The following is a 141623-nucleotide window of genomic DNA, read 5'->3' on the forward strand; positions in this document are numbered from 1 at the left end:
CTCCAGTCCCAGAAGGCACCTCGTTCAGAATATTCGACAGTGTTAGGCCAGATTGCTTGACCTCTGCGTGGATATTTACTCTGGCTGCCACCACTAAGCCAGCATCCATACTCACCGGGAGGGACAGACGTCAACAGATCAGACCCAGTGGCTGTGAATTTGTGGGGATGACAGGCTATGACGTATGAGTCAGAGTGATCCTGACAACCTACCTCTATGGGCATAGAAGTCATCAGAGAGAGGGGGGTCATCCTGTACCACCTCCATTTTCAGAACTTGAGATGGAAGCTGTACCACGCAGTAGTCCCAGCTGCCCGGTGTCTGTAGGACACTGAGCCCATGAGCTGACTTCTCTGGAAGACTGGGGCCCCAATCACCCTTCTTCAAGCTCTCCTGACTTCCAATTAACCAGGAAATATGTTATTTGTTCTGAGCAGGGGAACAGGCTCTCCTGGGGAGAGGAATTCAGGGCTGGAGGTCCAGTGATTTCCAAAAAAGAAAAATCTCTGGAATTCTGTGGGGAGTCTGGGTCTCAGCAAAGGAAGCAGAAATGCAGTCCTTGTTTTTGGTCCTTATTTACCAAATTAGTTCAGGTTCTGGTAGCTCTCTGGCTGCCAGCACCACTCCAGCAAGACATGGGAAAGCAATTAGGTTGCCCGTGTGTCCAGCAGACTGCCCTTCCCTTGGTGGGGCAGGGTCCTGACCAATGTTGACCCTTTAAAAGTGACTCTTCAGGGCTTTCCAGAAATGCTTTCCCTCCAGACTCCACAAATGTGTGAGTGGGCTTAACAGCATTCTCCTGCCTCATCAGTGACAGGGAAATGACACATGGTGAGTCAGGGGCCATGCTAGGAACAGTTAACCCCTTCTCGGACTGTGCAGATGGGGTTCAGTGGAGCAGAATGTTCTGATCACCCCAGTTCTTTAGGTAACAGGCCAGCATGGGTGAGGCATTTGAGACTATGCACAGGAGATTCTTTAGTGGTCACAACAGTGGGGGTAGTTGGGAAGGTCCCGCTTGGTTGTGATGGGAGCTCTGGATGATATGGCCTTAAAAGCTTGGGCTTCGGTGAGCCAGGCTCAAATCTTGTGTCTGCTGCGTATCAACAAGTTGCGTGGTCTCGGGCAAGCCAGTAACTGTCTCCAGCCTCACACTCTTCTTTATGGAAATCACAGTGACGATGTTCTCCAGGTCGGCTGCATGAGTCATTCTGCATAGCGTGATTAACACAGCGCCTGGGCCATACTAAGGGTCACAAATTTTGACAGCTTAGGACAGCAGAATGAAGCAAAACTCTACCAGAACTCAAGTGATAATGGGAGAAGGGATTTTGAAAAGCTATGTCATGAGGTGCCAATAATTACGGGGGGGGGGGAAGGGTAGGCGTGTGGAAGACAAAAGAGGTGAGACAGGAGGATGGAGCTCAGACGGGCAGCAGATGCCAAGCTTTGGAGTAGATGATTGGGGCTCTGGGCCCCAGGAGTACAGGGTGGGGATTTCCAAGGACCACTTGTACTCACTGAGGAGTGGGAGGGGCTCCGGGTGGTGAGGGAAGCATGTCTGCTGAGGCTCTTGGCTGAGGCCGGCAGTGAGAGGCTGAATGGGCGGCAGACTTCCAGAAATTCAGGCTGGGGAGACGGAGCAGTAATAATGACTTGGACACACAGGAGGAAAAAATAGCTCAGGGAGAGATGACGCCAAAGTTTCTGGCCTTGAGGAGCCTTTGGGGTTGTGAGGTGACTGGAGAAGAGGGCCCCTGAAGGCACTGGACAGGTAGAAGAGGGAGGCCTGGGCTGCATAGGCACCCACTCCAAGCAAAAAGTCAGCATGGCCGCGGCTTGCATCAGTGTGAAGGAATAAGCCTGAGCATCCTGGGGATGGAGGTAGCATTCGTCCCCAAGGACAGCAAGCATGAGCGTTTGGACAGGAAATGAACCGCTACCCAGAACTCAAGTTTGTCTTCTCTTCAAACAGGCTTAGGGATACCAGTCCTTCCTGGTTGGTGGGGCATTCCGCCATTCATTCCTGAGCCACAGTTGAGGTGTATCTCTTGCCTGCCCACCAGATTCTAGCCCTGTTCTGTGTTCTGGGGAGACAGTGAGCAACATATCAGCTCATTTAGAGATACAGTAGTTGGGGAATTAAGATGACAGATATAGGTGTTGGACAGGACTCCTCCTGTGGCTTTAGCTGGTCGGCTGACGCTGGGCTGGGGAGATGGCTCAGCTGGTAAAGTGCTTGCCTGCAAGCAGAGCCCCAAGTTTGATCCTTACAAGCCAGGTTAAAAAAAAAAACAGGCCTGGTAGCACCTGCTTGTTAATCCTAGTGCTGGGAAGGCCAAGATAGATGAATTTGTGGGGCTTCTTAGACACCAGCTTAGCCAGTCAGCAAGCAAGTCGAGGCCAGTGAGAGGTTTTTAATCACAAAACAAAATGACCCAAGATGGATGGCCCCTGAGGAATGACACCCAAGATTGATGACACCTCTGACCACTGCACATATGTGTGTCCCTGCACGTACACACCACACACACACACACAGAGAGAGAGAGAGAGAGAGACAGAGACAGAGACAGAGAGAGAGACAGAGAGACACAGAGAGAGAGAGAGAATGCCCACTGAAATGGCAGAGCGTAGAACAGAGCATTCTAAAGAGAAGTACAGGATACCTTTAAGTAGAGCAGGTTTGTACAAACTACCTTGACTCTTGTCCACAGAGCAAAGGATACAGTTAGTCCCTGGGGAGAGAACAAGTTGACTACCTTTGTAGACAGAGCTGAGGTTTCGCTGAGGACACCCTAACGGAAACTGAGTGAAGGGAGGCATCACCTGCCAGAAGAGGAGACCACTGTGACTCCTCCCAGCTGCCCTTCCTCTGGGACCTGGACAATGGCTGGAGATTACAGGTACTCCCATGTGCCAAGGCACAGCACAAAGTTCTTGGGAGACCCCAGCATTCATCTTTAGGAACTGAGCAAGTACATATTTGATGAGACTCTGTGCAGTTGCTGATGAAGAATCGTGGCTGGGAGGCTAGGGTGGTCTCCCTGGTGGGGAAGTAAGTGGCCTCCTTACCACTGCTTGGCCTGGCAGGCACTGGACTGTCTCTTCAGGAGGTTGGTTAGAGACTATTAGGCTATGACAGCGCAGGGTGGAAGCCCCGCCCACCGCCACATGTGTGTAAAGAGCTGACCAATGCTTGGGCACCTACTAAACATGACTCTTGCTCTTTCTCTGACGCTTCCTGTGGAACCTTGACTCAGCAGAACCACAGTGGGAAAGGAGAGTCTGAAACAGACCCCACCCTGTCTCCCCACCCCTGTCTCCCCACTACAGGGCCTGCAGGTGGGGAAGCAGGGGAGAGAGGAAGAGGATTAAATTGAATATGATATTGATTAAATCAAATGAGCCTTTGACCTGAACAAGAGCAGGCTCTTTAGCTCTTGTTCAAGTCTACAAGTTGATCTCAGTTACAAAGGCTGTTCTTGGATCCATTAGGAATGGGCAAAGCCAAGGACTGTGTCGGAGGTGTGTCAGGAGCAGAGAAGAATGGGCTGAAGAGGTGACTCAGAGATGAAGAACACTTGCTGCTCCCCCAGAGGACCGGGGTTCAGTTCCCAGAGCCACATCCGATGACTCCAGCTCCAGGGAACCCCATACCCCTGGCCTCCAGCGGCCCCTGCACGCATGCACACATGCTCACATGTAGACACACACAACTACACATCTTACGTGGTGGGAGGTAGAGAAGTTTAGCTGACCGTCCTCTTTCAGGTTCGGCCTCTCTAAAGAATCAGCGGCGCAAGTCACCAGAGAGTAAGATAATTTTAGCTCGGTAGAGCCATGCCGGTAGAGCAGGGTGATGTGTGAGGCAGTGGTGACTTGGGGTGCAAGGGATATTCTAGACTAGGGGTTCAGGGATGCTGTTACAGTTTGGTGCTCAGGTTTCTCTCCAGAGATGTGTCGATGGCTTGATGACTGGTTTGTAACACTATTGGGAGGTGATGGGACCTTGGAGAGGTGGAGAGCAGGGGAAGGAAGTTAGATCATTGGGGACATGCTCTCTAAGGGACAGCAGGGACCTTGGCCCCTTGTTTCTCTCTTTGCTTCCAGGCTGCCATGAGGTTCCCCTCTCCCTTTGCCTTCCTTTAGCACGGGCCCCAAAGCAATGGAGCCAATGAGCTGAGGGCGGAAAACATGAGCCGGAAGAAACAATTTCCCTTTGAAAGGGGCTAACCTTGGGTATTTCCTCACGGGTGGGGGAAGCTGAGCAGCACACAGGGCCACTCTAGCGAGTGATGTTGGCCCCGTGAGGTGAAATGAAGAGCTTGTCCTGAAGACCTCTTGGAGGTGAGCATTCCAGTGGAGGGAAGTGGGCATCGTGGCGGACTGCGGAGAGGGCCAGTGCAGAGGCTGTGGACCGTATCCTGAGCAAGAATAAGCTCACCTAGGCCAGAGAGTCAGCCGGGCGTGGAGAGTTCTGTAGGCCAGTGTCAGGTACTGAGGCTTTCTTCTCCAGCGAAATAGTCCCCGGCTTCTGGAAGGGAGAGGCTGGTACGGGAAGCTGGCAGGGGTGCCCTCTACCCATGCTTTCACGCTGCCCCCTAAGAGATAGTAGGCAAACACTTCCAGGAAAGCCTTATTTGCCCCTGCCAAAGGCCTTCAGGCTTTGGGGCAGAAGACACGAGGGAGAAAGATGGCAGATTTGAAAAGGTGCTCGGATGGGAGGCAACCGGCATCCCTATACCCTTCAATACAAGACGTAAGAACCAGGCCTGTCAGGGACCAATCAGAGGTTCATCTAGTCTCCCGAGGGGGAATCCCCCCGCCCCCAGGAATGAGGGGCTGTGACAGGAGTCCAAGGAGTGAACCATGAACCACAGGCCATAGCCCTACTTCTTATTTCCCTCTTTGGCAATGCCCTTCTTTGGTCACCTAATTCAAGAGGCTCCATGTCTAAATACCTTTTTCAGCGGCAGCCATCCTCACCACAGGTCCAGGCCAAGCCTTGACGCTCCAGGAAGCTGATGAAGATCAAGGAGCTGAGGCAGCTGGCAGAGCCTGTTTCTACAAGGCCCGACTGCCAAGCGTGCGGCTAGCTCCACTAGGGGGCGCGCGCCCCCAGTTGACCTTCCCTATAGGTGTCCGGCTCCTGGCTGTGGCCCCAGGGACACCTGCATTCTCACCTAGCGCCCCCAGCGGCCAAGGGCGGAAGCGACGGGACCAGGCGCGCATGCCTCAGACTCTGTCCCCTTTACTCCGGTCTGGGTACCCTCCCAGACTCCATCAGGCCTGAGAAGCAGCCTTGTTCCAAATCTGAGTCCTTGAGGTCAGGAGCAGGAAATACATTCAGGACAGGTGGACAATTTGAGCTTGCTCAAGACAGGAGATCAGCGGTTCAGGTGCACTTGTCTACGCAGACGTCATGGTCCTTCCAGTGCCCGGGTCTGCCCTGCGTCACCCGCAGCTCCTCACGGGTTAATCCCCTCGCCGCCCGCTCGCTTCTCGGTGCCAAAGTGGGTGTTGCTGGAATTCCTGTCTCCCGTAATAAGGGGGCCGAGCTGTCCCTCCAAGAAGGGGGCATGGCGTGGATAAAAGAGACGAAAAGGCAGGGGGCGGTTTCCAAAAATAAAACCCTCCGGTTCCCCTTCAGACGGCTGCAGTGCGGGGAGCAGACGTAGAGGTGCAGTGGACTCGGGTTCGGTGCACAGTACAGGCAGCTCACGCCATACAGTGCTTGCCGGGGAACTCTCTGGCCCCCAGTCGGCTCCTTCAGAGCCCCCCTAGACGGGTGGGGCAAGCAGCCAGGCAAGTCCACGGAGCGAACGATAGAGAGCATCTCCCGCGAGGTCTCCGGTGCCCGCAGCTCCGCAGCCTTTCTGGCGCCATGAGGGCTCCGATCACCGCCCGCTGCTACGGACGCATCCTACGGATGCGTTGGAGGGGCTTTCTGCCATTTGCTCTGGCTCTCTTGATGGGGACAGGTCATGCCCAAAGGGACTCCATGGGGAGATACGAACCAGCTAGCAGGGATACGAATCGGTCGTGGCGCCCCGTGGGCAGCCACCCCGTAGCGGCTGCAGCCAAGGTGTACAGTCTATTTCGGGAGCCTGATGCTCCGGTGTCTGGCTTGTCGCCCTCGGAGTGGAACCAGCCGGGCCAGCGGAGCCCCAGGAGGCCCGCTGAGGCGGAGGCGGAGGCCAGGAGGCCATCCCGTGCCCAACAGCTGCGTCGAGTCCAACCACCTGTCCAGACCCGAAGAAACAGTCCCCGGGGCCAGCCGCATCCAGCAGCCCGGGCTGTGCCTTCCGTCGCGCGCCCGGTGACCCCGCAGCGACCTGCGGCTGTACGGCAAGGGCGGCTCACCGGGTGAGCACTGGAGAGGGAATGGTGGGGTGGATAAGGGATGCACGCACGGGGGGAGCGGGGGAGGTGGTCGGACGGTCATGCCTTCCTTCACTGGCGTTAGGGACCAGAGGAGACTGTGCCCGCTTTGTCCTCAGTACTGTAGAGAAACCGCTCCGAGGTTCCAAAGCCGGGGCTCAGAACTAGCTTTCAAAAAGGTTTTGGGGGAAAAAAAATAAATCTACTATCCTTTCCCTTGGACACCAGCTCGTCCGGATCCCCGACGTTAAATTCTTGTGCGTTTCTAGCTCAATCTGTGCTGGGCTAATTAGCTCCGTGACAGGCAACATTGCCAAGATCGGCCGTTGGGGAGCAGGCAGCTGGGTGGGCGCTCTGGGTTCTGGAGGCCCAGAGAAGGTTAAACTGGCTCAGGGAGCCAGTAGGTGGAGGATCTGGGCGGGGAAATGGGGACACCAGGGCGCGAAGACAGATGCTTCTCCAGGAAGAGGCTGACAGAGAGCCGGCGCGCCAAGACAAGTGTATGGTCCGGGCTCAGGGGCTGCTGGGACTCGCAGAGGGCTTAGGCATGGGCTTAGGAGTTCTTTGGAGGGAAAGGCTGCCCCGACGCCGTGTGAGGGACTGGGTCTGTGTGTGCCAGTGAGTCTCTGTGCCAGCACTATTTGTACACTTTTTAATGTACAAGTCTCTCTCCAACTCTTCAAATAATTATTTTGCACCACCCACTCTCCGCGGACCTTGTACTCTATTACCACAGAAGGAGGCTCCCCCCTCCTCCGCCCCAACAACACCCTGCCCAGAATTACAATGGTCAGGGATTTTACCTGAGGATCCAGGTGCCTCTGGAATGAGGGTACCCTAGCCTGGCAGTGCCGGACAGGGCAGGGTGCCATTGGTAAGGCTAGGAGGGGCTTTGGCAGCCATTGGCTTGAGCCTGGTTTACCTGTTGGTTTTAGTCCCAGGTAGCAGTCCGGATGCTTGGGCCCCTAGTTCTAGTCCGGGGAGTTTCTGCTTCCTGGTCCTTGGATGCAGCGCTTTCTCTATACTTCAGAATACACTGGGTCTCATCCCTTCTCTGGCCTCAACGTATGCTTCCTTAGAGCCCTCATTTATACATTTCAATTTCTGCGTATGTGCTCACTTCTAAGGGTTCTATGAAAGCAGGGGTGTGTTCCCAGCAGATCAGCGCCTGCACATAGCTGGCTTTCCCTGAGTGTAAACGGACGGACTCCCTTGCTGCCTTTGCAGGTCTAGCCCAAAGTCTGCAGGGCGCAGATTTGCGTGCTGCCAAGTGGCTCCCGCATAGGACCCTTCAAGGAGAGTTAATGGGACATCTGCCCTGTTTCTGCTTTCTCCTCTTTCCTGACTTGTGCGGGCAACTGCCTGATTACATATTGCTGAGCCTGGGAAAGGAGGCAGGGACCCACAGAATCCAACGCTGTTCCTCAGTTACTTATCATGAACAGTATGTGCCGGTGAATGTATTTCTAAAAGTACTGGAAGGGTTTGCTAAGTGCAGTGGAGCAGTACAATGTAGTGGAGAGGCTCAGGGAAGAGACACTGTGACCTGGGACCCCTGGGGGTCAGTAGAAAACACGAGGAAGGAGATGGCCAGAGTGACACCTGTAGATGGCATGTCAGACTGGCTTAACGCTGCCTCAGGACAAGACTTTTCACCGTTGGCATTTGCCCAGGGGTATAGGAGAGTCAGGGGCTTAGGCAAGGGATGGAGTTTGGGCTGTCATAGGGGAATTTATACTGCAAGCTGTGTGTGTGTGTGTGTGTGTGTGTGTGTGTGTGTGTGTGTTGGAAAGTTGCTGTTAGAAGTCATAAAGTTAAGCAAAGCAGACTGTCACCAAGACACAGCTGGCAGATGGGATCAGGTATGTAAACGGCTGGGTGCCACCTACAGGCACCTGCTGTATTCACAGGCACACACCTGTGCTGGAGTAGGCTCCTCAGTTTTGTCTCCTGCACATTTGGAAGATAATGACTTCTTTTGGGATACCATTCAACCCCTGGGGAGGGGCTGAACGACAAAATTATTCCTTAACTTCCTCAATCCATGTCCATTCTGGCCATTGTGTAAAAGTCAGAGCTAGGGACCAAGTGCCATCTGCTGGTGGAATGTAGAACTGCATACCATTGCTACTTAAGACTTTTTTTTTTTTCCTCCTGCAATATGCTCTATGCTGGACCCTGTGGGTGTAACAGCGGACAAGACAGATAAACCCTGTCCTTATGTAATTTTTGATGTAGTGGGTATTTTTTTAAAAGTATGTGCTATAATCCAATAAAAAATGGAGTACAGACCTAAACAGAGAACTCTCAACAGAGGAATCTAAAATGGCTGAAAGACACTTAAGGAAATGCCCAACATCCTTAGTTATCAGAGAAATGCAAATCAAAACGACTCTGAGATTCCATCTTACACCTGTGAGAATGGCCAAAATCAAAAACACTGATGACAACTTATGCTGGAGACGTTGTGAGGAAAAGGGAACACTTCTGCATTGCTGGTGGGAATGCAAACTGGTACAACCCCTTTGGATGTCAGTGTAGCAATTTATCAGAAAATTAGGAGACAACCTTCTTCAAGACCCAGTAATATCACTTTTGGGTATATATCCAAAAGATGCTCAATCGTGCCACAAGGACATGTGCTCAACTATGTTCATAGCAGCTTTGTTTGTCATAGCCAGAACCTGGAAACAACCTAAATGTCCCCTGACCGGAGAATGGATAAGGAAAATGTGGCACATTTACACATGGAGTACTACACAGCAGAAAAAAATAACAACAGCTTGAATAATGCAGGAAAATGGATGGAGCTAGAAAACATCATTTTGAGTGAGGTAACCCAGACATAGAAAGACAATTATCACATGTACTCACTCATAGGTGGTTTTTAAATATCAAGCAAAGAAAGCCAGTCTACAAACCACAATCCCAGAGAACTTAGACAACAATGAGGACACTAAGAGAGACTTACATAGATCTAATCTACATGGGAAGTAGAAAGTAGAAAAAGACAAGATCTCCTGAGTAAATTGGGAGCATGGGGACCTTGGTGGAGGGTTGAAGGGGGGAGAGGAGAGGCAGGGAGGGAAGTCAATAAATATCAATAAAAATATGTGCTAGACACTGGGCTAAGTGTCTGAGGTACAGTGGTGAGCAGTGTAGCTATGTCATACAGTCTACAGGAGACTCATTAAGCCATTGTTTCCCGGTGCTCGGTGTTTTTTGGACCAGCCTCATAGTAGATCATCTATGTGTTTCCTTCATATTCTCTTACTTTATCTCTGTCCACCAAGTGGGTTCCAGGGCTTGAACTCAGGCTGTCAGACTTGACAGCAAGTGCTTTGACCCAATGAGCCGTCTTGCAAGGTTTTTATTCCTCAATATATTATTAAAGTAACAGAATTCCATGTTATATATTTTGAAGTAAATATGAAGTTTTAAACAAATACTAAAAGACACTGAAAATAACAGAACTCACAAGTTATTGTTAGTTTTTTGACTTAAATTTCCTCTATAAATTTGCCTCCCTCTTTCTGCAGTTAAATTTGGATTTAAATATTTCCAGTGTGTGCTTTATACTATTACAGCAGATGTAACTATCCATAAAATACACAGTATTGCATATTTTAAACTTAGATAAATGATAGCATATTGTATTCTCCTACAATGTTTTTCCTTCCTCATTAGCCTTTTGAGACTTAACTATGATAATATACAGCTCAAGTTTATTCATTTTAACTGTTGTATATTGTTCCTTTGTCTAAATATACCACAGTTTATTTATTCATCCTCCTGTTTCTGGATGTTTAGATGAATTACATTTTTTGCCATTACAAACAGAGCCTGACTCATTTTTCAGCATAAATAAATCCATAATTAAAAGAAAACTTTGTATCATTATTGCAAGTTAAAAGCAGTACTATTTGCAAAAAGAGAAAATAAATGTAGGAAAATTTGAAACAAAAAAAGAAGCTTTCCAGTTTTGGTCAGGCACCAGCCGTTGTTCTGGAAGTTGAATCCCGAGGATTCTGCTCTCTATGGAGAAGTGGACGGGCTGCTGTGTCCAGGGACAGGATCCAGCTTGAGGACCTAGGATGGAGACCTGCTACCTGCCTAAGTAGGTTAGAAAAATCATGGAGCAGGAAATCACTTCCTTGCTGTGGAAGTCGGTACTGTTAAGTTGGCTGGTCATAGAAACCTAACATCCCCTTTCCTACCCTCTGCATTGCTCAGTCCGCTTCCGAGGAAGCCCTGGACCGGGTGACTAAAAGAAGTATTTAATATATACCACGTGTTAGGCACTCTGTCAGCCTGCAGAGGCAAAGAGAAAAAGGAAAGAACCTTTGAGGACAGAGGTGGACCCTAGTGGCATGAGCCACCGCTACTAAATGATGGCAGTGAGAGCAGGGGAAGCCAGACACTCGTCAGAGGAGCCTTAAACGACGGGGATAATCACCTCCAAGCTGGATGGAGGTGATTATCACCTGGTTGGATCTGGGAGATCCTCGAAGAAGTCCGTTGAGTATCTGAATCTCCTTTAGGTACCCTCCCAGGGCCATCCTGTCCCTGCTGCTGACGGCCTTTGATTCCGGCCAGTCTCTGCTCTGCTTCTGACATGCCTTAGGACTCATTTGTAGGCTGGCAAAGCAGACCTGACTGCTGACCTCCTGCTCTTAGCTGTAAAGCCATCCTGAGAGCATCTGGGGTGATGCGTGGCTCAGGGGGCCTCTTGGCAGGATTTGTTCCCAGCCAAGTAGACTCCTTGGTTTGTGCTGTGCTCCCACAGGCGCTGGTTTTTAGAAAACTCACAGGGCACACAGCCTGTTTTCTCTCAAAGACCTCCCAGGCCGCAAAGATGCTTGTCACTACCACAGTGGGGTAGCAACTTCCAAATGAGTGGACTATTTTTTCCTCTTCTACCTGGGTATATACCGGAAAGCCCTAGGTCTGGGGGCGGGGCTGGGGGCTGGGCAGCTGTCTCCTTGGGGCCCAGAGGCTTGGGCCTTGATTGGGAGGAGAGCCTTGTGGAACCAGGACGGTTCTGGGGGAGGTAGCCAGCAGGACAAAGCTCTTGGCCAGCAGGACATTCTGAAAGCTCCCTGGGAGGCCGTGCCCCACAACATTGGGCCCAAGGGCCGGGAATGGGCCTCAGCCTTTGCAGTCCTTAGGAATTTATTTTGAATTCTTTGTATTACTCTCACAACCGCACAAGCTTTGGGGTCCACTCAAATGTCAAACAATTTCCTAAGCGGCACCAGATGCTCGTCATCTTGGCCCCAAGGATCCCAGGAATGACCACCCACTCCAGCCTTTGGCCCCCCAGCCTCTCCCTCCCACTCAACCCTGGTTCATTTCTGCTCCTTATGACTGGGCCCAGGGAGTCAGAGTCAGCTCCTCCTGGTCCTGTCCAAAGAAGTCTTCTCTGGGGCACTCCCTCTTGGGGGCGTTTCCCTTGTCTGGTTAGGCGGTTCTGGAGATGGAGGGCTTGGACTGGAGAACCTTTTGGTACTGGTGGCTCTCACCAGACTCCTGAGGCCAACGTTTGCACAAGTGGAGTGAGTGTTTCACCAGGACCCAAAGTTAAGGTCTCACGAAGGTGTCAGGGCCAGGTGCATTCCCCCATACACTATGTTCCATTGTCGTTCCCAAGTGAAAAGTGTGCTGGTTGGACAGAGGTGGCTTCGTTATGTCCCATCTCCTACCAGCTATCACGCTGGAAGTCTTAAACAGTGACCCAAGAGCCCTTGTTTCTTTAGTCTCCCTCTTAGCCTTCAGTCTGATCGTATATGTGGCTGCCCAGGTCTCTACTCCTCCTGGTTTGGATTCGTGGGACAGTAGCACGCATCCATATCCTTAAGACTGTTGATGCATGACTTCCTTGTCAGCACTGGCAGGCCCAGAGCACAGTGTGTGGCTTTTGGTGAGAGGCATTGCAGACTTGGAGCCTGGTTTAGAGTTTGACCAACTCAGAGGTTTGGGTTTTGGTGTTCTGGATAGAACCCAGGGCCTCCAACCCGGCTAGGCAGGCTCTCTCTCACCGAGCTGCCCACTAGTCTGCCAGGCTAGATTTGAACTGGGCTCTGGTACTCAACAATCACATGGCTTAATCTCTCTGGACTTGTTTACCATCTTGTTCTTGTTACTCTGTGTGTGTGTGTGTGTGTGTGTGTGTGTGTGTGTGTGTTGATTGTTTGAGATGAGGTCTTGCCCAGTTCCAGGCTGGCCTAGAACTCCTGTCAGGGTACCACCATGCTCTGCTCTGTATTGACTTCTGGGTACTGTGTGCTAGACACCTCTTCTCACTCTTCCCAGTCACTCAGCAAGGCAGGTATTGTCTCCATTGCGCAGATGGAGAGACTGAGGCCTCCCAGAGGTCTACAGGGAATGGCAGGGGCAAGACGCGACTTTGGTCTTTGTCACGCCATAGTGGTCGTCCCTGGACCAGGTGGCCTCCCCGTGGAATGGGGACAGTCTTCCCAGCCTCTAACTACTCCCCCAAGCCCTGCCTAAAGAGGGCTGTGTGAAGAGTCCCAGCTCTGAGCATCCTTGTGTTAACTTTGCTCTGGCGACTCCACAGGAGAAATGTCTGCGGGGGACAGTGCTGCCCAGGATGGACGACATCCAACAGCACCAACCACTGTATCAAACGTGAGTATCTCCTGTCCCATCCACCCGTTTTGCTCTTGAGGTGGACCTGGATGAGAACTCCAGGACCTGGAGCAGACGGGTCTTCCTTGGCTTCCTTCTGAGGATGCAGCCGGTCTTCAGAGTGGAGGCGGTGTGTAGTAGAAGGGAAACTTCCTCAAAGCAGATTCCCGCTCACGTTTTAAACTTCTTACATCTCCTTCTTCTGGCTACCCGTGTTTGTGGTCTGCAGAATAAACCTCTGGGGGGGGGGCACCATTCTCACTATGGGCTGTGGGAAGCCACCTCTGCCCTGACCCCTGGCCCACAATCCTGGCCTATCAGGCAGACCTGGTCCTAGAATGATCAAATAAGGTTCTGAGTTGGTTTTTGGAACAGCCTTCTCTCAGATTACTCTAAAACCTGCCAAGCTGTCTTAAATGTCGAGAAAGAAAGAAATCCTCTTAGCGATGTGGAGACCAAGGATGGAGGCAGGAAGAGTCAGGACTTGTAGGCCGACCCTTCACTCAAGGGTGGGAGAGCCATGGCCCCTGCCTCCATTCATGTCAGAGGCAGTGACAAGAGCCAATACTTTAGTACAGTAGCCATTTTATATAAACTGTGCTGAACCTTCCCCTTGGTGGATGAGGAAACAAGCAGGCAATGGCAGAAGTAGAACTGAGCTCAGATAACTCCTGACGCCAGGGAGCACCATACGCCCCGCTGCTGCCAGGTACCTGCCCTGGGCCTCCCTCTGCATCCGCGCTGGGTAGAATAGTGTAGTTCCTGGGGACTCTGGCGAGGTCTGAAGCTCAAGGTTGGAGAAGAAGATTGGTACGTTCCAGACAGCTCAGTCTTTGCAGGCAGCCTTTGGCTGGTAGAGTGAGGCTTGGGTTGACTCAACAGGCAGCCTCACAGGGAGTGGGCTTCTGCCCAGATGCCTGAGGGGTCTGGGCCTGGTCACACTCAACCCTGCAGGCCTACAGGCTGTTTCCTAACTCACTTGTGATTTTCCAGTATTTTTCTTTGCCAAACTGTAGCTTCAACATTGGAAACTTGAGGTTGGGTGAATGCAGAGTGTCTCGGACCAAGCGTGTATGCACCCTCATGTCTCAGAGGGTGCTGCTGGAGGATGTGTAGGTACCTATACCCCCATTATTTCTCTGTCCAGCTTGGTTAGGCTACACCCCTCCCCAACCTGTCCCCTAACCCTTAGACCAGGCTATAGGCTGGCAGCTCTTCCCTATTTGAAGAGGGCTTCCCACTGAAGAGCTGTGTGGTAATTAGTTGGTCCCTATGCTGTTTGCTTGTTGCTATTTTGCTGCTAATGAGCCTAATAAAAACCACGTGAGCCACGTGAGCGACGGGGGTGTTGGCCCTGGATAACCGGGCCCAGGGCTGTGTAGAATGTGACGCTCTTGGTTCCAAACTCTGGCAGCTGGCTCTGTACTTCCCCAGTGGCTTCTTATTGCCCCCTCCCCTCTATGCAGCTGCCCTTAGGGATGGGGAGATGCCATGCCAGAGAATGTTCAGGATTCTATACTAGCAATTTCGTCCACATGGGGTGCCTTCCAGGCAGGTGGGAGATGAGAAAAGATTAGGAGGAGTGTCTGACATAACCCCATTTCAGTGCTGGACCCCAAACCATGTGGAGAACTTGGATTCTCTTCTGACTCCCCAGATATATCTGGCTCCTGGATATAATGTATCGAGAACTCAATTTATTCTCTGTGTTTAGAAGTGCTGGTCCTGGCTCAGCTGCCACCTCTTCCTGGCCCCTCTTGTCACTTGCAGAAGCAATCCTAAGTCCTAACACATTATGCCACCACCCTGGCTAGTCTGCTCCCTTCTTCCAGAGTCATTGGAAGCTGGGGGGCTGCTGTGTCTCTGGTCATTGTTTTCTCCCTTGGTTTTGGTATCTGCCTTTTTTATGTGGCCTTGCCAGTTCTTCTGCATGATTCATGTGTTTACGTATCTCTGGGAGCAGCTGACTGAGGGCAAGGGCAGCAGGATGTGAGGTGACTGTCCTGTTTACAGCTGCTGGTTTGAGGAGAGTCTTCGGTTTTCTCACACTAGCTCATCCCTGTCTCCACACAGCTGGGGAAGGGGCCCAGAACCTCCCCCAGCCTTCCTATCTTGATGTGAATACACAGGGAATGGGGCTGCTCTGGGGAGGACCCTACAGTGACTGAGGAGAGGCCTGCCCATCCCTAGACCCCATCTCTAGACCCCAACTCTTGTAATAAGATTCACGGTTAAGAGTCTATGCTTTAGATTCTGGTATCAGGTCTAAGGAGATGGATGTTCAAACCCTAGTGTTAGATCCTTGGGCAAGTCACCAGGTCCCTTTTTAGTAGAGTCTTAGTCATACAGTGTACGACAACTTACGCAGGATTGTCTTTGGTATTAACAGCAATACAGTCTATAATTCTCACAGTGCACCAGGTTACCATAAGTCCTTTATATTTTTAAGTTCTTTATAGTCCTGGGTCTTTTTTTTTTAAATTTTATTTATTTATTATGTACACAGTGCTCTGCCTGCATGTATCCCTGCAGCCAGAAGAGGGCACCAAATCTCATTGCAGATGGTTGTGAGCCATGTGGTTGCTGGGAACTGAACTCAGGACCTTTGGAAGAGCAAGCAGAGCTCTTAACCACTGAGCCATCTCTCCAGCCCCCTATATTTCTGATTTTTTGTTTGTTTGTTGAGACAGAGTTTCTGTGTAGCCTTAGCTGTCCTTGGTTGTCTTGGAACTCTCTCTATAGACCAGGCTGGTTTCAAACTCACAGAGACTTTAATACAATGACTCATGAGGCTGGGTTTGATCCCCACCCCACGTATGTAGATGAACCTGGATAGCTGTCCAAGCCAGGGAGTGGGGGTCCAGCAGTCTGTATATGAATCCAGTCTCCAGCTCTTACCCCCATTCTTTCTGCTAAATGAGCAGCTGTGCAGACAGCCTGGCTCATGGCTAGACATATGGTGTTTGGAACACAGTCAGCAGAGCCTGTGCTAGAGACCCACTTGGTGGGTGTGTGGCTCTGGACAAGCTGCTCAGACTGTGTCTCAGTGTCCTCTTCTGTGCTCTGCAACTAACAATAGCTTCTTCCTTCCAGAGTTGTAAGGAACAAACGAAGTAACTTAGGTCAAACATGTCATTCATGGTCTGTTGTGTTCTCTAGGTTCTTTACACAGAGCTGTCATTTTGACTTTGATTTCTAAGGACAGGGGTTATCTAGCTGTCCCCAGCATGGTGTACCTCTGGGTGGCACAGTGCCTCTCCTGGACTAAGCTGAGACATCCCTTTCTGTTGTCAAACTTCTGTCTGCTCTCCCAGACACCCTCCCTGCTGCTCAGGGGACCTGGTGCTGGAGGCCTGGTGTGCATTTGCTCCCGATTTCTTCGTCTGGAGCCTCTGCATTGTGTAGTAGGCAGTGGGTCAGTATTCCTTCTGGTTCTTATCTCAGTCCTACAAGGACCCTCTTTCTCTTTTTCTGGCTTCCACTTGGCTTCCCTCAGGGTGCTCGTCTGATTCCACCCATCTCACACCTGTAGAAGACTCACCCGTGAGGACAGCTACACGGAAGTTGTTAGGGAATGATGGAGAGGAAGATAGGAGGAGACAAAAGATATCATGGGAGCTCAATAGAGACCCAAGTAGGAAGAAATACACAGGCCCCGATGATGTCATGTAGGGGACTGTACTCTTCGTGGCGAGTATGTATTTCCCATGAGGCTTTTTGCGTTATGAGATGTCCTCAGCCAGGAGCTTCCTGAAGCCAGGCACTGGCTCCCTCTGCACCCGCTATTGTCCTCTGCATGCACGGACGCCGCTGACTGCAGCTTCTGTCCCTGCTACTAAACGACAGGTTTCCCAGGAAACCTTTTCCAGCCCTCCTCTTTTCTTTCTGGCTGCACTGCCCCTGGAGCGGTCTGCTTTCTCATAGATGTAGACACAGTCTTGGGGACACTAACCCATGTGTATAGACACTCCTGGCCAGACCTCTCTCTTGATCCCGGGCTGCTGTCGTGATTGCCTCCCTGACATCCCAACCCCACTTTGTGCAAAGGAGTCCATATTCTCTCTACCCCAAGTCAGTTTTTGCTCCCGTTTGGAATGGCATCTCCAGACAGCGAGGGGCACATGGGCCACCTTCTTGCGCATGTTCTGTCATTATTCCTTGCCACACCCTGCTTGTTTTCACTTCTCAAGTCCTATGTGGACTGTGCATGCCTCACTACAATGCCTCCCAGGTCTTGGGTGTCTGCAGCGATCCTCTCTGGATGTCTGCAGAAGTTCACTGGCTGCTCTTTCCGTTACCCCTGAATGCATCAGCTGGCCTGCTGCTGTAGGGGTCCCTAAGCCAGAGTCCCTTCCAGCCTGGCTCTTAGCCCTTACCCTGTCTCGCTCACATCATCTAGCCTGGCTGCTGGGAATGTGCCTCCTCTCCTCCAGAGCAGATGCTTCACATTCTGGTTTCTGGTCTGCTGTCCCTTTGTTATGTATTCTCTGATACCCTTCTGATAAATGTGAAAGTTCCATGAGTGAGCGGACAGAGTTTACCTTCTTCCCCACTCTGTGCAGTCATAAATATTGGATGCACAGATGCAGGGCCACACTCTAGATAAGGACACAGTCTGCCAGCGGGAGTGGCTCCTGCCTTCATGTGGTTAGGATTCAGACAGTCCATGATGGCAAGGTGACACTTTCCTGTATACTCTGGCCTGGACTGGGGGTACGAAGGGTGGATGGCTACATGTCAGCCATAGCATTGTCTTCTATGCCCTTGATGTTGCTTTCCAGGAAGAGGCTCATCGCAGGCTTGCCCCTGATAGTGCCTGTCCTGCTCCTCGTTGCTGGGTGCCCCTCCTGGAACTAGAACCACCCAAACCCTGGTTTCTCACAACCAAGTCAAGGTTGCAGGGTGGGTATGCCATGAAGTCTCCTTCCTTGTGCCTGCCGTGGCTGGTGGGAATTGGGGCTGCCTTCTGCCCCAGTGCCTGGCCCTCAGCCTCCAAGTGGCCTAGCACCGCAGTGTTTGCTAAAGCAATTAACAGGGCGGTCCAGGCCTAGAGGCTGGGGCCAAAGTCTGACTCACACCTTCCCTTCCTCCCCTCAGACCGCCAAACAGTAGAGGCCCACTTGGCCTGCCAGACAACGTCTGCAGAGAGTGTGCAAAGGGCCAAAAATGGCATCTTTCTCTCATTAGAGGCTTTTATGTGAATACAACTGCTATTTTGGAGCCGGGCGCTTGGCGGGTATGAGCCCCAGTGCTGTTTGCAGCAGTCCGGAGAGCAGTGGCCCCGCACAGCTGTGGTGGGAGTGGGGCAAGGTCATGGGGCCTAGGGCCCTGACTCCTCCATAGCCTGGAGGCCCAGGTCTAAGGTTCTGACAGGTAATGCCCTCCTCACGGGGCTTCGGTGGAAAGAATGAGTACACAGAGGGTTCTGAGGGTATGTCTCTGCCTTTAGGGCCAAAACATAGCCCTTATAAATATATCCTAAAGGTGAGGTGCCCATGGAGGGCCTGGGACAAGTGTTGTGGATGGTTGGAAATGGTCAGATTTGTAAAGGGTTTGGCTGAGAAAGAGTCATAGAGTGGGGGACAGGTTGTTAGGTCCCTAGAGGCAGAATATAAGACATCAAGGAGCTTGGTAGGGGTGGGGTATCTTAAAACCAACGTCTCACCTCACAGAGTGTAGAGAGAAAAGGACGGTGTCTTTGGGACCCAGAAGAAAGAAATGGTGGCAAAAACTTAAAGAAGGGGCCGTCTGTTTGTACTGCGGTACTTCCTCCTGCACACTTGCCTAGGCCTGGCTAAAGGGAACGGGGCTTGGCTAAGAAATTCAAAAGCCATCCGGCCCCCACTCATTGCTGTTTTTTAGCTTTGTGGGTCGACTACTAGAATGTTGGGCGTGATGGAACTGTTCTATATTTTGCTGTCCAATATGGTCACCACAAGCCACATGTGACTAGTAAACACTTGAATGTGGCGAATGAGAAACGAGGAATAGAGTTTTAAATTTTATGACATCTCAATCGAACCCATTTACACTTAAATAACCACAAACAACTTGCGGCTGCCGTGTTGGACGGGCAGTTCTAGAAAGCGTGGCTGGTGTCCTCTGCCAGGATCTGTAGAGTGCGGATCAGCAGCCTGCTTCTGGAACAAGCCTAGACGTGGAGCTAAGCATCTCAGAAAGGCAGACAGTGTCACAGTCACACAGCGGGGTGGCTGAGCTGGCTCAGATCATATCCTTCTAGCCCTGGCCCCCTACCTCCTGACAGTTCTACTAACAAGCAGATGACCTTCATGGATCTGAAACAGGGAGGGTAGAATCCGTTTACACAGTGGGCGCTGTTTCTAGAACCTTCTCCCCCCAGGCCTTCCCATTCTGACTTTGGTCTCCTCCCAAAAGTATGCGTTTTGTGTGGAAAGTCGGAGTATACCTTTGCTCAACTTTTGGAGCTGAGTGAAGGTAGTCGGGGTGCACCCAAAAAGGTGAGGGTGTCTGGGAACAGTGTTTTCATCCATTTCCTGCTTTCAAAGCAGTTTCGGGAGTTTTTGTTTCTTCCTATCTTTTGACATCCTGCTGACTCTGTAGAGCTAAACTCTTCACATACCTCATGTTCAGTGAAGAAAAGTGCCAGAGGAGGGTGGAGAAGGCAGGGTTCCAGAAAATCCAAATTATGAATGGACAGAGAACAGCACAGCCTCTGGCTACACAAGGGTGCTGTCCTCCAATAAGGAGAGGCTAGCTGTGCACCTTCTGGTGAACCAACCCCTGAGGACTGACAAAGGCCCTACAGTGCTACGCTGATAATTCTCCAGCAATAATCAACCAAAGATCCGTTAGAGCCTAAAACACCCACTGAGTTAATTTCTTAAATGCAAAGTGTAATCTCTCCTCAATAAGAAAAATAGGATGTTTGAACTGGGTATAAAAGTTCACCTCTAGACAGTGGTGGCACATGCCTTTACTCCCAGCACTTGGAAGGCAGAGTCAGGCAGATCTCTGTGAGTTCGAGGCCAGCCTGGTCTACAGAGTGACCAAGACAGTCAGACCTACCCAGAGAAACCCTGTCTGGGGGAGAAAAAGTTCACCAAGCTTGGAGTTTGTCTCTTCAGATGGCACAGCCCTGTTGGAGCTGCCTTTCCTTGGGTGCCTTTTTTGGTACCTTAGAAAGTTCCTGCTATGAGCAATTCTGAGATGGTCAGTTTGCTTTTGATACATTTTTAAAATTTGAGCTATATATTTTTCTCTGTTTCCCTCACTTCCTCCCCCCTTCTTTCCTCTTTCATGATCCCCATGCTCCCAGTTTACTCAGGGAAAATTGTCTTTTTCTACTTCCCATGTAGATTAGATCCATTTATGTCTCTCTTAGGATCCCCTTGCTATCTAGGTTCTCTGGGATTGTGAATTGTAGGCTGGTTTTTCTTTGTTTTATGTCTAAAAGTCACTTATGAGTGAGTGCATATTATATTTGTCTTTCTGGGTCTGGGTTACCTCACTCAATATGATGTTTTCTAGATCCATCCATTTGTCTGCAAATTTCAAGCTGTCGTTATTTTCTTCTGTTTACTCCATTGTGTAAATGTACCACATTTTCCTTATCCATTCTTTGGTCGAGGGGCATTTAGGTTGTTTCCAGGTTCTGGCTATGACAAACAATGCTGCTATGAACATAGCTGAGCACATGTCGTTGTGACCTGGTTGAGCATCCTTTGGATATATACCCAAGAGTGGCATTGCTGGGTCTAAAGGAAGGTTGTTTCCTAATTTTCTGAGAAAGCTTTTGATATATTTTGAGATCTGTGTTCATTTGTTTCTATGGGTCTCCATTAAACACAGCTCCCTCTCACACTGTCACTAGATTTCATGCATCAATACAATATAATATCAACAAAACAAAACAAAACAAAAAAAGAAAAAGGACGAAAAAAAAACAAGAAAGGAAAAAAAAAACAAAAAAACCCCAAAAAACAAAACAAACAAAACAAAAGAAGCAAAAGAAGCAAACCACCTGCGCAATGGTTCCGCTAGTAAAGGCACCTGCCGCACAGGCCTAATGACCGGATTGACCCCAGAACCCAAGTAAAGGTAGAGGAGTAAACTGACTCTGCAGAGCTGCCCTTTGACCTCCATGCCTGCACCCCTCTGTGCCACACACACACACACACACATGAACATAAATAAAAGCAAGAGAACCAGTGTACAGAGACCAGCTTTTCTGTGTTCCCAAGTGGAGGGAACTGAGTGAATTTAAAAGCAACTGCCATATGCAGCCACCTTCAATTGCAAAACACCGTTTTAGGGGCTGGAGCAGTGACTCGAGGACAATAAAATTCTGGATGTGTAACACGAGGACCAGAGTTCAGTCCTCAGCACCCACACAGACGCAGGATGGCCGTGACAGCCTCTATGCAGTCCCGTGAGTCAGGCACATGGGATATCTGGAAGAAACTGGCTAGGTAGCCAAGCCAAATGGTGAACTCTAGATTTGAGTGGGAAACCCTGCTTCAGTCTAAGGCGGACGCTTCCTAGCATCCAGCTTCACTCTAATCAGCTGAGCTAAAGGCTCTGGCCAGCATAGCACTCGCCCCATGGACCTCTGTGACCTTTCTGGATAAGTGTACTAGAGACTTTTTGTTGTGGAAGCTACTTTTGCTCCTTTAGCCAATAGCCTTTGAGTTACCAGCCCACTGGGGTGTGTTATCTTTCGCTTAAAAAAAAAAAAAAAAGCGGCGGCAGCCCTCCTCTCTCTCTTGCTTTGGATTCCACTTCTGGCTATCAGAAGCTTTTCCTGGTCATGCAGGAGGCTGTAGTCTAGGATGGTGATCTGTAAGTTTTTTCCCTTTAAATAAATAACCCTTTTATTCATCACAATTCCAAATTGGTGTGGGATTGTTTTGTGACTTACTCCATTAACTTTTTCTATCACATTCCAGACCTTGTGAGTGCTCTGAGAATGCTCATCAATGTAGAAGTATGAGCTGGCGCACACCTTTCCTTATAATTTGAAACGGACCATGTGGCTTTAGAAGGGTCAAGGAAGACACCCATTGCCCACCTCTGGCCTCCATGTGCACACATGTACAAAGTACCAGTACACACTTGTGCACTCACCCACATGGTGACACATGTATACATGCCAAAAGAAAGTTTAAAAGGGCGTTTAACACAAGGAAAAAAAGTGAAAAAAACTTTCAGAATTTTCCTTTTCTTAGGCAATTGAAGCCACCATTGTGAGTCTTTTAGGGGTGCCTTTGTAGGGAAGAAAAGAGAGGCTCATGATCCAGTCCTATAATACATTATAGGACTGACTCAGAACAAACCAGACACTGCAGTGTATCTCATGCTGAGACGAATGGAAACCGTACAAGCCAGGGCTCTAGGAAGCCAGTGAGAGCTGATTCAAACCTCAGACCCTCCCAACATGGAAGGCTGCCTCAGCAAACTGGGAAAGGTCACTTTCCCAGGAGGGTGTTTATCTATCAACACAGCTGGCTGGTCTGAAGTCTTAAGACTTTTATTTACGAGGATACAATAGACAGAGAAAAGTGATAGATCCAGTTTTTCTCCTGACCACTCATTCACTGTGAGCTGGGACCAACCGAAGTCCTCCCTGAGAATGGGATTCCTGGTTGAGAAAAGACCTTCTGGGAAGTGGCAGGACCCCCACCAGGTGGGGTTCCTCTTGTGTAGCTGCCCTCACTTATCTCTGGGCCCTCAGTACTAGTCAAGGGTGTTCCCAGAAGTTGGCAGCAGACAGCCTTGTCGAAGAAAGCGGACCCAGAGTGAGTGGTGGAGAGAGGCGTAGGGGCTTAGCTTGCGGGGCTGGGCATCTCAGATCTCCAGAGGATGGAAGATGTTATTGTTAATGTCAGGGATGGGTCATCCTTGGGACTTCAGAGGGGTGGAGAGATGTGAGGCCGCCTTTGGGGGGCTAGAGAGATGGCTCAGCGATTACGAACACTGACTGCTCTTCCAGAGGATCCAGGCTCAATTCCCAGCATCCACATGGCAGCTCACCGCTATCTGTAACTCCAGTTCCAAGGGATCTGATGTCTTTACCCAAACAAACATAGAGACAAAACACCAACGCACATAAAATAAAACAGAACAATTTTTTTTTTAAAAAAGCCACCTTTGAGGCAAGTATCACTTGCTCAGAGGTGGGAGTTGCAAGACCCTCCTCTTATGTATGCCGGGTTTGGGGTCTCTGCTGGGTGAGAGGTGTGAGTCCATGTGATCTCTCCAGTCCTTAAAAAAAAGCCAGGCTCGAGATGTGCCCAGGACATATCTGCCTCCTCAGCCCACCTTGTGATTCACCAGAAAATAGATTCAGTGAGGTCTAGGCTACATAGCTCATAAGTGACAGCAAGGGGGCAAGCAAACAACAAACAACCGGATTTTAGGCTAATGCCTGACCTTTGCCAGAAAGACATACATTCATTCATTCATTCATTCACATTTATTGATAATCTACTTAGTAACAATCTTTATTTTTAAGTTCTGAGACTACCAGAAGACAAAAAATAAAATGTCTGTATTTGGTGTTTCTGTAGCCCAATAGGATTGGTTATATAAGCGCAAATAGGGTGCAGGTGGTCCTTTTTCCTTCAGGGCATCCTTGCGGTGGTATGAGAACCCACTCCACAACTCTTGTCCAAAACTCAAAGCCATACTCATCTTGGAGACCTGTGGGTAGCAGGGTTAGAAATGGTTCCAGAAGCTTGGGGCCCGGCAAGGTCCTTTCCCTGGGGCAGAAGCCCCTAGAATGTAAGATTGGTGGGTCGCCCATGGCCTTACGGTACCTGGCCCTGCTGTCATCATTTTCTTCCTGTCTCCTCAGCTGTGTGCCAGCCTCCCTGTCAGAACCGGGGCTCCTGCAGCAGGCCCCAGCTCTGTGTCTGCCGCTCTGGCTTCCGTGGGGCACGCTGTGAAGAGGTCATCCCTGAGGAGGAATTTGACCCCCAGAATGCCAGGCCGGTGCCAAGACGCTCAGTGGAGGGGGCACCCAGCCCTCACAGGAGCAGTGAGGCCAGAGGAAGTCTTGTGACCAGAATACAGCCGCTGGCACCACCACTACTACCAGCCAGGTAAGTCTTCTGCTGGGGGTGGGGGTCGGGGCCAGTGAGACAGTTGCTCATCGGTAAGGAGGCAACAATGATAACAATTAAATCATAGGTTGGTGAGATTGAATTAGTGTGCTCGGACAGCACTGAGTGCATGTGTTCTTTCCAAATCCCTCCCCGCTTTATCCTTACCCCATCACCTCCTCCATCTCCTCCTACTCCCCGCCCAACACTGTGTTCTCTATGGTGATATGTTCCTTCACCTAAAATAAGGAGACCCCCATTCTGCTCACTCCACCAAACTTCTCCCTTTGGAGGAGAAGGATCCCTGCCCTACTTGCCTTCTCCCCTACTTCTGGCTAGACCTTTCTCTAGCTTAGAACTGGAAATCTGAACTTTGTAAACCGGCTCCTTTCTAGGATACTGTTTGCTTTGAGCTTTTTAGGTTGGTTTTTTCCATTTGCATCCACTTAGGGAGGAGTTCTTTCTGAAATGCTGCAACCGACCTTGTCTTGCTGAACCAAGGGGAAAATAGATTTGCCATCTTAGAACCAAGAGAACCAAGGGGAGGGAGGATGGATGCTGAGGTCAGATCCTTAGCAGCCAGGTCGAGAGAGATCTGCTGAGTGGCAGGAAGAAGAGGAAGGACAGGTGGGAGCCACGAAGTATCTCTGAGAGCAGGAGGCACGGGCAGGCTACTCTGAGGTAGCAAGGTGCAGGTAGGCGTGGGGAGCCTGAGTGCCCAGACATGTGCTTTCCAAGGGCCGTCAGAAGCAGGGAGAAAGAATAGGTGAGCTCAGGTTGAGGCTCAGGGAGCTCCAAGATCAAAACACAATAGTCATCCACGGCCAATGCCTGCAAACATTAGGGCAGAATCAAGGGTCTCAGTGCTCAACACAGAGGGAACTCACAGATGACCTGGGGTTAGCTATGAGATGGTAGGTGGTGCCTGGCCCTTGCCCTGATTGTTATAACTATATAACATAGTATATGCTATACACACACACATATATATGTATATACATACACACACACACACATATATAGTGAGCCCCAAGCAAATAGGCCTATGTTAAGGCACATACCAGATGCCAGCTTGAGGTCATGTTTCCCTCTATAGCACTTCCACACTCCATTGTTCCTTGAACCAGGACCACTCGGAGAGTAAGGACACTTGGTCCTGTGTGTCCATGAACGCACTGTCCCTGACATCTAACACTGTGCCTGACATGGTACAGGCGCTTAATCCATTTGTAAAAGAATGACTGCAAGGTGAGAAGTCTAGGTTGTGCGTGTTTTGTATCCTAGGGATATTGTCCTGAGATCTGAGTGAAGTCTTTGGCCCATAGTAGGGCTATGCTCGACTTTCACAGGCTTTCAGGCCAGAGGCTGCCGTGGTATCCTTAAGGGACTGCAGCCTCCAGGTCAGTCCCATCCCGTTCTGCCCTGAGACCTCCAAGCATGAAATCTGGGCAAGTCTAAGTGCCCCACTGTCGGCTGCTGTCCACCCAGCTGTGTTTTGCTTTGTGAGGCCAAAGCCCGCATGCCTGGTCGTGCTAAACATTTCCTGTGAGCTGAGTCAGGTTTCCCAAGCAGCTGCTGGCCTATGTCCTGAGAGCAGTTTGGACAGGCCATGCCTGTCCCGAGAAAGGAGAGACATGACACAGAGGACATTCTAGGAGTGGGAAGGAGGGTGGGATGTCGGGAGGGAGAGCCCTGCAAGAAGTGTGATGGCCAAAGCCCTTTTAGAAGAGCTCTAGGTAGAGACTAGGGCCCGTGTACCGTTTCCATGTGCATTTAAAGGGAGATGAGAGAGGGGGTCCTGGAAAGTCACAGCAGCAGGCAGGATGCCCATGGAGGCCAAGGGATCTTGCTGTCCCTGGCTGGGCAGAGGGCCTGCCCACCTATGAAACAACTGAGCAATGGCTGCAGGAGACGGGGCTGGTTCCAGGAGACAAGTCGGCCCTGGGAAACTGCTTTAGACCAGGGTCTAACCTCGAAGCTGATTTCTGGGAACTTGTCAACAACTCACAGCTTTTGATGCCACAGTCTGGAGTAAGCCAGCGTCTCTGATGTGGTCCCAGGGATGTTAGCCATGGTGCTGGTCTGTGGACCACATTTCAGGTTAGCGCGTGGGTCTGGGGTTCCGATAAGCCTTGGCCCTTGTTCAGAGTTTGCACTCACCATCTGTGTGACATTAGTCACACACCCTAATCTCTCAGAACCAAGAGTCTCCATCTGATAGGATCGTGGGGAGGATGAAATGACACCAGTTGAGTAGGGCGGTTTGCACGGTATCTGATTCTAGTATTTTCGTATGGTAGCCATCAGTGGGCAGGTTCTTTCTGCTACGAAGACTTGAGAATAGAAAAACGTGTGTGTGTGTGTGTGTGTGTGTGTGTGTGTGTGTGTGAGAGAGAGAGAGAGAGAGAGAGAGAGAGAGAGAGAGAGAGAGAGAGAGAGAGAGCCTGTGTAGACTTGTTCTGGAACAAAGGAAGGGTTAAGATTCAGCTCACGGGAGGTATGACAAACAGATCCGCTAGGAGTAGCTTTAGCTGACTTGGGGGTATGATTATTATACCAGGATCATTGTCACTACCTGCATGAGAGAACACAAATCAGTGGAAAGTTTCTAAACCAGGCACAAGAACTTACTGCTCTGGAGAAGGTCTCTCTCTCCCTCCCTCCTTCCTTCCCTCCCTCCCCGCCACCCCATCCCTCTTTTTCTCACTCTTAAATCTCAGCTGAGAACTTCCTTTACCTCCTATGTCCCCTTCCTTGTTGTTAGCAGAGGCAGTTGTACAAGTGTGGAGAGGCCACCTGGAGGTTTACCCCCATCCTTTAACTCCCCACTGCTGCCCAACAGAGGAGCCCAGAGTGGCTGGGTGGTTGCAAACACTCTTCTCGCCCAGAGAGTTGTACAGCCTGTGGCCCAGTGCAACCTTCCAGGAGGGGGGGGGCTGCTGTTTCCCACCTCCTTCACAAAGCAAACTGCTTCAAGCTAGGCTTCTCCAACTGGGCTTGACTACTGAGTTTCTCTCTATGCTCCCTGAAAGGTGAAAGGATCTCTGGGCCTTTGTAATGTTAGCATCTACCCAACCAATAGAGACATCTGAGACTTAGAGAGTTTGGGTCCTGGGCAAGACGGGGCTGGCCTTGGGGTACACTTGTGTAAATATAAAAAGACTGGGCTTGTCAGGTGGGGCACACCATTGATCACTGCACTCGGGAGGCAGACGCAGGTGGGTCTCTGTGAGTTCTGGGCCAGCTTGGTCTACAGAAAGAGATCCAGATCATTCAGAACTACACAGTGAAGCCCAGATGTAGCCCAGGGCATGTAATCCAGCTTTGACCTTAGGGGTAGAGGTTCAGGGAGCAGTTTTGAGGAGGGCGGAGGCCTTCTCAAATGTGGCGGGGCCAGGGAATCTCCTCCTTCAATGCTTGGCACAAAGCAGACTTATCTAGGTTGCTGAGGCAAGCCTCAGCTTGCTCAGGGGAACAGGGACCAGGAATCTTTTAGAATCTGTCTGCTACCATTAGGGAATAGACAGTCCAGTTATACTTCCCAAAATCCTCTCTTCCTTTCCCCTACTTGTAAGTCTGAAAGAGGACATCTGGTCCAAGGAGACCCCCCCGCCCAAATCTCTGATGAAATCTGGGTATTTCTCCTTTCTAAAAACCTCTCAGAGCTGAGGACTGTCAGGCTGCTGCCATGGCTTTGGTTTTAGAACAGAACTGCATTAGCATTCCATCCGCGTAACAAAATACCCGAGTGTTTAACTTATAAGAAGAAATGGTTCGTTTTTTTACTCAGTTTTGTAAGTTCTAGTCGAAGATTGAGCAGACCCATTGTTTCAAACTTCTGGTGACCAAGCCAGAGTATGTGATAAAACAAGACGCTCATTTCATGGCTAGGAAGCAAGAGATGACGAGGAAGATGCTGGGGTCCCAAGTCCTCCTTGATGCTATGTCCCTCCTCACCAGTGGCTGAAGAACCTCCCACTAGTCCTTCACCCCACCTACATCTCCCTAAAAATCCTACCAGCTTCAGATAGCACCTCCCTGGGGATCAAGCCTCTCACACACAGACTCTAGAGGGACTGTCTAGTTGCACACTACTACAAGGATTCAAGGCCCAGCCCCAGCTCTTTACAAATGCTGAGAGTTCAGCTACTAGTCTCCTATTGGCCCACAACCTGCGGGTCAGTGATGGCGGCCACAGATTACCGCTGCCACCGGCACCATGGCCACCACCACCACCACCACAGCAACGATTCCCGGCATCCCTACTATTGACCCTCCTTGAGATCCCTGCATGAAAGTCTCCAGCATAGTGTTAGGTAGGAAGTGGATGCTGTTAATCATTGTCCTTGAAGTATGAATGGGGACAGGGCAGGCAGCTCCTAGGAGCAGAGTAGAGGGGGATCCCTAGAGTTCCTTGCTCTTTAATAGTGGGTCTAGATTTCCAGCTATCGTGGATGTTCAGGTTGAGATTGGGAGGACTGGTGCTGTGGTTAGGGTGATATTATTTCAGTTGAACCGTGGCGTGGTGGTTACAGTGAGATTGGCAATATGCCTTTCGTGTGGCGTGAGAAGAAGGCTGAACCTTAGGGTTGCGGTAATGCAGAGCTTAGACTGTTGGTCTTTTGAATGGAGTATGGTTGTTGTTTTAATCTAACCTCCGTTGGAGTCTTAATGAGGAAGCTGGGGTGCTTTATGGGTTCCTCCTAACCCAAAACTGGGGACGAGAAGGCGCAGGGGTTGAGAGTGTGGCTCCTAAGTCACACAGACCACAGTTTCATATGATTCCGCTCGCCAGCTGTGGGATGTGGTGGGTCCTTTTTCACTTCTGGGAGGCTCAGTGTATAGGGCTCCTGCTAATGCTTGACCACGCACAGCACGCTTGACCGCACACGGCTATGGGTTGAATGATGACAGACCTAGGAGAAAATGCTGAGTCACCCAGTTCAGGGTGCAGTACCCCACCACGGGTAGTGTTTCTTGTTTGGATCTGAGTTCCAACAGGAAAGCCGCGGGACTCGGGGGTGGGGGGACAATTTAATAAAAGGTCTGTTTAGCAAGGTGCCGGCAGGGGAGGAGAAACTTGGTAGCAACATCCAGTCTCCTTTTAAGGGACAAGAGGCAGTTGCTAGGATCCAGAGCTGCACAGCCTCAGGACCAGGCTGCCTCTGGGGCCATTCTACCATTCTTGTCTAGAGGCTAAGGATGGGACCTCCGTTCATTTTCCTCCTTCCTCTGACCTCTTCCTGGAATTCCCCGCTGGGGTAATATCCAGGGTGAAGAAGCCCCCCAGGGCCCAGTGTGACCTGAGAGAGATGTCAGCCCGCCCCCCCCCCCCCCGCAAGCAGGTAGAAGGGCCTCCAGCACCTGAGCATCCTCACAATGTCCTGTGAGCAGGCTTTTCTATCACGGTCACTCTTCAGTGAGGACACCGAGGGCAGTCTGTGTCAACCCGAAACACACTTGCACTTGGTGGACTTAGGCCTCCAGGATTTTCATTTGGAAGGAAGAGGTTAAGGATCAAAGATGCAAGAGGAGAGAAAAGGCGGGCAAAGCCCTCGGTGTGTGAACAGGGCCTGGCCGGGGAGCGACAGGGCGCTGGTGCCCCCATAGTCCCAGCGGAGGTTTCCCAGGCTCCAAGAACCTTTCGAGCTGAAGGCTTTCACATCTATATCAGGTTTCACCCCTTGCCAGGCATGTGGAGGAAGTTTCTGATTTATGGGCCCAGTAGTTTTTCCAGTTACTCAATCCGTAAATCTGCCATCAGTTAGGTTAGTTCACTGGGCACTGCCAGAAAAGCCAGTGAGTGCTTCCCAGGTGAAAACTGCTTCAGCAAAGTCCAGTAGTGTTAGGATAACAGAGAGAGAGAGAAGAGATTTTAAAATATATATTCGTCTCTATGTGTGGCATTCGTGGGGTCAGCACACACACACACACACACACACTCCCTTAGGAAGAGAGGGAGAGACCGAAGTTGAGCCGGGCAATTTTCTAGAAATGGGTTAGAACGAGAGAATGGGAAGTGTGCAAACCCAGGACTCCCTGCCTTCCAGACCCAGAGGGATGTCTGTGTCTGCGTGTCCACCTGTCTGTCTGCAAATGACACCGACGGTTGCTAAATGCTTCCCAGTAACGAACTGTGAAAATGCCTAGCTCCCCTGTGAGCCCCGGAGCTGTGGTTTGGGGTTTCTGATTCATGGTGGAAGTGAGTAGCCGCAGCAGGCATTTGGGGGCGGCTTTTCTTCTTCTCATTTCTCCTAAAACAATATTTGTGGAAGGTCTAAAATTCAAGGAAGCTGAGTGCTCCTTGAAGGGAAAAATCCCCGAGTCTTGCAAAACAAAGATTATAAATCAAAACCTCTAGCGCTCCCCGCCGATTGCCCACACAGCGCTTTCCTCCTGGCGCCTCAGCTCTGACCACGGCCTCGCTTGTCCACCCATGTGTGCTGGGTTACATCAGAGCTACTTGTCAGAATCTGGATCCAAGTCGCCAGTGAGGCGGCACGCTTCCAGGGCTCCTTCCTTGGAGAAAGATGGCTATGCCCTTTGCAGTCTGAGAGGTGACAGCAAAAATGGGGCTGATATTTTTTCCCTCTTTGTAATCCTGTGGATAGATGCCTTGTAAATCCTAGCAACTTCAGCAAAGACCTTTTTCCCCCCTCATTAAATAAAGAGTGTTCATGTTTCACTCAGTGGCACCTATGGTTTCTCCCTCATAGATTTCTATGTATATGTGTCTAGGGATATGTGTATACATATGTGCTTGGATTTGTGGAAGCCGGAGGGCAGCCTTGAGGGTCGCATCTCAGAAGCCATCTTCCTTGTGTTTTGAGACAGTCTCTCACTAGCACACAGAGCTCACCCATGTGACCTTTGACCGTTGGGTTCAGCATTCCCACAAGTCTGCTCCACAATAACCCATCTTAAGAGAGAGTTGCTGTGTAATTAGCTCCCACAGCCTCATCTCCCAAAAGAGAATCCAAACTAAATAAGCCCTGATGTGAGGGTTCAGTCTCTATTCACCCCTCTGCCATGTGTGTCCCGAGTGGATTTTCAGGCCGGTTGGAGGAGATGTTTGAAAGGGGATGGGCTTTAAGCAGACACTGGTGGGGTTTTGACAGCCTACTTGCCTGTCTGCCTTCTGCCCTTCCCTTCATCCTTCTGTCTTTCCTCCCTCCCTTCCTTCTTTCTTTCCTTCCTTCCTTCTTTCTTTCCTTCCTTCCTTCCTTCCTTCCTTCCTTCCTTCCTTCTCTTCCTCCTCCTCCTCCTTCTCTCTCTCTCTCTCTCTCTCTTTCACTCTCTCCCTCCCTCCCTCCCTCTTTCTTTCTTTCTTTGCAGGAATAAGGAGTGCTGGATGGCTTGGCCTCGTGCCTTTCTCTTAAGAGCTCCCAGCAATCTGGAAGAGCAGCCAATGGGAAAGAAAAGGGAGGGAGCATCCTGATCTTCTTATTAGTTTCTGGGGGAGGGGGTTGGGGGTCAGGGTGGTGGCACAACACCTCTTCAAGCTTTCTCTTTAATGCTGAGTTCTATAAGATGAGGTCCAAACCAGGCCTTCTTTAGCTCAGATGCAAAGTAGATCCACACAGCATCACCCAACAGTGTTTGCCTGTCTCTGTTTCTCTTTGGCTGTGCAACCTTAGACACCTGGCCTAGCTTCTCATGCTGTATCTGTAAACTAGGCAGAAGATCTGTGTTCTAACTTTAATGATTATTAAATGAGCGAATGGGAAATGCTCAGCACAGCCTGGCAGAGCCCAGAAGGAGGCCAGTTTTTTTTTTTCTAGGAGAGGACAGCCTTCTAGTTAGCTATTTGCACTATCCATCCTGCTTCCCCTTGACTGGGTAGTCCTTGTTCCACATGGGCCTCAGCACCAGCACATGCTGCATCTGTTCCTTTGTGGTCAGTGTTTTCTCTGCCTATTCCAGCTCACGCTCCACATCTCTAGAAAACTCCAGCCTCAGGGCCACACTTGTTTAGGAGGCCTGGAGTACTTGGGTTGGACAACTTACTTGGCCATGACTTTCCTGACCCCTGTAACATCCTGCTTTTCTTCTCTTGGGTTCTTCTGACATGCTCACATGCAGGACCTAGTTCCTGGGCCACTGGGTGTGGATGTTTGTGTTGGGCACTGCACCAAAAGTAACAGGATAAACAGGCTAAAATCTAGCCTGCATTCTGGTCATCATACCTTGGTACTGTGCAGCAGCCTCCTGAAGGAAGTAGGATGTAAACAGAGGTAGAACTTTTTTGTCCTGACCACTTAGTACCAAATATTCGCTCAGAGGCTTATATTAATTGTAAATGTTTGGCCAATAGCTCAGGATCATTACTAACTAGCTCTTAACATTTTAGGTTAACTAATATTCCTTATTTATGCTCTGCCACATGCTGATACCTTTATTAACATGGCACATTCCTCTCCTGTTCCCTCTGTCTCTGCCTGGAAACTCCTGACTTCACCCTTCTCTTTCCCATCATCCTTAGTTTGGTCACCCCACTTATAGTTCCTGCCTGGCTACTGGTCAATCAGTGTTTTATTAAACCAATTCAAGTGACAAATCTTCACAGAGGACAAGAGAATTAGTCCAAGTAGTGAGGCAGCTTCAGTTGTGGCTACGGGTTTACTAGGTCTGCTGCCTCCCCGTCTCAGAGGGCAAGGTGCCCTTCTAATAGTGCCCAATGGGACTGCACACCTTCCAAGGACATCGAAAGCACATCTTAGCCAGGTTGAACTATGAGTTCAGGAAATAAAGATTTCCTATGAGTTGAGATGTCTTCCAGATGTCACTGGCCCAGTCCTGGAAACAAGGCCTTTCCAGGGATGGGTACATGACTCCAACAGAGAGAGAGCTTGGGAAATTATGAAGAAGTTTAAAGTGCAATGTAATCAATATTTGGGGGCAGCAACTGGGTTCCCAGTAATGTTCTGAGTCTCTGTAAGATATAGAGGGTAAGACTCAGTTCCTTCTCTTCTGGAGAGTCTGTGTCCTTGGCTCAGCTCCAGGATGGTCCTACTGGGCCCAGAAAGAGGCTGGCTCAAAGCTCTTGGAGGAGAATGAAATGCCCATTGCCTGAAAAGTTTGTCACCTGGGCATGCTGAGTAGAAAGTGAAGGGCTTTTCCTGGGTACTGGACAGCCCCCTCCAGCTACCTTTTCTTCCTACCTCTACGCTGAGGCACCCCTGGGGTAAGCCTGGTTTCCAGGCAGCAGAAGAGAGTAAAGGTGATTGACATGCTGAGGGCCTGGCCTACAAGACAGACTGCTGGCTTTAAAAAATGCACAGCAGTTGGCAGAGAGGAGGGACAAGGATCTTCCACATCACTGAATCCTCCTCTGAAACCGAGGCAGCGCCTGCTTCAGGGTTGTCCTGAGGGTAGAGATGTGGCCTCAGTGAGGAGTTGGGCATCCCCTTCCCCAGCATTCCCTAGAATACACAGAACTGCTACCTCCCTTTGGCACTGATGAACCTTTCTGGAAATGTGTTCTCCCCCGACTGCCGGGGAAGCCAAGCAGGAGTGGTTCTGGCTAGGAAAGACTGCCCCGCTTGGTGCACCTCTAACCCAAATCTTGGCAGGGACATCCCATGGGGTCTGTGAGCCAGACCCGTAGTCCTCTCAGACCTGGGTGTGGCCATGGAAAGAACTAGAGGCCCAGAGCCTCAGAGCAGGGAGTGTGGCTCACAGGCAGCCAAGTTGGGCTGAGTTGGGTTGACCAGAGGGGCTGAAGGCTTGGATGAATGGACATACCATGCAGCAACAGGGATGATCTTGAGACACCCAGGAAGACACATCTGGAGGAGGGGCTCTTGGTCTCTCAGGATCGGTGATAGCAATGACTATGCCAGTGTACACCATGCAGCAACAGGTGCTGGTCCCCATCTAAGAGCTGCCCACTGAGAAGACCGCACCTGAGTGCCTACCATAGGTCCCTGGAGGCATGGCAAGGGGCCGTCTGATCCTGGTGCGGGTGTGAGGCCTGCCTGGTCATCCAGTAGGGGACTGGATAACAATCTGCCAGACTTGCCCTTGGGCCTTTGGAGGTTCCAGACACTCTGGAAGCAGGAGCCAATCTGGAAGGGGAGGATCCAGGGATGCTGACCTGCAAGGAACTGAGCCTGCAGTGGTGAAGCAGAATATTGTGACCACCTCCTCTCTGTTGCTTTCTCCTTGACCCCTTCTCTGGCTGTCACCAGCGGCACAACCTCTTCTGATTTTCCTCTAAGCTAGGCCATGTTCCCTGCCCCCACCTCAACGCCTTTCTGTATTCTCTCCTCACTCTTACGTTTCTCAACATGTTTAGGTGTCAGAGCATGTGGGAATCTCAAAGAACACTACGAGCTACCAAGGCGGTTAATCCCATGATGGTAATTAGCTAGAAACAGTTTTATTAGCAGAAGCTAAGACGACCGCCTGCGTGTCTATGAAAAAGAAAAACACAAAAAGCCCAAACCCACCCAGCTTTAGGCACACACACACACACACACACACACACACACACACACACACGCCCATGGAAAGAGTGAACTGGACTATTGAGTGAAGCGTGACGATCTGTTGCCACATTTTTTCCGTTGATATTAATTTATTGCTTGTTCATTTGTTCAACCGTGTACTAGCGGACAAGTGGCAGCAGGCGCCGGAGGCTGGAGGATTTATGGAATGCAACTTAAAACTGAGGCCATGCTGCTCATTAGCAGATTTTCCCCCTTCAGTCAGGAGGTGTTTGCAGAGTTGGGCCTGAGCTCAGCAGGGGTTCCTGGTCCACAGTCTCTGCCCTGGAGGGATCAGCTCCCCCCCTCCCCCCACTGTGGCTGCAACACTGACTGGCCTCTTGGGTTTCTGCCAACTTGAGGCATTAACCACACGCCACACTACAAAGCAGAGCCCTGCTACCCATTTCTCTTGGGTTGCAACCTGGACTCCTAATCTACAACCCCAGCATTTGAGAACTGGAGACTGGAGAGTCAGAAGTTCAAGATCATCCTCAGCAGAATAACAAGTTCAAGGTCAGTCTCTGCTTCCAAAAACAGAGCACGTTTCCATCCCAGACGCCCATGTGCAAGCCTTCGTTAGGGATTTTCTACATCTCTACTTCTGAAATAGCTCTAGAACCCATACCTTCTTCTTGGTCCTATCCTTGGTCACCCGCAACCCAGACCACAGCCAAAGCCTTCTATCTGGCCTCCAGCCTTCCCCTCTCTACCACTACCGTTAGTGCCTTGAGACTAATGTTGGCTCTCCTCACCTTTGCTGAGTGCTAGTCACTTGGCTCAGTGTCCAGTGGATCCAAGAGGAAAGAGAGCGCTTGTCATCTTTGGGGCCCATGATAGGCAGTTATAAGAGTTTCAAAAAAAAAAAAAGCCAGGCAGAGGAGGCACACGCCTTTAATCGCGGCACTTAGGAGGCAGAGGCAGGCAGATCTCCGTGATTTTGAGGTCAGCCTGGTCTACAAGAGCTAGTTTCCAGGACAAGCTCCAAAGCTACAGAGGAAGCCCTGACTCAAAAAACCAAAAAAAAGTTTACTTGATTTCTGCATGTGCGTGCGCGCACACACACACACACACACACACACACACACACACACACACACACGAGGAGACCAGAAGACTGTATGGGATTCCCTGGAGCTGGAGTTACATGTGGTCATGAGTCACCTGGTATGAACATTAGGACAGAGGAGCCAACATGCACTTTTGACCCCTGAGCCCTCTCTCCAGCCCCGTAAGTGCTTCCTGAATGCCTAAAGGAAGTGTAAGAGGCTCCCAAAATATGGATCCAAGCCTGTTTTATATCTCTCAAAGCCTCAGTGTCCTCATCTGTAAAATGGAAATAATCAGCAACGGAGAGGGGATTCAGGATGAAGAGGGGATTCAGGCTTCTGTGCGTCATGAATTCTGCAACCTTCCGCAGTCGTGAACCTTTCATACATCCCCGTTTGTTTGTTTGTCTTGTTTGTTTGTAGGGATTGTGTGTATATACTGGGGACCAGGTTTTAGAGAGGCCCACAGAAGAGGGTGGGTATGACGTATATTACAGGTACAGAGAGTGAAGTGGTCATTAAACCTTCATATCAGAGGGCTGGAGAGATGGCTCAGGGGTTAAGAGCACTGGCTCCTCTTCCAGAGAACCCAGGTTCATTCCCAGCACCCATACGGCAGCTCACAACTGTCTGAAACTCTAGTTCCGGAGGATTTGACACCCTCACACCAATGCACATAAAATAAATTAAAAAAACAAGCAAACAAAAAGCCTTCATACCAGGTGAGCTGAGTTCCCACTTCCTGCTCCTCCTCCATAAGCAGCCACTATTATTAATTTTCCAGGTTTCCTTCTAAGATTACTTTATGAATATGCACAACATGTATCCATATTTTCAGTATTTTTTTTTACAACTTTACATGTCCCTTATACCAGAAGTCAGCAAACTTCTTCCATAAAAGGCCACATGGTAAATATTTTCAGCTTCCTGTGACATATGGCTTCTGCAGCTACCCAGTCGGGCTGCTGAGGAGCAAGATCAGCCTTAGACAGTGAGTGGCCGCGCTCCAGGGACGCTTTATTTATGGAAACTTACATTTGAATTTTATATCACTTTCTCATGTCAAGAAACAGTCTTTTAACTGTTTTTCCAGCTGTTTAAAAATGTAAAGACCATTGTTTGGTCACAGCCTGTACAAAACAGCCAGGAGGTTGGATTTGGGCTGCTTCGTTTCCACATTTCAATATGTCTTGGAGAGTGTTCCTTCCTGATACGAAAGAGCTGCTAAGACACCTGGCTCCATCCTGCGGCCATCTCTGCTTTAACCGCTCCTCTACCGGAGGCCACTCAGTTGCTTCTACTCCGTACAAAACATATTTATTGCTAATTCAAAACAATGCTGCTCTGGAAAGTGTATGTTTGCGTCATTCTAGACATAAACACATGTTCTGGGACTGGTCCTTCAGAGTGAAGAAGTGACCCAAGGAGAGAGGGAAGCAGGACAGTGAAGACAGCCAAGCAGGGACAGGAGTCCCCAGGAAATCAAGCTTTGTTTGAGGACGGAGTGTTCAAAATTGTTCTACCTTGAGAGGAAGGGGCTGTGGCCACCCGTTGGGTGCAGTCATCAGCTGTGTCCTCACAGTGAGGAGACCCTCTCAGGCAGTTCCCATTGGCCAAAAAAGGGACTGGGAAATCACAGTTGGTTAAGAGATTGGCCACCACCCTTACAGTTCAGGGGAAGCAGCAGCCTCCATAGGGACAGGAAAGCAGCAGCACCCCAGCCTCAGAGGTGGACCATAGGACTCAAAGTCTTCCCACACTGTGCCAAAAGAGCCGGCACCATAGGGCCGCTCTCTGAGAGCTCTGTCAGCTCAGGCCCTGCCAGCAACAGCTGAGGGTGCCTGTTTCTCAGTCTCAACAACATGTATGTTATTAAACTTTGGGAATTTGGCTAGTCTGGTAGATTAAAGCATGCTGTGGTGGGTTGTTTTTCGTTTGTCCATCTCCTAAGCAGGAAGGCTGAGCGCTTTCACATCACTGAAGCCTTAGTGTGGGGAGCAGGGTCTGAAGACACCTGCACATTTAATTGAATGGCCTCATTATATGCCTGCAGGTCCCGACTATTTGATGGGGGAGCACTTTTCTCATTAAGCTTGTTGAAAGATTTCCAGCATTAGAAGTCAGAAGGTTCTCTTGGCAGAGCCAGGGGCATCCCTGGTACCAGCCTGTGGCAGACTTTCCATTGTCTGTGAAGTGATAAAGAAATTAAAGTATTAGCAGTGAGATTTTCATAAAGTTAAGCCTATGCAAATACTGATGTTTAGAACTGAAAGTCTGTTCCTTATGAAGTTATGGTGGTAATGATCAGTATGCATTCCTGCGTGTGTTAGCATCACATCCATCCATGCTGGTTGATTTTGTTGTCGTTGTTCAAAATATCTGACAGAGGCAACACATAGGAGGAATTATTTATTTTGGCTCACGGTTTCAGAGAACTCATCCTCAGTCACTGGTCTTCATGTTTCTGGGCTTGTTGGTTGTTGGGCAGAATGCTACATCGGCAGGGGCTGGCGTTGCAACTTCTTCAGAGTGGACAGGAAGCAGAGAAAAGAGAGTCAAGGGAAAGAAGCCATAGCGAGATACAGCCCATGAAGATATACTCCCACCAGCTAACTTCCCCCAGAGAGACCCCTGCTCCCAACTCTCACTACCTCCCAGAATGTTACTGCATTAGGAGTCCATGATTAGGTCAGAGTACTCATGATCTAATCATAGTTGGAGACCCTCATAGACACTCGCAGAGGCATGTCTCATTGGTTTTCTAGGTGTTTTGAATACAATCGGGTGAACAGTAAAGATTAATATTCCAGGGGCTAGAAAGATGGCTCAGTGATTAATAGCACTGGCTGCTCTTCCAGAGGATCTGAGTTTAATTCCTAGCAACTACATGGTGGTTCACAACCATCTTTAGTGGGATCTGATGCCCTCTTTTGGCATAAAGGTGTACATGCACATAGAGCACCATACAGATAGATTAAATAAATAAATAAATCTTAAAAAAAAATCCCTGAGGCAAGAGAGATTGCCCAGAAGCTAAGAACACTTACTGCTCTTGCAGAAGACCTGGGCTCGATTCCCGGAATCCACGTCAAGTGGCTCACATACACCAGGAGATCCAATACCCTCTGACCTTTGCAGGTAGGTATCTGCATATACATGGTTTATATAAACTCACATAAGCTCACATACATACATATAAATAAAATAAAAAATATTACTCACTACACCGCTTAAATAGAAAGTTGGAAACTTTATGTGGGTCTCTCAAATTCATTTAAACTACAGCTGACCCATGAAATCCTGGAGTCTGAAGATAGCTGGTTTGATTCGTTGCATCAACATTGCTGGGACTTCCTTGGAACAAGCCCAGGGAGATGGCAAATAGCATCCTTGTGTCTAGGAGGTTTAGAGATTGCTGTCCTTGGCTGACACTGAAGGGTCAGTAAGGCTTAGCAGACCCACCTCTCCCTAGGGGCTGTTATCTGTGACGGTCACCTTCTTGTTGAGGCTCTGCTTGCCTTTGTAGCTACCATTCAGTTATCCTTGAGGGTGACACTGGATCAACCATGGAGTCAGGCTTTGTCGTAATGCCCCACATCTTGAGATCAAGGCAAGCCACACAACCAAGACTCGAGTCGTGGTATGTATAAGGGCAAACACACAGATAATACCAGGGTTGGATGACTGGGACAAACTCCCAGCTTCCGTCTCCATCTCAGCCTAGTTGTCAGTGGTCATGGCAACCCCAGCCGGGAGGCCAGAGGCGAGTCAAGAGACTGTAGCCCTCCATGATGTCTCCGCTCCCTGCAACCTCCGAGGACTAGTTAAGTACAGGAGGGCCTAGCAGCTTGTGCCTGGGCTCTCACGGGAGAGCTAGGGCTTCGTTATTTCCTTTGCTGTAAGTCTCGCAATCAGTGGACCTTTTGGATGTTTGTCATCTAACTTCACATCAGTGGATGACAGTGAATTGGAGAAGAGTTTTAAGTGACTTGGTCACACTTTCCCATTGCTATTTAGTCCGAACTGTGGCTAACTCTCCTGTGCCCTCGTTCACGTGCTTTGAAAATCCCGTCATGCTTTCTCCCTCCTATGAGCACTCACTTGGCTTAGTAAAAGTAATTGCATGGCCTCCATAGTCTCTCAGCCCTCTCCACAGCTTGGTGAAGTAGATATTCTAACCCTGCTGCTGCTGAGAACGATGGGCTCAGGAGCTAAGCAATGCGCTAAGGCTGCATTGCGGCGAAGAGGTCATATTCGTCCTTCGGTTCCAAACCCCTTCCTCTCTCCTCTGAGTATCCAGGTTCTCTGACTAGGGGAGTCAGGCTCACTTGCCCAGTGTTCTTCTCTGAGAAGTAATTTAGCTGACCCTGAAGATCTTTGACAGAGCTCTCTTGGACAGTCTCTCGGAAGCACTGGAAGGACTTTGCTTTTGATGTAGCAAGTGGTGCTGATCTTCTCCTGAGAGATTTAGATCTCAGTTCCAGACATTATCACTCATAGAACTTCCGCATGGCTCACAGGGCCTCACCTACTCCAACCTCTGATCTCTGGAAACAGGAAGAGGATTTGCTGCTGAGGGTTCTAGAGGGAGCAGCAGTGAGGTTCCCAGGAGCCAAGGCCTGTGCCATGGGGCCGGGGTAGATGAGGTAACCGGTTCTGATATTGTCCAAGTCAAGCTTCTGTCAGCAGAGTGCCTGTGGCTTAGCGCATATGGAAGCAACCACTCTGGAGTAGGAGGGGGCAAGGGCCCCAGACTGTATCCTGTTAGGACACAGAATCCAGCTGGGAGGAAGGGGGTAGGATCTGACAGGTGCAGAGAGCTCTCAGTACAGGCTGGCTTCCACTGGCGTCTGGGCTGACACAGAACACGGGCTCTGGAGTCAGGGTGGCCTATCCAGAATCCCAGTGTCTTGGTTTAGCGATTATATAATGTTGGGTGAATCTTTAGCCCCTCTCAGCTTCCATGTTCACATGGCCTCACACCCACCATGGTCCAGATGTTGTGTATACAGTGGCTCATGCCATTGTCAGGATGCTAGAGTATTTACAATAGAGGCCGTCCAATAACAAACACGCAGAAGAGCTGCTCAAGTTTATGAGACAAATAATCCAGACGGTTGTCAAAGAACAAGCAACAAATCTATCCATGAGCAACATTTCAACGTCAGAAGTATTTTTTTTTTTTTTAAGAAGGGAGGGCTGGAGAAATGGCTCAGCTGTTAAGAACACAGACTGTTCTTACAGAGGGCACAATTTAGTTCCCAGCACCGCAACTGACTGACAGTCACCTGTAACTTCAGCCCCAGGGGATATGATGCCTCTGGTCTCAGCAGGTAGCTGTACTCATCTGGATATACCCATACATAGCCACACACTTATACACACACAAATAGTGTTTTGTTTTTGAGACAGGTGGGTTTTTTTTGTTGTTTTTTTGTGAAGCACTGGCTGTCCTGGAAATAGCTTTGTAGACCAGGCTGGCCTTGAGCTCACAGAGATCCACCGGCCTCTGCCTCCTGAGTGATGGAATTAAAGGTGTGTGCCACTGCCACCTGACACAAGAATAATTTTTTTAATTAAAATTTAAAAAGGAGAGAAAAGCAACATCGAAGTGCCATTATTATGCTTATTCAATTATTGTATCGCAAAATTTAACAATAAAGCTGGGAGTAATAGGCAGTGCATGCCTATAATCCCAGTTCTCAAAAGGAAAAATATGATTATGAGGCTAGCCTGAGCTATCCAACAAACTCTCAATAATGATGATGATGACAACAATAATTACTATTATAGGTTATGCTGGCGAGTGTGTGCTCTGTGTGGTACACTTATGTGCTTTATTAAGTTATAAACCCACTTTTAAATTTTAACTGATACAGAAAACTCATAATATTATGTATATGCCTGGGGTTCTATGTAATGTTTGATACATGTATACACGGTGACACTTACATGTTTTGATGTGACCCCTTCAGAAAACAAGGTACCGAGATATATTAAAGCTATTGATGTTTGTAATCTTTGATAGTCTTGGTAGCCTGAGGAACTGAGTCTATCCTAACGTCATAACTGTTCTCAAAATGTTTATTATGCAAAGCTTTCCAAGCACATAAAGCACAATGGATAAATAGAAGTGGTTATTAAAAACCTCGAGGGCTGGGGAAATGGTTCAGTGGCTGAAGGGCTTACTAACACAAGCGAGAGAAGCTGAGTTCAAGCCCAAGCATCGTGGGGGGGGGGGGACAAAACAAGGCCAGGTATGGGCTCACACACCTGCAGCTCCAGCCCTAGGGAGGTGGAGACGGAGCTCCCTGCCCTGAGCATCATCATCATCATCATCATCATCATCATCATCATCATCATCATCATCACCATCTGCACCATCTGCATGTGTCCGTTGGCTCTGCATGGTACACTGGGCTCCCTGGCCACCCATGCTAGCCCGGCTGGTGAACTCCAGGTTCAGTGAGAGAACCTATCTCAGAAAAGTAAGGTGTAAAATAATTGAGGAAGATGCCCAGTGTCAAACCCTGACCGCCACACATGTTCGCACACGTGTGCATATGCTCCTGTACACCATTTATTTATTTGCTTGTGTGGGGGGCATGGTGTGCATGTGGAGACCAGAGGACAACTTGCAGTGGTCTGTTGTCCCACCACGTGCGTTGCAGGGATAGCACTTAGGTGGTCAGGCTTGGTGGCAGGTGCCTTTGGCCACGGAGCCATTTCGTGGCCCTCGGGGACTATTTTAACAGGAGAAAATAGATCGCACGTGGGAGATTTTTTCACAGTGAAAAGCAGCCATCTGAAAACGCAATAGGAGGAGTATGTCTCTCAAGCTGTGATTCAGACCAACCACCACAGGCCAGGGGAAATGATAAATAAGGGGAAATGTGCGATTGTATAAAACAGGGCATAATGGTAAGTAAAAATATTGTATCTACAGCTGATGATAATCTTATAAAATCACATGTGTGAGCAAAGTTTAGAAAAATAGGCAAAAGCATCTGCTGTATTGGGATGGAAGATAATGAATTCGTTGTTCTCTTTGAATATGGTTGTTCCATTGTTTTTATATTAATTAATTAATTGGGAGATTATCCTAGGCTCTGCCCCTGAATGACCTATGCATGTGTATTTGATGCTCGCCAATTCCACATAGTAATTTACATAGAGAGTTATCAGGGAAAGTGGCCAGGCCGGGTGTGGGGAAGCACCTGTCATCCCAGCACTGGGGAGGCAAGAGGACAGTGGATTTGAGGCTGGCCCTGGGCAAGCTTCAAAGGAAAACTTTTTAAATAGAGCTAGAGATGTAGAAATGATAGAGTGCTTGCCTAGCATGCGCATGTTCCTGGAATTTATCTTATGCACTGCGGATAAAAATAGCAGGGTTTTGGCACACACCGTGGTTTCAGTGCTGGGCTGACCCTTGAGTGGTCAAAGACTCCCATAATGCCAGAGCTACACAGGACAGTCTGATGTTTCGTGACTGTCTCAAGGCTGGGTTTCCTAAGAATTCCAATAGGGGTAAGTCCCCCCCCCCTTTGAAGTCTGGCCACCCTTAGGTTTTTATCTGGGCACTTATACATCCAGGAGTCAGCGGCGTATGCATGAGGGGAAGCCATCTTAATGGAGAGCATTCTTCTCGTGTAAGTGCTGGGCTGAGGGCGGTCAGATGATGGAGGGCCAAGACATATTGCCCCTGGGATGCAAACCCCCAGGCCATGGTCATCTCCACAGGACCCTGAATGGCCTCAGCCAGACCCGGCCCTTGCAGCAGCACACAGGGCTGTCCAGGACTGTCCGGCGTTATCCAGCCACCGGTGCCAATGGCCAGCTGACTTCCAACGCTTTGCCTTCGGGACCAGGACTGGAGTTGAGAGATGACATCCAACCGGGATCACATGTGAACCACCTCTCACCCTCTTGGGGTAAGGTCGCCCTGCGTCTGGACCTAGGAGAACAGAGCATCTAAATCTGACCCATTCTTGCCCCACCACTGCTCACTCTCAAAGGACAGAGCTGTCACTTTGTCCTTCACTTTTTTCAGCCGATCGACAAACAGTGTTGGTGCCCTTGCTTTGTGCCAAATTCCAGAGCATCAAACTAATCCGTCTGAACCCTAGGACTTTGACGGCAGTCTGGCGTCTCCTGCTCTGTCATCTCTGCCTGCCTTTGCTTCCTCCATATCCGGCTGGAGGGCCTCAATTCCCTGACTCATGCATTTCCACATTATCCTTTCTGCAAACGCCAGTCCTGGACCAGTGCAGCCAGCTGTGTCTTCCAGGAAACCCCCAGCGTTTCTGACACAAACCGCCACACACACCGCCATTGTCTGCAGCACTCACTTCCTCCTTGATGTTTTACTGACATCCTCACCCCCTGCTAATTGAAGCTGGTAACCAAATCTTCCAAACCTGATTCAAGCCACGCCTCAGGCCTTCTCTGCCTCTATTTCCCCTAGAGAACCCCTTCTCTGTCCGTCGGAGCTATGTTCCCCTCCCTACCCTTGTACTCAAGGCTTGGGTTTGCACTTTTTGGCTGTGTAATGAGGGTGCCCTGGATATCGCTCCACCTCGGTCCAACCGTGAAATGAAATATCCGGTAGACATGGGAGAATTGCCCTGCAGTTTTGAGTGGCTCCTCTCGTTGCAGTACATATCAGTGTGCACACAGGATGAGCTTAGGGGGGCATCTCTGGTCCCTTCTTGACACCCTCACCCTACCGTGACTGCAGGCCTGTTGTCCAGGTCTTAGCAGGTGCTGTAGGATGCGCTCTCAGTCAAAGGACCTTTTGCACCAGGCTTGGAGATCAGGGTTATGCTCTGGTTCTGTCCAGGACCCAAGCCCTCCCTCTCTCTGCAGGGCTGAACCTCACCGAGAAAATCAAGAAGATCAAGGTCATCTTCACTCCCACCATCTGCAAGCAGACCTGTGCCCGCGGCCGCTGTGCCAACAGCTGTGAGAAGGGCGACACCACCACCCTCTACAGCCAAGGTGGCCACGGGCATGACCCCAAGTCTGGCTTCCGTATCTGTGAGTCCCCTACCCTGCAGATGGTCTTGGCATGGTGGGGGTGGTGGGGGCGGGGCTGCCTCTCGGGGCCTCCTTGGTGTGGGACCTCTTGTCCTGTAGCTCTGTTGGTTGTTATACGTCACAGCAATGAGTGAATGTGATCCCAGCTCTGTCCCAGTCTGGCTGTGTGATTCCAGGCAAGTCACACAACCTCTCTGAGTCCAAGTTGCTTTGATAGGGAAGAACCACTCCCCTGCCTGTGCTCCAGGTTACTTTAATGGGCAGGAGAGACAGGAGGAGATTTCTCTGAAAGGCTAGTTATTAGTTCTTTATTTTTACTTTCCTTTGTTCAAGGAAAGGCCCCACATTTCAAGGGGTTCTACACCCTCCAAGCCCCCCACCTCCCTGCTTACTAGTCATCAACTGGAGGCCAGCTGTCAATCACCTAGAGTGTCGTTGCAGATTTCTGCCAGATCCCCTGCCTGAATGGAGGACGCTGCATTGGCCGGGACGAGTGCTGGTGTCCAGCCAACTCCACGGGGAAGTTCTGCCATCTGCCTGTCCCACAGCCTGGCAGGGAGCCTCCAGGGAGAGGCTCCCACCAGAGAACCCTGCTGGAAGGGCCCTTGAAGCAATCCACCTTCATGCTGCCCCTCTCCAACCAGCTTGGTGAGTGCCTGCAGTGTGGGGCAGCCAGCCCGTGAGGCGCATCAGGTAGAGCGTGTGCTGTCACCGTCACCACGCTGGGTGGGTACAAGTCTCCACGGCATCCCCTACATGTCTGCCTTCCATCACAGTTCCTCCGTGTGTGTGCCCTGAGCTGTGGAAGACAGCACAGCTTATAACCATTCCCCTCCCCAGCCTGGGCAATAGAGGGGTAAGGGGCCGGGGTAGAATTCTACATGTATTTCATTTCCTTGCCTTTGGTTAATAGGTCACAATTCAAGGTACAAACATACAGGACTCTATAGGAGTTGGGAAGGGCCCTGACCCCAGAGTACCTATGAAGGAATTCATTGATCGTGACTTGTCTGTGGTCTGATGGTACTCAGGGTTGCACACAGCCACAGAGGACGTTTCAGAAAGAACCATGTAGCTTTCATTGCAGAGCCTTCCATGAAGGAGTTACCACTTCCTCCCGTCTGGGGCGGGGCATTGTTCTGGTTCCACAAAACAGGCAACGAAATGGAAGGGGGCTTTTGGAGACTCACACAGTCTGGAGTGTGACTGCCCGACCTAGGGTGGTGAGCGCTCTTCATAGGGCAGAAAAATGAGGTAGTGGCCTGCTTCTTGGCTCTGACTCCAGCCCTTCTGCCTAGCCTCTATGAACCCCTCGTTGGTGAAGGTGCATATTCAACATCCGCCCGAGGCCTCTGTGCAGATCCACCAGGTGGCACGGGTCCGGGGGGAGGTGGATCCTGTGCTGAGCGAGAACAGTGTGGAGACCAGAGCCTCTCATCGGCCCCCTGCCAGCCCAAGCCACAGCCACTGGGCCAGCAACAGCATACCTGCTCAGGCTGGAGAGGCCCCTCGGCCACCACCCCCAGTGCTGTCCAGGCATCAGGGACTTCTAGGCCGGTGTTACCTGAGCACTGTGAACGGACAGGTGAGGACAAAGCTTCCATCTCAGCTCTTCAGGCGTCCAGGACAGCTATGGTTCCCCAGTCTGTAGTTCTCTCTTTCTTCTTCGTTCCGTTTCCCATGTGGGTGAATCCACAGCACAAAAGTACCTGAGTGGGTTGGGGATGTAGTTCAGTCGGTAGAGTGCTGGTCTCATATGCAGGAGGCCCACAGTTTGATCCCTAGCAGCACATAAACCAGGCCTGGTGGTGCATGCCTGTAATCCCAGCACTTAGGAGTCAGAGGCAGAAGGATCAAAAGCTTAAGGTAATCCTTGGCTACATAGTGAATTCAAGGCCAGCCTAAGCTATGGAGCCTCTGTCTAAAAGGGGGAGGGTGCTGAACGTGGAGAGGCAGGGTCTCCTTCCTGAGCCAGATACACAGAAGGGGACCACAGGAGTCCCTTGTAGAGGAGCTCTCACTGGTACCTGCAGTCTAAGGCCTGCTAGAGTTTGGACTCAGAAAAATACTGGCTTTCTGTGAGCTGAGGCTAGGACCCTTGGCTCACGGACGGCCGCTCTCACAGGAGGCGTCTATGGTCTCTTTTCCAGTGTGCTAACCCCCTGGTGGAGCTGACTTCTCAGGAGGACTGCTGTGGCAGTGTGGGGGCCTTCTGGGGGGTGATCTCATGTACTCCATGCCCACCCAGACCAGGTGAGTATTGGTGCCAAGGTGGAGGGCTGGGGGAAGCGCTCTGTCCCCTCAACAAGGCCAGGCCATATTTCCAGATGTACCTCAAGGAGACGCTCAGCCCCTCTGCCCAGCAGCTGGGTCTGTGCTCAACCTGACAGTCTCTGTGGGGATCCCACTTTTAGAGTAGATTATATAGGGATTCAGACAGTGATGGGCCCCTTGTACCCTCTCACATACACCCATGCCTAGGGCCCAGGAACCTAGAATGTCTCCTTCCTTTCTCTGAGAGCCTTAGGCCTCCTCCTCCCCTCATAGACCAAAGTTGAGTGCCTGTCTGAAAATGCCCTTGACCTTAGGGTGTGAGAGCCCCAGTTCCTTGTCTCCTTTTGGATGGTTGGTTAAAACTCGACACATACTCATTTATTCATTCATTCATTTGTTCATTCAGCAGATATGGGCTGGATGCTTGTTTGTTTGTTTGTTTGTTTGTTTGTTCAAGACAGGGTTTCTCTGTGTAGCCGTGGCTGTCCTGGAACTCACTCTGTAGACCAGGCTGGCCTCAAACCCAGAGACTCACCTGCCTCTGCTTTCTCAGAGCTGGCATTAAAGATGTGTGCCACCATGCCAGGCTTAGCTGGATATCTCTTACGTGCCAGGTATTGAGGATTCAGTTAGCAAAAAGTCACTGACTCTGCTCCTAGAGATCCTATCCTGTTGTCTGGAGGGGTGATCGGGTGTCTGTACCTAAGTATGGCCTCTGCCTGCTCAATCTGTCTCCCCACCCCCACCCCCAGGCCTCATTCCTGAGCCTGAGCCTGGCGTGTGTTCTTCTTACCTGTCAGCAGTCAGCTCTGTGAGCTGGTTTTGTGGGGGGCCTGGAGCACAGCCCAAAGGTGGGAGGAGCAGGGCTGTCACAAGCTTCAGACTCAACAGTGCCACGGTAACTACATCTTCCACACTAAACGTGAGTGCAGATGGTTTCACAGTATGGTGTGTTTCTGGGAACCCGCGAAGGGTGGTGTTCAGTTCAGACTTTAGCATCCAACACACGTCAGGAGCCAGTCTCTTCCCTGCTTGCTCGTCTCTCTCTACCTTGGTCCCCTCCCTTGTGAAGTCTGGCCCTGAAGGGTAATAGTGTCAGCCTTACAGGGTTGCTTTGGTTATTACATGAGAGGGACTACATGGTACATGTTATAGATGGCTCCCCATAGCTGCAATTCTGTAACTGCAGACTCAACAAATTTCAGGTGGTCAAAAATATTTAAAAGAGAGGGCAGTGAGATGGCTTAGCAGGTAAAGACACCTGCCACTAAGTCTGACAACTTGCATTCAATCCTTCACGGTGGAGTCCACACAGTGGAAGAGCCGACTTCATGCATTGTACTGTGAGCTCCACACGGCCAGTGTGATGCTCACACACTCACACATATACGCATGCCCATATGCAAAAATTAATGAAAATGTAAATAATTTAAAAAAATATTTAAAGGACCATCCGAGTTCCGAGAAGTAAAACTTGAATTTGCCTCTCGCGGAGTCTGATGCTGAACCCACACGAAATGAAATGCTTGCTGTGTGATCATGTGCTTTTGTAGCCTCCCCCACTCTGTAATCCTGTGTCTACAGCAGTCACGTGAGCTCCGTTCACTTCACACCTCGTTTGCTGTATAGTTGGGTTTCTACTGAACACACAAGACTTTTTCTTGTCATAGTCCCTAAAAACTACACGGTGCTAATTTGCACATAATTTATATTGCATAAAATATTATAATCAATCTAGAAGTGACTTAAAGTTATGTGAGAGAATTCCCATAGGTTCTATGCTAGGCCATTTTTTTTTTCAAGACAGGGTTTCTCTGTAGTTTTGGAGCCTGTCCTGGAACTAGCTCTTGTAGACCAGGCTGACCTCGAACTCACAGAGATCCACCTGCCTCTGCCTCCCAAGTGCTGGGATTAAAGCCGTGTGCCACCACCACCCAGCTCAGCCTCTTCTCTTCAATGCCATGTCTACTGGTCATGGGATTTGAGCAGGAACAGAGGGCAGGATGCAGAGATGCAGGCTTTAAAGATTGCTGTCATTGGTGAGAGATACTTGGCCTGCTCCTTTAAGCAGAGGCTGGAGTGCACAGTGACCGTAATACCAGTTGTGAAAGACATCCTCACTTGGAAGGTGGGAATGAGTGAGAAGGCCAACGTTTATGCTTCGGGGGCTGTTTGCCTGCCTGTCTGCCCCTCTCATGGCTGGGCTGTATGCCAGTCTTGTGAGTTTAGCCCCACTGGTTGACCAAGGACCCTGATCCTAGCGGAGCTGGCCATCTTTGACCAGTCAGAGCCTGGACTTCAGCCTCAGTGGAGATGGGAGAAGATCTCTGGAGCAGTTGCGCTACATGTGTGCGGCGGTGCAAAGCACAGGCTGAACCTGCATATGCACAGTTAAAGCTCAGCTCTTTCCCTCCATCCCTCAGGTGGTGCCCCAACCTTCTCCCACCCTCCCCAGTGTTTGGCACAGCTCAGCAAGCTGGGCAGCAGGGTACAGACCCTGGAATGGCAAGCATTCCAGCATACTGAGCAAGAAATAACAAAGACCAGGGCAACGTAAACATTTCCAACAAATGAAACTGCAGCAGCACCCTGCTTGGGGAAGAGGCAGGACATTAAGGAACCTTGTTCGTGCTGACAGTTTGCCAAGACATCAAGCGCCACACCTTGCCCCCAGGGCTGGCACGGCTGTCCCTTTAAGTGGCATGACAAGCCAGCTACTGTGCAAGCACCGGAGAACAAAAGACGCTGCTGAAGGAGTTTGGGGCGATGGTTGGCCAGAAAAGCAGAACTTCTGGATTCGAGAACATTCTCATCCTTTGCGACTTTACTTTTATTTGTCCTCTGATAAAATGGGACTCTGTCTCTGAAGGGAAACGTTGTCTTCCCCAGCGGAGTCAAGTCATGATGGCAGCAACAGAATGGGAAGCCTGGGACCCACATGACTCCATGACGTCCCCCAGGTCAGATCGGTCTTTCAAGGCTCCACGCCCGACTGTGGAAGACAGTCACTGTGGAATGCTACTATTTCTTTTTCTTTAAGATTTATTTTTTTTTATTATGTATACAATGTTCTGTCTGCACGCATGCCTGCGGGCCAGAAAGGGGCACCAGATCTCATTATAGATGGTAGAGAGCCACCATGTGGTTGCTGGGAATTGAACTCAGGACCTCTGGAAGAGCAGCCAGTGTTCTTAACGACTGACTCCAACCCCCAGTGCCACTATTTCTAACATACAAAAGGACTGCCTTGAAGTCATAGTTCCAACAGCACAGACAATTCCCTTTTCTTCCCGAGAAATTTCAGAGCCCTATTCCTCAGGGAGATGGCTCCAGGAGTCAGCCTAGACCCACTGTGGGCCCTCCTTCTGAGTGACTGATACAACACGTCCCCCTGTGACCTCTGGGATTTAGCTCCAACCCTGCCTTCCTGACCCCTTGGGAGTTAGTACAAGGTCCCAGCCCAGAGTCTCTTCAGTGTCCTGCCAAAGTCTGGGAACACACCGCTCTCGAGAGCCACTTTGATTGAGGCCAGATTTTTGACTTTCCATATAAGACAGACATCTGGGGGAACTGGAAAGTTGGCAGCTGCCTCATCAGGCTTGGCACTGGCTATGTCAACCCCAAGGCCCCTTTGCTGGAACAGGCGGGGCTGGCACCACTTGCAGTGGTGGGCTCCAGCTGTTTGCCACGAAAATGTCTTTCCATCTGCCTGGCCTGGGATGCATTTACCTCAGAACCCAGGCCCCCTCTCTGGTTCTCGAGGGGCCAAGGACTCTGTCCCTCTGTCCTTCAGGGAAGACAGCATCTTGTGAACTTTGATGCCGGCTACTTACTAAACTGTCATTTTACCTGCATCGTCTCATTTAATTGGCACGATATTGAAGCCCGTGCAACAGATGGGGAAATGCAGCCCCGAGAAGGCTGAAGAACTCATCTACGACTGCAGAGAGTGAGGGCACTTAAAGCACGGTGTGTCTGGTCCTGATCGTCCTGGGAAGACCTGGACCTGTTTGCGAGAAGCACAACCTAGGGACTAGACTGGGAAGGAGTATGCGCGCCAGCCTTGTAGCCCATGAGTGACTTGTGCGTGAAGGATCTTGCCCATCAAAATTGGCAGGCGGGTCGGTTGGCAGTGTGTAAACCAGGCCTAAGTGTTAATGGAGGCATGCTCAAAAAAATCGCCCTAGACAGAAGGAGGGAGGCTGTTTCCGAGGGGTTCTAAGGAGAAAAAAGTAAAAGGGTAGATGTTTATGGAAAGCAGAGCTCAACTGGAAACTGCAAATGCTCAGCAATAAAATGCCCTGTGCCTGGAGTTACCAAGATCCTTCCTGCAAGTGGTACACCTATCAAGAACAGGTGTTTCAGAGGTGGGCAGTATCTTGCCTTGAGAGGACAAGGGTCTATGTGAGTGGCTGAAGATTTATCGCCAACTCACTGAACAAAAGCTCTGTCCCATAAGGATGGTGATGGAGTTAGTTCTGTGACGTCAGATAACAGTTGCATCTGTGAGGATTTGTTTGGGGCATAGAGCCTTAGGGCAAGTGACAGCAGCAATGACAGTATTGTTGGGGTCACCCTTAGCAGCTGTTTATTTAGAGCATTTGGAAGAACTTCGTATTGCAGTGAATCCTAATGATGCTTGCAGGTGTCATGGAATGCCATATCCATCGTTCAGAAGGACGTGACGCCTAAGTCCACCCTTTCCTGCTTCTAGCGCTCTGTAATTCACTGTCTGTATGTGGATTTCTGGAGCTCTGGCTTAGGTATTTAAAATTTGGAGGACCTCAGCTTGGAGAGTAGCTGTAATGGGGTAGGGTTTTTCTATTCTCCGGGACCTGGGTTGAGACACTAGTCCCCTGTCCTAGAGAAATGGGATGTAAATTCCAGTCAAGTTGAGGAATTATTATCTCTGGCTGGGTGCTGTTCTGAGAGCTTCTTCCAAAGAATTGGAAGCCGCCTGGGCATTGTGTCCCAGGCTTAGCTAGCTCCCGCCCCTGTGATATGTGGTGTCTCTGACTTACTCTAGGAAGGGCTGGGGCATGGGTGACTGGGTAGACTCTCCATCTCGCTATTTGTAGTGACGTTGGCCCTCAGGTCTCTCCGAGGAAACAGATGGGGGCCGTCTTTGAGGGAACTGTCCATTCTCATTGAGGGGGTCATGGCCCTGGACCAAAGAGAAAGTTCGCATCATGGACAGTGTGATCATTGCTAGGATGTAGTGGCTGCTGTGCTCAGGGACTCACAGGCTTAGAATTTGCTTTAATTCCACAAGAAAGAACTTGGTATCTTCCGTATCGGCTGCTCCCTGTTGCTGTAATAAAGCACTGTGATCTAAAGCAACTTAAGGGGAAAGGAAGGAAGAAGAGAAGGGAAGGAGGAAGGGAGAGAAGTTAGGAGGGATGGAGGGAGGGAAAGAGGGAAGGAGGAAAGAAAGAAGGGCAAGGTAGGGGAAGGAAGGGAGAACTAACTCCTGGATTGAGCCAATTTTGAAGATCTTTCCGACAGCCATTGTTTCAGCAAAGCGAGTCTTCACGGCATCCCTACAAACTAATTTCCACCCCCTCTTCTACAGCTGAACTATAGGCCAAAAGAGAGGAAGAACAGTGCTCCGAATTGGAGACAATCCAGGAACTCATTGTGTGTCTGGCTGTCCTGGCTGTCATGTGCTCTCACACCATTTCTCCCAGAGGAATGGGGTTGCCCTCTGGCATAGCCAGGTGCCTGAGGTGTGCAAACCCGGGGCAAGCCTCCAGCCAGCTCATAAACCTAAGCTTGGCCTTCCAGGTCAAATATGAATCTATTCTTTGGGGAAGCGATGCACCAGGCACCCTCCATAGTTCCCTGCTGTGGGCACCTGTCACACAGGCCAACATTGGCGTAGTGTAAATAGCCCTGTGGCCAGACATGTCTTCACTGTCTCCTCCCAGCTCTGCTTGGGGAATCAGGGCCAAAATTGTCTCAGCAATTAGTTTGTCTTTGTTGAGGACTCCTTGAGGGTCCCAGAAGCTGAGGGGTGGAATGAGTAGGACAAGACAGACTACAGTCATGGGTGCTCTGTTCTTCTGCCCCATCTATGAGTAACAGGAAGAGCGGAGGATGGGCAAACACAAGGGCAGTGACCAGAAATGCCCAGAGCCACATGACCGTGTTTCTCTATCTGAGCAATTACCCACATCTGCCCTACATGGGCCCTTCAGAGAGATTTCGGTCTTGTCAGGTGTCAGACTACCAACTGTAAGAACACTGAAGGCCCCATGTCCTTGGACTCACATCGTAGCCACCTTCTGTGTTTATTTGTTTTTATGCGCCTGTGTGTTTTATTTATTTATTTATTATGTATACGATATTCTGTCTGTGTGTATGCCTGCAGGCCAGAAGAGGGCACCAGACCCCATTACAGATGGTTGTGAGCTACCATGTGGTTGCTGGGAATTGAACTCAGGACCTTTGGAAGAGCAGGCAATGCTCTTAACCTCTGAGCCATCTCTCCAGCCCTCAATGTGCCTGTGTGTTTTATCTGCTTGTATGTCTGTGCACATCTGTGCACCGCCTGCATGCAGTAAGTACCTGGGGAGGCCAGAAGGTGTTGAATCCCTAGGGCTGGAGTTACAAACAGTTATAAGGCCTTGCTGTCTGTGCTGGGAATCGAAGCACTACCAATCTACTGTTTTCTCTTCAACCCAGCAAGAGGAGAGTCTCCTTCCAGGACAGGGACATTTTAGAAGAAGCCCACGCTTCTATGACTGTAGCCAGGGCCTCTCAGCTTACACAGCCTGGGCTCCCATGGTTTTCTTCAGGTTCCAGCAGCTGGTATTCCTCTTGTTCACAACTCTAGCCTAGCTCTCTCCCAATCCAATTGCCCAGAAAGCATAGATCTGCCTGACTTCTCTTTTGATGTCTAAGAGGCAATATTGCCTGGCCTTTGCCATATTGAAACCTGCCTGAGAAAGTGCTCCTCTCCTCGCAGCCTCCTCCTCTTCTTCCTTTCCTCTTCTTTCCCTCTGTCTCTCTGTGTGTCTCTGTGTCTCTGTCTCCCTCTGGCCTTTGTGGCAGAAGTCTGCTTTTGACCCTGACTCAGCTCTTTCCAGTCTCTTTACCTTCCTGAGCTGTGCTTTCCTGCTCTGAAAAGTGGGGGTAAAACACCTTCCTGACTGTTGAGATAGACAGACAGGCTGGTATGGCCCAGTGTCCTCGCTGCTCAGGCATCACACAAATGCTAACTTGGCGTAACTCCTCAGCCAAGGAGTGGCAGCCTCTGTGCATTATTTTTTCCCAGCTTCTGCTCCTCACAACATCTGCTGCCGGCATCCAATCTGCCAGTCTTCTGACTTTTCCTGACAATGTCCTTTCATTTGCCCCTCCCTTCTGTCCTCAGCACATCAGGCCCCAGGCCAGGGACATGTATGTCTCCAGCTTCAGTTCCATCCTTCTGTCTCACTCCCGGTGTTTCAGAATCCACACTTAGTCTGAGTGGTGTCCTAGTCCAGACCTTCAGCCTCATGTGAAACTTCAGAGAAGGTGGGTCAAGTCATTGAAAAATTAGAACCTCAACTTGTTATATTTTTTTAGTAGTAGAGAAAGCATTAAACCTTCCTGGTTAGTGTATATCTGCACTTGATCTGTCCACATGTCACACTGACACACTTGGCATGCAACATGCCCTGGGGTGGGGTTTCCAGACAACTGGCATGTCATGTGTCTGAGTTTGTCATGTTACAATTATTGTGGTTCTGAATGCTCTGCTTCCTGGACTTGTATATTGCCTGGCATTAACTTCATCAGTCTTGCCTGCAAGTATGTCTGTATGCAGGAGTCAGATCCCCTGGAACTGGAGTTACAGACAGCTGTGAGCCATCATGTGGGGTGCTGGGAATTGAACCCAGGTCCTCTGGAAGGACGGACATCGCTCCAGCCTTCTAAATCGGTCTGGACAGAGCAGAGGAATGATTCTAGAAAATGCCTGCTAAGTACCTGTGGTCCCAAGAAGCTACTGGTGACACAATCACATGCAATTCCGAGAAGCACAGCACTGACAGTCCGTGTAATGACGTTATCAGTCAGAGCACAGGGTAAAAGTCATGGCCTATCATATATGATGACATGGATAACAAAAGCTAACTGGCTAAGAAGACTCTGTGAGATACAAAACTGTTTTGGCTCCCATCGATAACAAACCTTGCCCTAGGTACTGTGAGAAGTGGCTAATAAGTAAAAACTGCAAATGCACCCAGAAGAACATTTGCAGGACAGGCACGCACGGTAGCACACACCTATATTCCTAGCGCTGGGAGACTGAAGCAGGTGGGGATAGAGAGTTTGAATCTGCACTACACAATGAGATCCTGTTTAAAAAAATCAAAGGAACGGGACAAGAGGAGTTGGGACTTTAGTGGTAAGTACAAGGCCCTGAGTTCTGTCTCCTCAAACTTGACTGTACAATTGAATCAAAGTGTCAGTCAGTCCTGCTTCCTCTTCTTCTTGAGAGAGGATCTTGCTGTGTAGACTACAGTGGCCTTGAACTCACAGAGATCTGCCTACCTCTGCCTCCTAATTAAGGTGTGAACCACCATGCCCAGCAAAATTGCATTATTTTTAAAAATTATATTTAATTATGTCTTTGTGTGTCTTTGTGCTGGTATATGCACCCGAGTGGCCTGGAGAGGCCGCAGAGGGCGCTGGATCTCCTGGAGCCAGAATATCAGTTCTCTGCTTCAGGTGGCTCCTCGGCACTGAACTCAGGTTGCAGGTTGGGTGGCAGGTGTGTTGAGCCGCTGAGCCATCGCCTTGTCTCTCTTCTAAGCTCAGGAATTATGAGCTCAAGTCCTCCCTCCCTCCACCTCCCTTTCTCATCAGCACTGGGGATCAAACCCAGGAGGTGATCACACTCACTGGGCTGTCACTTTAAAACAATGTTTTGCCTTTTGTTATTTAGTATCAATAGGGGCTTTTTGTCTCTGTGATGTAAGGGGGATGTTGTGAAATCAAAGCAGGATGTGTGTTAGCATCAAAATACTGATATCATTTCCTTGTTGGCCAATCTGCATTCAGATGCCTCCCGTGTAGCTATAATCGTTTCCAAATAAAAAGTTAGTAACACAAACAAAGCATGTTTGACCATATGTTATATTACAAAATGTGAATGTGGTAGAGTGTATTCTGCATATAATATTATAGCTATATATGTGGTATAAACTCAGGCAAAAATTTTTTATTTTTAGTATTTAAAAAAACAAATTATTTTTGTTATGTGAGATGGGGTCTTGTTCTCTGTTCAGGCTGGCTTTGAACTTGAACTTCAGCCTCCTGGGTGTTGGGATTATGGGTATAAAGCATCACTGCAGTTTCTAAAAACATTTTCTTACTGAAATATATATGTATATACTGTACACAATATGATATTTTGAAATGAGAATACATGTACATTAGTTAGCCTCAAAAAACAAGGTGGAAAGCAATCAAAGAAGACAGTCAACACTGACTTCCATCCTGTGCATGTGCCTACACAGACATACACCCCCATGCATCACACCCACATGAACATATACATATGCCACACACACATATGCACAGACACAAAATACGTGTATTGCTTTACATTTATATACGTGCTAATAGGCTCAATTGTTTTTGTGTTTATTTGAGGGAAGGGTGAGATTGCTTAAAATCTCCTAATGATTCTCAAGTATGTAATGCCTCGTTATTAGTTGGATAGTAGGTCCCTTGAACTTATTTCTCCCTTCTGAAATTTATGACTCTAATTCCTTTGTTTGTCTGTTTTGTGTGTGTTCATACTCATGCATGATGTGTATGTGTGGTGTGTACCTGCCACGGCATGCAGATGTGGAAGTCAGAGGGCCACTGTGGGAGTTGCTTCTCTCGGTCCAACATGTGGGTTCCGGAACTTGAACTCAGGTTGTCAGACTTGGTAGCAAGCACTTTTACCTGCTGAGTCATCTTACCGTCCTGAAATTCACACCCTTAAACTCCCAGCTCCCAAACCACTTATGTGGTTCCTCCACCCACCCCCAGCTCCCCATACCCGCCATTTCCCTCTTTGATTCTGTAGGTTTGCCTTTTTCAGATTCCACACAATAATGTGATCAGGCTGGGCTTGCCTTTGTGTATCTGGTACATTTCACTCAATATTGTCTTTAAAAAAAATCAAGATGGGCCAGGAGGATCTTGATGAAAGCAAGGTGTAACGGTTGCCCAGGGAGATGTTTGGAGAGACCCTGAGACATCCAGACTATGACTACTGGGTAGATGGGTTCCAAGGCCCTCCCATGAGACCTGTCCTCATTCCTCAGCCTTCCCAGTGGTAGAAAATGGTCAGCTGGAGTGTCCCCAAGGGTACAAAAGACTGAACCTCAGCCACTGCCAAGGTAAGATGACCCCAGGGCGGGGTGAAGCGGAAGGGTGGGGATGCGATTCTGCCTGCTAATGCTGGGGCAATATGCACCCCAGGAAGGATGAGAATCTGCCACTGCCTAGGAGGCCTCTATTGTTCAGAGAACTGTGGAAGCGACTGGTCCTAGGGATCTTAGACTATCAAGTCTAACTTGAGGGCGCTGAGAGATCCAGGGTGCTGGGGTCACCCATCCTTACCCACTTCTGGTTAACCCCTAGCCAGAAACCCTACACATACACTCTCAGTTTCCCAGGACATTTCCACCACCAGGAAACCACAATGAATTAGTGGGGACCTTTGTGGGCTCCTTCCGTCAGAGCATAGCTAGGTGGTTGGGTCTCCTTTCCAGCTGCCTCAGCCCATAGCCAGGTGGTAGGGAGGCACAGGCGGCAGGGGTAGGTGGACCATGAAGCCTACTCCTGCCCCCATCTTGATGGCCTCGCTGATGTATCTTTGGGCCAACTGAGGCAGAGATCGCCTGCATTTGAGCCCACAGAGGGACCAGACCTTGGGACATAAAAACCAGTCAAAACAGTCTATAAGGTTAAATGGGGTGTCACATTTAAATATAAAAGAGTCTGAAGCATGCAGTAGTCGCTCCGCAAATGTCAGCTTTCCAACTAAGGTGGCTACTATGTGCCAGTTAGTGAAGCCGCTCACAGTTTTCCCATTGAATTATTCTATCAGCGTGGGCGGGTGGTTACTGTTAGAATCCATGTTTGGCAAGTGAGAAGATCAAGGCCCACAGAGAGGTCCCACCCTGTCTGTGGGGATGGCAGCTCCCTCCCAACCACCCGGCTTCGGCTGAATGAGCGTTTCTCCACCCCTGCAGACATCAATGAGTGCCTGACCTTGGGGCTGTGCAAGGACTCAGAGTGCGTGAACACCCGGGGCAGCTACCTGTGCACCTGCAGGCCTGGCCTCATGCTGGACCCATCGAGGAGCCGCTGTGTATGTGAGTGACGGTGGGGCTGAGGGCGAGAGACACCCTCCGGGGGGACAGTCCAGACCCAGAGTGGCAAATTTCCCAAGACCTCATGGCCTCGTGCCCAGAGCTCATATGGGGCTTTTCTTGGGAAGGAAGGCCTGAGCAGAGCACAGTAAAAGCTGTCCCTAAAGGCCACCTCTAGCTCACAGGGCTCTCTGGCTGGCAGCAAAGTGCCCGCTATGGGGTCTGGGAAGCCCATAGGAGGAACAAACCTCTGCTGCCACCCAGAGGTAGTGGTTTGTCGAAAGGGTGGCTGGACCTGACGTCTCTAGGGACAGGGGAGTCCTGAGAGAAAGAGAACCAGGATGGGAGAGAAGGTCAGTCAGCTTGTGGTGCAATAATAGCTAATCAAGGCCCCAGGGACCTTATAGTCTTTCCTTTTCCAGGTCCCTTAAAGTTCTATCAAGCTGGGCATGGTGGTACATGCCTTAACCCTAGAATTCTAGAGGCAGGGGTCAGCCTGGTCTATGAAGTAATATCCAGGCTGGCCAAGGTTCCGTAGCAAAACCCTGTCTCAAAACAACACCAACAACAAACAAAACAAAACAAAGCTTTCTTTATCAGGTGCTTAACACCCAACATGTCTGAATGCCAGGAAGACACCCCAATACAACAATATGGAGAATCAGGGGAACACTGGCTTTATTTTCTCTTCCTTCGCAGTGCTCCTCCCTCCAGTTTCCTCCAAGCATTCACTATGCCCTCCCACCCTCATTGGAGAAGGCAAGCTGGTGACTTCCTGTCACCTGACAGGGGCATAAAGCCATCTCTGGAGGCTGATCCGGCTTCCTTATATCCCACCTTGGGATGCAAAGGGATAGAGCATGTCCCCACAGTAACCCAAGGGAAGTGACCACTGAAGGCAGAGATTGCCCCTGAGGATGCGGGACTCAGGAGCTGATGGATATGCATGTGGTACCTGACCTTTGCCAGGGTGTACATGTGTGCCTTGCTGTGTTTCATCTCTGTGTCCCTGTGAAGAAAGGTTCTTCAGCCAGTAGTCACAGAAACCCAACTCCCACCACCTTAACGGATGAGCACAACTAGGAAGTGAGAGGGGGCAAATGTGACCTTGTTGGTTGGATTCAACTCCCCACAATGCCCCGGAGTTTTGCCTTGCTGTTTCCTGGGTTGGTTTCCCAGCTCCTTCAGAGGTGTCCTCTGTAACTGGAGGTCTGCCCACTGGTTCCCAAATAACCATTTTGAGGCTTAATAGTAATTACATACTGCTTGGCCTATTAGCTTAGGCTTATTATTATCTAGCTCTTACAACTTAAATTAACCCATTTCTAGTATTCTGCATTTCACCACGAGTCTCGTGGCTTGTTACCTAGCATTTTACTTCTCAGGCAACTGCTGGCATCTCCCTGACTCTGCCCTTTTTCTCCCTGTATCTCTGTTTGGATTTTCTGCCTGGCTCTATTCTACATGGGCATTGGCCAAGTCAGCTTCATTACTGACCAATGGTAATAAGACATATTCACAGGACAGGTGGTGGTGGTGCATGCGTTTAATCCCAGCTCTTGGGAGGCAGAGGCAGGCAGATCTCTGTGAGTTCAAGGCCAGCCTGGTCTACAGAACTAGTACCAGGACAAGCCCTAATGCTACACAGAGAAACCCTGTCTCAAAAAACCAAAATGAAAAAAGAAAAAGATGTATTTGCAGCATACAGAGAGACATCCCACATTAGCTTCCATGTACCCTAGACTCTCAGTCTGAACACAGTCACCTGTTTTCTAATAATCCAAGAAAAGTTGCCAAGCTGAGCAGTAGGGGGCTTACTTTCTCAAGTGCCTCTTCCTGTCCCAATCACTGTGACCAGAGATATGAACCTCAGTCTTACAATCAGGAAGTGGCCCAAGGTGGTGGGCCACAATTTTGGAGCATCGACACACATGCCGGGTCAGCCTGAGTGCCCACAGCCCTTGGCATCATTACTCCACACATAAAGAAGCTGCAGCCCGGGGCGTTGTGTAGCCCAGCGGGTAGCAGATATTCGAACTGACCAGGGCTCCTCAGAATCTTTAATTCTCAACTGTGGCTGCTGCTCTTGTCACCCCTCTGTCCTCTGACAGTCTGGTCTGTGGTCTGAAGATTTAAGTCTCTTTCCAACCTGTTGGTCATACATTTTCCTACTGAGAGAATAAGCAATAGACTATTTTTTAATATTCACTTGCTTTTAGCTCCAAGGATTTATGGTTTCAGTGGTTTTAAAATTATTTTTGCCTTGTGTTTATGTGTGCATGTGTAGGGCTTAGCCATGCTCGGCAAGAGCTCCACCACTGAGCTACACACCTGGGTTCAGTCCTAGTTGTTTAGTTAAGTGAGCCATGCATACATTGATTCAACATGCATTATTAAGCAACCATATACCCCAGACACGTGGGTGGCCCCAAGTGACAAGGATGACCCAGACAAGATCCCTGTCCTCTAAGCTCTCTGGCAATCCTCCGGTTCTCACCTCGTCTCATCTTCCCAGAGAGGTTTGCTGTGTCCCTCAGGGTACATTGCTCCCTGCTCATCTTGAGACACTCAAGGGCAGCAGGTGGAGGCAAACAACTCTGTCCCCAGGTCCCACCCTCACGTGAGGGTGGCAGGGCCTCATCAGGTGGACACTCTGAGGAGATGTGGGGGCATTCCACTGCAGCCCTTCCTCCCAAGGCTCTCGTGAGCATCCCAACTTCCAGAGTGGGACATGAGCCAGGCTAGTCTCAGTGCTGATGACTGACCGCACCTCTGTCCGCTGCCTTCTGTGTTTTCTCCTCCCACCGGCTCCCTGCCCGTTCCCACATGCTCTGTCTGTTGCAGCGGACAAGGCTGTCTCCATGCAACAGGGACTATGCTACCGGTCGCTGGGAGCTGGCACCTGTACCCTGCCTTTGATACACCGGATCACCAAGCAGATCTGCTGCTGCAGTCGTGTGGGCAAAGCCTGGGGCAGCAAGTGTGAAAAGTGCCCCTTGCCTGGCACAGGTAACCCCACCCTCCCCCCAACTCTGGCCACTAGGATACCTGCTCAAAGCCAATGGCCACTTCCCCAGCCTGGGTAGATCTCCCCTCCAAGTCAGAAGGCTCAGTCTACACTTCCATGTTCCAGACCTGGGACTCCACCTGCAGACACAACTGTCTTGTCCCCTAGAGGGAAGGAAGGTGGGGACTAAGGCCCTGGTTCATCCTCTGTCATTTTTTAGAGGCCTTCAGGGAGATCTGCCCTGCCGGCCATGGTTACACCTACTCAAGCTCAGACATCCGCCTGTCCATGAGGAAAGCGGAGGAGGAGGAACTGGCTAGCCCCTTCAGGGAACAGATCCAGAGAGTCAGTGGACCTCTACCTGGAGCAGCCGAGAGGCAACCACTCCGGGCAGTCACCGACACCTGGATTGAGGCTGAAACCCTCCCTGACAAAGGTATCTGAGCTGGGGGAGGCACCTAAGGACCTCCTTTTCCGTATAGTTCCCTGCCCAGGTCTTAGGTTTAGGACGGTAACTTCAGCACCGTTTCCTGGGGCTCAGGACGTGTGGGCCAGGAAGAGCTTACGCTTGCGTTCTCAGCTGGTGCTCTGGAAAACAGCCGGGTCATGCCCAAGTCACCCAGTACAGGAGGCCTGGAAGCTGTTAGGACCAAGTAAACCAGGAGATTGCCAGAATTACTCCAAGAATCGGGGACAGAGAAGCAAGGACAGGACTCAGTGGCCATAGATGCGGGCACTAGCCCAGTCAGAGGCAATGCATTTCCTTCCTGGAAGTCCTCCCTTCGTCAACGGCCCAGAGCAGGGAGGAAGGAGAGTAACCCATTTGATCAGAACCACAGGAGAGAGGAGATCTGTTGTGGGTCTAATGAGGCTGGCTGATGGGAACTTCTGTCCCTGGAGACTTGGAAGGAATGCAGAAGACTTCCTTTCTCCAACTGACAGGTTAACTGGGCGACCTGTATGCCCAGTTAGAGCTTTGGATTTCTGGGGTGGTGGGTCCCTAAAGGGAGCTGACAGGCTGAGGTGACTAAAAAGGGTTGCACTCTGTGTGTCGCTCGTCTTGCTGGGAATGCAGGGCTGTGTAGACTGTGAGGCAGCCAGGCTGGGAGCGAAGAGCAGAAGGTCACTGCCTCCCCTCCTGGAGCTCATGATGTCATCTTCCTTCCCCAGGTGACTCTCAGGCTATCCAGGTGAGTGAGGCTTCCTGCCAGGGAGCCTGATTAGGGTGAGACAGAGAATGACATAGACCCCAGGCATAGTCTCGGGAGGGCAGAAAGAAAGGATGGAGCATATACCGGATTTTACTTGGAGAAATCACAAAGTGGAGTCAAGGACCCATGTGACTGTGTACTTAGTCCTGGCTGCCATTCAAGCTTGATCGCTGTGCATGAAGCCTAGAACTGGTCCTGAATCTGACATGTTTTCTGAGCTTTTTTAACACATACCCTCTGTGGGGAGCTCATGGGAAAGCAGAAGCATGGCTATGAATACCTCCAACCATTTCACTGAGGAAAGGGCATCTGGCTTCCTTCCCTAGGTCCAGATCCCCTTTGCAGCCAGGGCTGAGCATCTCTGAGCATCTCCTCCAGAGGAGTGAATCTGCCTTCTCCTCCTCCAGGCCTTGACCAGTCTGCTGGTTCCTGCTCATCTCCTGATGGCGATGAGCTAACCTGTCTCCATGTACCGCTTCTTCAGCGGCCTTGATTTCCAGCTTAAAAACCATGTGCTGAAGCCAGGCAGGGTGGCGCACACTTTTAACCCCAGCACTTGGGAGGCAGAGGCCAGCCTGGGCTACACGTGGAATTCCAGGACATCCAGGGCTACACAGAGAAACCCTGTCTAAAAACAAAACAAAACAAAACAGCCACGTGCTGTCCTCTCAGGTCAAAACTTTCCCTCCATGTCCTTGTAGTCCCGACAATGCCCCAGTGCCTTTCTGTCCTCTGCTGGTCTTCTTTGCTTCCCTGTCCCCAGCTGTCTTTGTCCATGTGGTTAGGGACACCGAGTATGGCTGTGACTCCTGGCTTTACCACAAAGGCCTTGTGGCCCTGGATGGTCTCATTACTTTCTGTTACTTCATCTATGACATGAATGTCGCAGCTTTGATAGGTGCTAATCTGCTGTGCATCCAACACTGAGCTGGTAGCGGGCACACATTTAACTGCGACAACTTAGAAGGAAGCGGAGCTGGTCAGTAAAGGATAGAACATGCCTAGAGAATACATGCCGGCGGTAAAAACCCACTACCAGAGAGAGCTGAACAGGAAGGGGGGTAAGAGGAGAAAGAAATGTGTCCCAGGAGTAACAGATGAGCCCCTCCCAAATAATGTTCATTTCTGTGCAGATCACAACCAGTGTTCCCCACCTACCTGCCTGGGGACCAGGTGAGTGCCTCCTCCGACAAGCTCCCAGAAGAAGAAACCTCGTTTTAGTTATGGAATGAGTACCTGTGAACTAATCCGTGGGGTTCCAATCAGAGGTGGCATGTGATACGGCATGTGAGCACCCTTTCCAGGAACACTGAGTCCCTAAGGGACTGTCCAGTTAGCAAGTGATCCCATGATGCTTTGCAAATGTTTTCCTACCTACCAAACTCCTTTCTTAATCTCATGACGCCACTCAGCACATAAGACAATCTGGTCAAAGAGGAGGTGCTAGCTGAAGGAGCAGCTTGATTGGGCTCCAGAACCCCCTTTTCCAGTGGCCTCATCTTACCTCTTAACCCTGAGCTGACCTCTTCCCAGAGCTGGGCTCAGAGTCAAGGATGTTGAGTTTTCCCTGCCGTGATGTGGACATGACACCTGCTGCCTCCCATGGCTACTGGGTGCTTGTGCTTGCAGCACCGTTTGTGAGCTGCAAGATGCATTACAAGTGAAAGCAGAATGTTAAACTGGGCATTGGGAGGTGGGCGGCAGTTCTTTCTCCAGCAAGCTGGCTGGCCTTAGACAAGCAGCCATTTCTACAGTCCCTGGCTTTACTACAAGGGGAGAAGACCAGATAAACCAAAAGATGGTGGGAGCCCTAGGTGCCACTTTTGGTTCTTGGGATTCTGAACATCAGAGAACACAGAAGGGCCACTGCTAGCCCAAGGACCCTACTTCCTCCCCTCTGTCCTCTCCAGGGGATGCCACTGGAAGACCAACACCACCATTGCCTGGACAGGGCATTCCAGAAAACCCAGAGGAAGAGAAAGTCCTGGCGACACAGAGTCCACCAGGTAGCTGCAGAAGTTCTTGAAGGCTCTTTGCCCCCACCTTTGGGAGATGTGGTTTCCCAGAAGCAAACTCCAGGGCAAGGCCGTGAACGGAGCTTCTCTCTCTTGCTTCTTCAATCACATGAATACTCTCCAGCAACTCTGACCTAGTGGTCCAGATCTGATCCTCTAAAGGACACAAAGCCTACCTAGAAAAGACAGGAGCCGAGCTTGGGCACTAACGCTCTTTGGAGGGATGGTCCTACTCAGAGGGCTTTAGGGAAGCCATGGATCTTCCTGGAGTGTGGGGGTGGGGGCCTCTTGAAGAATAGGAACTCATAGAGTAGGAGGCAAGGTGAGAGGGGGCTGACTCAGTGAGGGCCCTGGCAGTGGCCATCACCTGCCCATGGAAGGTTTTGGAGAAGGGACAGAGTTATATTGCACAGGGTTGTTCAAGTGTCCAGAATCCGTATGTGGCTCGCTATAGTCTACCATAGTGATGAGGGGTGGTGTGAGGGAGGTTCCAGGCAATCCAACCTGGCTATGGAATGTACCTTTCACAGAGGCTTTTTGTCTGAGGACTTCGTTCAAGAGAAGCAAGGTTACCATTGTAGTAGTGTAGTGTAGAAGTTACAAGGTTACCATTGTAGTAGTGTGGTATAGAAGTTACAAGATTACCATTGTAGTAGTGTAGGGTAGAAGTTACAAAGTTACCATTGTAGTAGTGTCCTGTGTTCTCTACACACGTGTGCCCTCTTGCCTGCCCTCCCTAGGGACTAGCTGTGCTCTTAGCTAGAGGGTCACCGTGAGTAGGAGTCGAGGGTGGCCCGAGTTTTGGATTTCCTGCATTGAAAGAATGCCTGCAGCCTGGTACAGAGAAAGTCGCAGGTGGGATGGGGGCTTGGCTTTCCTCTCCCAGGATTCAGAGGAAGTCTCCTGGGACTCCAGGAAGCATCTCCTCCCAAGGAGGCAGGAAGGGCTGAGTGTGTGGGGCTCCACTGGGGAGTACTGAGACTGACAACTGAAATACTCCTGGAGAAAAGACCATGGCACAGGGAAGCCAAGCTGGGCCCAGCGGCTGCCCTCATCCATGCGGGTGGCAGAGCCACCAGCAGCAGTTTCAATATTGTGTCTGATCCAGCTGCTGCCCTGCTGTCTTTCAGCCTCACCTTCTGAGTGGACATTTGGATTCTGGCTGGGGACAGCTAATACAAACTTGGGACCAAGCTAGAGAGAAGATGACCTTGTGCCACAGGCTACTGTAGGCATTCAATTCAGTGCACATTAGCAATGCCATGAAGCCCCTCTGTGTTCCAACTTGGACCACTTCTTACCCACTCTGGTGAGGCTTCTGGCTCCTCCCAGAGTGGTGGGGCAGGGAAGGGACCCCTAGGTTTGTGGGCTATAGGATGAGACAACAGGGTGGACACAGGTGAAAGCAGTGCTCGCTTATTGGTTTATTGGTTCATTTTTCATTCATTCATTCATCATAAGTGTCAGGTACTTCTCTAATATTAGAGATTCAAGAAAAAATAAGCTAGTTTCTTCGGCCTCTGTAACCTATTCACTAAACCTGTCTGTCAGTCTATGCGAAGATAGAGTTTCTGGGGGTGGGTAGCATTGGTTCTTTGGGTAAGAGCTATGCCCACATTTGCGATGAGGGTGAGAGTCATTTGTAGGGAATATGGGTTACCAGAAGCCATTAGGTATCTGTCAAGTGACTCAGAGCCCAGGCACAGGTTCCATTAGTCTTCCGAGACCATGTTATACAGTGGTGTGAGAGGGTATGCTAAAGGTAGGTAGGCTTCTAGTGATCTTCTGAAGTCCCTGGATCTGCCTTTGCTCTCTTCCCACCCTGCTCGAGTGCCTTCATGCATCCTTCATTCAGCCGTTATCTCTGCTTGCTCCATCTCGGCAGGCTTTGATCCATGTTTTGCTGGGGCCTCCAACATCTGTGGCCCTGGAACCTGTGTGACCCTTCCCGATGGATACAGATGTCTCTGCAACCCTGGCTACCGACTCCACCCCAGCCAAGCCTACTGCACCGGTATTTACAGGGTGTCCTGTGGCTGCCGAGTAGTGGGGGCAAATAGGAATAGGGTGTGGGCTCTGAGTCAAGAAGTCAGGCTGTGTAAGATCTAAGTGAGGTGCGATGATTGATGAGCTTAGGAGAACAGTGCCTGTGGATACATCTAACTAGACCTTAAGTTAGGCTATGTGAGGGCCACCAGACTCTAGGAGAAAGGGTCCCAAGCCAGAGGTCCCAAGGCAGAACTAGCATTCCCCAACCTCAAAGTGTCCATGTTTCTGCCTACAAAGCAGATAAGGCCTCACCAGGGCTGCCCTTTGGGGACATGTTGAAGCCAAGAAAAATCATCAGATGTGCCATTCCCCCGATCAGTACTTTGTGTAAAGGAGAAACATTTGCTATGGGCTTGAAGGAGAAAGGAAATGATTGTGGGCTCACTGAAGGGAGGGGACAATGGGCAGGGAGGAGACACTGATCGTCACCCAAGGATTCCTAGGGCCTAAGAGGCCCCTGCAGGCTGACCTGTGGCTTTGTCCTCGGAGACTTTCATCTCCTCCTCTGCATCCTCTGCTTCCTCACCCCTTCCATGTCACGTAGCACCATCCTCTAGTGTGGGCAAGTTGCTGGCAGATGCCCAGAGAAAGGCACACTGGCCTCCATGACCTTCTTCCCTGCCTCCTTCTTGTCAGATGACAACGAGTGTTTGAGGAACCCCTGTGCAGGAAGAGGGCGCTGTGTCAACAGTGTGGGCTCCTTCTCCTGCCTCTGCTATCCGGGCTACTCACTAGCCACCCTGGGAGACACGCAGGAGTGCCAAGGTAAGTCGGACCCACCTTAGGACTGGGATATGGGCACAGGAGAACACCTCTTGCCTAGGCCCTGCAGTGGGGGTAGAAGAAGAGGCAGGCATGCGGAGTTTTACCACTGTCTGACCTCTGGGGAGGACCAGAGCCGTGGGAAAGGAGACAGCACTCTGACCTTGATCTGAGAGGAAGCTGAGCTTATGCTGGGATCACAGGGGAGAAAAGGAACCCAGAAAATGGCGATGTTTGCAAAGACCTCAAGGAACTGTGTGGTTAGAACCAAGAGGAGGCCAGAGACTTGGCTGGTGATGGGGACCAAAAGCCAGGACTCAAGTGACAAGGGAACTTTTCTTTTGGGGAGTGAGGGTGACCCATGAGGATAGGAGCCTGAACTCTCAGCAGACCAGGGGACATTTGTACATTTGGGAGAAGAATTCTGGCCCCCAGCAGTGGGGATAGCTTTTGACCTTCTTCCAAGAAGGCCTGGCCACAGTTAGGCAACTCTTGGTAAGCAGGCTTCCTGTATGTCTTAGTTATGGCTACCATTGCTGTGACACCATGACCAAAAGCAACTTGGGGAGGGAAATGTTTATTTGGTTTCCATAACCTGAATCACAGGTCATTGAGGGAAGCCAAGGCAGGAACTCACACAGGGCAGGAACCCGGAGGCAGGAGATAATGCGGAGGCCAAGGAGGGTTTCTCACTGGCTTTCTCAGGGCTTGTACAGTTACGTTTCTTAGAGAACCCAGAACCAGCAGTCCACGGCGGTCCCAGCTATGATGGGCTGTGTGCTCCTACATCAATCGGCCTATAGGGGGCTGGAGAGATGGCTCAGATGTTAAGAGCATTGCCTGCTCTTCCAAAGGTCCTGAGTTCAATTCCCAGCAACCACATCTGTAATGAGGTCTGGTGCCCTCTTCTGGCCTGCAGGCATACACACAGACAGAATATTGTATACATAATAGATAAATAAATATTAAAAAAAGAAAAAAAATGCCTATAGTCTGATCTTATGGAGGCATTTCCTCAACTACGGCTCCCTCCTCTCTGATGACTCTAGCTTGTGTTAGGTTGACATAAAACAAGCCAGCACCCCGTGCAAACCCTTTTATAACATAGAACTCTCCTGTATATTTTTAAATGAATAAGTTCACAAAGAAATAAGTGAGTCTCTTCCACACAGTGCCTGGAGACCCAGAAGTAATTGGGAAACTTGCATCTTGAGAACGGCCCTACCTGTTCTGGGGGCTCACATTTCTGGCACTAGTCGGGGCCTTGGCGGTGATCATTTGTTCCCCGGCGTAACGAATCCTTCCATTGGCAGAGTCTCCTCGGCATCTGAGTCCAAGGATCTGGCCCTCAGAATCCAAAACCATCCAAGTCCTCTCACTTCATTATGTGAGGAAAGGAGGCAGAGAAGCCCCACTTAACAGGAGCATGAGGAAGCCAGGTCAGCGAGTGCACAGCGAGGCCTCCGGCTCTAAGGGGCCAGGTACCAGGCCCTGGGCTGAAGGTCTGAAGACAGCCAAATGCATGAGCAGGAATAATGGTGTTATCAAGTTAGATGAGCAAGCGACTGACTAGAACAGAGAATCTGGGAAGGTTTCCCTGAGGGGGTCCTTGAACTGGGGTAGAGTAATAACAGGTCCCATTAACAAGCCTGTATACCCAGAGCCACCCTGAGCACTTTATATATAAAGCCCGTCATTCCAACCCTTGCAGTCCTCAGTTCCGCGCTTCATGCTTTAGCAGAGGGAGCACTGAGAAGTGAGCTGAAACACCCACGGACACTGCACCTTGTTATAGCAGCACTGGACATAGATTCAAAATCACGCCGTCTCCAAAGCGTGATTTGCTTCCCATGATCCCCTCCTTTATATGTGCAGTACCAGGGACCCGAGGAGCAGTAGCAGGAGTGGACGGGGTCACTAGTCCCGCGAAAGTCAGCTGTTTCTGCACAGGCGAGCATGCGGGCAGGCCTGGCATGCCCTGGGAATTAGGATGAAGTCAGGGTGAGTGGAGTGTGGGCTTGTTAGCAGAAGCGGCAGGGGTGAGGCCAATCTGTGCTGTGACTCTGGGGCCAAGCTGAAGTTCTTGGCCATTGTCCTGTGGGCAGTGGCTGCCAGGAGGGTTTGTTAAGGGTAGATGGCTCTGTCGTCTGGCTGTTAGGAAGGAGTGACGCATATGGCAGTGTGCAGAGCCAGGGGAAAGGCAGGGGACAGGGGATTTCCAAGCTTCAAGCAGCCTGGGTGGGTCCTGTGGTGAGGGGCCTTGCTCTCTGAAGGTCCAGTCTGGGAGCTGGCCATAGGCAAGTGATGGCTACGGGGATTAGTATTGCAAGGACTGACCCAGACAAGAGGCTCTGTCCTGTGCCAGTCTGGTGTCTAGATGTCTCTGCCAGCCCTGACAGCTGTAGGAACGGGAGGAACCTGAGGCCAGCTGAAGAGCTTCCACTGTTGGGGCTTGGCTGACACTTTGAAGGCCCTAATCCAATTTAGCATCTACTTACTAAATTTTGCCAGTCTCACAAAACACTGTTTCGTTATTTTAATCTAGCATTGATTCGTATGTAGAAATTAATCATTCTAAACCATTACAAGTTTTATGGTCACTTAAATAGAAATAAATGTAAATTATTTAAACATTAAGGATTTATTTAAGAGCTTGCATATAAGCTGCCTTGGAATAAGTGTATCTCTGCACTCTGGCCTTTGGATTTCCTCATTTGTGAGCGGCTTTCCTCATCCGACTGTAAACAGGATCTGTGATCCCGTCTTTTGCTTGTTTTCCAAGTGTGGTTGTTGCTTTTTCTCATAACTTTTTGGGTAGACTTTGTGTACTCTGCTACATCTTATTTGTTTTAGGTGTGTGGAGGTCAGAGGACAGCTTTGAGGAGTTGGTTCTCTCCTCCATCTTTCTGTGGGTTCTGGGGGTTGAACTCAGGTTACCAGGTTTGGGTGACAAACTCTTGCCCACTTAGCCATGGCTGGCCCCTTTTTGCGTTATTTTTAATGTGTGGTGGTTTTGTTGTGTCACACAGACATTGTGCACTTTATTTACCCTTTCCAGGATGTTTTCTCCAACTGGGGTTCGTCTTTGCATGGCTCTTAGGAACCCCCTTCTCCACTTCATTTTTCTCTACAACCAGCTTTCCCAACACCATCTGTTTATTAGAGAGTGGTTCTGGCTTCACCCGGTTTTTCCCGTCAGGTTTCCACTGTTCACTCTGTCTTCAAGAGCCTTCCCTTTCCTTTTGCGTTGGCAGTAGAGCTTCCGAGAGTTCAGACAGCTGTTTCTGAATTCCCTGGAGAGTTGTTGCCAGGAAGGTTCTTGGGTCTGCCCTATACTGAAGGCCAGGATCTCCATGGGGACTGGGAGGGGTGCGTGCGATGGCTCTGTTGGAGGCTTCACTGTGAACTGGAGTGATAGGAAGGATGCCTGTGGTGGAAGCACACTGGGTTTATGCCTGATCAAAGCCAGCAAGCGTTCCTCCATGTTTACTGCCAGCCATCCACTCCCCTAAGGGGGCAAAGATGAGCCAGGGAGTGGTCACAGGACAGAGCTGGTACACTGAGCCACTGTCTGAGATGGGAATAGGAATCTGCTGGTCACCAGGAGGGGAAAGACACTCCCAGCAGAGGCATGTGTGTGAACAGAGATTTGGAGGCTGAACTCGTGGGAATCTGCCGTAGCTAGGATTATACCAGCGAGGGCAGGCAAATGAGCGAATACAGCAGGACTGGGGCCAGGTTTGGGAGCCAAACTGCAAGTAGGACTGGAGTAGCAAGGAGCTGGGGAAATGCATCAAGGGAGTGGCCTGACCAAGTTTGGGCTTTAGGGTCAATCAGGTTTCCCCATCAGGTTTCCACCTTTAGCTCTGCCTATGAGATTCTTCCTTTTCTCCTCTGTCGGCAGTAGAGAGTCTCAGAGGGGGGGCGTCAGTGCACCTTACAGACCCTCGACTGCATGCAGCACTCTCTGTCCTGAGAAGGTCCATCCTTGAGGAGCATCCTAGTGGTAGACTCCGTGTCTACTGTACTAACGCTGGGGGCAGGGAGAACTTTGTTGGCCCCCTTGGCTCACACTATACAGATTGATACCTGACCTCAAGCCCAGGCCTTTCACCAGGAGGAAAAAAGGGCTCCCATGGGCCCTGGAAGACAAGAACTCAAGGGACCGCAGTCTCAGCGCTAACCTAAGAATCCCTTCAAACAATCCTACTGCAGCAAGAGTGCCTCCCTTAGCTAGCAGCCTTGTTCACGGCCTCTGGGAAGGATGCCTCAGGACCCCCCCTCCAGGGCTGGCTTTGACTCAGGACCACCCTGTGTGTTTGCAGATATAGATGAGTGTGAGCAGCCCGGGGTGTGCAACAATGGACGATGCAGCAACACTGAGGGCTCGTACCACTGTGAATGCGATCGGGGTTACGCCATGGTCAGGAAAGGACATTGCCAAGGTAAGGAGTGAGGATGATGGACCGGCCTGCTGCCCCCCACACTACACTCCACCAGCTCCCTTCTAGCTGTCCTCCACTGAGTCCCTTGTCACTAAGCCAGTTCCCACTGGCAGAAACATGTCTATGAATCCCTGAGCCCTCCTGTCTTTGGGGTGGTACATCGGCATCCTGTCTTCCCTGTATTTCCCTGTAGCAGGGAAATACAAATCTATGTGACACCACAGGAATGAGCATCTTTGCACATACTTGTCCCCATCACCTTGGAAAATCTGTTCTCTCTGTTTATAGCAGAAGAAGAGCTGATCTCTCTGGCACCTTTAGTCTTCTTGCTGACGTATGTTAATACATAAACTCCCAACGGGCAGACCATGTCTCTAGTTAGCATGTGCATGGGCACCCAGCAAATGCTGGTTGATGAATGAATGAATGAACAAATAGATCTCTCCTTCCCCACAGGCAGATAAAAGATGGGCTAGGACATTGCTAACCCGTCTCTTTGTAGACAGGTTTGGACCTGCCACTAACCTATCTGGAACCAGGTAAGACAGGATAACGTCTACTCTGTCCTACCTGGTTCCAGAGAGTCCTGGAAGTAGAGTGTGAGCTCGTGGACCTTGTGAAGGGGAGACCTTTCCCCAGTCCACTGCCAGAAAAGCAACGCCCCAGGAGATCTAAGCAGAGGGGAAACAGTTACAGGTATAGAACAAACTGTCTTCACCCCAGGGATCACCTTCTCTCAGGGATCCCCTCTTAGTGTCCCTCCACCTAAAACTCAAGCCTAGGCATGATCCAAGCTGGAACCCCATCCCCTTGTCCTGATTAGATCCATAGAAACAAGACAGCCTGGCAGAATAAACACAGCTCTTGATACGTACCCTGCTAAGTGCCAGCTGGTCGCGCTAAGCGCTTGTAAGAGATCCTCATTAGGCATCACAGCACTACGCATTTAACCTCAGGACTTACAAAAAAGAAAAGGAAATGAACCAGGGAATGCCAGAACACTGAAAAGATCAGGTTTATACTAACCATCTGCATTAAGGGCGCAGGCTCCAGAGCAGACAGGTCTGGACTGTATTAATGTTTCATATTTGGAAATGGAAATTGCCACACTCCTCTCAGAGGACTGATCAGCTCCCATATACAAGATGCGCAGAGCCACCTCAAGCACACTGTGAGGCCCCCTCTCTCTCATGTCCCAACTCCCCCACATCCACATCCTACTCTGGATGGCTCTGACCCATCAGGAGGAAAGCTTCTAGACAGACACCTCATCTGGGAGGTCAGGCTGAGTTCTTGGCCCTGGGCAGACACTCTGGGGCTGTTGAAAGAATGATGTAGCTTGTTCGCTTCTTCGGGTTTCCATCAGTAACCACAGACCCTGCCCATCACCCCGGGAGCCCAGGCAATTTCTTCTCCTCCCTTTCTTCTGTCTCCAACGAAGGAACGACTCTCTCCACGGAAACCCGAGGTCTCTGCTGAGAGACTGTGGGCTTTGGACAGTGGCCCATGCAACAGTCTCAATGACATTTCCATTATACCCAAGACTCTGGGTTCCCAGGGACAGAGAGCAGATTCTCCTTTATACTGTCGGGGCCTTGGCTGTCCCCCACTCTCACCCAAGGTCCCCTGAACTCTGGCTCCTGCCCCTCTCTCCCACTTCGTACTCTCACCAGGAACACAGGCGGGTCGCCTCACAGTTCCCCACACAGAGACTGGTCCCTGGAAAGATGCCAGGGTATCCTCCCAGAGTACGGGTGGTACACTCACAGGTTAGTCCTGTGCGACCTTTCCTTGGACCCCTCTAGCAATCTCTTCAGCTGCCTTACACTAGGAGGATAATGTGTGTTATTTTAGGCACCTTGTTTCTTCTTCTGGTCTGCAAACACATATTGGGTGCCAGCTGTGTGTTAGCCGTGGGCTGGGAATACATCTATAACTAGTTCCCCAAAACAAACCAGAATATTGGAATCTACCAAGGCATTCCATAACTTTAGGTTAAAGTTCAAACCCTTGACTAGGCAGAAGGATCTCTACCCAGTGACAAGCCCCACTTTAGCTACCATGAGTTCCATGAATAGCCTCAGGTTGTCTGGGGATGGAGTCCACTCCATCCAGAATTTTCCTCGGCCTCCTTTGATGAGCTTATCTAATGGCGTAAGTCTATCCACTTCCCATTCAAGAGAGGCTTCCCTGGCTCCGGGGAGGGGGGGAGACTAAGTACTGTTGTGGTCTTCTGACCTCTCTCTTTCCCTCCCTGACAGACTTCTCTCATATTAACATCACTGTTATTCCCCGGGGGCTCTGCTCTAAGAAGAAAGGTGGGCGGAGCATTTTGGCTCGCGTTAGGTTCTGTCTCACTAACAACCAACCCCCAAATCAGCTATAGAGCACACAGTCAATCTTATATCTCACCAGTGTCTTGTGTCCATCAAGAATCAATTGAGAACTCTGACCCAGGCTTCCTTACTCTGGTACTAGACAAAAGGAATAGCCAACGTCTGGACTGCGCCCAGTCCCCAGGAAAGGAAGAAGACACTCAAGGTTTCCGTGCGATGAAATGCTTTGGTTCCCAAGTTACCTGCGTCATATCCATGCATACCTCATTGGCTATCACTAATCTTTTGATGTCATCCAACCACAAGGAACCCTAAAACAAACACATACCATGACCCGAAAATGAAGATGTAAGCTATTTTTTGAAGATGAGTGAGTTTCACATCTCCTAAATGCCCGACATCCAGGGCTATACACACTTCCCACAAATGTACCTGACACACGGCAGGTAGGGCAGACTCAGGGTCCTTTCCTCTTGGCCAATGCAATCTTCCTACCTTGCCTGATGCCACCAAGGGTGATATGAGGGACCGTCCCAAACGATCCTGTCTGAAACATGCAGTTCTCTGACTTCCTACAGCTCACAGGACCCACAGCCTAGTGCAGCGACCTGGGCCGTCTTTCCGTTTTTAAGTCCTTTCGTTTATCTTTGCTCTAGGACTGTGTGTGGGAGGTGGATTGGGAACACAGGGAAACTCATTTTTTCCTGGTGTTCAGATATGGAAATTGACATCCATTTCCCCATACAGGGCAGGGCCAAAGAATTGCAGACATGAAATACCCATGGGTTGTGGTTCTCGGAGATGACCAAGGGAGGGGCTCTTGTTTTCTAGATATCGATGAATGCCGTCACCCTGGTACCTGCCCTGATGGGAGATGCATCAACTCCCCTGGCTCCTACACGTGTCTAGCCTGTGAGGAGGGCTACATAGGCCAGAGCGGGAGCTGTGTAGGTAAGGGCTGATTGCCAAGGCACTGAGGGGGCTATTTTGCCCTGAGATGGCTGGTTGAGCCCACATACAGGGAGGGGAAGAGGTGCAGACAGCAGTGGCTTAGAGGCCATTGTCCCCCATCATCCGGTTGGGTTCTCAGACAACACTGAGCATGGCGTGGGTGTGCTTTGGTTATGGAACTCTGCCCTCTGAATCAGCTAGGGTGGGCCCTTCTGCTGGGGCTTAGCCACATCCGTTCTAAAGCTCTATCCCAAAGTTCCAGAAGCTTCTGTGGACTGGGGTGAGAAGCTGAGTGGTGACAGGAGCCACCAGGCCCTCTGCTTTCCTACACTGAAGATCTACAAAAGGCCCCTGAATAGCAGTGGTGCTTCTTGTTCCCAAACAGGAGCGCTCTTTCCCCTCAGCCCCCGCAGGGAACAAGGCCCAAGGCTCTGATGCCAGGAGGGGCCATGCTTTGAATAGGCGCTTTGAAGCTCATGAGAGGGCAGACAGTTCCCAGGCCCTCAGGACAGCCACAGCCTCCCAGGCATGGCCTGGCTTCTCTCCACACTGCCCACCCATGTACTGAAACTGTTTGTTGGGTGTAAAACATTGGGGTTTTTTTGGTGGCAGGTGAGAGACTAATGAGGACCAGACCCACGAGGGAGTAAATCAAGGGTCTTGGATGCCTTATTGCTAGCGTTCTAGGTGGCTTCGTTTTCCAGGGCAAAGCGGGGTGTTCTATATGACTAAGGGGGGCTGAGGAGCACTAAGGAGGGTATGACCCTGCTCTGCCTAGGTGAAATAAAGGGGCAGGGCTGTGCAGTTTCCCAAGGCTGGCCTGCATTCCCTCTGAAGGCTGTTTCCATGGACTCACACTTGAGATGATCTAGGCTTGCTAGAGCGGCAGGCAAGGAAGAGAGGAGGCAGTGCCCCATCTTGGACTTTATCCACAGATGTGAACGAGTGTCTGACCCCTGGGATCTGTGTCCATGGAAGTTGTATCAATGTGGAAGGCTCCTTTAGATGCTCCTGTGAGCCGGGCTATGAGGTCACCCCGGACAAGAAGGGCTGCCAAGGTACAAAGATGTGGCATCAATTCTTACACAGACAAATCGAACCCACAACATCTTCCCCTCTGGCTGCCAGCCCCTGAAGCCACCCCTGAACTAGCCCTCCAGGCCCGAGGCCTCTCCTGCCGTTGCCACAACCTGACCCTTTAACCCTGCCCACCTATGAGTCTCTGGCGTGTCTGCTCTGCAGAATCCCCTACAGAACTCAATGGCCTGTTTCAGATGTGGATGAATGTGTCAGCCGAGCCTCATGCCCCACGGGCCTCTGCCTCAACACCGAAGGCTCTTATACCTGTTCAGTCTGTCAGAGTGGGTACTGGGTGAACGAAGCCGGCACTGCCTGTGAAGGTAACACAAGTCAGACAGTGACAGAATTGACAGAATATAAAGAACATCTTTGTCCTCCAGCCTCAGGCTGGTCCTGGGGGTTAGTCCTGCAGGTTTGGTTAGAGAGAATTCTGGGAGACTTGGCCCCGAGAGAGCTTCTATTGCTATAACTTCCAAATTCAGAGAGGAGACAAATGGTCCCAGAGACAGGAGGGAGTCTAAAGTGATGTACAATAGTGCATGCCTATGATCCCAGCCCTTGGGTGGAAACAAAAGGATCAGGAGTTCAAGGCCAGCCTTAGCTACGTAGTGAGCTTATGGGCAGCTTGAGCTATACCCCTTGTCTCAAAAGAGATAAGGTGGGGGTTGGGCTACCCATGGAGCTTTCTAGGAAGGAAGTGGGGGCGTGTATTATAGAATATGGCCACGGTTTGCCCTTGTCTAGAGGTTCAGAGTGTTCTTTAAACCCAGAGATAGGCAAGAGGTGTTGTGAGGGGAAGCTATGGTAGGACTGTGCTCCTGGTTCCCCGGCCACGGTTGTCTGTCTGCCTAGACCTGGACGAATGTGCCTTCCCCGGAGTCTGCCCCACAGGAGTCTGCACCAACACTGTGGGCTCCTTTTCCTGCAGAGACTGTGAGCAGGGCTACCGGCCCAGTGCCCTGGGCAACACCTGTGAAGGTAAGAGACCCTCCCCCGGAGGGGAGCACAGATGGAACACAGTAGACCAACCTAGCCTGTATGAAAAGGAACAAGAGCTCCCCATTAAACCTAGGATAGGGGGCTGAGGACTCGTATTCCTATCCGCTCCCCAAAAGCAGTCAGGAAAGTGGCTAGATACCTGGGTGTCACCACCATGAAGGCACTGGTGCATGGGCTGCGGGGTCTCAGCAGCACCAAGGGACAAGAGGCACATGGCATTTCTTGGGCCTTGGCCTAGACTCTTGAGACTCTGTTATGACAAGACTCTAGAGCAGTGGTACTCAGCTTGGGGGTCAAATGACCCTTTCACAAGGGTCACCTAAGAATGGCAGAAAGCACAGATTCATAACAGTAGCAAAATTATGGTTATGAAGTGGCAACGAAAATAATTTTAAGGTTGGGGGTCAGCACACTGTGGGAACTGTATTAAAGGGTCACAGCATTAGGAAGGGTGAGAAGCACTGCTCTAGAGTGGCCATTGGTGCTTTGTAATAGTGTTAATAATGCCTATAATCCCAACACTTGGGAAACCTCATCAGGAAGATGAAAAGTCTAAGAACAGCAAAGCAACAGAGGGAGAGAGGGGTTGGGTTGGTGGAGGGCGGGTCAGGTGTGATGACCGGGGCTTACAATTCTAGCGCTCAGGAGGCAGAAAGAGGAGAGCCGGGAGTTCAAGTTCATCTTTGGCTATCTAGCAAGTGAGAGGCAAGGCCAGAGTTAGCTACATGAGATCCTATTTCAAACCAAATTCACGCACAAGCAGAAGGGAGTTTCTGTTACCTTCTCGGGTTCCCTGCATCTGTTTCCTTGGTTTCTTGCCCATTGCTTCTCAGCCAAGACAGAGGAGGGAGGCTTTGGTTTCCCTAGGCCAGGACTACGGGGCATGAAGGAGCCCAGCCAGATCTGGGCCAAATTGGAAGATCTGCTGCTATCTTTCTCCCCGTGGCTCCTCTCTCCTTAGCTTCTCCCAGGTACCTGGGAGAAGGGAGATAAACATAGCAGGTTCTGTCCCCTCAGGCAGGTGATAGGGCCTCTAGAGATGTTTCCCTTGGAACCTGTCCTTGGAAGGTGCCACCATCAGCTGCCTCCTCCCTGTGTGACCCTACAGATGTCGATGAGTGTGAAGGTCCCCAGAACAGCTGCCTGGGAGGCCAGTGCAAGAACACGGAAGGTTCCTACCAATGCCTCTGTCCCCAGGGCTTCCAGCTGGTCAATGGCACCATGTGTGCAGGTGAGCACCCCAAGTCTCCCCGTTGGGAACTGAGGACAGTGAGGATCTGCAGAGGTGAGGGCACCTTGGAGTCACCCCCATCTCATCTTACCTCTGCAGATATGGACGAGTGTTCTGGGGAGGAGCATTGCGCTCCTCATGGCGAGTGCCTCAACAGCCAGGGGTCCTTCTTTTGCCTCTGTGCACCCGGTTTTGTCAGCGCTGAGGGGGGCACTAAATGCCAGGGTAAGACATCAGTGTGGCTGTGTCTAAGGTCCACCAGCACAGGAGTTAGAGGCTGTGTCTAGAGTCCTATCTGAATACCATGGCTGAAATGAATTGTTGGCTTACGGCCAACCAAGGGAAGAGAAACTGGGAAGGCTGGGGAGATGAGAAAGATCCAGGTTTGTAAGGAAGCTCGAGTCTGCAGGGTCCTCTCTGTGGTGCCTGTGGCAGCCGTGCTCTCCAGAGTCTCATTGTCACTCTTCTGCCGACGGAGGCCAGCATTAAAGCCACCCAACAGCATGGCCTGGGCTGTCCCTTGATCTTCCTGCCCGGAGCTTCTCTTTGGATCTCCGATGAGCTTCTTGAGGTCCAAAGGAAGTGGCTCAGAGCTCTATGAAGCTCTAAAGAGACCCATGCTTGCATCTGCTGACTGGTGTCTCTCTCCTAGATGTTGACGAGTGTGCAGCCACAGACCCATGTCTGGGAGGGCGTTGTGTCAACACAGAGGGCTCCTTCAACTGTCTGTGTGAGACCGGCTTCCAGCCCTCCCCAGACAGCGGAGAGTGCGTGGGTAAGGACTCTAAGGATTGGATGGGACCCTGCCTCACTTGTGCCCACCTCTGTCCCTCTGTGGTCCTTAGCTCCCTGGAACAAGGAACATAGCTTCCCAGGAAATACAGCATTTTCTACAGGATCCAAAGGATAATGCATTTATTGAGCTTCTGATGATGCAAGGACTGGCTTAACAAAGACAGTCAGAATCTTTGTGCCAGCAGAAGACACAAAGTAGCTTTAAAAGCCAAAAACATTCAGCAGATATTAATCACCTGCTATGTTCAATGTCTTTTGGTAAGACAGATGATTACAGACGATCTTGAAATTGAATAAGGGAGACAAATATTGAAGAAAACTCCCTGAACTCCACTGTGGTGAAAATGGCAGGGCGCTCTGTTGGGGATCAGAGGGGAGGAGGCTTCCCAAATGGTTTCTAGTTCTCTTCCTAAATGCTCAGCCCTGCTGGGTCAGGGGAAATTCTCCTGAGTTAATCTCCTGGGCTGAGATGAGCATGCTGATCTGAAGCTGACCTCAGAAGCTGTGGGCTTGTCAGGTCAGCAAGGTGGGGCCAGAACGGTGACCTAACCACACAACTGTCCCTTCTCATGGCTCTGGGGACAGATATTGATGAGTGTGAAGACGAGGAAGACCCTGTGTGTGGAGCCTGGAGGTGTGAGAACAGCCCTGGTTCGTATCGCTGTGTCCTAGGCTGCCAGCCTGGCTTCTACATGGCCCCAACCGGAGACTGCATTGGTGAGTAGAACAGGGGTGGGGAAGATAGAGGAGGGAGGGCCGAGGAAGGCTGAGGACATCTGGTTTTCCATGCATCCAACTAGAAACGGTTTCTCTCGCAGGAACCGTTTGAGCAGTTGTTTATTTTCCATACAGCGAAGCTGTCCCAAAAGTTGAAGAAGAATGTGTAGTCAAAGCTTTCTTGTGCTGGGCCCGGGATGGGGTGTGTGTGGGGGGAGGGGGTTGTTTGTTTTGTTTTGTTTGCAAATCTTAGTGTTAATAGACCAGATACATAAGTATTCCCGGCACACAAGCAGGCATGCATACCCTCTACCCTAGTCTCCATCATCCCACAGATATAGATGAATGTGCCAATGACACTGTGTGTGGGAATCATGGCTTCTGTGACAACACGGACGGCTCCTTCCGCTGCCTGTGTGACCAGGGCTTTGAGACCTCACCCTCAGGCTGGGAATGTGTTGGTGAGAAGCCTGCGGGCTACCCAAGGTCTGGGCTAGGAAAGGCCCTTGGGCCCTTCTCATTTCTACCAATTTTTTTTTTTCTTTCTTGAAAGGAAGTGATAGGGCCCTCTTCCAAACCACACATGTTTACACAGCTCCAGGACAGGACCCCAAAGGGTGGGCAAGAGAAGCTCGAGGGAGGGAGAATCCCCTCCAGCTAGCGCTGCTGCTGGGCTGGTAGGAGAATGGCCAGTCCGGCCACATAAGGAGCAAGCACAAGAAGGAAGAGACCTCCTGCCCCACTCAATTCCCTGGAGAACTTGGGGGCTCAAGAGGTGCCTAGAGGAGGGCACTCTCTTCGTTCATGGTTAAAGCCACTTTCAGCAACTGTGCCCGCTTTCCTTCCCAAGCTCTCTGCCCACCGGTGCCCTCCCTGCTAATTCATACCCACTTTTGCTTCTTCCGAGCATGGTTCTCCTGGGGGCGGGATGAGAACCTGCTGTAATTGGGGGCAGGGTGCATTAGCTACCTCTTCTCTGTACACGAGGCTGTCCTTGTGCCTGGCAGATGTGAATGAGTGTGAACTCATGCTGGCAGTGTGTGGGGCTGCACTCTGTGAGAACGTGGAAGGCTCCTTCCTGTGCCTTTGCGCGAGCGACCTTGAGGAATACGACGCACAAGAAGGACGTTGCCGGCCTCGGGTGACTGGAGGTGAGACCCGGGAGACTCAGGCCCTTTCACTTCCTGCCATTTTCCATGAGGACTCAGACTTACAAAAGTCCAACACTGACCTAGCGCCTGCCACTTAGTAGAGTTCTTTGGGACCATGCTGGGGGCATGGTTAGAAATGGATTGTGCAGGGGACATGAGCCACACATGCCAGCACCTGCTAGACAATATTCCCCCTGAAGGTCTAGGATGACCTAAGGAAATTCGGGGTGCTATGGTACTTACAGTAGCCCCCATGGACCTCAGGTTGAGTTTAGTAGAGACCCAGAATTCACCTAATCCTTGGATGAGTCTTTTGGATTAAGGAGACCTTGAAACTGAGCTAAGATGGACCCTCCCCTCCCTTTTGCCACTCTACCTCAGGCTGGACCAGGACTCGGCTGGCTTCAATGACTTGGAAAAAAAATCAAGGGGAACTTTGTAAGGGAAAATGGGGGTAGGGGAGAAGGGTTTGGGGTCCCTGAGGAGCAGAAGGTATGCTATGCTAGAGATGAATATTGCCCATGGGGATTGTGGGCAAATAGTACACTAGAAACATCAGGTGTTTGGACATCAGAGCCCCATTTCACTCCATAATAACTTTTTTTAACACTTATTTATTATGTACACAATATTCTGTCTGTGTGTATGCCTGCAGGCCAGAAGAGGGCACCAGACCTCATTACAGATGGCTGTGAGCCACGATGTAGTTGCTGGAAATTGAACTCAGGACCTTTGGAAGAGCAGGCAAGGCTCTTAACCGCTGAGCCACCTCTCCAGCCCTCCATAATAACTTTTTAAATGTAACTTCTTAGGTGCAGTGTCTTTGTAGCAGGGGATGATAACACTAGCCAGTCCTGGGGATACTGAGGTACTACATGAGATCATGTACACCATAAGGCTCTATATAGACATTATATTTCAAAGACCAACTTGATGGCAGGGATACCTCAGAGGGTCATGAACAGACACTAATAAGGGGCTTCTGTCACACACAGCTCAGAGCATCCCAGAGGTCCCAACAGGGGACCCAACTCCAGGCCTCATCCGCATGGAATGCTACTCTGAGAGTAATGGCGGTCCTTCCTGCTCTAGCATCCTGGGCTGGAACTCCACAAAGGCCGAGTGCTGCTGTACTCAGGGTGCCAGATGGGGAAAAGCCTGTGACCCTTGCCCATCTGAGGGCTCAGGTAAGGCTTCAAGGACGCCAAAGACCCTTTGGGTCAGTTTGCAGAGTGGCGCCTAACAGGGGAAAGGAGCCAGGGGTGATGACACACGCCTGTAACCCCGGCACTCAGGTGGCTGGAACAGAAAGATCAGGAGTCTGAGGCAAGTCTGAGCTACATAGCAAAGTTCCACGCCAGCCTCGATTATATAATTAGACCCGTAAAAAAGTGGGCGTGGGGAGACATACCATTCCCTCTCTGAGCTTGGATGCCTTCCTACACAGTTGAATTCAGTGAACTCTGCCCCAGTGGTCAAGGCTACATCCCTGTGGAAGGAACCTGGACATTTGGACCCACCATGTACACAGGTAATCAGTCTCCGCACCCTCCTCCCCAGACTCCACTTGTCCCAGTAAACCCTGGCCTGGTTCTCTGTAAGGTTCCAGAAAATCTACACCCAGCCCTGGCTTCCAGGTAGTTTCTTTCTTTTGGGCTCTGGAACATTTCTATCCCTGATATGTTTAACTGAAAAGTTTTAACTAAGCTCCTCCCGGAGTGTTCACATGACCCTAAACTCAGTTTCCCTGTGCCCTCAAGTCTAGAGGGTGCACTGTGGTGTCTAACCTCACCTCTCCCATACCTGGACAGAGGGACAGACTGAGGGTACTGCACTGCCACACAGGTCCCCCCCACCAAAACAGACACTTTGGGGAGCTCAGTCTCACTGGAGAATTTCAGGTACTGGGCCCCTTGGTACCTTATTCAAAAAGCTAGTCCTGAGAAGGAGATAATGGAAACAAAGTGTGTGTGTGTGTGTGTGTGTGTGTGTATGTGTGTGTGTGTGTGTGTGTATGTGTGTGTGTGTATGTGTGTGTATGTGTGTGTGTGTGTATGTGTGTGTGTGTGTGTGTATGTGTGTGTGTGTGTTGCTGGGAATAAAACCATTGGCTTCATGTATGCAAGGCAGACACTGTACCACTGAACACCCCCAAGGGCTTATTCTATACCGAGAGCTACTTAAAGTACTTTATGGGTATTAGCATTTCTTAATCCTCATTACAAGAGGTTAAACAGTATTTTAGAGAAGCTAAGTCAAGAAGAACACAAACAACTTGCCCAACCCACTCCAACAGCTGGATGTAAGCTCTAAGCTTCCCTTCCTGCCATGTCTTCCCTTCTGCCTCACCCTGCCCTCTGTCAGATGCCGATGAGTGTGTCCTGTTCGGGTCTGCTCTCTGCCAGAATGGCCGATGCCTCAACACAGTGCCTGGCTACATTTGCCTGTGTAACCCTGGCTACCACTACGACGCCTCCAGCAGAAAGTGCCAGGGTGAGGACTCACAAGGGCCTGCTAACCCCAGTCCCACTCTTGCTGGGAGTCCCCCCTGGGAAAGATGCCCACTGCAGCAGGCGGGTCTGAGGTGAGGGGAGCTCTATGCTCTCGGATATTGTCTCTAGAGAGAGCCCTTCCAGAATGGGCATCTTCATGGGCCTCCCGAGGCAGATCCTTCCCTGAGCATTGCTGTCAAAGGTCACTGACCCACTGCACCATTCTCTGACGCCACAGATCACGACGAATGCCAGGATGTGGTCTGTGAGAACGGGGAGTGCATGAACACAGAAGGCTCCTTCCATTGTTTCTGTAGTCCCCCCCTCATCCTGGACCTTAGTGGCCAACGCTGTGTCAACAGTACCAGCAGCACAGGTGACTGGATGGGGTGTGGGCAACGGGTGGCACAGGCCTGATCTGGGACTCACTTGTTTCTGGGGTCTATGTCACCAGAGGACTTCCCTGACCATGACATCCACATGGACATCTGCTGGAAGAAAGTCACCAATGACGTGTGCAGTCAACCCTTGCGTGGGCACCGTACTACTTACACAGAATGCTGCTGCCAGGATGGCGAGGCCTGGAGCCAGCAGTGTGCTCTGTGCCCCCCCAGGAGCTCTGGTAAGAAGGTGCCCTGGGCGTCGCTCTGGGAAGGGGTGCTATCACCTTGGAAGGAGGAGGAGAGCAATTTGAGCAGTGGCTTCGTCCTCCATCCCAGTTGTCAGGACAAAGAGAGGCACAAGTGTGGTCAGGAATCCTCACGTTCTCTTCACGGGCAAAGAGCCCAATGAACCAGTTCGCCAAGCTTGAGCTAGCTGGAGCTAAAGTCCGGTTCCCTTTCTCCTTTCTCCCCAACAGAAGTCTATGCTCAACTGTGCAATGTGGCTCGGATTGAGGCAGAGCGGGAAGCAGGGATTCACTTCCGGCCAGGCTATGAGTATGGCCCTGGCCCAGACGATCTGCCCTACAATCTCTATGGTCCAGATGGAGCCCCTTTCTACAATTACCTGGGCCCGGAGGACACTATTCCCGAGCCTCCCTTCTCCAACATGGCCAGTGAGCTAGGAGACAACAAGCCGGTCCTGGAGCCTCCTTTGCAGCCCTCTGAACTCCAGCCTCACTATGTGGCCAGTCATCCTGGTACGTGTAGCAAAACTGGAGAAGAGATGGGCACTACCATTCCTTCATCCCCTCCATCTGCCTGTCAGTCATATTGCCGCTGGGGTGAAGACAGGGAAGGGGAAGGACACTGGTCATGGTCGGTCAAGACTTCACATTAAAAGGCTTGGGTCCAACACTACCACAAGTGGCTATCACTCTAAACCTTCAGGACAGTATGGCTTTCGGTTTCAGTATCTTTCATTTGGACTCTTAAGACCCACCAACATGAGGGCTGGAGAGATGGCTCAGTGGTTAAGATCACTGGCTGCTCTTCCAGAGGTCCTGAGTTCAATTCCCAGCAACCATATGGTGGCTCACAACTATCTGGAATGAGATCTCGTGCCCTCTTCTGGCGCAGGCAGAACATAATAAGTAAATCTGAGAGAGAGAGAGAGAGAGAGAGAGAGAGAGAGAGAGATCTACCAACACAACCCCACCCCTGGCACTCAACAATGAAAACCTTTGTACTGGGGAGTGTAGGTCCTAGTGAGACTGGGGTCTAAGCACAGGCCTCAGCATTATTCTTTCTGACCCTCTCTCAGAGCCACTGGCCTCCTTCGAAGGACTTCAGGCTGAGGAATGTGGCATCCTGAATGGCTGTGAGAATGGCCGCTGTGTGCGCGTGCGGGAGGGCTACACTTGTGACTGCTTTGAAGGCTTCCAGCTGGATGCAGCCCATATGGCCTGTGTGGGTAAGTTTGGAGCTGTGAGAATGACCCCTGCTGTACGACTGAATTTAGGAAAGCTTGGAAATACGCTGCTGCCCCCTAGTGGGCATGTGTCAAGGTAGTGATTGCAAAAGCACCAAGGAGGTTTATTTTAATGCTTCCTGGGAAAATCATTGGACGGATGATCTCCAGCGGAGGAGAAGCAGGGACAAGAAGTTATGGTCCTGGGTATGCTAAGAGATGACTGCTTCTTGGTTTTTGTCCCTAAGTTGTCTGGTTTGGGTGTCATATCCAGGGTAGGGAGTAGGGGCTGGTGGTGGCTAGAGGGCCAGAGAGCCCCGTACAGCTTTCTTTGTTGCTTCCATAGATGTGAATGAGTGTGAAGACTTGAATGGACCTGCAGCACTCTGTGCACATGGCCACTGTGAGAACACAGAGGGTTCCTATCGCTGCCACTGCTCCCCAGGTTATGTGGCAGAGCCAGGCCCCCCACACTGTGCGGCCAAGGAGGAGAAGTGAGGGATCGCTGGTGGCAGCTATCTGGAAATGGCTTCAGACGTAGGCTGGGAACTTAAGATGGCTTCCCTGGCTGGGAAAACATCACGGCTGGGAAGACAAGGTGATGTCATCAGGCCAGGGCTCTGTAGCCAAGTTCTGCTAGCCTTGCCTGCTTTTTTTTCAAAATCTCTTCCAGCTTAGTTCTGGTTGTGAGCTTCCGTCACTGCCTCTACGCCATTGCTTGGCTCAGACACCACAAATATTTTAATGCTTCAGCCACTGGCCATGAGACGCAGCCCAACACCTGTCCTTGGGGCCTCGCTGGAGGACACGCATCAGAAGAGTCCTCACCCACTCCACTTAGGCTGTGCAAAAGCTGCAGGCACCTCTTTCCAGCTGTGATCCACACATCATCCAGATGGTTCCACAACTGGGGCAGCGGCTACATCTGCCCTGGGAGGGCCCTTCACAATCTGTGGAGCAAGACAGGGTTTGGAAAAGTTTGGGGGACAGCTCCAATGCCACCTCTCTGAACTACAACCACCCAGTCAATCTGGTGTGACCTCTTTTTGCCACATCTCCACCCTGTAACAGTCTGTGGCCCTAGGAAGGGACCTATTTCCCTCATCTCAGAGGATGGAGACTAATACTAACTTGCTGAGTGCAAGAAACCCAAATGAAGAGGAATGAGCCGAGAAAGCAGCAAGAGAGGGCTACAAAAACCATGGGGAGCTGATATGAGAGGAGGAGCCAGGATTTATACAAATCTAAAAATACTGAGTAGCTTTGGGGAAATAAGTACTCGGAGCCACCTTAGAGCCGCTATGCACCAGCAGTGATACAGTGCCCATCTCCAAAGACCTTTATTAGATACACGCTCCCTTCAGGAACCAAATCTCTTCTGGGCTTTTTGTGATTGGTGGACTAACAACACAAGGTCTCTCTTTCAGTTGGTCTTGACCAAGGAAGCCAGATTTTCAGTGTTGTCATCCCCTCTACTCAGAAAGCCTTGCCCTTGTTCCCTTTAGAAAAAAAAAAAATGAATGTCTGGAATCCCTCTAAGAGATGCACTTCCATACAAGCCAGCTGGGAGTTCAGGAGCATGGTGGAATAAAGGAGTGTTCATCCGGACTTTCCTGTGCCTGTGTCTATTTCCTGATATACCAACTTTACCATGTTGGTTAGGTCTAAAGATTAGATTAGGAATGAGCCTGCAGGTGCTCCATGTCCAGCTCCCCAGCCCCCGGAGTGCGGGAGGCTCGATACTGTCCTAAGGCAAGGCAGACTTGCTGCATTTCCCAGATTGGCATCAATTCCCAGATTGATGTAACAAGGATTCATCTGACAGAAGCCATGGAGAAGATTGCTACTTCTTAAATCTGCCCTGTCCTGCCTGCTGCTCTGGTCATCAGCCGCCATGTAACTTCAAACTGAATGCCTGCTGTATCTGAGTGTTGTAATGAGGGTTACGCATAAATTTCATCTATTCACACAACAACCTCATTTACTACTTTATTCCTATGTACACACAAGAAAACCGAGACACAGGAAGCTTAAATAATTTTCTTTAGGCCATTATCCCAGCTGAAGTGTCCTCAGCAGACAAAAATCAATGAAAATATTCTTTTGTTCCTAACAGAAATGCTATTTACTTGGGGATTTAGCTCAGTTGATAGAGTGTTCACCTGGGGTACGTAAGATCCCGGGGTTCTCTTCCTAATGCATCAGGAGAGGGGGAAGAATAGTGAAGACACTTTTTAGAGATCAACTAAGGTAGAAGTTTGCTCAGACTTCTGGTGGCAAGGCTCTGGTGACACAGACACATTTGCGGCAACTGGGGGAGGCGGATGCTGCGCAGCACCTGAAGAACACGTTATGGCTGGCTTTCGCAGGCACAAAGCTAGCTCTCTGACCCAGAAATTCCACTCCCAGGCCTGTAACCTTCAGATATATTCTCACCAAAGATGCCATCACGCACTGTTTGTAATAGCAGAAGATTAGAAATGACTGCTATGGTGTGCTCAAAAACAGATGGCGGGCTAGACACCCTGTCAAGAGAGATGTCCTGACCAGATGGGGGAGCAGGCTGTAGAACAGGGTGGAAGGTGAGCTGCTGTCTGAGTGGACCTCTAGTAACCTCATCCTCACCACTTCACCTTACACCCATCCTTTGCCCAAGCATGCCCTGCTGGCACTGTGCACCTGCCCTCAGAGCCCCCACCCTTTGTGTCCCTGTTCAGCCTTCAGCCATGCTGCACGCACATACACAGAGTGTCTTTTATTAAAAACAGAAATAAAATAGTGTGCATGCTGTTCTGCTCTGCACAGTGCCCCCCCCTTTTTTTTTGAGACAGGATTTTACCAAGTAGGCCGGGCTAGCCTAGAACCAACAACTCTCTTCCTCCTTTGTGCTGGCACTCCAGGTATAGCCGACCATATCCAGCTACATTCTTGTTCTTCTATACTTGCTCCTACAGAATTATCTCATGTGGCCTCACCTATCACACCTACATTCGGAAGGCTGAGGCAAGAGGACTGTTAGAGCTAGGGCAGCCTAAACTACAAAATGAGACGAAGTAATAGACAATGGTCGCATTCTATTCTATAGCTGTATACTATTCTATGGAACGGATAAGCCAGAACTTTCTCAACCAGTCCAGTTCCATCGCCCACCTTTGCTCACAAGGCTGTAGCGAGTACTCCTGTACATGTGTTATTGAATGTTATATTTATGAGATTAAACTCCTGAAAACAATATGGGGTGTGGGGAGAGTGACAGAGGGATAAAGAAAATACTGAGTTTCTTTTTTTTACTGTATTGCCCCCCCTTTAAATTTGTAGATGTATTACCTACTCAAGAAAAATAAAATATTTTTAAATATAGCTGCTGGCTAACCATTGCTTCAATGCCCCCTCCTTTTATATATTTATCTATTGTTTTAGTTAAAGTAATCATTTTGAAATCTCTTTAGCAAATTTCCATCAAACAGCTCTATAGTATTTTCATAGGGTATGGGAGCCCACAGAAGTGGATTCATCCCACCCTGACCAAAGGTCAGAGAATTCAAGCCTATTCCTGCTCATTCAAGGATATAACAGGAAGTTTGACCCAGGGAGTGACTGCCTACAGAATGCTCTGTCTAAGGTATTGTTGTTGCATGTCCTGCCTAAACAACAGTATGCTTAATTCAGGATATAGTGGCTTGATGTTTCAGGTATTGAAGCAGTTAATTGCTCTGTTTGTTCTTTGTATCATGTTAAAGCAATCTTTTGCCTTCTTGCCCCCTGCTTTTGGACTGGGGTGTACACAGGTATATGGAAAATAAAAGCAGGTGAATTCAGTATTTACTGGATTGCCCTCGGGTTCTATTCTGCGTCTCTCTTCCTTTTCTTCCATATCTCCGTTCCTCCTACCTAATGTTTCTAATCCACACGACCCTTCCCTGGAACGTGCAAACCCATTGAGGCTGGACCCTGACATCAGGGGAAGAACTCCAAGAGAGCAACTGCAGACTGCAATCCTAGAGGGGGACAAAAAAAAAAAAAAAAAGAAAACTCTGCCTTTCAGCAAACACACGAACTGTGTGACTCACTGGGCCAGATCTGTAACATCAGCTCAGAGGAGACACAGGAGGGCTAGCCTACTCCATCTCTCTGGTTGTGCCTGCTAAGTGTCAACCCTCCTCTGAGAGGCTGCAACAAAAGACCAAAGAACAGAATTCAGTTCTCAGAGTAACAGCAAACATCACTCAAACACCTTTTTCATTCTTTCTCCCCATCCCCCATCAAAAAGCAACTTTAATGAACTACAAAGCCCATATATGGAAATACATATGATTACCAAAGAAAACTGTACTTGACATCGCCTAACATGACTCTCCAACCTTGGTCCCTTGCAAACAGATACTTAGGTAAGAAATACACCGTCTTGCCTTCCCAGCATAGCCGGCTTAGAAGGATGTTTTCTCACACATAATCCTTTCAGCTAGTCGGGCGTGTTTTCTTAGTCTTGACATATACCCCAGAAAAGCCACATGTGCAAAGCTCTCCTGCATCACATCCCTGCACAGGGCCTTCTGATCAATCATGCTTGGTGAAGTACATGGCTACATCTTCAAAAGTCATTGATTTCCAAGGCTCGGCTGTTGGCAGTCAGCTGTGGTCATCAAATCTTTTATTCTTGTCATACACAAAGGCAAAGAATTCTGTACAAGGGTTCCAAATAGCAAGTGGAAGATGACACCACACAGCAATCGTCCCCAAACAAACTCTCAAGCATGGGCAGTCCTTGTTCATCTCTTCCTCCTAATCTCTTAAAATCAGCGGTCCCATCACACAGATAGGTAAACATACAGTTTACACACACCTGTCACTATCATCATATAACTGTAAAGTATAATTGCACAATAGGATTGGCCAGGAGGCCCCCCTCTTCAAAATATCAACCTAACATAGGCTCGGAGATCCTTTGTCTTCTTTGTTCATTGCATTAATATGATTTGACTAAAGATGAAATATACGACGGCCTGTTTAGTTTTATGTCATCTAAGAGAAGGGAACCTCAATTAAGAAAATGCCTCCACAAGATGGGCCATAGCCAAGCCTGCAGGGTATTTTTTAATTGGTGATTGATGGAGGAGTGCCCCACCTATTGTGGGTGGTGCCATCCCTGAGTTGATGGTTCTGGGCTCTATAAGAAAGCAGACTAAAGCTGGGCGGTGGTGGCACACACCTTTAATCCCAGAACTCAAGAGGCAGAGGCAGACGGATCTCTGAGTTTGAGGCCAGCCTGGTCTACAGAGTGAGTTCCAGGACAGGCTCCAAAGCTATACAGAGAAATCCTGTTCCGAAAAAAACAAAAAACAAAACAGAACGGAACAGAACAAACAAACAAACAAACAAAAGAAAGCAGACTGAACAAGACATGGGGAGTAAGCCAGTAAGCAGCACCCCTCCATGGCCTCTGCATCAGCTCCTATCTCCAGGTTCCTGCCCAGTTTGACTTCCTTTGATGATGGACTATGATCTGGAAGTATAAGTCAAATAAACCCTCTCCTCCTAACTTGCTTTTTGTCACAGCAATAGAAAGCCTAAGCCATACTGTCTAGCCTCTGAGTCCCTTGCTCAATACTCCCTCCCCAACAGAGAAAAAGAAAAAGGAGAGGGGGGCTCAGACACAGATTAGCATAGAAACCAATTCTGCAACAACTGAGGCCTTGACAAACGCTCTTCAGGATAACAGGGAGAGCAGGATATGGGAACACATGCCTGTAATTCTCAGCACCCAGGAGGCTATGGTAGGAAGAGCAAGAACTTGAGGCCAGTGTGAACTGACACGGTGTAACAAGATCAGCCTGGGCTACACATTAAAACTCTTGCCTCAAAAAGACGAAAAGGAATAGTGAGGGCTCTAGTGGGACTGGAATGATGGTTCAGTAGTTAAGATGCGTTCCTGCTCTTCCAGAGAACTGGAGTTTGGTTCCCAGCACCCATGTTGGTTAGTTCTACAAATGCCTATAACTCCAGCTCCAAGAGATCCAACATACTATGCTGGCCTCTACAGGCACCCTTATATGCATGACATACATTGGCACAGATACACACTCATACACACAAATAATAAAAGTCTTAATAAAAGTTCTGGTAAATTGGGCTTGGTGGTACACAGCTGTAATCCCACCCACTCTTAAAAGGAGTGCAAAATCAAGGCTTGCTGGAACTATAGAATGAGTTCAAGGCCAGCCTGGGTGACCAATCAGGACCCTGTCTCAAGAAATGAAAGGAAAAAAAATGGGCCCAGGGGTGGAAGGCGAATGAAAAATCTTTCCATTGAAACGTATTAGCAGTGAGTAAAACTTGCAATAATGTTTGTCAGCCAGCTTTTATGGCTTCTCAGGAAGAGGGCATTTGGCCAGAAAGGGCTTGCAGAGAACTCTATGGCTGCTTGTTAGTGCAGGCAAATAGCAAATAGTCCAGTGTCCTTGTTCCTATCATGCCATGGGTGGAAGTCACTCTTCTGAGACTTCTGACACTTTAGTTGCCTCATGAAGTGTCCCCACCACCAGGATTAAGTCCTCTGAAAAACATTCTTCCATAAATAAGAAAGAATGACTACTTTTGCACTTCCCCAACCTGCCTTTTTCTAAATACAAAATTCAATTCTTCCATTACCAGAAGGCAAGTGACATAGGCTCTGACATTCTAGGGGACCTTGTTTCTGCCTGCTTGGTCACTGCAATTTAGTGGAGAATACTTAGCAACAATGTTTGTACTTGGGAATTTTAAAACTACTACATCAATAACCTATAAAAATATTCTTGAAGAGTAGGCTCTTTGGGGCTGGAGAGAAGCTCAGGGGCTGAAGAGATGCTGTGGGCTGGAGAGATGGTCAGGGACTGGAGAGATGCTGGGGGACTGGAGAGATGCTCGGGGAGTGGAGAGATGCTCGGGGACTAGAGAGATGCTGGGGGGCTGGAGAGATGCTCAGGAGCTGAGAGATGCTGGGGGCTGGAGAGATGCTGGGGGGCTGGAGAGATGCTGGAGACTGGAGAGATGCTCGGGAGCTGAGAGATGTTGGGAGCTGGAGAGATGCTCGGGGGCTGGAGAGATGCTCAATGGTTAAGAGCACTGGTTGTTCTTTCATAGGATGGGGATTTGATTCCCAGTGGCCCCATAGTGGCACACAACTATTTTTAACTTCAGTCTCAGGGCATGATACCCTCTTCTGGTTCACTGGCACTACACACATGTGGTACACAGACATATAAAAAAAAAACCCATACATATAGTTTTAAAAAGACATTTATTAGGTTTTTGGAAAAGGGTTTTTCTGTGTAGCCATGTCTATCCTGTGTGGAGGCCCAAAAATGTGGGCCCATTTCCACCTTGTCTGATGGTCAGAGAGTTTGGAGGTTGCTCAAGTGATAGACAAGCATAGTTGTGTGTCCCAACTCAGGATGTGATTGCTTGTTTTTTTAAACATTAAAATAGCTAGTTTAAATATATCCATGCCATCCTGACAGGTGGTAAGGACAGGCAAATGTACTTCTGCTCCTTTTTTAACTATGAGGTCACCTGGAGAGGGGCTGCCTTCAGGATATGTGATCTAGAACACCTTCACTACCTAGACAACAGAATGCTAATGATTTGATGTCTCAGAGAGTTAAAGCAATTGGCTATGTGAGCTGTCCTTTGTATCATGTTAATAAAGTCTTTTGTTACCCCCCCCCATTTACATTGGGCATGAAAACTGTGGAAAAATAAACTCAGGTGATTTCAGTCCGAATGCTCTCCTGATACTTTCTATGGGTTCTGTCCTGTTATTTTTTTTTTATGTGTCTTCATATTCTTTACTTATGTTTCTAAATTCCCACACCCCTACCCTGGTAAGAAGTATTTTTCTCAAGGCTGGTCCTCGACATCCTGGAACTCACTCTGTAGACCAGGCTGGCCTCAAACTCACAGAGACCCCCTTCCTCTGTCTTCTGAGTGCTGGGACTAAAGGTGTGCACCATCACTACCTGGCAACAATAGGTTGTAATCTTTAAAATGTAGTAAAATCTCTTTTAATAATGAAAAAGGCTGTTAGCAGTCTGAACTGAAAATCTTAGGCCCAGCCATTGTCACTGACTTTCAGTCTTAGTAACACATACACCGAGTGAGCTGCTCCTAAGCAGGTAAGGAATCTGCCTGCCCTCTATGCCTCTGATCTGCTTACTACTTCCAAGATTTTCACACACTGAAAATGTCAGTTTCTGATTCCAAACTTGATTTCCAGTTGTTTTTTTTTTTTTGGCAAACTATCTTACTAGATGACGTTAGTTCCTATCTAGTACATAAATAAACGTTTTGCTGTAACAAGCTTTTTTGGTTGGTTTGCAACAGTCTTACTATATAACCTTGGCTGGTTTGGAATTTGCTGTGTAGACCAGGCTGGCCTTGAACTAGTAGAGATCCTCTGCCTCCTGAGTGTTTGTATTAAAGATGTGTGCCACCATACCCGCCTGTCTAAATTGCTTTTAATTATGGGGCGGGGGGGTATGCACATGAGTGCCATGTGACCTTGGAGTCCAGAAAGGTGTCTGGTCCCCTGAAGGTGGAGGTAAAGGAGGTTATGAGTCTCCTCACACAGTGCTAAGAACAAAATTTAGTCCTCTCTTCTCTACACCAAACTCTTAGGATATGGAGAAAAGATACATTTGATCAGTAACACCCAGAGTCCAGATGTCTATGGTTTCCCACAGTATTAACAGTTATCTGTTGTGACGTGGTGTGGAATCTTTTTCTAGTACCCGTCTAAACAGTTCTGGACTCCATAGCACTCAATATAGTTGTTTCAAGTTCTGTAGTCCACACCTAAGTACCTTAAAAATTATTAGAATTTGGGTTTTACAAAGCTTTTCTTAGGTGGAGTGGAGCTCGTGGCATATGAGTACAAGACCGAGTTATCCAAAAGTCTTCAGTGCATGAAGTTCATGCAGAGGGCACTGGGCTTGAACCCAGAAAACAAGAAACATCACTAGAGAAGAGCACTGGTGCTCGGGTTTGCCAGAACTGGAAGCGAGTGCACATCATTATATAGAGCAGAACTCCTTTTCTATGGGCAAATGCATTTAGGGATTTAATCCTGAGACTAAGAAGTTAATGTTTCAGATAAGTCTTAAAAACGAAGCAGAAGATTATCAAGATGCCACAGTAGAACTTGAAAATGAAGAAACAGATGAAGAAATGTCTAGAAAATACGAGACTTTGCTGGGAATAGCTGGAAGCTTGCCAAGACGGACTGTGCCAATTATGAAGATGAAAACGGAAACAGAAAACCAATTAAAGCAAAGATGTTCTTAGAGTCCCAAGATTAAAATGGAAGACTTAAAATAACCTCAGGGTGCCCAGGAGCACAGCATAATTTGGAGCATAATATAACTGGAACTCATCTTGACGGTTTCCATAGTTACCGCTACATAATGCTGACTCGTAAAGAAGCGCAGTTGTGAAAACACGCTGGTCTTGAGCCACGAGTGATGAAGGTGACATGTCCCTTTTCTAGTAGTATTTTTGGGTTTTAAAGTTTTATTTTTATTTTGTGTATATGGATGTTTTGTCTGCATGTATGTGCCAAGTGTGTGCCTGTGCCAGAGACCAGAAGAAGGTATCAAACCGATCCCCTGGGACCGGAGCTACAGATAGTTGTGAGCTGCCATGTGGGTTCTGGGAATCAAACTCAGATCCTCTGGAAGAGCAGCAAGTGCTCTTAACTGCTGAGCCATCTCTTCAGCCCCCATATGGTTACTTTTTGATGTTCTATAAGAGAAAACTTTTCTTTTGGCTGAAGGTAGCGGCACACACCTTTAATCCCAGCACTTGAGAGGCAGAGGCAGCGGGATCTCTGTGAATTCAAGGCCAGCCTGGTCTACACGGTGAGTTCCAGGATGGCCAGTACTATATAGGGAAACCCTGATTCAGAAAAAAACAAAAACAAAAACAGCTTTCATTCTAATGATCAATGGCTTGCAATAGAAGGTTTAGTAAATATATGCCTAATAGACCTATATAAGTATGATACATATTAAGGATTAAATAACACAAAATTACTTATACATCTGAAATCCAAATTTTACTGTTCATCTTATATTTAATGTACTCTTGAAAAAGTCTTTTCTATTATCTACAAATAATGAAGGAACCACTTCCCCTAATCATAAAACCAAAGATATTATATATAATAAGGTAGGTGAAGCAAAATATTCTACATAAATTCAATTACTAAATGGTCACAGAATCTTGAAGCACCTCTATGGACATGGAATAGAAAGGCTATTTTTCAGGTAATTGAGATATCAAGAGAGGTCTGGCCAAATTTGTTTTTCAGTGGCCTGGGGGGACTCTCTTGGTTTTATAAAACCTAGCAGATTCATGAGTGTGACAACTGAATGTATTTTCCCTACAAGTGGAGAACGAGCTTCATAGGACACAAGAAATCCCCAACATGTTCAAAGACTGCAGTACAACTGGGCTGGTGGCACAGACCTGACACCCCAGCTAATTAGTACACTAAGACCAGGGCACTGAAAATTCATGGCCTGTCAGAACTAGAGGGAATTCATGGCCAGCCAGGGAAATTCTGAGAGACCTATCTCCAGATAAAAAATAAAGCAGACTAGGCTCATAAGTCAAGTGCTGGAGCAGGGCTTCTGAGCCTTCCTGAGGCTGTGATTTTTCAACACAGCTCCTCAGGCTGTGGTGGTATACCAACCATAAAATTATTTTCTTTGCTACTTCATAACTGCAATTTTGCTACTATTATGAATCATTGTGTAAATATCTGATGATCAGGATCTGATATGTGACATCCAATGGGACTGATAGGAGAACACTGTGCTAGGGGGTTTGCCAGGCAGGCAAGTGCCCTGGGTCCAATGCGGGGAGAGAGTGTGACCACACACATACCAAAAAAAAAAAATTTTCAAAAAAAAAATTTCAAAAGGAAGGAAGAAAGAAAAGAAAAAGGAATGAACCAGTTCCAGTAGTAACATGGCTGAGACAGGAAAATTGAGAGTTCAGAACCAGAGTTATCTATAAGACTGTTGAAAGAAAGGAAGGAAGGAAGGAAGGAAAAAAAGAGAATATTTCATTTGCCTTTCTAATTGATTCTGGTTACTGGTGTTCAAGTTGCCCAAACATTGACCCTGATTGAAACATAAGGAATAATTTAAGAAGATGCTTTATATACATCTATACACATATATACAAACAATTCTGAAGGTAGAGACGTTAACTCCAAATTCTGGAGTCTTGGAGGTGCTACAGATTATACTGGGTTCCAATCAGTGCTTAAAGTTGAGGTAACAACGCGGCCTTAACATTGTGCTGGGGGAGGGGAGAGTATTGCGGCCAAGAGTAAAAGCTTCATGTTCCATAATTAATAGTGGTAAAATAAAACACTCCTGGGTTAAATTAAATAAAATGACAGTGGGACATGATAAGAAAGAAACTTCTAGAGCTCTACCATTCCCAAGTTTTTCACTCTGGTACAATCTGATGGCAATCCCAAGGTCACCTGTCACGTGTCAGATTTTGATAGAGAAGGATGACCCACAGGAGCAGCCTTGCTGGGCCTGAGGATTATTCAGCACTTGGAATGAGCTTCGGATCAGTTCTTGGCTGAAGTCCACCTGAGCCCCTTTCACGAAGGCCAAGCTATCACTGTCAACCACCACTCTTGCCCCACCCTGTTCAAATACCCTGAAAAGACAAGAGGAAAGCATTAATGACGGATATCACCAACGCCAAGAACCCAACACCCTGGGGCCATAGGTGCACATTCTGTTCTCCAACACATGGAATATTGTTTAGAACTTCTATCGGGTGTTGGCTTTATCTGAAGCGAAAAAGTTCAATGCAATGAACAGGAGAAACATTTAAGGACTTGGCCTGAATCTAGTTCAGCCTCTCTCAAATGACCCTAAGTAAGCCAATGTCCTTACTATTTTGAAATAATAGGACAAATCTTTGCTGATCTTCACAGTATGGGGAGAGTGGTGGCGTTGAGCAAACTTAAACACTTTTAAGTTTAGAATAAAGGTGTATCTTAAACTGGGGTCACTTGTATCCCTCTGATACAGCCTCTAGCGACCCATCCGTCCTCCTTGCCTGTCGTCGGGGTTAATAACTGTATCCAGGGAAAATTTGTATTGGAATCCGGAGCATCCACCTCCCTCCACTTGCAGCCTGAGGAATTCTGACCCTTCGGTGATTTCCAGAAGCCTCTGAAATGGAGGAAAGAGGATCAAGAAGGCCAAGCAAGCGGTGATAAAGGGGTGGATGAAAGGGAACTCTTCTAGAGCGCTCCTGGGCACCGCCGCCCCGCGCCCGGCCTCTTACCTGGACGCAGCTTTCTGTGAGGCGGATCTGTCCCTCGCCAGCCTCTGGAATGGAGGATGTCGCTTCCCACCGGGTCAAGAGCCCGGGAGAGGGCGCGAGGAGCCTGCGATGAGGAGGAGGATAAGTCCGGGGACCGAAGTGACACCTGATGCCCTCTACGGCCGCCTCGCACCCAAACCTGGTGACACCTTTATCTGAACTGCCAAACTTTCACCTCCCCCGGGAGCTTTAGTCTCACATCTATCCTGGAGGCGCAGAACCCAACACCCTTCCTAAGTGACTGTCCACTCTTGGTACCTGCCCCGGCGCCAGGGAATGACCGCCCTGAACGCCGTGGCCGTTAGGGACAAGGGCCTGGTGGCCGCCATCTTGCTCCGCAAGCTCCGCCCCTAGCATTGGTCCAAATCCCCGTCTTGGCCAGGGCTTCGGGAGGCGGGGAGATAGGGCAGGGGCGGGGTTGCGCGGAGTCCCCGCCCCCAAATGTGTCTATTGGATAACGAGATAAGAGGACTTTGATTGGCTGAAAACTCTTCCAATTGCCGACGCTGGGCGGTACCAATAGAGTGGGACGACCGCAAAGAAGAGCGGGATCTCCGCAGGCCCTGCCTGGGAGGGGACGAGATGGGCGGAGATAAAGGGCCAGCTGCGCGCCAGGCGCCCTGGAGCCCCGGGCGGGGCGCGGGCGGACCTTCGCTGGTGACTGGTCACAAGTGGCCTGACCCGGCTCCTCCCTCGGTCCGCCGTGACAAGTTTATCTTGTGACTGCCGCAGCTGCATTTTCCTTCCTAGATTGCGGAGCGTTCTTATCCACCATGCGTTTCCTGGCCTGCACGATCCTTATACTGGCGCTCGCTGCCGCCACCCGGGCCGAGCCCCTGCGCTTCAAGGACTGCGGTGAGCACTGAGCCCACTCCAGGAGACCCGCGGACTGGATTGGGCGGGTTACTGAGAACGTGGGGGCTCAGCCTCAGACCCAGGGTGGAACGGGCTAGGTTGGGTCCGAAGGTACCACCACCCTTGATGAAACTTAACCCTCCGTACAACTTAGACTTTACTTGCCAGCGTGTTTTGGGGTAATCTCTACACTCTCAAGGCGAACCTTGTGCTGAAGTTCTCTAAAGTTTGTTGGGTGGACATCAATCAAGCCGGCACGTAGTCGCAGCACTAGACGGTAGAGACAGGAGGGTTGCTAATTCAAGGCAAATAAAAGCAAAAATAAAACAATAGGGTAAACAGCGAGCCTGCATCCGACACGAATTGAGGGGATGGGCCGAGAACTTGTTTTGATTTATCCCTTGCATCTTCACTAGCCTTGTCCCTTTGTTCGTTTGAAGTTTTCTCCTTGGTTGGATTGGGGATGGGTGGGTAGGAGGCAGTCTCCCTTTGTAGCCCTGTTTGGCTTTCAGAGGTTTTTTTTTTTTTACCCCCTTTTCTCTTGCTGACAAGACAAAAGCCAGTTCTCGTAATTAATTCTTTGACAATGTCGGGTTTCCTTTGGGTTAACGAATTTCATGATCGTGTCTCCTGTAAAACTCCCACTTCTAGTGATGCCTTGTGACAAAGAACTCGCTCCCGACGCTGCCGCTGGACTCTTTCTATTGGAAAATATAACAGAGGGTAGAAACCCCGAGTTCATCCAGTTAGGCTATACAAGTAATTGCTGGGGCAAAGCTGGAGCAATGGGGTGGAGGGAGGTTAGAGGTGGAAAAGCGCAGTGATAAACGAAAGACAAAAACTGATTTCGTAAAATATGTGAGCAGGAGGAAAACCTGGAGACCACGGTGAATCATTGAATTAAAGAGTTATTAGGTGAGTGGTTCAGAGTGCCTGTTGTTCCAGAAGACTAGAGTTCAGTTCCCTGTATCCACATCAGGTGGCCCACAACTGTCTGTATCTCCAACTTCAGGGAGTCCAGTGTCTCTGGCCTCCTCAGGTACAGCACTCACAGGCACACAGATAACTCTAATTGAAGAGGTGGGGGTGGGGTAGCTTAAGTAAGCCTTCCTAAAGTTACACAACTGAATGGGGAACCAAGTTAAGTATGCTTCTTTGTAGCCAGCATCCAGGTAATACTAACTACTCAATAAATATTTACCAAAAAGGTAGAAGAGGGAATTAATACTGTTTCTAATGTGTTATCAAAACTTCTGTTAAGGCAAAAGCAAAGGTGGACATATTTAGGCAGATCACTAAGGACCACTGCCTTCACTGATGCTAAACTAGAAGACTAGCAAAAAGAGGCTGTTCCTTTAAAGTGCTGCTTTTCCCTCTGTTAAACTGCTTAAATTTTGCCAAGTGGAGGTGCATGCCTTTAATCCCAACACTTGGGAGGCAGAGGCAGAGGCAGGCAGGATCTCTGTGAGTTCGAGGCCAGCCTAGTCTACAGCGCTAGTTCCAAGACAGGCTCCAAAACCATACAGAGAAACCCTGTCTCAAAAAACAAAACAAAAAAACAAAAAAACAAAAAAAAGCTGCTTAAATTTTTGTTCTATTTTTAATGTGTGTGTGCTCATGTGTACCCAAGCATGTGGCAGCCAGAGTACAGTCCCTCAGGTGTCATCCTCAAGAACACCATCCACTCCTTTTGAGACGTGGTCATCCACTTCTTTTGAAACATGGTCTCTCATTGGCACGGGGCTCACTGTTAGTCTAGACTGGCTAACCAGGGATCCTTGTGGTCCTCCTGTCCACCTGTCCCAGGGTCAGGATTACATGTGTGTGCCACCATGAGTGTTTTTGTTGTTTGTTTGCGAGAAGGTTTCTCTGTGTAGCTCCGGCTGTCCTGGGGCTCGCTCTGTACACCAGACTTACTCTACCTCCCTGAGTGCTGGGATTAAAGGCATGTGCCACTATTACCTGGCATTTTTATGTGGGTTCTGGGAATTGAACTCTGGTCTTGTGCTTGCAAGAAAAGCACCCTTTCCACAGAGATATTCCCTCCCTCCCCTCCTTTGTGAGCTTAGGACCAGCACTTGGATGAAGGCACCGAATTCATTTTACTAACTCATTCTTCACTGTCTGTTTCACAGGAAGGCAATCCAAGCACGTGAACTAACTTGTCTAAATCCTGCAGCTGGGTAGCAGGAGGTTCCTAAGTCTCTGCGAACCACTTTGGACTCCAGTACTTTTGTTGTTGTTGTTGTTAGTGTTGTGTTGTTAGTTTTGCTTGTTTGAGACAGCTTTGTGGACCAGCCTGAACTCACAAAGATCTACCTGCCTCTACATTAAGAAGTGCTGGGATCAAAGTCATGTGCCATCATGCCTACATTTTTTTTTAAAGCAGGTATATACCTCTGGGAAGAACTTGTCTTTCCTGTTTTATTTATTTGTTGATTTGTGTGTATGTATGTAGGAGGACCCACAATTGCACAGCATATATGTAAAGGCCAGAGGACAACTTGCAGGGATCTCCCCCTTCCTCTGTGTGACTTCAGGAATTGAAACTCAGGTCGTCAGCCTTGGTAGCAATACTTTTACCTTCTGAGTTGGAGTCGTCTCTCGGCCCTAGAGAACTTAAAAGAAACTGACAGATTTTGAATTAGGAAATACAAAATGAAAATTTCAGGGCCCAGATGAGAAGTTTTGTTTTTTTTTTTAAGATTTATTTATTTATTATGTATACAATTTCTGCCTCCATGTATGCCCACATGCCAGAGGAGGGCGCCTTATCTCATTACAGATGGTTGTGAGCTACCATGTGGTTGCTGGGGATTGAACTCAGGATCTGGAAGAGCAGCCAGTGCTCTTAACCACTGAGCTATCTCTCCAGCCCCCAGATGAGAAGTTTTTGTTTTCCATTCTGTGCTCGCCTTCTCCTGGGGTAGAATTTCCTCACGGGAAACGTGGAAGCTAGTGAACTACTTATGCAATATTTGCAGTGGGAACTGAAGGGTTTGTTCTATTGACATTTGAAGTCTGGGAACCTCTTGTCAGGGGGCAGGAAGAAAAAAACCGCACAAAAGGACTGTAAGTACCCTTTCCTTTGATCCCATGAGATCATGTGACCCAACTTTGAAGAAGCAGGTAGAGCTGGCCACTGAAGCCTGGACACAAGCACCAGTTTTCAACTTTCCTGGCTACCTATCATGAGATAGAGTGGGAGAGTGCCCAAAGTGCGTGAAATGTGAGAGCAAGCTAGGAAATAGGGACTGCGGAGTGTCATTTATGGACCCCCAGGGTCTGTAATAATGGATCGGTGTGATAAAAGAGGGACTTTGAGGAGACCCTTCCAGCCTGAGGGTGAGCACAGGGAGAGAGGATCAAGTGCACGCACTGTCATTTTGTGTTCTGCATGGACAGTTCTAAACTAGCCTGGTAACTACATAGCCGGCCCATGAAGTATATTTAAGGCGAAAAGCTTAGCGCTCCTGCCGGAGGGGCTTCGCTTACTCACCCAGGAGCAGCTGTTCTAGTTCCTGGACCGAATCAGAAGTAATGGTAATCACAGCCAGCAACTTCAGTGGTGCCACTGTGTTCCAGATCTGACCGCTTTGTTGACTCGCTGCCCTCAGGGCAGCCCCAGATGTTGAGTGTCTTGTCTGCAGGCTGCACAGTAAGAAGCTGGGCTGCTAAGATGTTAGACCCAGGTAATAGGCGTCAGTCTGCCCCCTCAGTTACAGTAGCTGAGGAGTATCACCGAAAAGCGTTGCTAGCCTACCCTGTCACGGGCACTGTTGCCAGGCTGTTCGCTCATTCTCTCCCATTCTGCTGGCCAGTGTCAGGGGCTTGAATTACCTTTGTGTTTCTGACCATTATTTTTTTAAACATAAATAGTAGTTACAAGTATATTATTTCCAGCAACTGTGCTGCCCTTAGCCTGGTAATTTTACTAGCGAGGAAAAGAAATCTAGGATGGAGTACTCATGACTACTACTGTACTAGAGTGTGTAGTCTGAAAGCCCGGGCACTGGCTGCTCATCTCAAATGCCAGTTAAAGAGACAAGTAAATGGGCCTGAGGAATGACTCAGTGGTTTAGAGCACTTGCCCCTCTTTCAGAGGATTCAGGTTTGGTCCCCAGTACCCTCGTGGTGGCTCACAGCCATCCATAACTCCAGTTCTAGGGAATCCAGTGCCCTCTTCTGACCTCCATGGGTACCATGTGTATATACATATATGTAGGCAGCATTTTCTCACCCAAGAAAATGAATAAACCTAGCACAATTAATCCCAGCCCTCAGGAAGCAGAGGCAGGTGCATCTCTATGAGTTCGAGGCTAGTCTGATCTACAGAGTAAGTTCTAGGACAACTAAAACCACACAGATAAACCCTGTCTCTAAATAAATAAATAGGCCTTAACAAGTTTTTTTTTTTTTGAAAAGAGCAAGTAATATTTAAAAGCTGAGAAAGAAACTTTTTCAGTATAGCAGTATTGGAAAGAAGAATATAACAAAGGAACCAGCAGTCAGTTTTGGGGGGTACTAAGAGGTTTGTATTTAAATCGAGGGCAAGAGATATGAATAGTATAGTCAGCTCAGGTCTATCCTACAAGGTGGTCTGACCTGTTGTCAGAACTGAAATCTCTTCCTGGGAAGCAGGGTTCTCATCTGGCTGGCACCCAGGTGTCACCACCCCCTCCCCCATTGGGGTCCTTTGTTTCGGTAGTCTTGATAACACGGTATCTTTTTTTTTTCTTTTTTTAAGATTTTATTTATTTGCTATGTATACAATGTTCTGTCTGCATGTATACTTGTATGCCTGAAGAGGGCTTACAGATGATTGTGAGCCAACATGTGGTTGCTGGGAATTCAACTTAGGACGTCCAGAAGAGCAGTCAGTGCTCTTAACCTCTGAGCCGTTTCTCCAGCCCCTCAGTATCTCTTTCAAATATCTTCTCTTCTGCTAGAACAGTTACTGTACCAGTTAGTGTAGCTGGTGTTGCTACCATCTTAACTGAGTGAATCAGCCCTGCTTGGGCCCTGTTTGTTTTTTTATTTGTTTGTTTGTTTGAAACAAGGCTGACCTCAAACTGTGCTCCTCCTGCCTCAACTGTCCGAGAACTGCAGGTACTGACCAACCTGGTACCTCGCCCAGCTTGGGCCCTGAGTGTTTTTTGGAACTATAAAGATCTTGACCTCTGTCTTCCTCTGGTTCTGGGAAAAGTCAAAGTTTAATGGCTTAGTCAAGATCTGAGATCCTGCTTGTGAGAGCCAGGGTACTCATGACTCCCTAAGCGAGCCTCTTAGCGGCTGCCGGAGAACGTGACTGACCGGAAAGCAGAAGGACTGTGGGGAACTTCAGCTTTAAAGAGGGAACTGTTCCTTCTTTTCAGGATTGAGATGTTGGTTTCTCTTAAGTCCCACACACCACTCTCTCACAAAACAGTGGGGTTCAGGCGCCACTGGTTTAAAAAACCAAGTTTGACTGACTAACCTAGACCACTAATATTACTCTTTATTTCCTTTTTTTTTCTTTCTGTCTTTTCTTTCTTTCTCTTTTTTGTTTTGTTTTTTCAAGATGGGGTTTTCTTGGTTTGTTTTGTTGTTGTTTTGGTTTGGTTTGGTTTGGTTTTTGGTTTTTGGAGACAGGGTTTCTCTGTAGCTTTGAAGCCTATCCTGGAACGAGTTCTTGTAGACCAGGCTGGCCTTGAACTCACAGAGATCCACCTGCCTCTGCTTCTCAAGTGCTGGGATTAAAGGCGTGTGCCACCACTGCCCAGCTAAGACGGGCTTTCTTTTTGTAGCCTTGGTTGTCCTGGAACTCACTCTGTAGACCAGGCTGGCCATAAACTCAGAGATCTGCCTGCCTCTGCCTCCCAAGTGCTAGAGTTAAAGGTGTGCACCTCCACTGCCCAGCTGAGAACCAGCTTTTAAAAGTTGTCCTCTGACCTTCACATATGCACTGTGGAGCATAGGCATGTACACCCACAATAAATTAATTTTTTAAAAAGAAGGAATTCAAGATATAAAGATCCCCAGGTTCATCCCCAAGTACCCCCACAGGAAAGTGAGAGATAACGAGAAAAAGCAAGACAAGAATCTGGGAGCGCTTAGGCTTTTCTGTTTTTATTTTTTGTTTTTTTGACACAGGGTTTCACTATGTATCTCTGGTTGTCTTGGTAGACCAGGCTGGCCTGGAACTCAGGGAGATCTACCTTTCTCTGCCTCCCAAGTGCTGGGATTAAACGTATGTGCCACCATGCCTGGCTTTTTTTTTTTTTAAATACAGTCCTTTTAATATAGAGTTGTCTAAACATGGTCTCACTATATTTCTTAGTTTGGTAAATACTAGTATTCTACTTGCCAAGAAATCAACTTGCTTTTCATTCAATTTATAGGTTTGATTTTTAGTAGTGCCAAAATTCTTGACGTTTGTGTTAAGTGTTTGTGTGTGTGTGTGTGTGTGTGTGTGTGTGTGTGTGTGTGTACGAGGGGAGGGAGGGAGGAAAGGAGATGTCAGTGTATGGTGTAGGTGTGCCCATCTAGGGACATGCAGGGACCAGAGGAAGTCTCAGATGCGGGTCCTTGCCTTCTGCCTTGTTTGAAGTGGGTCTCTTTGCAGCTATGCTGGCAGCATCCTACAGGCTGACTGGCTGGCACGCTTTCAGGATTCCCTTTCTCTACCTCCATCTCTCTGTAAGAATGCTGGGATTGCAAATGCCCCTGCCACAGCCAGCTTTAGGTAGGTTCTGGGGATTCAGACTCGGGTCCTCATACTGTACAGCAAGTGCTGTGTTTACCTTTCGAGCCCTCTACCCAGCCCCAAATCTAACAGTACTTTGTCCTAAGGACTTCGTTTTGGGAAAGCAATCAGAAGAAACTCACTTGACCATGAGGCACCTGCAACTTCAGCGCAGTCTTTTCCTCCTATTCAAATCTTTTTTTTTTTCTTTTTTAGGTTCTAAGGTCGGAGTTATAAAGGAGGTGAACGTGAGCCCATGCCCCACCCAGCCCTGTGAGCTGCACAAAGGCCAGTCTTACAGTGTCAATGTCACCTTCACTAGTGGTGAGTAGACGTGACTCTTCCCTTCAGTTCACACTGAACCGTGATAAAGCGGGTGAGTCTTTCTGACCTGCACAAAGCTAGAATTCACTTTGTTGCTGGACAGGACCGAATCTGGCTCCGTAGCTATTACTTTTCACGTTCTGAAAGGAAACCTGAAGGGCTGGATTGATAAAAGGAGCGCTTTTAAGTTACAGCTCTGACTAGAAGTGGGGAGGGGAGAATCCTGTAGTAGTTTCACAACATATAAGAGGATGGCGCAAAATCTAGGAGCCGTGCAGACTACGCTGTGAGTCAGAGCTGCGTGAGAGCTCTCTGCTGGCAGGCTCGCTGTGTGATGTCTCTCAGCAGGAAACTCTCAGGGCCACAACTGTGTCCTCAGACACCCTTCTCATGCTGGGTTCCTGCTGTGTCCAGCGCAGCCTAATCCTGAAAACCTGACTGAGACAGCAAGGGGGTGAAGAAAGGAGAGAAGCAAATCTTTAACATTCTGAATAATGTTCCTTCAAGCCAGGCTGCAGTGGAAGAACCATGAGCCCAAAAGGACCCTCATTATAGAAAATTCCAGGCTAGCCACAGCTACAGAGAGAGATCTTATCTCAGTGGTTCTCAGCCGTCCTAATACTGCGACCCTTTAATACAGTTCCTCATGTTGTGGTGACCTACAACCATAAAATTATTTTCGTTGCTACTTCATAACTGTAATTTTGCTGTTATGAATCATAATGTAAATATCTGATATTCAGGATATCTGATATGCAACCCCTGTGAAAAGGTTGTTCACCCCCAAAAGGGGTTGAGACCCACATGTTGAGAACTGATGGCTTATCTCAAAGGAGAAAAGGTATGTGTAAAGTGACTCTGTGGGTAAAGGCACTTGTCACCAGGCTGGGTGACTTAAGTTCAGTCCCTAGAAGCCTCATAGTCAAAGGAGAGAACTGATTCCTACAAGTGCATTGTGTCACACACACGCACACACACATACACACACACATGTACACACACGCACACACTTTAAAGACAGCAGATTTGCACCAGAGAAAGATGACTCAGTTGTTAAGAGAGCTTGCTGTTCTTGAAGAAGACCTGAGCTGGGCTGTGGTGGCGCACGCCTTTAATCCCAGCACTGGGGAGGCAGAGGCAGGCGGATCTCTGTGAGTTCAAGGCCAACCTGGCCTACAGAGTGAGTTCCAGGAGAGACTCCAAAGCTACACAGAGAAACCCTGTCCCAAACAAACAAGAAGACCTGAGTTGTATTTCCAGCACCCACGTGGAACTCCCAACCCCCTCCAGCTCCAGGGTGTCCAGTGCCCCTCCTCTGTCTTGCACAAGCACCCACACATAATGTGTGCATACACAGACATAAACATAAATGAAATTAAAATTTTTTAAAAAATGTAAAGAATCTAGACAAGTCCAGAATGCTTATTTCTGGACAGAGCAGCTGTCTGGACTCCTTCCCCCGTTTGCTCTCCCATGAACTATCTAGAACTCAGAGTTCTCAGCGCTGCTCACTTCTATGCTCAGAGAATGAGTGCCCTACTTTCTTTCTTGATCCACCCTATCCCCTTAGCTTGTTTGTTTAAAAACAAAACAAAACAAAACAAAAACAAACTAAAGGCTGGGGAGATGACTCAGTAGGAAAAAAGCACTTGTTACCCAAACATGAGGACCTGAGTTCAGATCCCAGCCCTGACATAAAAAGGTAGGTGTGCCACACACATGCCTGTAAGTCCAGAACTGTGAGTGCAAAGGCTGGGGGGTGGGGACCTGCTGGCCACCAGCCTAGCTCCAGTTCAGTGTCTTAGTTAGGGTTTCTTTTGCTAAAACAAAACACTATGACCAAAAAGCAATTTGGGGAGGAAAGGGTTCATTCAGCTTATACTTCCATATCACTGTTCATCATTGAAGGAAGTCAGGGCAGGAACTTAAGCAGGGCAGGAACATGGAGGCAGGACTGATAGAGAGGCCATGGAGGGGCGCTGCTTACTGGCTTACCTGCTCAGCCTGCTTTCTTACAGAACCCAAGATGTCAGTCCTGGGATGGCACCACCCACTATGGGCTGAGCCCTCCCACATCAATCACTAATTAATGCCTTACAGCCCAATGTTATGGAGGTTCCCTCCTTTCAGATGACTCTAGTTTGCCGTGTCAGGTTGACATTAAGACTAGCCAGGACGTGAGAGCCTCTATCTCAGAGTATTCCTTGGAGACTCAGAGCGATGGGGCAGAGCTCAGGATGTCTTCCTCTGGCCTCTGCATATGCACTTGTGAACACACACGGCATTCTAGGTGGAAGCCATGCCGCCCCACACAGAAAGAATGAAAAGCCACGTGCTGTAAGTGATGCCTGTAATCACAACACTGGAGGGTGAAACAAGAGGATTTCAAAGGTAGCCTGGACTAAATAGCGATATCCTTCTGTGAGTTCGAGGCCAGCCTGGTCTGCAAAGTGAGTTCAAGACAGCCAGGGCTACACAAAGAAACTTTGTTTTTTTTGTTGTTATTTTTTGTTTGTTTGTTTGTTTGTTTAGAAAAGACAGGGGCTGAAGAGATGGCTCATTAATTAAAAACACAGCTTCCTCTTCTGAAGGTCCTGAGTTCACTTCCCAGCAACCACATGGTACCTCACAACCATCTGTAATGAGATCTAGTGTCCTCTCTGGCCTGCAGGCATAATGCAGGCAGAACACTGTATACATATATAATAAATAATATATATAATATATAATAAATAAATAAATCTTTTTAAAAAATAGGGCCTCACCAGGCAGTGGTGGCACATGCCTTTAATCCCAGCACTCAGGAAGCAGAGACAGGCTTCTGTAAGTTCAAGGCCAGCCTGGTCTACAGAGCGAGTTTCAGGATAGCCAAAGCTGTTACACAGAGAAATGTTGTCTCAAAAACCCAACACAAAACCAAAAACATGAGGACCTCAGTTCGATTTCCAGAATCCATGTAAAATGCCAGGAATGGTCGTCCTGGAAATAGGCTTGTGGCCCCAGCCCTGGGGAGGTGGAAACAACTCCCAAGGCTCACTGGCAGCCAGCCTGGCCGAGTCAGTAAGTCCTGGGCCAGTAAGAAGACTCTCAAAACAAGGTGCATGGTTTCTTGAGGCTGACCTCAGGCTTGTGTTCACACACACACAGTCACACAGTTCCTATACAGAATATATAAGGGCTCTTTCTGTCTGTCGACAAGCCTGAGGAAACATCACTGGAGGCTGTCACCTCCCAGACAACAGGTTACAAAGTCTCCTGAGGCGCCCCAACTGCTGCAGAAGCTCCGTTTTCTAGTTCTGAGTTTCAGTACGGTTGACAAGAGTGTGAGGAGCCATTTGAGCAATAGAAAACACTGACCCAAACACCAAGCACTCTCTGTCTTTGAATTTATCACTACACCGTTGTGGAGGAGGTGGGCACAGCCATGACTACAGGGCCACATCAGGTGTCTGGAAGAGTCGTGGAACCAAAGAGCTGCGGTAGGAGAAGATCCTCAAAGACCAGGTCCCGCTCGCCTGTGAGAAAGATCTTTGTCAATATTGAAGAGGACACCGAAGAGCATCACCTCTGAGACCAGAGTGATTGAAATCATGAGTGACAGGCAGGGAGGAAAAGAGGAGCTTAGTTTTGTTACCTTTAACAACCAAGACCCTTTGGATAAGACTGCCGTTCAAAAACACCATCCTGCGTATATCCGCAGTGAAGTGAGACATACCCTATGGAAGCAAGAAATAGCTAGTCCTTCATCCAGCCAAAAAGTCAGAGTGGTTCTGGAAACTCTGGTGGTGGTTTTAGGTGTGGAGGGAACTTTAGTGGTCATAATGGCTTCGGTGGTGGTGGTATATATGATTGCAGTGGGGATAGCTGTAATGGATTTGGTAATGATGGAAGCCATTTGGAGGCACTGTGGTGATTTTGGCAGCTACAACAATTTGTCTGCAAATATTGGCCCTCTGACTGGAGGAGACTTCAAGGCAGAACCTCTGGCCGCTGTGGTGCAAGTGTACTTAGCTAAACCACAGAACCAAGCTGACGATGCTGCTCCACAGCAGCTGTCTGGCAGAAGGGTCTAGTTACTACCAGGAAACGAAACGTAGCAGGAGAGGCGAGCCATGCAAGTGACCAGGAAGCCACAGGTTCCAACAGCTGTAACCTCAGCAAAGCAGGGCCCACTCCAAAGAAGACATGGTTTAGACATCTCTCATGTGTCTGGGCAGTGTCTGTGACTAACTGTAGAGCAGGTTATTTTAATTTCTGTTCTGTGGAAGGTGGATAGCATTCCAGCGGTGGGGGTTTGTGTTTTATAATTGTTGTTTTGTCTTTGGTGTTTTAGTTTTTGTTTAGGTTTATGCGTATAAGGTTTCTGCCAGCATGTATGTATGTGTACACATGTGTGCCTGGTGCTCACAGAGGTCAGGAGAGTGTGATGGATCCCCTAGAGCTGAAATTATGGGTGCGAGGAGCCACTATGTAGGTGCTAAGAATCGAACCTGGGTCTTCCAGAAGAGCAACTAGTACTCTCCAGTGCCCTCTCCCCAGGGAAAGGTTTTAATGGATAATCTTTTTCAGCTGTTTTGTTGAGCATGAAAAGAAAGAGTCTAATTATGATGCTGACTAAACATGTTTTTATAAAATTATAAAAATTAATCATCATAAAAATTAATGATGACTCAGCGTTAAGAACACTGGCTGCTCTTGCAGAGGACCCAGGTTCAAAACCCACATGGCAGCTCACAGCTGTCTATAACTCCATTCCCAGGGGATCTGGCATCTTCATTCAGATATTAACACAGGCAAAACACCAATGCACATGAAGTAAAAATAAATAAATTTTAAAAAATAAAATGAAGAGCTTGTGAGATGACTTAGAGCTAAAGGTGACTGTTGCCAAGCCTCACAGGCTGAAGCTGAACCCCAGAATCTGCGGGTGGAAGGAGAAAGCAGGCTCCCGAATGTTGTCCCCTGACCTACGCATCTGCTGTGCCATGTTCACACCACTCCCCTACTAACTAAATTGATTTTAGGCTTTTTAAATTATTATTAAAAATTAAAAGACTGAAACACAGCCAGTACCCTGGATCTCCAAAATATCAAAACAGCATGTAACGTTACTAAAGGTTTGGGGGTACAGGTCTGGGCCCTGGCAGCCTGACAGGGGAGGCCCAGCCTCATTCTTGATATGCTCAGCTCCTGGCCTGTCTCCAAGTTGTCATTACCCTTCCTTCATCGCAAGGGCAAGTTCCTTCTTTTGCTGACACCTTGGGCTCCATCTTTTCTCTTCCAGGGCTGGAGGGGATGTGATTCAAATTCCTTGGGGCACATTGTCTCAATAGCCTGATGGTCAGAGGGAGGAGCCCAGCAGTCTCTTGAAAACCTCTTCAGTCCTGCCTGAGAACTGCAGTGGCTAGTTACCCTAATCTAATAATACTTTACCCCTCCTGCCTATCTTCAGTGTGGAGACTGGAGGGGACCAAGAGATTAACAGCTCTTTTAATCTTACAAAGTATCTAAAGGATTGCCTGTCACTGCCGGCATTTAAAACCCAAGGTACACTCTGGCAGAAGCCAGTGGTCCTTATGATGGTAGATAAGGTCTAAGTAGCCTGATTCCCCTGATGGGGAGCAAGGAAAGAAACCAGCTCCTTTATCACGCGGACCAGGGCTGGGTGCTAATCGTGAGCCATGAAGACAGAGATGCTTTAAGGAAGAGGCCTCTGGTCTGCTGCTATAGCCCTTCCGGCATTTGAGAGTGAATTTGATGGACTTGCCTTAGAATTTACAAATACAGTCGCCTTCACCTCCTGACTTTCTGTCTTCCTAGGCACGCAGTCGGAGAACAGCTCCGCCACAGTGTACGGCATCCTGGCAGGACTCCCTGTCTTCTTCCCTATCCCTGAGCCCGACGGTTGTAAATCTGGAATCAACTGCCCCATCCAGAAAGACAAAACCTACAGCTACCTGAATAAACTCCCAGTGAAGAGTGAATACCCCTCTGTAAGTGACGTTCTGGAGCTGGGTCAGCTGGGAGGCTGGGAGTGAGAAGCAGGGACTGGGCAAAGGGCCTCTCATTTCTTGTGAAGCTGGAAAGGCCTGTGCAGAAGGAGATAAGTTTGAGGGACCCGCGATGCCATTTTTATAGACCAGTTCCTCACTCAGGGCCTCCCTGTGCAGTGGTGATATTATTTCTGACTTAAAAGTGAAGAATTTTAAGCCTCTGATGTCATGTACTACAGACAGAGTCCAAATCTGCTTTACCAAGAAGTCCTGGTGTTTAGATTTAGAGACGGGTCTCTAAGTCCAAAGCCTGTGCAGGGTTAAAAGATTTTAGCCAGCCGGGTGGTGGCGGCTACCAGTCCTGATGGCTCATTAGATCTTTAAAAAAAGAAAAGGCATGTTAGTGCACATCTTTAACCCCAGCACTCAGCAGGCAGAGACAGGAGGGTCTCTGAGTTCAAGGCTAGCTGGAGCTACATAGTGAGACCTACCTAAAAAAATTACAAAATTAGATGGGACAATAGCTCACACTTCCAACACTTAGAAGGCTTAGGCAGGAGACTTGCTATAGGTTGAAGGCCAGTCTAGTCTGTTTTTTGGTGTGTTTTTTTTTTTCTCTCTTTTAGGGGGCCTGCTACCCAACTCCCAAATAAATCATATGGAGACTTATTCTTGCTTGTGAATGCCTGGCCTTTGTCAGGCTTGTTTCTAACCAGCTTTCCTTAAGTCATCACATCTACCTTTTGTCTCTGGGCTTTTACCTTTTTCTATTTCTTAACCACTGAGCCATCTCTCCAGTCTGACCTTTTTCTATATCTGTATAACCTTTCTTTCCCTCCTACTCCGTGGCTGGCTGTGTGGCTGGGTAGTCAGTCCCTGGTGTCCTCTCCTTTTTCTTTTCTTGCCCTCGATCCCAGGTTAATTTTATTTAATCAAACAAATATAGCACATCTTTTCATTGTTAACAAGAGCAGCAGAAAAAAATGCAACACACCTTTACATGGTTAAAATAATATTCTCCAACACTAGACTATCTAGTGAACGCCAGCGTTCCAGGCTGCCTGCGATGCAGAAGTGAGGCTTTGTCTCCAGAAACAAACAGCAGTGACCACACAGCTCATAGTTTGACTGGACCAAGTCAAAGTGGAGATCTTTGAGATTATCAAGTGAGATAATGAACAGAAATCAGCTTAAGATGACAGCGGTGTGTGCTCATCTATAATCCTAGCACTTGGAAAGCTGAGGCCGCATTGATGTGCATTCAAAACAGCCTGGACTGGCTGTACAGTGAGTTCCAGGCCAGTCTGGGAGAGGAGAAGCCAATGTGGTGGGCGTGGGGGGAAGTTAACTTAAACTCTGTCGCTGTACAGGATAGTCCTGGAAATTACCAGTTCCACATGTCTGTGGACCAGTGGTTCTCACCTTTGCCAATGCTGCAACCCGGTAACATAATTCCTCTTGTTGTGGTGACCATGACCATAAAATTATTTTTATTGCTACTCCATGACTGCAATTTTGCTACCATAATGTAAATATCAGTTTTCTGATGGTCATAGGTGACCCCGTGAAAGGGTCACTTGACCCCCCCACCCAAAGGGGTCACGACCCTCAGGCTGAGACCGCTGCTTTGGCCCATCCTTTGTGCTTCGGCATTTCCATTCCTAGCTAACAAGAAAGTTTCTTTACACTGAAGGATCTAAGAGTGAAAAGGGCTGTAGAAGTTTGCCAAATAAGTGAGAAACTATTTAAATTTAAAATTATTATTTTTGTAAGGCTCTATTTACATGCCTCTGATCTAAGAGAGGAAACTCAGTAATGTACACCTGTAATCTCAGCGCTCAGGAGGCAGAAATAGGAGGACCAGAAGTTCGAGGCCAGCCTGAGTTATATAGCAAGTTCCGGGTCAGTAAAGCTGTGTAACAAATGGAGGGAGGAAAGAAGAAAGGAAAGAGAAGCGAAGGATTTTAGAATTACATTTGATAGATGTGCTTGTCCACCTACAATGCCAGAATTCAGGGGGCTGAAGTAGAAGGATTGCCACAAATTTAAGGCCATACTACATAGTAAATTCAAGGCTAATCTGAATTAGCTATGAAGACTATGTCTTTAAAAAAGAAAAAGAAAGGGGCTGGAGAGATGGCTCAGCGGTGAAGAGCACTGGCCGCCCTTCCAGAGGATCCTTGTTCAATTCCCAGCACTCACATGGTGGCTCGCCGCTGTCTGTAACTCCAGTTCCAGGGGATCCCACACCCTGACACAAACATATGCATTAAAAATAAATTATTTAAAAGAAAAAGAAAGCAAAAAAGAGGAGCTAGAGAGATGCTCAGTGGTCAAAGCACTGGCTGCTCTGCAGAGGACCCGGATTCAGTTCCCAGCACCAAGAAGCAGCTCACAACCATTTGTAACTCCAGTACCCGGGATACAAGTGGTGCACATATATACATTCAGGCAAACTCATTCACATAAAATAAAATTTAGAAAAAAAATAAACAGAAAAGAGGAGGAAAGAGGAAAGAAATATTACACTTGAAAAATTACATTGATAAATTGGACTAGGTTGGATGACATCATTGGTATAAGTTGGCCCACTCTTTGGATTAAAGTCATATCCTAATGAGGCTACAAGATGATATGTCTTAAAAAGAATTAGGATTGAGGGTACATACTGAAGCCAGTTATAGATCAAAAATCAGGTTCTGGCTTCATTTTTCCCGATTCCTTTTCTTTTTCCAGATAAAGCTGGTGGTGAAATGGGAACTTCAAGATGACAAAAAGCAATACCTCTTCTGCTGGGAGATTCCAGTGGAGATCAAAGGCTAAACTCTTTGGCGCCCTGTGTCTATGTGGGGTGAGAGGCCATGGCCGGAGGGAAGGGAAGAAACAGAAGAGAAATCAGACCTGAAATTAAACCACCGGTGCCGTAAGATTAACATAATTTCAAGACTGCTATCTTATGCCTCTCAACCTCCATAAAAGTATCTGTGACCCTACTCTTGAGAACTCAGAACTCTAGCCCCCTCAATATCCTTTGTTGAGGCCGCAGAGTGGGAGAGGGAGACTGGAGTTGTCTCCATGACTGTTTGCCGGCAGGACCCACCAAACAGGACGGGAGGAGGTTGCTTAGGGATGTCAGATCATTTGACCCAGGGCTATCAATCCACTGTGAAGGATGGCTTCCAAGAGACTCCTCTCTAGCTGGGGGTATTACCTCTACAGGTTCCTCGTCTCTTAAGCGCTTCCTGAGTGCCGTGCTCCTGGCTAAAGTCTACTGAGTCTTGATAGTCCCCTCAGCCCCAATGCTTCAACAATAGTGAGCAGCTCTTCAGCCAGCATCCAGAGACTGGCTGAGAGGTGCAGCAGAAAGTTGGCTCTGAATGTTTTCACTCTTCTTTGTGGTCAGCTCTTGTTACTTGTTCTTCAGAGGCTTTCATTAAAGATGATACTTGGTTGCAGGTGCTTGGTTTGTTTTGTTTTTTTCAACAGTATTAACATGTATCCTTCCTCTGCACTGGAGACTGAACCTTCTGATAAATACTAGCTTGCCTTTCTTGCATTTGTGTTCAGGGCCGTTGCAAGCAGGCACCCAGGGGAAACTGCCCTTTTCCTCGTTTTCTTTTTTATGAGCTGGACCTTATCCATAGAAAGTGACATTGGTAGTGAGGTGATGGTCACACCTTTAATCCCAGTGCTCAGGAAGCAGAGGCAGGCAGATCTCTGAGTTTTAGACCAGCTGGTGAGTTTCAGGGCAAGCGCCAAAGCTACAGAGAAACCTTGTCTTGGAGAGAGAGAGAGAGAGAGACATTGTTTTGCTTCACTGCACACAATCTCACACCGCCAAGCATGGTTGGAGCAGCAAACACTACCTAAGGAACAGCGACACCTGGAGAGGAGTGAAGGAGCGTGGTGACTGGGACATCACCTGCCCTAATCCCGAGGCCTAGAAAGTAAAAAGGGGGCAGCTTTGAGGAGGCAGGAGGCTCGTGCGCTCCAGGCGTGCCTGAGCTCAACATCCCACCCCTGCCTCCACCTCCACACACAGACCAGGCTTGGCGGCCACGCCTATAATCTCAGCACTGAAAGGCAGAGGTAGGAGGAGTGCTGCAAAGTTTTGAGACCAACCCCACCTAATGAGATCAAGGCCACCCTGGGCTAAATGAGATCCAATGGGGTGGGGGGGGGAGAAACATCATAACAGATAATAGTCCCTTGATTAAATCTTGAAGTGAGAAGTATGGTCATGGGTCTCCGTATGCTGTATGAAATCTGTGTCCTTTTTTAAATTTCTTTTTTTTTTGTAACCAAGTCTGGTGTAGCCTGGCTGGTCTTGAACTTATAATGTATCAGAGAACCTTGACTTCCTGTCCTCCTGTTTCTGCCTCCTAAATGCGGGGATGCTGGTGTGTGCCCCATACATTCCCCACCGGTGATTTTCCCAGGCCAACCACCAGGGGACAGCAGCGGGCCAGTAATGAAGTTACTAACCTAACAGCGAGCGGCTCACCCACTGCACTGGTATCTGTTGTGTGTTCTTTCACGCTTAGCCCACCCTGATTTCCCTGTGTGGATGCTCTGTGAGTCAGAGTCACGTGAACTCCAAAAGAGCTACCTACTGAGGTCATTGCTTCCAACTGCCTGTGGGTACATTTTGGCTCTGCCAGTCAATCAGCTGTGAATGTGAGCTTTCAATGATTTTATTCCTCCGTGTTCAGTTTGATTTTCCTAATGCACTGGCCATGGACAGTGACAATGCAGTGAAATGGGGCCACGTGAGTCGGGCCGTGTGGTCTACACTCTTGTCAATGGGAGCCTGTGGGCTAGGCTGCTTTTTTGTTTAGAAATAGGAAAATCAGGAGGTTCAATCTGATGTGTCTCCTCAGAAAAATAAAGCTATCATCTTTGTGTGGAAACTTGCCGAGGGGCCAGGAGAAAGAGAAAACTCGGTTCTATGACTACCTGTTCCCAAAATATTTTTCTTACCTTTTTAGCTCTTTTGATGCTAACAGCTCCCAACCCCGAATTTCATACTCCTCTGCCCTCATGTGAACAAAATTAGAAAAACAAAAGGCCTCGTTAGCCTATGTCCTTGCGTCTTTACCATCAGAGTGGGAGGGGAACCCAGCAGCTTAGAGCTGTTTGCCTACCCGCCATTGGGAGGCTCAATGGAGCCTGCAGTTATGAGATAGGTAGGGCTCCCATGGGAGGATTAGCTTGAAAGGTCAGCTCTACAGAAAGTTCACAGTCATTAACACAGAGGCATTGACTCCTAGGTATACAAAGGGTTCTACACTTTCCAATGCTAGCCTCCGGCTTTCTGAGCAATTCTTACATCAGTGGTTCTCAACCTTCTGAATGCTGTGACCCTTTAATACAGTCATTTGTGGTGACCCCAAACATAAAATTATTTTTGTTGCCACTGTTACAAATTGTAATGTAAATCTGACGTGCAGAATACTCATATGTGACCCCCCACCCAAAGGGTTTGAGACCCGTAGGTTGAGAACCACTGCCTTACATGAATCCAAGGCAGGTAAATCTCAAGACTCCAGTTATTATAGTCTGATCTTCATTCTGATAATAATAATAAAAAAAACAACAAAAGTAGAACAATTTGAAGTCCTGTGTGCTTGATTTTGAAATTGTGTGTGTGCGCGCGGGTGCGTGTGTGTGTGTGTGTGTGTGTGTGTGTGTGTGTGTTTTAAGACACAGTGAGGACTGGGGATGCCAAACAAGTATGAGGACCTCACCTTCCATCCCTAGACCCCACTTAAAAAGCTCAATGTGGGGCTGGAGGGAGAGATGACTCTGTCTAATGCACTGGCTGTTCTTCTAGAGGACTAGAGTTCACTTTCCAGGACTCACATGGCAGCTCACAGCTCTCTATAACTCCAGTTCCAGGAGATCCAACACCCTCTTCAGGCATTGCACACAGAGTACTTAACGTATAGGCAGAACACACGAACATCTAAAATAAAATTGGGGGGAAAACCTTTGAAAAAATGCTGGCTATAATCCCAGCATGTCTATACCAGCTAGCCTGCTGTATGCAGTGGCAAACAATGTCTGTCTCAAAATTGGGCTGACATCCAAGGTTGTCATCTGTGTACAAGGAAATGGGGTGCTGATGTCCTTACCAAATACAAATAATAATAAGTAATAATCTAAGCATGGCACATGCTCAGAGTCCTAGCATTAGGCAGTAGAGGCTATAGGTTAAGTTTAAGGTCATCCTTGGCTACGTAGCAAGTTCAAGGTAAGCCTGGGCAACTGAGATCCTGTCTCAGGAAAGAAAGAGAGGAAGGAAAGAAGGAGAAAATATGATTATGATTCACAGAGATTGGTAAGGGAAGTGGTCTCTGGGAATGCCCCAGGCATAGGAAAGGACTTGAAGTGGGTGAGGTCAACCCACCATAAGACAAGATGATCTTGGATTACCATTTTCTTACTGTCCATAGAGACAAACACCTGTGCTTAGAGAATCCAAGAGCAGTGCTTCCATAGGGGGTTGGTTTGGCGGCAAAGGTGTGGTACCCAGGAATAACACTGATGTGGAGCAGTGTCGAAAAGTCAGTAGGATGAGCATCATCTGAAATACATGCTATGCTGCCTCCCGTAGCCCTCTGAGGGGAGACAGAGCCAGGAATAGATTAGCGTGTGCCGTGGCGAAAGGCCCAAGATGCTCAGTTGTGTGTGTTGGAAATGTGGATAGTGTTGTGCTATTTAAGGTAGAAAGTGGCTGTGTTCTCCCTAAGTGTCTATCTAAAAGTCTTGAGGAGATATTTTAGGGTGGTCGTAGCTTTTCCTCTCCAGAGGATCCCAGGGCCTAGCCCTCAGCTTGTGTAAACTCAATCCGATTCACTTACAGCTGTCAGTTGACTAGCAACTAGATGGTCTGAGTGTTGGTTGCCATGGAAACAGCTAAAAGGCCCATTGCCATAGGAACCTACCATGCTCTCCAGACCAGGGGTTTGGTTGCTGAAAAGACCCCAAGGAACCGAGGCTCTGAGTTGTGTGAGTGAGTGTCCCACCAGAGGGTGAGTGATATGTATGAGAGCCTGGCCAGCTCCTCCAGAGTCCCACACCTGTTTGCTCCTTGCCCTCGGTGGTCACAGAGCACAGGTGCCTGTCCCTATAGACAGTAAGGGCACAGCTTCCGGAGCCGTCTCGTCATGCCAGCGCTACCACCCTCCCCTCCAGGAGCTCTGAGAGGGTAAATCTCGCTCTCTCTGGTGGGTCCCTCTCCACAAACCGTATGTCCCAGATAAACAGCCAGCAGGTGAAGGGATCCGCTTAACTCTTGGCTGCCAGCAGGTCAGACCACTGAGGAACTCGGCAGGCAGAATGGATGGCTGCTGGCCTTGAACGTGGCAGACACTGGGTATGCTGGATCAAAAAGCAGAAGGGCGGGCCAGCGGCAGCAGCCTGTTCTCAGCATGAGAGAAATGCCTCGCTCTGTTCCCCGCACCCAGTACACCCGCGTGCCTCTGCCAGGTGGATCAAAGTATAAAAAAAATCCACGATGTGGCAGGGCTTCTCAGTGTATTGGAGTGATGGTCACAAGAGTCTTGTGTTGCACAATCAAGGGAAGTGACTCTGCAGTCACTGTTTTGTGGCCAGGGAGAGCAAAGAGGAAGCTTCTTAGTGGCTGTGCCTTTAGCCACTGTTGCTATAAATGTAGAGACTGAAGGAATTCAACTAGGTCACCTCCAGTTCTCAGCACGAACCACCTTGGTTCACTGGGACCCTAAGGTAACATCTGAGCGTGGTGGGCAGACTGACAGCTCATTTACCTGTGAGGGTGAGGAAAACCTTAGGAATCCAGAGAGGCTTGGGACTGAGACTAAGGCCTAGAAAGCATTTGACTGGCAGGCTGCCTCGCTGATGTTTGGTTTAGGGGGCTTTCATCTCATTCTTCAGGTCTCTGACATGTGTGGTGTCCTTTCTCCTAACCTGACCCTCCCAAGGGGCTTTGCAGCCTAGAAGCTTGGCACCAGAGAGACAGATGTCACCAGAATCTCTGGGAAAGGACTTCACACTGGGAGGCAGCCATTGCTTACAGATCGAATTTAGCTGGGTTTGCATCTCCCCACCAACTCTTTCCAATTGATTGACTTTGGTACCTTCTAGGGCCTCAGTTTCCTCAGCCGTAACATTCTCAACCCCCACCACCTTTCTCAGAAGTTCTACGGATGTTAGTGTCATTACTGTCCTTGACGAGGAAGGCTGCAGCCACAAAAGCTGTTCAGAGGCCTGGAATCATGGGTACGTGTCTTGCATTTGGCTCCCAGATTAACTCCAGGCCCCTTTCAAGCCTCATGTCCTCCCAGGAGCCTGCTCTGCTTTGCCTCCATTAAACCAGACTCTAACATCCTTTTTGAGGTACCGTGTTTGTGTGAGAGTTTACCTTCCTATTAGATTGTAAACAGTTTGAGAACGGGTACTGCCCTTTAGTCTTTGACTAAATGGCTAGAACTCAGAGCTCAGCAATTTTTTGGTTCTATTTCTTTTTTGAGACCGCGTCTTACGTAGTTCTGGCTGTCCTTGGACTCTGTGTAATTGAAGTTGACCCAGAACTTCTAATCTTCCTGTCTCCTCCTGCCAGGTTCTGGGATTACAGGTATGCACCACCATGCTCAGCACTCAGAATTATTTGTATAATTGTCTCTATAGGAGACAAGTGCCATTTTCTCTGGGGTTTGAATGGGACCATTTAATTCTATAGCAGCCTGGTCTCCAAGAGTTAGGGAAAGAATAGCCGCTGGCTTGGTTTCATTCTCATGAAGGACACCAAAGTACCCTGTCCCAGGTAGGCAAATTCGGGGGTCATATCCTCTGGAAACCAACCATCATCAGCATCTATGATTCACTGCCAACACAGCCTCATCTCCAGCTGGCTTAACGGTTCCCTGGCTCTAGCTTCCCTCCCCTCTGGCTACCATCTTCAGTACACAAAGCCTCCACTCCCTTTGGCTTCCAGATAGGATGCTGTGATGTCTCCAGCTCGGTAGCTGTAAGTCATACTGTGTCTCTGAGAGGGTGAGAGGAAGCACATCTGGCTCATGCAGCTGTCTCCCCTGTGGTATATTGAATGTCTGCAGCCTCTGACGGGCCCCTGCAACTTCCCACCATTGCCAATGCGTGGTTTAGTGGGAACCAAGCCCAAAGAGCCCAGGAGCATCTGCTAGACCAGTGCTTCTCAACCTTCCTAACACCGTGGCCCTTTAATACAGTTCCTCGTGTTGTGGTGACTCCCAATCACAAAATTATTTTCATTGCTATTTTGAAACTGTAATTTTTGCTACTGTTATGGGTTGCAATTTAAATATCGGATATGCAGGATATCTGATATGTGACCATGTAAAAAGATTATTTGACCTCCAGGTTGAGAACCGCTGGCCTGGACTGTCCCATCGAAGCTCAGAACTATCCCCTTTCTAGGTGGTTGATGGGGAAGCCTGGGGTTAGGGAATACAGCAGAGGAGGACAAAAGGAAAGGCTCTGGGTCTGACTCATTTCCTGTGTGATCTTGCGCAAATTATTTAACCTTTTAGGTAAACGTCTAACAGAAGTATCACTTGTTTGGTTTGGTTTTTTGAAACAAGGTTTCTCTGTGTAGCCTTGGCTGTCCTGGAACTCACTCTGTAGACCAGGCTAGCCTTGAACTCACAGAGATCCACCTGCTGGGATTAAAGGTGTGTATCACCACCCGACTCCTTACAGAAGTACAATATAGACAAAACAAAGGATACTTGTGTACACGTACCTTGGAAACAAGAGTCCTGAGGACTCAGTCCCTTGGGTTTCTTCCTTGGGTCTTGTTGACTAGAGGAGCCAGCTAAGCACACCCACAGAAATCTGAAAAACACGCTAGAAAAACAATGACCTGGATTTGATCACCTCACAGATACAGAGATGTTGGAGGACTGCAGACTTGGTGGCCAAGAGTGTGTACTGCTCTTAAAGAGGAGCTGAGTGCAGTTCACACCAGAGCTGATCCCACACCTCTCCCCTCTGAGAGCACCAGCTTTCACATGCACACCCTACACACACACAGAGACAGACACATACACACAGAGACACACACACACACATCACGAAAAGTAAAGTTTAAAACAATTTTTATTCGGCAGTGCTGAGGACTGAACCCAGGACCTTGGATATACTGGGCAAGTATTCTATCAGTGAGTTACAGCCTCTTTTAGCTAGGGCCAGGGTCTTGCTGAGTTGCCCAGGCTGCCCTAGAACATGTTGTGCGACCAGGCTGTGAGCGTACGATCTTCTACCTCAGCCTGCCCAGTGGGAATTACAATATTGGGCCACCAAGCCCCGCTAGACACTTTGTTGTAAAGCAGACCTGTGAGGTAGCCAACCCTCTTGAAATAATTTTTTTTAGGATATAGAAGGCATAGGCAATTGTATCCTTCCCCCATCTTGACCGTCATGCAGTCTAGTTAACTTTGTATGGCAGGACAGGGTGAGGTTTCTCAAACCAGTTTTTACTGGGCACCTTTGGCGCGCCATGAACTGTGTTAAGGATTGGAGATTTTTACAAAATCTTACAGAAGTCCCTGCCTTCAAGGAGATCAGAGTCCAGGGAAGAAAGGTCAGCAGCAAACCATCTCTAACACAATGGGACAGTGGCGTGACAGCCAAGTGGACAGAACGCCATGGCAACGAGAAAGAAGAGCACTGTGGGTGATTTGCTCCGAGAAAGGAGCCAGGCTGGGCCTCTACTTGCAGTGTGGCTGGGAAATAGGACACGGAATACTGAACCTAATCTTCATCCATTTATCATCTAGCCGCTTCTTCACTCAATAAATTTGTTCCTCACTCTTTTTTTTTTTAAGATTTACTTGTTTTAGCCTAGCAGTGGTGTGCATGCCTTTAATCCCAGCACTTGGGAGGCAGAGGCAGGCAGATCTCTGTGAGTTCGAGGCTCAGCGAGTTCCAGGACAGGCTCCAAAGCTACACAGGAAAACCTTGTCTCAAAAAACAAACAAAAAAGATTAATTTATTATTCATTTATTATATATACAATGTTCTGCCTGCATGTATGCCTGCATGCCAGAAGAGGGCACCAGATCTCATTACAGATGGCTGTGAGCCACCATGTGGGTGCTGGGAATTGAGCTCAGCACCTCTGGAAGAGCAGCCAGTGCTCCTAACCTTTGATCCATCTCTCCAGTTCATGTTCCTACTTTCTGTCCTCTAAGATATTTTTGTGGTGTGTATGTGGGAGGGGGGTAACACATGTGCATCTTTATGTATATACATGTGGAAGTCAGAAGTCAACTTTGGAAGCCTATGTGGGGCCAGCCTGATAAGATAAGTATGGACAGGTCACCCAAAGGAAGTTCTTTATTTCCAACCATTATCACCTGCCAGAGTAGAACTCGGCCCTCGATAAATTTAATAAGAGGTCTGAGTCTCAGTAGTTTACCCTGAAGCAATGCCTGGTTGCTGGAGGAACCACAGGCCGAGATTGCCTGACCCCCGCCCAAGAGCAGACCATTCAAAGGAAATGCCTGACATTCTAAGTGCTGTAGATAGCAACACCTGCCAGCACTTCACCAGGACACCCCTAGACAAATGCCAGCCAATGAAGGGCCCTGAACCCCAGAAACTCCTCACCCCAACCTTTACTACTATAAAAACCCAATTCTAATTGAACTCAGGGCTCTCTGGTTATTCCAATATGATGGACACACGGAGAGACCAAGTTTGCAAACTTGATTAAAATAAAGGCTCTTTGCTTTTGTCATATGGGACTTTTGGTTTCCTTGTTGGCTTGTGCGGGATCTTCGCAAATTTGGGCAGAACACCTTCCTGACCTTCCTGTACCACCTTACTTTTTTTTTTTTTTTTTTTGCAATAAGATCTCTCACCAAACCTAAAGTCTTGGCCAGTGAGCTGCAGGGATCTATCTGTCTCCCTGATCCCTAGCCCTGGGGTTACAGATACTTTGTTGTTGTTGTTTGTTTTTGTTTTATTTCTTTATTTTTGGCTTTTGGAGAAAGGGTTTCTCTGTGCAGCCCTGGCTGTCCTAGAACTTGTTCTGTACACCAGACTGCTCTGAAGTGCTGAGATTCCCCCGTCTCTGCCTCCCAAATGCTGGGCTTAAGGCATGCGCCACCACTGTCCAACATACATACTCTTTATATAGATGCTAGGGAATCCAAACTCGGGCCTCACACTTGCATGGTAGGCATTTCCCCAGCCCCAGCTGCTTTGTTTGTTGAGACAAAGTCTAACTAGGTAACCCAGTCTAGTCTCAAACTTTTGGCAATCCTCCTGTCTCAGCCCCTTGGGCACCGGCATTTGTCAACACTCCTGGCTAGAGTATTTATAAGAATGAGTTTACCTCCTACCGAGCTCCTAGTCTTGGCTAATTTATTTTTACTTAAAGTCGCTCCTACTTAATTTACTCTGGAACAAGTCGGCCTGTTTGGTTCTCTGCTGGCTTGGCATCTAAGCTGATACACACAGTTACGATCCAGTTCTTACACTGCTTCTCCTTCATCAGTCTGGGCTCCAACCACACTGGTCTCCTTTCAGTTCCTCATGTTGGCTCTTCTCTTTTGTCCAGCCTCGAGGCTCGCACCCAGGTATCTGCTGTGCCAGAGGGTTCCTGCCCTCAGTCCTGCCCCTTTTCTTTTTGCTAACCCCTGCTGTGTTTTGCTGAAATGTTTCTCCCTCAGGAAAAGCCTTTCCTGGCCATCTCCCCTGACCAGGCCAAGCACTGGCTGTAATTCTCAGAACACTGTATCCTCTCGGCTTCATGGTACAGTTCAGAACTGCACAGTGCCGTGAGTATCTTCCCCAGCAACTCACAAACATCACTGGGATACAAAATAGTTTGTTTCTGTTAGTTGTGTGTGTGTGTGTGTGTGTGTGTGTGTGTGTGTGTGTGATACAGACTGACTATGTAGCTCAGGATAGTCTTTTTTTTTAAACTTTATTTTATGTGCATTGGTGTGAAGGTGTCAGATTCCCTGGAACTGGAATTACAGACAGGTGTGAGCTGCCATGTGGGTGCTGGGAATTGAACCTGGGTCCTTCGGAAGAGCAGTCAGTGCTCTTAACCACTGAGCCATCTCTCCAGCCCCTCAGGATGGTCTTGAACTCCTGATTCTCCAGTTTCTGCTTCCCAAGTGTAGAGAAGAAGTGTATGCAGCACCATGCTTGGCAAAACAAGGGAAACATTTCCATTTTGCCTTCACATTGCTCCCAATGTTCAGCACTGCTCGGAATCTAAGGAGCAGGTGACCAATAAAAACCTTAGAATCAAGGTGGGAGTCGAAGAGTGGCGCCCACATCCACTTACACACACTCAAACACACAGATGCTTGCATGCATGTGCCACACACACATCAAACACACACCCAAAAGGTAATTTCCAGAAGTGTAAATGAGATCACTAGTGCCTTCTTATTCTACCACTGTTTGCCTTGGTCTCAATGGTTCTGTGCCCCCAGCCCCAGAACCATACCAAACACATAAACAATAGCCAGAACCAAACAGGGAGCCTGTCTAAGGAAGGCCCAGAAAGAAGGGAAGCTGAGGGAGGGATTCCCAGACTAGGAGGCTTGAACTGCCAGGACAGGTTAGGGCTAGCAGGTGCCTGAGGGAGAGGAGGGTGAGGACCTCAGGACACTTGTGTCCCTTGGATATAATGTATCAGGAAGATCAGGGGGAAGGAGAGCGAGGTGGTGGCGCACACCTTTAATCCCAGCACTCAGGAGGCAGAGGCAGGTGTACTCTGAGTGTGAGTACTAGGACAGCTAGGGCTACACAGAGAAACCCTGTCTTGGAAACACCAAAAGAAGAAAGAAAGGAATGGGGGGGGGGGGAGTAAGGGGAAGAAGGAGGGAGGGAGGGAAGGAAGGAAGAAAGAAAGCATGAACCCACTTTCCCGCTTTTCCGTGTTATAGCTGCACTTTGGGGAGCTAGTGAAGGGGAGGCTCATTTACATTAAAACCTATAGTTCCCTCTACATGTGTGTGACTATTGTCTAGCTCAGTCTACTTGTGGGACTCCTAGTGGCGGGACCTGTCCCTACCACTTTGGCTGGCTTCCAGGAACCTATTCCTCATGCTGGGTTGCCTTGACCAGCCTTAGCACAGAGGAGGAACTTGGTCCCACCTCAACTTGATACTTTGTTGACACTCGTGGGAGGACTGCCCCTTTCTGAAAGACGGCAGGGGAGGAGTGGATGGGGGTGGGGATGGGGTAGGGGAGAGATTAGGAGGAGGGAAGGGAAACTGCAGCTGGGATGTAAAATAAATGATTACATTTAATTAATTAAAGAAAACCTGCATTTCTTTAAAATAGAATGTAAATTTCTTACGATGATCAAAACTCAAATGGGGGCCTGGAGAGATGGCTCAGTGGTTAAGCGCACTGACTGCTCTTCCAGAGGTCTTGAGTTCAATTCCCAGAACCCACATGGTGGATCACAACTACCTGTGATGAGATCTGGTGCCCTCTTCTGGCCTACAGGGATATATGCAGGCAGAACACTGTGTACATAATAAATATAAATAATAAATAAATAGCTAAGATAGATAGATAGATAGATGATAAAACTCCGATGAGGGCCATGTGTACAGACAGGATCAAGAGTTAGAGTCTAGCTTGATCTACACATCTAGTTCAGGGCCACCCTGGGTTACAGGAAATCCCATCTCCAAACCCAGAAAGCTCATGTGAGCTTTTCACAGACATTAATGCCAGGACTCCAGCAGGTAATTTCGGGTTGCACCCGTCTTCTGGGTGTGTGTGTGATGCATGCGTGTGGCATGTTCACGCAGGCATCTGTGTGTGAGCAGGTGTGGGCGTCAGTCCTCACCGCCCACCTTATTTCTATTAGCACCTCGGAGCACTATATTCCAGAGGACTCCGAGCAGCCCGATGCTTCGGAGCTCAAGCAATGCCAGAAACGCATAGAGAACGGGTACTTTGGAGGCAAAGCTGTTCTTGCTCGTTGTGTGCCGCTCGCCGCTCCCACCACAACCCAGCACAGCGCCTGGTGTGCATGGTGGTTGTGCGTTCACAACAGAGCCCACAGCAAACAGCACAATCAGCCTAGCCTGTAAATTGTTAATTAGATCTCATCTAGAGTCCTCTCTCTGCCTAGACACTCCAGAGACACTTGAGGCCACTTCTTTGTCTCTCTGGGAATGATCTAGATAAAGAGGCACCATGAGGTGTTGTGTCCAAACTATTCCAGGATAAATAGAAGGGGGGAGTGTTAGGGGAGGGGAGCATAGGGATGATAGGAGTGAGAAGAAAGCAGAAGAGAGAGCATGAAATTTCCTGAGCCGTCTATAAGGGAATTATTCTCTTCGTGTTTCCAACGCTATCTGTGTTTTCCTTACCCCAGGAACAACTATGAGCCCCTTGAAGCCCTCACTCTGTGTTAACACTAGGCACTTTAAAACCCTACACAATGCTGGCTGGCTGGCTCAGGGAATTCCTGGGATCTACAGAGATAAAATACCTGTAGATAAAATCCTGCCAGAGACACCCAACCGCCAAAGCCCTTTGGCGGGAGCAGGCAGAGAAGGCAAGCAGTTGGAAAGGTGTGTGAGGACTGGGGGAGGGGCCTTCTTGACCTCTCTTAATCCACCGACCAACTAGGGACCTAAACCCTAGAGGCTCCAGCGGCAGGAGTGTGATCACAGAGCCAGGTCCCAGCTGGGACTGGGAGGAAGGGGACAGTGTTCTCTGCTCTTAACTCCCCCACGTCATTTTCCATGGTCCCTGGCTGGTGCCACCCCCGCCGCCCTCCCTCCTGGCCCCACACTTTGTGCGCTGTCTACCTGAGCACAACTGTGCCAACTTTTCAGCAATTCTGCATGACAGATCCACAGCTGTGCCTCCTGCTCCAAAGAGTGGTGTCCGTTCCTTCCCAGTGTCCTGGAAAAGAGAGAGAGTGACCCCTCAACCTAGGTGCCATTTCCAGCTTGTGTGTTAGGTGAAAGGACCCGACCCATCAGAAAAATGTAGCAAGCCAAGAATCCTGGATGGCAAAGGCCTGCAAAATGCCAATAGGCAAAACAAACAAATAAAAAGAAATTTAAAAGGGAGCTCTGGGTGTGGTGTGGTATGCCTGTAACGCCAGTACTTGGGAGGTAAAATCAGGAGGGTCAGGAATTCGAAGTCATCCTTGGCTACATAGCAAGTTTGGAACCAGCCTGGGCTACACGAGACTCAGTCTCAAAAAACAAAAGGCTGGAGAGATGGCCCCTAGAGCTAAGATTATTTGTCACTTTTGTAGAGGACTTGAGTTCTGTGTCCAGCACCCACATCACGCCCATACCACTGCCTGTAACTCCAACTCCAGGGAGTCCAGCACCCTCTACTCTCTACTGGTCTCCTCAAGCATCCACACATGCTTAGTGTGGTGGTTTGAATGTAATTGGCCCATATAATCTCACAGGGAGTGGCACTATGAGGAGGTGTGGCTTTGTTGGAGGAAGTGTGTCACTGTGGGGGCGGGCTTTGAGGTTTCCTATGCCCAGTGTCTCAGCTGATTTCCTGTTGCCTGCAAGATGTAGGAGTCTTCGGCCACCATCTTGCCTCATACTGCTCTGCTCCCACCATGATGACAATGAACGGAACCTCTGAAACTGTAAGCAAGTCACCCCAATTAAATGTTTTCCTTTATAAGAGTTGCCATGGTTACGGTGTCTCTTCACAGCAATGAAAACCCTAACCAGGACACTTGGCATACACTCACACAAATGTGTACGCATGCAACTAAATAACAGTAAGTCCTATTTTAAAATAATAAAAAAGGGCTCTCTGCCTTCTTCTTGTGATCAAATGTAAGCACTCAGCTGTTGCTCCAGCACCATGCCTCTGCCTGCTGCCATGCTCCTGGCTGTGACGGTCACGGACTTACCCTCTGAAATGATAAGTGTTGCAATAGATGGAGGCCATGACAGAAATCCACAGCCAATCAAAACGTATAGTTGTGGAGTCCAGTCCTAATGGATACATCTACAAAATGCTCCCACACCTAAGACTTGGGGAACATTGCGGAAGAGGAGGCAGAAAGTTTATAAGAACAAGAGATCAGGGAGTTTGCCGTTAGACTGTCTCCTATTAATATCAGAAACGACACCCATAAAGTCTCACCAACACGACACCCAAATGCGCGCTGACCAAGGACGACACCAAGAGGCTTGCCAAAGTGGAAGGGGGTGGAGGGAAGCCCACAGGGCAGCAACTAAGGGATGCTGAGAATGGGAGAAATGGCCTTCCCCGGGGAAGAGCAGACCAGATTGTCAGTCCTGAAAACCTACATACGAGAAACATACAGACTGAACAGGCTATATTGGGAGCATATATGTATATTCATATATGCATGTATTGATAAGAAACGACACCATGAATTTAAAAGAGAGCAAGGAGAAGTAGGTAGAAGTGCTTGGAGGGAGAAAAGGGATGAAAGAAATGTTCGAATTGCATTATAATCACAAAAATTAAATAAGTAAATAAATACACCCAGAAAAAAGGGAGGGCTGGAGTGATGGCTCAGTCTTTAAGAGTACTTTCTGCTTTTGCAGATGGCTTGGGTTCCGTTCCAGTGCCCACAGGCGGTTCACAATCCTCTATAACTTTAGTTCCAGCGGATCTGATGCACTCTTCAGGCCTCCACGGACATCAGATCCTCACGTGTTGCACAGACACACGCGGGCAAAACACCCACGCACACAAAATAACTCTTTATTTTAGAGTTTCACTGTGTAGCCCTGGCTGTTCTAAAACTCACTCTAGACCAGGCTGGCCTCGAACACACAGAGATCCATCTGCCTCTGCCCTCCAAGTGTTGGGATGAAAGGCATGAGCCACCACCACCTGACTATTTTGTTGTTGTTGTTATTTTTAATAAAGTAAAAAAAGAAAAAGAAAAGAATAGAAGGGAGGGAGGGACAAAAAGAGGAAGGCAAGCAGGCAGGCAATATGCTACTCCAAATTTTGTTAAGGCGGGCTTGGTGGCTCATGCTTGCAATCTTAGCACCCAAGATCTTAGTCAGGAGGATTGTCATGAGTTTGGAGACCAGCCTGGACGACAAAGTGAGCTCTAGTCCAGTTTGAACTATGCAGTGAAACCTTGTCTCAAAAAATAAATAATGAGGGGGCTGGGGAAATGACTTGGGGGTTAAAGAGCGCTCTTTATAGAAACCAAGTTCTAGGGGGCTGGAGAGATGGCTCAGCGGTTAAGAGCACTGACTGCTCTTCCCGAGGACCCGGGTGCAATTCCCAGCACCCACATGGCAGCTCGTAACTGTCTGAAAATCCAGTTCCAGGGGATCTGGTACCTTCACACCAATGCACATAAAATAAAATTAAATAAATCATAAAAAAATTAAAAAAAAAGAAACCAAGTTCTATTCCCAGCACACTCACACAATACCTCACAGCTGTCTGTGAGTCCTGTCCTAGGAAGTCTGACACCCTCTCCTGGCCTCTGTGGGTGCTGCACACACAGTGTGCACAGCCATACATGCAGACAAAACATCCATACACATTAAATAAAAATTTAGAAGTAATAATAAACTAACAAAAATTAGAATAAATTAAATAAAAAGATAGTAAACAAACCACTGGGCACTGGTGTGGCTTGGAAGCAGAGCCAGGCTGCACCGCTTCAGGAGAGGGCTGGAAACAAACCAAATAGAACAGAGGGAAAACAAGAATTGCTTGCCCTGGCTCAAAGGAAAGCATTGAGCCAAGGGCATGAAGACTCAGGGGAGAAGTCAGGGGTGAAGCAGGAACTCCCGGGAAGCATTTTTCTCCGCTCCCTCTCTACTGAGTTTTCTTCATTCCTGTGCAGTCACCTGCGAGTTACAAGTCCTCTGGCTGCACCCACTTGAAACGGCAATCTGGCAGCCCTAAGATTGGCATGCAGGGACTGTCTTTGTCACGAGAAAGCAGAAATCTTGTTTATTTTGGTAGATTAGTTGCTGGCAGGGAGGGATCTTCATTTTCCAACCAGAACCATAAACAAAGCAATTGCTGGGCCAGGAGGCGCCTAAAGGTTACTCCGGGCCTGATGGCCGGACTGAGCAGCCAGTGTGCTTCGAGCTTGGCGTCTCCGAGTGTAAAACCACGTAACAGTCCAGGACTATGTGCTGAGCTAAACGTGGACACTGGAATAGCCCAGCCTCATCCTTCCGCAGTGCAGAGAGCCTGGGCCCTCCAAGCTGCCCTGGGATGACAGTGACCAGTCTGCAGCTCATCTACAAACCCTGCTCGTGAGGGTGAGTTCTGGGGAGTAGGGTCAGAAGGGCCCTGCTTCCATAGAAAGGTCATGCTTCCAGTGTCCTGCATAAGGTCACAGCAGCCGTGTGAGGCTGTCACTGTCCGGGCTTCCTATATGCCAAGCCTGATCTGGCCATCTTCCTCAATGTCACAATAGGACTGCCAGGTGGTCAGCAGCCTGTGCCAAACTTACCACTGGGAACCAGTGTCATGGTCCCACTGGAAGGGATGATCTTTGACAGCCGTAGTCTGACTGGCAGGGTGGTTCAGCAGGTAAAGACACTTGCTGCTATGCCTGATGACCTGAGTTGCACAGAGTGGAGGGAGAGGACTCCCATAAATTGACCTCTGACCTCTGTGTGTGCTGTCTGGCAAACACACACACGCGCGCACATACACACACATACACACACACACACTGTTTTTATTGTTATTTAAACCCACAGACATTAACTCACACATGCACGTGCAACAGAGAGGCCAGTCCTGTTATAGTCTGCAAGGTGTTGAGAGTGAAGGAAGAAGATGGCTGACAGGTTATTTGGGGAAGGTTTCCCGGAGTAGGGGAGGCAGTTAACACATTGTTCAAAGGGCATTTACTTGATTTAGCAAAGAGAAAGGGAGGGCATTGCAGGTGTTGGGCCTGGGATGGATTGCAGACAGGAGGAAGCGAAGGGCTGTCGTCTACAGAGGGGGGCGTGATGAGCAGGGTGAGCGTTGGCCAAGCGCTGGATGAGTAAGTCAGGTCTAATGTGGGATGTCCACCTAAACAGCCAACGCTTCCCACACACTGGAGCTGGAGCACAGGGGACAAACAGGAACTGCTACCTCACCGGGAGCCCAGCATCAAACAAAGCACAGCCTGCAAAGGAGGATAAGGTGACAATGTCCTTGCCTTCCTCAGGAAGAAGCAGGGAGGACCACAGGGAAAGGAGAGGTGTGGCCCAGGCCTTGCGGGGACCGAGTTGATAGCAGCTGAAGGAAGAGGAGCCCAGAAGGAGATGGCTGCGGCTCCCTTTGATGAATATGTCTGTGGACTTACTTTGTTTGGTTACAGAATCTTACTATATAGCCTAGGCTGTCCTGGGACTCCTGACCCTCCCCCTGGTGATGGGATTTATAGGTGAATATCAGCACTCCTGTCTCAGGAAGTCGATTCAGTGTTGAAAATACCTTGCTGGATGTGGCAGCACAGGCCTGTAACCCCAGCAAGCGGGAGGAAGGAACAACAGGAGTCAACTACCTGAAGTTCCGTCTATAAACAAACCAGCAAGCAGACAAATAGATACCCGGGGCGTGGTGGCACAGCTCTATAACCCTAGCACTTGAGAGGCTGAAGCAGGCGATCGGGGTCACCAGGTCACTCTCAGCTGCACTCTGAGTTCCAGGCCAGCCTGTACTCCATGAGACCCTGACTCAAAACGAAGTTCAATAAATAAGTAATTCGATGTTTTATATGCAACAGAAAACCACCCCAAACCATTATGCCAATGTGATTAAATTTTCTCTAAAAAAAGAAAAAGAGATACCTTTCCATCTGCCTCCATTCTGATCAGAACACCCTAGCGAAGTTAGCAGGGAGAAGGGAGACAGGAAACGGAGGTACAGAGAAGATAAAGTAACTGGTCCAAGCTCCCAGTACAAGTCACCCTCTCCCTGGATAGCACTGAGGGAGGAGGATGGCTTGGTGGGCCAGGTTTTCTTACACAACCTTCCTGACTTGCCAGTGACCTTGTTCCCTGGACATGTACCAAGGAGGCCTACAGCTTCCCAGCAGGCTCACCCATGAGGTCCTCCCATCTTGGAACCTCAGACGGAGGCTCCAATCCTCCCACCTCAAAACTGGCAGGAGAGGCATGGCCTCTGACTTTCTTCCTTCTCCCGACTCTTTCTCTGAACCTCAAGTCTTGCCTCAAGTCTCCTCGTGGCTCCACAGAGGTACCTCAGTAGGTCTGGCTGGAGGTTCAGTCAGCCAGAGTCAGCCCCTGTGTGTCTCCCTCTCAACTGCCCGCCTGGCAGTGAAACCCCTTCAGCCCTTTCTCAACCCTTCTTGGGAGATGTTCTCTTATTGAAAAAAGCAATTGGCTGGATGGGAGCTTGCTGTGTCCCATTGTTCGGAGGAAGGATTTTCCTGTCAGTTCTAATGAAGGCAGTTGATGGCTGTTCTTGGCACCTGCTGTGAGAGACTTGGGAAAGCATTTCCCTAGAGACCAAAGGGTAACAGTTTTATGGACTGAGCTGTCTGTCCCTCCTGCGGGAAGGAGAAGGTCCTAGATTCTTTAGTTGTTCAGCAGATTTTTGTTTGTCTGTTTTAAGATTTATTTTATGTTTAATTATGTGTATATGGGGAGCTAGAGATGGCTACTTGTAAGTGTGAATGAAGATGCCCATAGAATCCAGAAGAGAACATCAGATCCCCCTGGAGCTGGGGTTACAGGAGGTTGCGAACCCCCAACAGGAGTGCCTGGAAAATATCCTGACTCACTGAGCCACCCCTCCAACCCCCAAATCCTGGGCTTTTGACTAAGATAAGCAAGTAGGGAAAGTGGCCACCATGGGCACTAGGCCTGCTCAGCCCTTGTCATAGGACCTGAATCCATCCCCCTGAAAGCCAAGACTCTTAGACTGGAGGACGCAGAGTGGGAGACACTCAAGTCTCCAAAAAGAGATAGCATTCATGAGAACAGATAGCTGTAAGGAGCCTCTGTGCCCAAGGCTGATCATTGGAAGTGATCTTCTGACTACATGGTTCAAAGCATTCTCTCTGCTTTGAGGAGACTTCTGGAAGGAGAGGAAGAGATAATCCGGAGATCTCTGCTACTTCTGTCCTCCATTAAAACTTACAGTGGTTCTGTAGTTGCCCCCAGAGAGAGCCACGTAACTCCACAGATGGCAAGGAACCCTTGACAGATGTTTAGTCTGGTAGCTTCCCCCTCTGTCACCACAAGACCCTTGTCTAGTGACATTCTTTGTGAGTTCAACATTCAGGATTGGACTTGGGTGTGGTGGCTGAATCTGAACATCACAAGTTCAAGGCCAGCAATATCTATATGTAAATCTGAAACCAGTCTGGGCTAGAGATTCTGTCTTTAAAAAAAAAATCAATAAATTAAATTTAAAAATCCAGAGTGGGTTGCAGCTCAGCAATGAAGGAAGGGGTAGGTGATCCCCGAAGGCCAATACTTTTCTTTCTCCCCACTTCAAACCAAGCAGCATTGCCTGTTTGTGGGGGTAGTGTGTAAGGACACGAGGCGAGAATGGAAGTATCGGTGCAGTTGGTGGAGGTAGACCCACAGACACTTCATTGGTCTCCTCTTTACAAACGAAGAAACTGAGGCTGAGAGGGGCATCACTCGCCCAAGATCGCACAGTGTTCCTTGGGATTCATAGCTTGGTCTCTGGACCAGTTGGCCTTGCCTCCATCTCTGTTCACCAGCATCCATGGAGAACTGTGTCGGCCACTGTATGGACCACAGATGCATCGACGAATATTACATAGGCCTTGAACCTTCTCAACAAACCTGGGAACCGCAAAATTTCCCCACCCCAGCACAAGCCCCCACCCTTCCTGTCACTCAGGCTCCCAGCACCAGAGCTAAAGATAGAATTGAGGGCAGCGTTTTAAGTCAGCAGCAGCAGCAGACCTGTCTGGCCAAGTGGGGATGGGGAGCTGAGCCGAACCGGCAGAGCATGGGACTGGGGACTCGGAAGACCTCCTCAGAGCAGCCACAGTGTTTCTCTATACCAGGCCATTCCCCGGAGACAGGCAAGAGCCGAGGCTGCTTTTCCTCCAGAGGGGGTTGCGGGGGCGGGGGGGGACTTGCGTGGGCCTGGTAGCGCCTCACTGTGACACCTCATTCCACATTCTAGTCTTCTCTGATCGCAGGGATTTTTCTTCTGGCTTTGAATCCTCTGTGCCACAGCTTCCCTGACCTGAGACTTTGGTTATTCCCACAGACAATGAAAAGCCCACGTCTTCAGCTTCGCTGTACCCTCAGACGCATTCACAGGCTCCCCCCTGGGCCAGGCAAGGCTGGAAGCTGAGACCCAGAGCTGAAGGACTCAGGATCTTGGCTGGGAGCCTGCAATACTCTCTGATTTGGGAGAGGGGCGGGGAGGGAGGGTGGTTAATAGAACCCGGATGTTGCCTGTAGCCCTTGAGGCAGTGTGGGGTCACCATCAGACCATACCCATCTGGATTCCTTGCCCATCCATGGGCTACCTGCTTCTCTTCCCTGCTCCTTGGATGAGCCAGCTGATACCAGCATGTTCAGAGTTTAAGGGCAAGGACGTGAGTGGTGTGAGGGCTCCCACTAACTGTGCTCCCCTTCCGGCTGTGACTCTCCAGATCCGGGTGTGTGGGGTTTCAGGTGATGATGGAGCTGCAAGGCTTTGATAAAATGGGAGGAAGGAGCGGAGCTGCCTCGAGCCGCTCACTTTACCTCAGAAATGCAGAGGACTAAAAGCAGCTTCCTTGTATTCCTGGGTCCGTTTGGAATCTGAATCCGGGGGGCTGGAGAGAGGGATCAGTGGTTAAGAGCACTGCCTACTCCTTCGGAGTTCCTGAGTTCAATTCCCAGCAACCACATGATGGCTCACAACCATCTGTAATGAGATCTGGTGCTCTCTTCTATCTGATGCTCTCTTCTGTCATGCTGGCATACATGCAGATAGAGCACTCATAAATAAATAAATAAATTTAAAAAAAAAAAAAAAGAATCTGAATCCGGCTAGGCTAACCTAAGGAAGGTTAGCCTAGGTTAGGAAGGTCAGCTCAGGTTGCCCCAGGGATTTACATGAGTAACAGATACTTGTCCAGGCCTTCCTGAGGGAGAGACCACCTCAGTACCTCGCCAGCACCAAATGGTATGGCTGACAGGACACCACCTACAACCCTGCAGATAGCTGAAGTCGCCCTGTCAGATAAGCTTTCTAATCAAGGGGTTTGGTGAGAGCCAGAGAAGGTCTGTCTACCCAGGACTCACTCTCTTGCCCCCACGCTGGCTCAACATGGAAGAACACTCCAAGAACCTGCTTTCCAGGTACAGAAATAGTATGGTGGGGGGTGCGGGGGCTGGGGCTGCCACATGCTGCTTTTCCCTGAGCATTCTGGGTAAGAATAATAATGAGGCTATTAATAACGTCTTACCTCTGTATTAGTCTTAGAGACCTTTCTCAAGATGTTTTCGCCGCCTGCGCACCCAAGAGCTCAACTGATTTTCCAAGACAACCCTGTGCATGTAGGATCATCACCCCCATTTGGTAGATGCGGAAACTGAGGCACAGGGAGGGGGTTGTTAGGCACTATCCGTGCCAATCCCACTGCTAATCCATGGCTGAGTAGACCCAGACTGAGACTTCCTTGACTCATCACTCCAGCTGTCTTGTTGAAAAGTGGGTCCAAAAAGTCAAGGCTTTGTTAGGCTATTCTGAAGTCACTTCTGGGGATGGTGGAAGCACAAAGTCCCCCAAAGCGGTGCATTCGTCCCCTAGATAAGCTGGCAAAGGCCCATTGGTACAGCACTATCCTGTGATACACACCCTATACCAGAGCCCAAAGGCGGCCACTAGCAGAGATGGCATGGTGATATGTGTCAGTAAGACCAGCACGCAGGAAGCAGAAGCAGGAGAGTTAAGCAAATTCTAGAGCAGCTTGAACTACATGCCTCAGAAAAACAGTGACTGGGGATGTAACTCAGTGGCAGAGTGCCCTGGGTTCAATCTTTAGCTCTCAAAGACACACATATACTCATGGCGGGGGCAGGGAACAGGGGAAGGAGAAGAGGAAGAGAGGAAAGAAGAGGAGGAGAGGAAAGCAGAGGAGGAGGGGAGGGGAGGGAGAGGAGAGGGGAGGGGAGAGGAGAGGAGAGGAGGGGAGGAAGGGTACAAGAGAGGAGGGAAGGGGAGGGGAGGGGAAAGGAGGGGAGAGGAGAGGATGGAAGGGAAGGGGAGGGGAGGGGAAGGAGAGGAGAATAGGGGAAGGAAGGGAGGGGAGAGGAGAGAAAAGGAGAGGAGAGGATGGAAGGGGAGGGGAGGGGAGGGGAAAGGAGACTGTTGCTCAGGCTGATCTCAAACAGTCCCTCTGCCTCAGCCCCCTGAGTAGTAGCTAAGACCAAAGATGTGCAGTAGAACATTTCTCACCATCAGAGGACTCACAGTGAAGACAGATGGGAAACCCTTAGATCATCTTAAATTCACTTAGGGAGTAAGATAGCACAGGCTGTCATGGAAACAGAGGGACGCCCTAAGCAAGCCTGGGACAGCAGAGGGGACTTCCCGAAGGAGGAGGTACATGGAAAGGTCCTTTACCAAGATTGTTCTCCCTGACTCTGTGCCTCTTTTCAGCACCCACCTGTACCCTTTCATGGACCTCTCCTAACATCACCCAGCTCTGGTTTCTTTCGGGTCTAGAGCAATCAGGGAGCAATGAACACATTCCAGGGGCCGCCAGAGTCAGATCCCACTGCTGGGTGTGTATAAGAGGCGAGGTTCAGAGTCCAGATCACCATGGATTTGCTCTAACAAGCAATGGTCCACGGAGACCCTAGAGCATCACGGGTTACCCCTTCCACACAGGAACCTTCTCCTGTGTGCACTAAGCTATCCTGCTTTTATTTATTTTTATTTATTTTTTATTGATATTTATTGAGCTCTACATTTTTCTCTGCTCCCCTCCCTGCCTCTCCCCTCCCCGCTTCAATCCTCCACCAAGGTCCCCATGCTCCCAATTTACTCAGGAGATCTTGTCTTTTTCTACTTTCTACTTCCCATGTAGATTAGATCTATGTAAGTCTCTCTTAGTGTCCGCATTGTTGTCTAAGTTCTCTGGGATTGTGGTTTGTAGGCTGGCTTTCTTTGCTTTATGTTTAAAATCCACCTATGAGTGAGTACATATGATAATTGTCTTTCTGTGTCTGGGTTACCTCACTCAAAATAATGTTTTCTAGTTCCATCCATTTTCCTGCAAAATTCAAGTTGTCGTTATTTTTTTTCTGCTGTGTAGTACTCCATTGTGTAAATGTACCACATTTTCCTTACCCATTCTTTGGTTGAGGGGCATTTAGGTTGTTTCCAGGTTCTGGCTATGACAAACAAAGCTGCTGTGAACATAGTTGAGCACATGTCCTTGTGGCACGATGGAGCATCCTTTGGGTATATACCCAAAAGTGGTATTGGGTCTTGAGGAAGGTTGTTTCCTAATTTTCTGTGAAATCGCCACACTGACATCCAAAGGGCTTGTACCAGCTTGCATTCCCACCAGCAATGCAGAAGTGTTCCCTTTTCCCCACAACCTCTCCAACATAAGTTGTCATCAGTGTATTTGATCTTGGCCATTCTTACAGGTATAAGATGGAATCTCAGAATTGTTTTGAATGGCATTTCTCTGATGACTAAGGATGCTGAGCATTTCCTTAAGTGTCTTTCAGCCATTTTAGATTCCTTGCTATCCTACTTTTAAAATCTGCTGATCAGAGTTCATGTCTCTGTAGCTAATTCCTGGCATTTAACGCTTCTCTGCTTAACCTGGATCTGTCACTGCTAAACTGAACCCTCTTCTTGGTCTTTGGAGGAATCGGTCTTTTGGTCATAGTTTTCCAAATAAGGAGTTACCTAGACTTGAAATGTGGGATCCGAGAACCCTCAGCATCTCTATCTGGCAAATCTCAGTTTCCCAATTTACTCACCACACCACCTCAGCCCTCTTCCTCTTAGGGCCTTTCCATTTCTCCTGTGTTATTTGGCTGGGTTTTTTGAGACATGGTCTCACACTGTAATCTAGGCCAGCCTGGAACTCACTATGAAGCCCAGGCAGGCTTTGAACTTTCTGCAATCCTCCTGCCTCAGCTTCCCAAGAGATATGATTAACAAGTGTGTACCTCCATGATCAGCTCCCCCTTTCTTTAGTTGAGGGACACAAAGCCAGAGGAAGAGCCTCAAGGCTTGACCTTAGTTCATGGCAACAGGGACAAGTCAAATGCCATGGGGTTGGCAGAGCCAGAGAAGGGGTAAGAAGAGCATGGGAAACACTTTGATTTTTTTTTGTCAGCAGTAGCTAGGAATGGTATGCTGTAAAGTTGCCCCAACCTTGTAAAACTCTGATGCAAATCTTTTAATCTCCCCCACCTGGTATAACTTTTGTATATGGAAAATTCTGCCGTATTCCCTGGAACCCGATGACCTCTCCCTTCCTTTCTTCCTGGTGCTGGTTATGAATTAGCCAATGACGTCAGATTACAAGATAAAGTTGCAGCCAATGGGAGACACAGTCACCACCTGCTCAAAAATAGAAACCAAGTGAACTTTCTTCCCAGGCGTGCTTGCTAGCCTGGTTTGAGTCTGGGCACCCTCTTTTTTACAAAAAGAAATTGCCTTGCCGGGTTTCTTTTACTTTGTTTGGTTGTTTCTTTGAATAACACCAAGAATATTCTTTTCCAAGAAGAGACAATGTGAAGAGTTACCTGAGTCCTAAACCGTTGCTCCCAGAAGAGATTGAAGGAGCCTGCTCAGGTTCCTGGACTGCAGGGTGGCACTATGTCCCGAATGAAGTGTGAAACGTGTCTTGACAGGTAATTTATTTGGTCTAAGGTCAGTGGCCAATAATGAGTCTTTTAGCTCAGAGCCTCGTGTTTAGAAGCTCAGTGTAGCTGGCTGTGGCGACATACACACACACACACCTGTGATCCCAGCAACTCCGGATTATCTGACTCCACTTCCCTAGTCCCGGGATCACAGGCTTGCACCACCACACCTAGCTCACGCGGATGACTTTGATTTGGCAAGCAGTGAGCCTGGGAGCTGTCCCTACCATGTCCTCCTCCCTCTAAGAAGGACTAATTCTACAATCCCAAGGACCACCTGAGAACTACCCTGAGGCTGCACCTTCTCCACCTGACATCCATCCCGTCCTCAAGACACTGACCACGCACGCCATCCAACAGCAATCACACACGCTGTCCACGCCCTGCTACCGTCAGGATAGGCACGCTGTCCAGTCCATGGCAGAAGACTGAAGGGTGGGCAAAGCAGGCAGAGCTCCCCAGAGCCTGGCTTGCTTCCTAGAAAACCGTGTAGACCAATGAGATGAAGTTGGACTTGGTGGGTGATACTGTATTCCTAGCACTCTGGAGACATAGACAGGAGGATTGTGATGCTGAGGTCAGTGTGGGTCACATAACAAGTTCAAGGCTGACCTGAGTTACATATTGGATTCTGTCTCCAACAACAGCAGATCAGCCAATGGGCTGGAAAGACGGCTCAGCAGCAAGCGTGCTTACGGCCTTTGCAGAGGACCTGAGTTTAGTTCCCAGCAGTATAACTGGTGGATGAACCCTTCCCTACCTGCAGCTCCAGGAGACTTGATGCCCTCTACTCATCTCCATACACACAGATACACACGTGTACACACAATCGAAAATAAAATCTTTAAAAACAATAAAATGCACCCAGGTATGGTGCACACCCATAATCTCGGCGCTTGAGAAGCTGAGGCAGGAGAATTGAGGGTGCTAGGCCAGCTGGAGCTTCACAGTAAGAGGACCCTGCCTCAAAAGGCAAGCAAAAACATATGTGGAAAACGTTTGTTGACAAAACAGTTCAAAAGTGCCCATTTAATTATTTTCTGAGCTCAGAGGAGAGCCAAGGAGATGCAGTTGTCGCTGTCTGGGCTTGTCTGTACCGCCAGCATTTGCCTAGCACAGAGCATGTTAACTTGCTTAAATGGAATCATATCTGAAAACGCTAGGGAGGGACCCCGATATACAGCCGATTCTCAGTAAATGGTGGCTGGTCCTTTCTCCCTTAGTCTTCCCAGCTCCGTTTTATTTATTTTATTTTGGTTTTTCGAGACAAGGTTTCTCTGTAGCAATGGAGTCTGTCCTGAAACTCGCTCTGTAGACGAGGCTGGCCTCGAACTCACGGAGATCCGCCTGTCTCTGCCTCCCGAGTGCTAGTACTAAAGGCGTACACCGCCACCACCCGGCCACAGCTCAATCTTATAAGTGAGAAACGTGTGACATTGAGAGATTAATGGGCCCTTTCAAGGTTCCCACAGAATCAGTTACGACACCATGGACCCTTGAAATGACCTCAGCTGCCCCTGAGAGAAACTATAGTAGGGGTGGGGGTTATTCTGCTTCGGGGGATCTTTCCTGTCTTCTTCTGCAGGACAGCCTTGGTAAACAGTCTGCAAGAACTGGAGTCCCGGAGCAAGCGGAGAAAGGCAATAGGAAGCAGGGAGAAAATAAACAACCAAGGCGAAGGAGACAGGGAGAGCGGATGTGAGCAGTGAGGCAGAGAGCTGATGGATGGCGGGTGTCTCTGGAGGAGGAAAGGCGGCTGAGGGGGGAATGGAGAGAGCTCACAGGCCGCCCAGGGAGGGTGGGAGAGCAGCTCTTGGGGAGTCAGGCATGCAAGGAGCCTCAGTCACTTCTCAGGGCAGGATATTGGACCCGAGACATGGGAACTTGACACAGGGACCTCAGCTGAGAGCTGGAGAAGGGGCTGTGGGTCAGAGTGGGTAGAAGGACCCACATAGTTAAGGCAGGATGGATGCTAAGGAAGCAGGTGAAAACATAGTGAGGGGTGGCTCTTTGAAAAACAGGTCAGGGCACTGACCCAGCCCCTGACCTACCTGCCTGAGGGTACCGAG

At 49.1% G+C, this 141623-nt stretch overlaps 3 protein-coding genes and 1 long non-coding RNA gene across 8 annotated transcripts; 2 read left to right on the plus strand and 2 right to left on the minus strand.

Moving 5' to 3' along the window:
* Nucleotides 1-5887: 5887 nt before the first annotated feature.
* Nucleotides 5888-88771, plus strand: Ltbp2 (latent transforming growth factor beta binding protein 2). Of its 4 annotated transcripts, XM_087911640.1 has the most exons (36): nucleotides 5888-6369; nucleotides 12962-13032; nucleotides 23867-24113; nucleotides 43390-43580; nucleotides 44515-44685; nucleotides 45127-45333; nucleotides 45984-46270; nucleotides 46836-46938; nucleotides 57267-57341; nucleotides 58200-58322; nucleotides 61164-61328; nucleotides 61547-61762; nucleotides 62497-62516; nucleotides 63671-63710; nucleotides 64448-64543; nucleotides 66438-66566; nucleotides 67238-67366; nucleotides 71689-71808; nucleotides 74976-75095; nucleotides 76031-76153; nucleotides 76370-76495; nucleotides 77028-77153; nucleotides 78283-78405; nucleotides 78505-78630; nucleotides 79058-79180; nucleotides 79786-79917; nucleotides 80253-80378; nucleotides 80925-81068; nucleotides 82064-82255; nucleotides 82516-82599; nucleotides 83433-83561; nucleotides 83799-83936; nucleotides 84015-84182; nucleotides 84420-84701; nucleotides 85265-85414; nucleotides 85758-88771. In XM_087911640.1, the coding sequence occupies exons 1-36, from the start codon at nucleotides 5888-5890 to the stop codon at nucleotides 85907-85909; spliced, it is 5436 nt and encodes a 1811-aa protein (XP_087767766.1). In that variant the 3' UTR covers nucleotides 85910-88771. The 4 variants fall into 4 exon arrangements, 3 of the variants coding, with proteins under 3 accessions (XP_087767766.1, XP_087767769.1, XP_087767768.1); XM_087911643.1 differs by lacking the exon at nucleotides 78505-78630; XM_087911642.1 differs by lacking the exon at nucleotides 71689-71808.
* LOC148120479 (uncharacterized) lies at nucleotides 23467-23958 on the minus strand. The gene is made up of 2 exons (XR_015739216.1): nucleotides 23829-23958; nucleotides 23467-23712 (listed from the first exon to the last, which is right to left on the minus strand). It is a non-coding gene; the product is annotated as an uncharacterized LOC148120479 (long non-coding RNA).
* A 6708-nt stretch (nucleotides 88772-95479) lies between the features above and the next one.
* Nucleotides 95480-98189, minus strand: Isca2 (iron-sulfur cluster assembly 2). Of its 2 annotated transcripts, none has more exons than XM_048449182.3 (4): nucleotides 98066-98189; nucleotides 97769-97871; nucleotides 97538-97653; nucleotides 95480-97129 (listed from the first exon to the last, which is right to left on the minus strand). In XM_048449182.3, the coding sequence occupies exons 1-4, from the start codon at nucleotides 98134-98136 to the stop codon at nucleotides 96955-96957; spliced, it is 465 nt and encodes a 154-aa protein (XP_048305139.1). In that variant the 5' UTR covers nucleotides 98137-98189; the 3' UTR covers nucleotides 95480-96954. The 2 variants fall into 2 exon arrangements, with proteins under 2 accessions (XP_048305139.1, XP_048305140.1); XM_048449183.3 differs by lacking the exon at nucleotides 98066-98189 and adding an exon at nucleotides 98007-98026.
* A 280-nt stretch (nucleotides 98190-98469) lies between these two features.
* Npc2 (NPC intracellular cholesterol transporter 2) lies at nucleotides 98470-115158 on the plus strand. The gene is made up of 4 exons (XM_087911644.1): nucleotides 98470-98662; nucleotides 105603-105710; nucleotides 111531-111703; nucleotides 114440-115158. The coding sequence occupies exons 1-4, from the start codon at nucleotides 98581-98583 to the stop codon at nucleotides 114524-114526; spliced, it is 450 nt and encodes a 149-aa protein (XP_087767770.1). The 5' UTR covers nucleotides 98470-98580; the 3' UTR covers nucleotides 114527-115158.
* The last annotated feature ends 26465 nt before the right edge of the window (nucleotides 115159-141623 follow it).

The sequence above is a fragment of the Myodes glareolus genome, chromosome 11 (assembly GCF_982192425.1).
Source record: "Myodes glareolus chromosome 11, mMyoGla1.1, whole genome shotgun sequence".
Classification (NCBI taxonomy): Eukaryota; Metazoa; Chordata; class Mammalia; order Rodentia; family Cricetidae; genus Myodes; species Myodes glareolus.

Bases quoted from the DNA above. Each gene is read 5' to 3' on its own strand.
- Isca2 (XM_048449182.3), bottom strand. From the start codon at position 98,136: ATGGCGGCCACCAGGCCCTTGTCCCTAACGGCCACGGCGTTCAGGGCG. The intron at 97,872-98,065 runs GTACCAAGAGTG...TCCTCATCGCAG, and splicing joins ATTCCCTGGCGCCGGGGCAG to GCTCCTCGCGCCCTCTCCCG. The intron at 97,654-97,768 runs GTAAGAGGCCGG...CCTCCATTTCAG, and splicing joins TCACAGAAAGCTGCGTCCAG to AGGCTTCTGGAAATCACCGA.
- Ltbp2 (XM_087911640.1), top strand. From the start codon at position 5,888: ATGAGGGCTCCGATCACCGCCCGCTGCTACGGACGCATCCTACGGATG. The intron at 76,496-77,027 runs GTAACACAAGTC...CTGTCTGCCTAG, and splicing joins AGCCGGCACTGCCTGTGAAG to ACCTGGACGAATGTGCCTTC. The intron at 82,256-82,515 runs GTAAGGCTTCAA...CTTCCTACACAG, and splicing joins TTGCCCATCTGAGGGCTCAG to TTGAATTCAGTGAACTCTGC.
- Npc2 (XM_087911644.1), top strand. From the start codon at position 98,581: ATGCGTTTCCTGGCCTGCACGATCCTTATACTGGCGCTCGCTGCCGCC. The intron at 98,663-105,602 runs GTGAGCACTGAG...TTTCTTTTTTAG, and splicing joins CCTGCGCTTCAAGGACTGCG to GTTCTAAGGTCGGAGTTATA. The intron at 105,711-111,530 runs GTGAGTAGACGT...CTGTCTTCCTAG, and splicing joins CAATGTCACCTTCACTAGTG to GCACGCAGTCGGAGAACAGC.